The sequence below is a fragment of the Accipiter gentilis genome, chromosome 2 (genome assembly GCF_929443795.1).
Source record: "Accipiter gentilis chromosome 2, bAccGen1.1, whole genome shotgun sequence".
Classification (NCBI taxonomy): Eukaryota; Metazoa; Chordata; class Aves; order Accipitriformes; family Accipitridae; genus Astur; species Astur gentilis.
This window is the reverse complement of record NC_064881.1, coordinates 35,450,122-35,572,017: the sequence shown is the minus strand read 5'-3', so window position 1 is coordinate 35,572,017 and position 121,896 is coordinate 35,450,122. Positions and strand designations below refer to the sequence as shown.

General features: G+C 39.6%; 3 protein-coding genes across 11 annotated transcripts in view; 1 reads left to right on the top strand and 2 right to left on the bottom strand.

Moving 5' to 3' along the window:
* Positions 1–521: 521 nt before the first annotated feature.
* ENY2 (ENY2 transcription and export complex 2 subunit) lies at positions 522–6,163 on the bottom strand. 3 transcript variants are annotated; one of them, XM_049827519.1, is made up of 5 exons: positions 6,103–6,163; positions 5,631–5,724; positions 3,688–3,758; positions 1,660–1,734; positions 522–793 (listed from the first exon to the last, which is right to left on the bottom strand). In XM_049827519.1, the coding sequence occupies exons 2-5, from the start codon at positions 5,696–5,698 to the stop codon at positions 717–719; spliced, it is 291 nt and encodes a 96-aa protein (XP_049683476.1). In that variant the 5' UTR covers positions 5,699–5,724; positions 6,103–6,163; the 3' UTR covers positions 522–716. The 3 variants fall into 3 exon arrangements, with proteins under 3 accessions (XP_049683476.1, XP_049683464.1, XP_049683486.1); XM_049827507.1 differs by lacking the exon at positions 6,103–6,163 and having other exon boundaries at positions 5,631–5,993; XM_049827529.1 differs by lacking the exons at positions 5,631–5,724; positions 6,103–6,163 and having other exon boundaries at positions 1,660–1,793; positions 3,688–3,759.
* A 189-nt stretch (positions 6,164–6,352) lies between these two features.
* On the top strand, positions 6,353–64,076 carry NUDCD1 (NudC domain containing 1). 6 transcript variants are annotated; one of them, XM_049829593.1, is made up of 11 exons: positions 7,763–8,980; positions 9,831–10,009; positions 16,000–16,154; positions 25,590–25,775; positions 28,295–28,478; positions 32,469–32,654; positions 35,311–35,518; positions 44,416–44,560; positions 46,839–46,964; positions 54,169–54,328; positions 58,351–64,076. In XM_049829593.1, the coding sequence occupies exons 2-11, from the start codon at positions 9,961–9,963 to the stop codon at positions 58,641–58,643; spliced, it is 1,692 nt and encodes a 563-aa protein (XP_049685550.1). In that variant the 5' UTR covers positions 7,763–8,980; positions 9,831–9,960; the 3' UTR covers positions 58,644–64,076. The 6 variants fall into 6 exon arrangements, with proteins under 6 accessions (XP_049685542.1, XP_049685565.1, XP_049685550.1 ...); XM_049829616.1 differs by having other exon boundaries at positions 7,764–8,980; positions 9,831–10,016; XM_049829585.1 differs by lacking the exons at positions 7,763–8,980; positions 9,831–10,009 and adding an exon at positions 6,353–6,562 and having other exon boundaries at positions 58,351–64,075.
* Positions 64,077–106,198: 42,122 nt separating this feature from the next.
* Positions 106,199–121,896, bottom strand: part of TRHR (thyrotropin releasing hormone receptor) — a 17,696-nt gene continuing 1,998 nt past the window's right edge. The window contains exons 2-3 of one of the 2 annotated variants that reach the window (XM_049829646.1): positions 110,102–110,488; positions 106,199–109,281 (exon numbers count right to left, since the gene is read on the bottom strand). In XM_049829646.1, the coding sequence (XP_049685603.1) occupies positions 109,276–109,281; positions 110,102–110,488 (393 nt within the window). In that variant the 3' untranslated portion in view covers positions 106,199–109,275. Of the gene's footprint in view, positions 109,282–110,080; positions 110,489–121,896 lie in introns of those variants that run through there. The other variant, XM_049829638.1, reaches the window with a different exon arrangement.

Here is a 121,896-nt window from a genome sequence, read left to right as displayed (position 1 = left end):
AGGACCCAAAGGTCCACCTAATTAGAAATTACCAGTAATATGGGCAAAGCTCGAAAACAGTAGTTGTCATGGCTCAGAATACTGACTCTTTTTAATTTCAGTAAATGTGAAAAGAAGAGAGAATTATTGTTGAAAGATACAACTGCCTTTTTTGTTTGAAGAATTCAATCTCTCATGAATTACTGAGTGAATATTTGCAACACAGGTCAGAGATTTCAAACCACTCTCTAGCAAAGAAGTACCAAGAAGAATACCACCAACAGTTTCATGTAGTCTCAACATCTTCATGTTGGCCAGCTACTTACTCAGGGAAAATAAGTTTATGCTCAGTAGTATGTCAAATCCCATTTTCCATAGGCTTTTTTCCCCCTTCTGCATTTCTAGTTAACATATTTGTTAATCACACTTCTTTTTTGAAAATCTGAGCAAGTTTGCACAACTGTACAAATTATGGATTATTAAAAACTGGAATAAGTTGACACCCTATTACAGTGCACTGACAGAGAGAAGAGCCTTAGAACCACAAGTCCACAAAATTTTTTATTAAAATAACACCAAGTTTAAGAAATCGATGCAGTGTAAAGAAACTTCAACTCATCATACAAAAAAAAAAAAACAAAAAAGATTTTCCATCCTTAAGTATGTAAACTGCATTCAAATCCCGACATGATTGACATAATACAGAAGCAACACAGTATCCCAGACGAATATCGAAGTTAAAGACTTGCATGCTGGGCAAGGAAGGTTCTGATTCTTTGCAAGAGTTCCTTCTTTACACTGTCTGGTACTAAGGCTGAAACACAAATAAGAAAGCAACAAGTAAAAAAAAAAGACAAGATGGAAGATACACTAATACCAACCTTTTACAACAGCTACTTCTATTCTTTGTTTGTTATTGCAATTCTCTTAACACCTAAAGGAACTGAAGCTACCTAATTTTCATGTAGCACATCTATGTTTTTCCCATTTAAAATAAGCCAAAATTGAAGTCTATTGAGAACACTGTTGTTATTGGTAGTTTTTTGCCTAGCCATAGTCAAGAAAATTGGAAGGTTTGAGGGAAAGGATTATTCAACAGTAAACAGGATATAACCACCAGGAACTAGTTTGATTATCCTACCTTTTTTCTTCACAAATTTGAGACAAAAAAAACCCCAAACTCAGCCATGACCTCAGAGTAAGAGGCTTCAGCAAGTTATTTGGAAGGGCTATTTTTCTTTAAGACTTGAAGTTTCTCCCATTAACAAAGCCTATTAGAGAGTCCAAGAACTATATAAAGAAGACTGCACTATTTCCTTAAGAGATTCCATTTTTCTGTATGTGTATGCTATGTCCTTTCCTCTTCCGACTTCCCATTACACTAGTACTGTTAGTTCAGGTTTTCCATCTTAAAAAGTATTGGAATTTTAAAACATCTCTGCTGCATAACCCAAGTTTTCTTGGGACCATTAAGTCAATTGTAAAGATGAATACAGGCTCATTGCAGATTTTGAATGGCTGTTACACAATACAAATTCATGTTTTATTTGTAGTTAATATCAAGCTATTAACTTTTTTCCTTCATATATGCAGTTCATAATGCTTATTTAAAAATATTAATGAAATACAGGTAGGTATGTTTATTGATGTACTACCACATCCATGTTTGCATTTTCTTACCTCTGCCTTTAGGAGTGATTTCTGCCACCAAATCATCAACAGTAACGTGCTCTAATCCTTTTTCTTTAATGACATCTGGGGAAGACCAAGACCGATATTTTAAGTCTTTTAATCCATCCATTAGAAAACAAAGCCTGTGCCAATGATTAAGAGACAAAACCTGCATGCATAGGTCATCAGAGAATACAAAGTAGCATGTGACCTAAATGTAGGTTATTAACTCAGTACCTACTGCATTGTACAGTGGATTTAGTCTCTCCATGCAAACCATAGGTTTAAGGATGCATCACTACTGATGCATCTTGATCAGCTCCTATTTTAAAATCAAACGTTACAAAGTTTAAGCTTATCTCAGCATTACCAGATGTGCATATTACTTGAGTGTTGTAGCAGTTCACAAGTTGGTCCACTTACCTCTTCAGACACATTATTTACACAATAGTGAGAAAGAGATGCAATTGGAAAAAGACTTTGGAACACACAACAAGGGAGAGCAGAGAGACAGTAAATATTACAACTCTTCCTAACTGGTTTAAACAACATCTCTCTATATATTTCAGCAAAGTAAAAAAGAATATCTGAAAGAAAGGTATACATCTACAGCAAAATAAAAGCTATGATTATGATATACTCTACAATTAATACATACCGGTATTTAAACAACTGTCTACTTATAGTGCCTTGAAGACTATTGAAAAATGCAGAAGTCAATGCTGAGAAGAAACCTCAATTTAGTAGCATAAACCTAAGGTATTTTGTCTAAACATGAATGTTTTTAACTGTATGTCAGTACATAGGATTGATTGTCCCCGAGACACTAAATATGTTTTCTGAACTGACGTCACATGAACTATTTGTAAACTGTTTTTCTTGGCTGAATTCCCTGGAGAAATTAATCCTGAATTGCTCAATTATCGGCCCTAATCCACAATGGCAAGAGGTCTAGAACAAGCTAGCAAAAAAACCACACCAAAACCCACACCCCAAAAGCCCCACCCCAACAAAACAACAACAAAAAACCCCACCAAATCCCCCCAAATCCCTCTCTGTCCTTTCTTTTGGAGGTTATTAGGCCTTTAATGGGGACAAATGAACTTATATTTGCATTCTTAGCAGCTGCAGTTACAGTTCAAAGTACTAATGTAAACCAAATAATTTTACGTAACTTGACTATAGCAGAGTATACAGTGTGTAGCTGAGAAGGCAGATAAACATCCCTTTCACTATCTGTACTACTGAAATGGGTAATCTCTGGCAGTGGCATCAGGCAGACAACTGCAAGCATGAATCATTTCAGCCTTCTCTGCAAATCCACCTATGAAAACAATTTAACACACTCGGCTCTACAAAAAGAAAAACTTTGTAATGGAATATTGAGTTGCCGGGCACAATAGACCAAATCAGAATTAAAGTGAAAGCTCAAGGGATTTGTTATTTGCTTTAAGGAAATTTCATGATGCGGTAATATTTCCTGGATGCTTAAATACTATTTATAACAGTTTCATACAATTTACAAGTCAGTAAATTGTAGTAATGCTAAATACTTAAAACTAAAAATTTGGGTATTTATAAGTTCATCTGCTTGTTTTCTCTCATCTAAGTAGATGATCTTATTTTCTAGAACTGTATTTAGAAAGAGTACAAATGCACTTCTTTCTCTCCCATATGCGGACAACAAAGTTCTCTTAAGCTTCTAAGTTGCTGTATCTGCTCCATTTTCCTTTATCTTGGTTTTTAATCTCCTGTGGTAAGGACGTCATCCCTCTCAAAACAGAAAGCTGTATCGTCGCGAATATCTAGGGAATCAATTCCAATACTTTTCTCAGAAGTTTAACAGGGTTCAGATCAGAGAAGTTTCAAGATTTTTTGCCAAGATGTTTTCTTGCAAAACCAATTGCCAGGGGTACTTTCTTCTTGCCCAACCCTTGTTTAAATTGACTGTTAGGCAGTAAAGCCTTCGTCTGGTACTTTTACTTGGCCAGAAACTCAGTTGATGACGAAGAGTATTAGTTGTTTGACCACTATTACCTTTGCAATGTGCCTTCAACTGATCCTTCCAGCCGCATTCAATTAATTTGGCTCTCAGCAACTCTTTAAGGCTGTTAAGACAATATACAAACTTGTTAGGAACAGCAAACATTCCTGACAGCTTAAATATGCTTCAGTATGAAAGTTAAGCCTACAACTACCACTCATAGCAGAACTCCCAGACCAGCAGCAGAAATAGCTGAACAGCATGTGAATCCTAACCCAAATGAGCACCAATTTCAGTTCACCATGTTGGGACTATGAGGAGTTGGTGGCTCAGGAGCTAATTCACAGTATTTCTTCAGGCAGCATTGATGCTGCAGCCACAGAAAAGAGGTAGAAGCCCTTGAATCACTTGAACTGCCCGAGTCTACTCTGTTAGCAAATGTATGCTAACTTTCAATGTTAGAATATTTCAGCTGAAACCAGGCCTTTAACATAAATAGAACCATCCCCCCTCCTTTCTGAAAGGAGAATTCTGTACTACTGTCTTCAACTGCAGGTTTCTCTCTGCAGTTGCACTTTACCTCATGTTGGGTGAAGACAAAGGGATCATGTATCTTGTCTTCCTAAGCGTGGTTAGCAATTATAAGCATAAGCAACAAGGATTCAGGCATTAAACAGAGAAGACACACAATCTGCCGCAACGATAAATCTACTCCACGTATCAAAAGAGAACATTGAAAGCCAGCTAAAAAAGTGAAAATTAGCACTGAAAAATGGAAGAAGGGAAAATGAAAGTAATATATGATAAAACAAGCTTTAATATCTTTATTCCATCAGCTAGCAAGCCTACTTGTCTTGTACCATCCTAAATAATTCTAGAAAAATTCTGGTTTTATGAATGAACGGATTGCAGTAAGAGGCTAAACTGTGTAGTTCTAATCCCTTTTACTCAGTGAATGTGTAGAAGGCAGATGAACGGATGACAAAAAGCAGAGTAACAATACAGGTGAAATTCACTGCTTCTGGATATTCTTAATTCAAGACATCAGAGTGCTCTGTCTCTGATCATAGTACAGCTCTGATAAAGCTTGTTTATAATACAGCTTTTGACATCCTGTCAAAGCTCCTCTTAAATTACAACAAAATAGGTCCCAATACCATTTCAAGAAATTGCTTGCTCTGCTGAAGCTCTGTGCAATCTCCAAGGGGATGTCACAGCCAGGAAAGAAGTAGGGCACAGGCACCACGTCAGTCTACAAAAGGTTACACAAGGCCCAGGGCTATGGGATGACCTAGGAAGAAGACTCCTTCCTTCTCATACAGGCCTTGAAAGATGAAGGAAATAGAGCTTTTGGTGCACGGTGTGACCAATACAGTGAAACGACAAGGATGGAAATGTCATAAGCACGTTAGTGATATGTAAATACGTATCACTATGTGCAAACAGAACAGACTGAAGAGACAACAAAAGGCCAAAAACCAGCTGCCACACTACACTGCATAATTTACTTGTTTGCCTTTATCGGAATCTCTGCAATGACTTGCACAAGAGCTGTTTTACATGTTCCAGGGTATATTTCTTTCCTTAACAAGAGAAGGGATAGGAACACAAGGAAAACTTGAAAGCAAAAAGGAAAGTTTTGTCTCCTTCTCTTTCTCAGGAAATAACAAGATTTAACCGCAACAAATTGCATTTAATGGTGATTTTTGTATAAACCAAGAGCTTTCCAACACAAAATACCAGAGTAAGAAAAAGCATTAGAGTCCATAAGCCAACTACCCCATCCTTTATTTTCCCATCTTCTCAAGTGTAAAACTAAAACAGGTAAAAAGGCAAACGTAAGAGTGTTTTTTTAATTTTATATATAGCTTTATATAAGCCTTTCACATGCAGCCATTTCAAAAATTTAGAGTTAAGTTTACTTAATCTTTATGTTCACGTCTGAGAATACACAAGGCCTCTTACTGGCAGAAGAGGAGGAAACCCACTTACTTACCGTTCTCGCTCTCCTGTTTCTATTAGCTTTTGGTTAATGGTTGCTCTCATCTGGGCATCTTTATTCATTTTGGCAATCTAGGTTTTTCACAGACCTGCGCGGGGCAGAAGAGAGTTTTGACACGCGTCGGTGTCGCTATCGCGACAAAAAGAAGAGTCTCTTGCACAGAACTACGCGCAGTGCCGTGCCCGTTTACACACCCCCGCAGCTAACGACGGCAGCACCGGTGCGTGACGGGCTCGGGGGAGGAGCACGCACACACGGCAGCACCCGAACGGCTCCTCACCCGGCCGCCCGAGCCCCGGGGGGACCGCTCCCCGCTCCCTCAACCGGCCACTGCCGCGGGCGCGGCGCTCCCCCCGCAGCCCGGGCCCCCCCCTCATACCCGGAGCCCCGCCCCACCCCGCGGCCCGGGCCCGGGCCCGGGCCAAGGCGCCGGCAGGCCCCGGCCCGGCGCGCGCCCCCGCCTCACCCCGCCGCGGCGCCGCCAGTCCCCGGCGGCAGGAGGCGGAGCCGCCGCCCGGACGCACGAGCCGCCGCCTGCCCCGCCCTCCCCTCGCGCGCGGGCGCCGCCGGGAAGCGTCGGCGGGGAAGCCGCCGCCCGCCCGCCCGCTCGTTCACTCGCTCGGCGACTACAACTCCCGGCGTGCCCGGGGGCCCGCGGCGGCGTTCGGGCCCGGACTGCCGCTCCCAGCACGCCCCGCCGCCGCCGCCGCCGGACGCCCAGGCGCCAGCGCGGCCCTTCCCGTGGTGCTCGGCGGCGGCTCGCCGCCGAGTTCCCGCCTCTTCCCGAAGTTGTCCCCGGAGCCGCGGCATGGCGGGCGCCGCCCACTGCTCCCTGCAGGCCAAGCGCCTGCTCTTGGACCCCAAGTTCGAGGGCTACAAGCTGTCCCTGGAGCCGCTGGCCTGCTACCAGCTGGGGCTCGACGCGGGTGAGGAGTGGGGCTGGGTCCGGCGGCGGGGCGGGAGTTGGGGGGGGGGGGGGGGAGGGGTGAGCCCGCTGGGCCTCCGCTTCGCCCTGCGGCCCGGCCGGCCCCCTGGGCAGCGGGGGAGGGCACCGGCTCCGTCCTCTCGCCGTGCTCCGCGGCCCGGCCCAGCGGCCCTCGGTGCAAGCGTGCCCTGAGCTGGGGAGAGCCGCCTTACCGGGAGGCCGGCGGGCGTTTAAGGGAGCCGGTGTTTGGTCTCGATTTCCGCCGTTACGATGGGCCGCAGCGTTCTCTCATCGGCGTGTCCGCCCTCCGCGGACGTGTGTCTTCACGCTGGACCAAGGGCCCTGACGGATGTCGAGTCACTGCCCGGCAGGTGTCTGTCTGCCCCTGCGAGTTTGGACTTAGTTTCCAAACGGGTAAGAAAATCTGCGTGCTGGATCTGGTCTTGGCTTGTGCGCGTGTGGTAAGGCCAGAGGACCGGTTCAAAGTGGTAGTGTGCACGTGAGCCTGATGGAGTCCATGCCATTTAGAGACATAGCTATGAAATTAGTGTCTTCGACAAACTCCAGCAAATTAGCCGGTTTTCCTTCTTACTCTGCCCACAGTGCATCTTCAGGCGATGCATTCCACACACTCTGCTAAGCGTTATTGACATCTGAGGTACCGGCCCGTTAGTGCGCTAATTCACTGAGAAGAACATTAGCCCAAAGTCATGTCGGGTATGTGCGTACAACCTTAGCCATGCCCCCTGAAACCTCTCAACATTCTACCTTTTATTGAGTCGTGAAATTTAAGTCTTCTGTAAGGTGGATGAATTAGTCTCCTTTTTCTGATAAAGCTGGGACAGTAATGTACTACTTGGGTGGACTGATCTCTACCTCTGTGTATTTACTGAACAATATACCTGTCTAAAGAGCTATCCGTTATGTGTTACTTTAGTTTTGTGGTGAATACATTGTATTAGTAGTGGATCAGAAAGGTATGTTTGCCATGGTGAGCTGTCCACAGTAAGATGGAAGATGTATGTGAATCATGTATTGAAAGACGAGCGAACAAGACTAAGGCGATACTGTATGTGTATCTATGATAGCACTGGAAAATTTAATGAAAGTAACATTTTTGTTATGTATTTTGATATTTTTACTGGAAGACTGATTTAGGTGCCATCTTTCAAAAGCCAGGTCCAAATGTAAGTGAGTGTACGTGTGTTAGGAGCATACTACAGCTGTGCCAAAGGTGGCAACAGCGTAGGTACAGTCTCTTACTTTGTCCTTTATTTGATGTTCTGCCTATGGCCAAACAAGCTATATGGTTCTTGGATAGTCAGTTGTGCACCTGTTCTAAATAGATGAGGATTACAGATTTTCATTAAAATGTTTGAAAGATGGAGTTGCTAATGGGGAGATGGATCTAGTCAGTTCTTGTCCATTCAGATATTTTACATGATAGTTACATTAATCTGTGTGAGAGAAGATTGGTATGTGTGCCTGTGTACTTTTCTTTCTCCACTTCCCACAGCACAGAGCCTGACTCATTTTGGTCTAACTTATTCAGCTGTCCTACTCATCCTACTAAATCATTAGTACCAAGTCACTTATTCTGTTCTCCGTGTGTGTATGTATTTATATATAGATATCGTTCCACTGGAGAGTAGAAAGCTTTGTTGTTGTTTTTTAAAGTAGTACCTTGAAATATAAACCAAACCAGGCCCTATATCTGTGTTCTAGATGTTTTGTTTGTCCATATTTCAGCCTGCTCTTAGGCCATACAACTGGCTCTTTCTCTTTGCTGGTTTTCTTCTGCTTGCTTCAAGGTGGTTTCCTCACAGTACAGGGATGTTCTGTACCTGAATTTTGCATTTCCTAGTGTCAGTGGTCTACATATGCGTTAGACTGAGGGTATCCTTCCATAACTTGACTTTTATGTTGCGCAGTAATAATGGGTTGAATTGTAGAGACCACGGATGGTGTGTAAGCCATGGCTTTTTCAAATTACTATGTGGGAGAAGAAATTAATACTGTGTGAGAAGGCCAAGGACTTCTGCTTTCCACCACATTTGTGAGCAGGTTAAAAGTGTCGGGAACATGAAGAAGATCTTGGTAGTTTGTGGATTATTAAATTAATACTTGTCACCGAGCGAAGAGTTTGATTTTATTTCCTTAAAGTGGGAGTGAGTAAAGTATAATAGCTGAAAAAAAAAAATCAAACGTTTAGGAACACTGTCAGCATAACTCATTTCCAATTTTATTCTCAACTGTGTGCAAAAATGTGTTAGTAGAATCTGGAAGATTAATGTAAAAAGGCTATTGGCTTTTTTGTTTGTTTTCCGGGAAACTATTTCAGGAGTGCTTGTCTCAAATGATGTGATCTTTGGAGCCTGTCTGTGTGGCATCCCAAATTTCATGGCAGTAAGATGAACATGTGAGGTTCAGAGCACTTGGAATACATGACAATAAATAGCAATAGGAACTCATTCTTAGGTAGAACTGATTAACTGAGCTGTGGTTGAAGTATTTATGCAGTGTTATTACAAACTTGTGTATTAAGCATTAGAGTATTAATCTTCTTTGTCAATATTTTTGTCTGTTTTTATATTTATCCATTTTCATGAATTTCACTGCTAGCTAGAAAATAAAATGACCCACCCCCAAATTGACACATGGAATTGCTGCAGGCTTCTACTACTGGAGCAGGTGAATAACAGCACATGGTATTGCGGGACAACTTGTGGTAGTTGTCATGCTCATGTGGACTACAATGAGATTCATTTTCTGACCATTGTGTAAAACTTAGTATTCAGTTCTAATTTGCCTTTAACCATCAAACTGTGGTTGCCAGGAATTTGCTGTGGTCAGATGTGCAGTTGAAGCAGAAAGAAATTTAAAACATTTATTTATTTATTTATTTGATCTGTGGTAGAGGGGAATTTTCTAGTGAATTTCTTAAATATATGGTCACAGTGAAGAAGAATGGTGAAATTCTGATACCTTATGTTCCCTTTTAAATACACTGATTTGCATGTTCTTTTATTTCTTCCTTACTTCTACCCTTTCTGTCCTAGTTAATCTAAACTTTCACAATCATTTTTCTTCTCTCATCTCATCCTGGTAACATGCTTTGACTAGGAATGAGTCTCACACTGTTATACCTTTAATTCCCAACTCTTCTTCCTAAATTTTGTCTATTTTTCTCCTTATTTTCCTTAGTTTATTTCCATAACTTATTTTCAAGTCCTTCCTTTGCATTGAGCTTTGTAATGCCTTTCTTTTAGATCACTGAGCCTTTGGGAGGAAAGAGCGTCTTGTTTACTGTCACCTCTTCTTCCCTGATCTGATCTCAGCAAGAGCCCAAAGCAGTGATTGTGGGGCAAATCCTTGTCTTCAGCAAGGAGCATATCTAAGATGCATGACATTTTTGAAGGAATGAGAACCTTGCTCTTGACTTCCACTGGTCAGATGTAACTTGAATCCCTTTTTCTTCCCCCCAGAGGCTTAGAATTTATTCAAATGTGGATATTTCTCATGCCTTTCCTCTCTATCTTGTATAATGGTTCTGCCAAATAGACATGTGATGTAGTGTATGCTTTTTGATACAGTAACAGCTAAAAGGCATAGTAAACATTCATTCAAACATGGAGCTCCTGCTGCAAGCCAGGAGAATATGCAGAGAATGTATTCTTTTGGTCGGGTGCATTTAGGATTTTTTATCACTTTTTTTGAAAAATGTTGTTAATAAATGACTGCTCTGTTTGCAGCCTGTTTAGACCAGAAGGTCTGTACTTCAATGAAAAGTAGTTGCTCGTTAACTGTAACTTAGTGAAAAGTAGTTGCCCATTAGTAATGCTACATGGAAAACATGCATTTATGTCTTTTCATGGAGCCAGAGGTACTGATATGTTTCAAACATTTATAGAGATTTTCATTTGCATTTTCCATTTCCATTTCAAAAATTAAATATAGAAAAAAGTTTTAAAGTAATGTATGGGAAATACTAAGAAGCTGAACCCTGGCTTTTTCAGGCATTTTCAGCTGTAGTTCATAAATCTAGGTTTAGGTTTCAGGCACATGTGTATCTGGTCTTTTGTTGTACTTAAATTTCTTGAGAAAGAAAAAGATAGTGTAGAGGCAAGTTCTGCCTTGGAACTGTTAAAGAAAATGGTTCTTGCAGCTGGCACAAGTCACCTTATAAATCTCTGCATTGCTGTAGTGATACTTTCACAAATACCTTGCTAGTTTTTGGATCTTATTAAATTTATTTGTTCAATTTAGGGCATGATACATCCCATTTACTTTTCATACTCTGTAAGTAATCTGATCAGGCAAAAAAAAATCATTACATGGTATCTGTCAGCCTGTGCTTGTTTTCAGCAAGCTATGCGTTTATTAAATGTGTTTAGTCTATCAACATACTTACTGCAGTAGGATAAACAAGCCTTGTACTTCTACTCAACAACAGCAATGAGATGATGCTGCCATTAACAATAAAAACATATTTGTTGATACTAAAAGAAAAAGAACGCAGGGTTAGAAGGATCTTTGAATGCTGCTACTAGAAAAATAAATTAATGTAGTCTCTTCCACTAATAGGTAAACGTACATGAAATACTAAATTGCTTCCACTGGGTGGCATTGCAAAACAAAGTATGACATACAAGCATATAACATTCGATGCCCTAAAATAATATGTTGATGTAATTATTTACGTACTTTCCGGTATTGTAAAGTTGTTTTGATATATTCAGTAAAACATCTAAAATGGGGGGAGGGGGGTTCTCACTCTTTTTTACCTGCTTTTGTTTTTTTCTCCAGTTCTGCTTTATAGTGTTTGATGGCAGATGTTAGACTTCATTATTCATTTAAAGTATAAGTCCCTTGATAGCGTACTTTATTCAGAGGAGATTTTTTTTTTTTTTTGCAGTGCACAGTAATAATTATAATAAGATCCAGTTAGGTTAGGGATGTTTTACCCCTGTTGATTCTTATGAGTTGCTTTGTATTTAGTGCTTTTGCTTGTAAGTAAAGGCGGTCTGAGTGAAAATCTTTGCTTAATTATCTTCAAACTGTTTTGAGTCAAATTATTTTTTTTAAGCATGGAGCTGGAGATAAATACAATTCTAGCAAGTGGCATAATTTTCTTTGTACTTGTCTGAAATATCCCACCTAACTAGGGTTGTTGGGAAAGAATATTGAAAGCTGAAATTTAGTTTATATGTTTTCTCTTTTCTGGTGTGACAGAGTATGAATCAACATTCCTGGGTTTTAGTAGTGCAGATGTATTTATCAGAAACTTGAAGGAGACCATGTATCATTCTGTTGAATAGCTGTCATTAACTGCTGCTTGTTAATTGAACCCCAAAAGCTGAAGCTAGGGAATTAGTCTGACTCCTAAAAAACCCCTGAAAACCAAAACCCCAAACAAAAAAAACCAAAACAAACCCAAAAAACCACCCACAAACCAAACAACAACAACAACAACAAATCGGCAATAAATCCTGACCAAACAACCAAAAAAACCCTGCAAAACTATGTGACTGAGTAAGGTGATGATCTGATTGAAGTACTTCTTCTTTTGCTTTTATATTAACTTGTTTTTCTGAATTTAATAAAGTTTCCATTTCTTCTCCCTTTTGCCCTTCATTTTTCTTCTGCACTCAGCTCTGTTGGTTTTCTTGTCATTTTTCCAAGGACCATAAAGAAAACTTGAACCTGGAAGGCTGTAGAAAGGAAGGAGTGAACTTAATCTTAGTGTAAAATCTCCTATAAACTATCTGAGCACATGGTGTGTGATAGGAAATGGCATTTGTGCACACATTTCACTTGATCACAGAATGGGTTTCAATTAATCAAGGATGGAATAGTTTCTGTAATTACTTTTTGGCAGAGACCTGTAAGTGTTTCATGACAGTACACATTTGTTTGATTTCCTGGTTTAAAATCGCCTACAAATTGTATAGTTTCTAGCTTTTGTTTATGAAGAATTAATTACATATTGCAATTATACAAGGGATTTGGATCTCCTGTTCCTGACCCCTTATTATCGCTTGTCAGGACTACAGGCTGAAAAACTCAAGGACAGAGAATTTATTTGTGTTCTTCCAGCTTTTGTAAAGCTTATCACCTTACAATCAGCTTATCAATAGTATATTGTTCCAAGAATTTTCTTGAAAGGTTACACATTTGCTTTAGGGAACATCTAGTTTGGACTATTTTCACTATTTGTATGTCTTTTAGTTACAATTCTGACAGTAGCAATGTGTCTGGGGTGGAGGGGGAGAAGTGGAGAAAGGAACCTTTACAAAATAAAACAATTTTAGGTTTTCTGTGCTAAAAAAGCTTCACATGCTTCCACATGTGTATTCTAATTTCAGAAGATCAATTAATGTAGCTATAAAGGAAGTAGATGACATGTACTTGGTTTCACTGAAAATAATTATCTTGGATTATATTTGGTTTTGTCTTTAATTGTTTACAGAATATTCACATCATCTCTTGTGTTGGGAAGAATATGACTGTGATAAAGCTTGATTGTACAAACAGCTTTAAAATGTGTTTTTGCAAAACATCCTTTTAATTTCTTTTACAGTGTGATTTCCTGTAAAATATTCTAATTGGTTAAAGTAGAAATTGGAATGGGTAGAAGTCTTTCCCATTATGATAGGTGTATTTTCTTCTCACTCCTTTGTTGATACTCTGGGTTTTTTTGAAGGGCCATAGCTTGGGAAACAGCAATGTATTAATTGCAGAGGTACAGAAATTCCTCCTCTGTGGTGAATATGAACAATTATTTGAACTGAGTGGAATTAATGCTGTTGGTTTGCAAATATCAACAGTGATTAGGAGACTAATTGCTAATTATGCTGTCATTTTGCAACCATTTTGTATAGTATGACTGGATTTTTTATTAATCAGACAGTATAATCTTGCGTAGTTTCCTATGGCCACTTTTATGTTAATAGCCAGTATCTCTAATGAGGTCAGTTCTGAGCCATCTAATGACTTTCTGACTGATGGTATTGTGATAGCTATGCAGTGGCATTTATTGCACTGCAAAATAAACTGCTGTTTGCAGTAATCAGTGTTCTGGCAGAGTAGAATAAACTACTTCAGTAGGTTTTTAAGAAGATACTAAAGAGGAGTGTAAGAAATCTTAGATGAGGACTGCTGGCATAGAGTTGTGAATGGTCCCTATTACGGGGTAGATGGAAATGAAATATTGGAAATAGCTTTGCTCTGTTTCTGAGCAGGAAAGGGAAGGAAGTGAAAGCTGGAAAAGTAGGAACTAAAATAACTTGCTATGGGAAGGATTAGCCTTGGCGTACTTTCTGCATACTCTGGGTTTGAAGGCTAATCATCATGGGCTGACAGTTTACTTATAACTTTCTAAAGGATTTTGCTTGTTGTGTGAAGTTTGAGATAAACTTCCTGCAGGGAAAATAAGGATCCTGGGATGACTGTACTGGAGCGTGAACTGGCGTTCCAGTCTGTCTGAAACTATTTGCAGAAGGATGGACTAGATATCTGCTAATGTCTTTGCTAAAACTTTAGGTTTTTCTGGACTACATCTGCTTGATCTCTGTATGGATATGGATTAGGAAGAAAGAGCTGCAGCTAGTCTAAAGAAAACCTTGGTTAGTCTTAGAATGATAATCCTAGTTATGATTACTGGTAGCTGAGGTGGGGTTTTCTGTTCGGAAAAATCTTGCTCAAGTGGATGACTGTAGGTAACACGCTCCTTGCCTCGAAGAAGGTACCATTATAGCGAACAGCCATTCTTTGCAGCCTCTTTCGGTTGGAAAAAGCTTAGTCTGAAATTTTGATGGTATCTTGGACATTTCTCAAGATTTCAACCTCAGTGGGAGTGCTAGGAACATAGGGGTTTTTGTAATGGCCATGTACTAATTCTGCTTTGTGCTGTTTTAATCTTTTGCCTTGCAAGTGTTGATAGCTTGATTAGGAATTTAAGACTGTGAAATCCATGTAGTTAGACAGGATATTTCTTTTGGCTGTTGTTTTCTTGTAGTTAAAGTAGAGCAGAATTTTCTTCCCTTACCATGATACCATGTACATATCAGGAATGATTCCTGCTCTTCCCAAGCAGACTAGGTAGGTTACAAAGTAGGTTTTACAGAGTTGTCGGATGTGTGTTTCATCTTGTGAGGGTTATTGACAAATTGTTATCTCAACACATATTGGGAAGAGACAGTATAGATGTATTGGGTTTGCATGGTCAGGTTTTGGTAGCAGGGGGGCTACAGGGGTGGCTTCTGTGAGAAGTTGCTAGATGCTTCCCCCATGTCCAACAGAGCCAGTTTCAGCCAGCTCCAAGACAGACCCGCTGCTGGCCAAAGCCGAGCCCATCAGCGATGGTGACAGTGCCTCTGGGATAACAGATCTAAGAAAGGAAAAAGTTTCTGTACAAGAACAACAGCAACAGAGAGGGGAGTGAGAATATGTGAGAAAAACAGCCCTGCAGACACCCAGGTCAGTGAAGAAGGAGGAGGAGGAGGAGATGCTCCAGGTGCCAGAGCACAGATTCCCCTGCAGCCTGTGGGGAAGACCAGGGTGAGGCAGGCTGTTTCCTTGCAGCCCATGGAGGTCCATGGTGGAGCAGATAGCTACCTGCAACCCATGGAGGACCCCACACCAAAGCAGGGGGATGCATGAAGGAGTCTGTGACCCTGTGGGAAGCTCGTGCTGGAGCAGGCTCCTGGCAGGACTTGTGACCCCATGGGGAACCCATGCTGGAGCAGTCTGTGCCTGAAGGACTGCAGCCCATGGAAGGGACCCACGCTGGAGCAGTTCTGCAGCCTATGTGAAGGACTCATGTTGGAGAAGTTTGTGGAGGACTGTCTCCTGTGGGAGGGACCCCATGCTGGAGCAGGGGACAGGAAGAAGGGAGGGGTGTGGGGGGGAAGGTGTTCTAAGATTTGGTTTTATTTCTCATTATCTGACTCTGATTTGATTGGTAATAAATGAAAGTAATTTCCCCAAGTCAACTCTGTTTTGCCTGTGATGGTAATTGGTGAGCGATCTCTCCCTGTCCTTATCTCAAACCACAAACTTTTCATTGTATTTTCTCTTCCCTGTCCAGCTGAGGAGGGGAGTGATAGAGCGGCTTCGGTGGGCACCTGGCATCCAGCCAGGGTCAACCCACCACAATAGGCCACTATCAATGGTAATAGTTATTACATGATCACAGTGAATGACTGCAGTGGCCTTCAGTGTGGATGATCTGCTTTCCAAGTTTATGGTAAAATTTTAAACTATGTATACATAATGTATTTTTCTTCAAATAAACCAGACCTATGGACTAAGGATGGAAGAATCATTTTAAAATTATTAGTTTGAACTTTAAATTATTAAATTAGTAATTTTAAAATAAATAAATAAATAAATAAATGTTGAAATAGTCTTTTTTTTTTTTTTTTTTCCCTTCCCTAGCTGTAGCAGAAGTGAAACTTCGAGATGATCAATATACCCTTGACCACATGCGTGCTTTTGGCATGTATAATTATCTTCACCTTGATTCCTGGTACCAGGATAATGTCTACTATGTTGATCAGTTTGGAAGGGTTATGAATCTGTCGGTGACTCTGGTAAGAATCAACTTTTTAAAAAAATTATTGAATTTGAAAAGATGGGGGGTAGATAAGGTAGAAAATACGGCAAGTAGGATCCAAATGCAAAAACTAGGGGAAGCTCTTGCCAGCAAGACAGGTAGGTTAACAAAAATGCAGTTCACCAGGAAGGATGAAAGGATTTTAAGTGAGGTTTCCGACATCTTTTTGTTAGTAGTATTGCATTAGTATCGCAATAGTGTTGCATCTACTTCCATTCTGGGGAAGATCGACATGGTTGATAAGCTGAAGAAAAGAGTAGATGCTTCTTTTCTAGTTGCTGGCTGTTTCTCCCTATGTTACTTAATGTTTGTCTGTTTGCTAATTTGAAAATTTGATTGCAGATATAAGAAGAGAAGGAAGCTGTACGCATTAGAAATGCAAGCCTTTATGGACTAATAGCTTAATCTGGGCATCACTTGTTGAGGGCAAAAAGATTCTGGTGGCCCTGGGCAAACTTGAAATAGAGTGTAAGCAAGCTAGGCCAAGTCTGAAAAACATGACAGTTCTCTGCTTTTATACTCAAGTTCTTAAGGAGTCAAATTTTTTGTTTCTTTTGAGCCATTTTAATGCATGGATGTGCTAGTTTCCATTAAAAAGCTCTTCATTCTGGAGGGGAAAGGACATGGCTCTGTGGACACTGTGTTTCTGGTACATGCTTGGTCATTAAGAAGTAAAAGACTGTGTGGAAAGGAAAATATCCATTGTCGTGCTACCAAGGAATTTGACTTGTAACCCTGTGGGACAAAAGAAAACACAGGGTGATGTCTGATTTTTTTTTTTGAGAGAGCATGGCTTACTTGGTGCAAGGTTCTGGGAGTGGAAATTACTAGGCTGGGGCTAAGCTGAGAAAAATCCTGAAATGGTAGTTCTGTTTTTTTCAGGAAATGCAGGTTTCCAGAGGATGGTAGGCTGAGAACTGAAGTTGCAAAATAGTTGCTTTACTTTTCATAGAACATAGAAGCAGTTGGAGCCTTTGGTAGACTCTTGCTGAGACAGAAGAATCTTCTGGGACTTCTTCCAAATCTTTTGAGATCATCTGGATTCCCAGTAGGAACATCTAAAAGAAAGAAGTTCGTCAGGGAAAGCCTTCTGTGAATGGTGGCTTGTCAGAGTCTCATTTTTTGTGGTTTTTATCTTGTGGTTGGTTAACCTTGGCTGGCTGCCAGATGCTCTTTCATTCCCCCTCTTCAGATAATAAACAGGAAAATCACTTACAATTACCATCGTGGGCAAAACAGACTCAACTTTGGGGAAGTTAATTTAATTCATTGCCAATTAAAACTAGAGTAGGATGATGAGAAACAAAGTCACACAAAGCTCCTACCAGGAGCTTGCTCCAGCATGGGTTTTCCATGTGCTGCAGCCTGGATATCTGCCCCACCGTGGTCCTCCATGGGCTGCAGGGGCACAACCTGCTTCCCCATGATCTTCTCCAGGGACTGCAGGTGAACCTCTGCTCCATGCCGGCATCTTGGCCGACAGGCTCCGCTGTGCCCTGTGGTGAGCCCGTTGGAGCCAGCTGGAACCGGCTGTGTGCGGCACAGGGCACACAGAGGCCTCTCCTCTCCTCCTCACAGAGGCCGCCCCTGCAGATCCCCACTGCCAGCACAATGCAGACACCCAATACATGCCTTTATTAGGAGGGCACTAAAGTGTGTAACTTTATTTCTTGGCAGATAAACTAGATAAAGGAATTTACAACAGGCAGGAATTTGCATTTTTATGTGCAGTAAATTGAGATAACAAATATTCTTCCCTAGGACTGGTGGGTCTGTTGGAATCTTCAAGAAAATGGCACTTGGTTAATATCTTGTCACGAGTTGCGGTTCCACTGGACTGTGAAATAAATAGCTGCCATCTTGTGTCCTAATACACAATAAAGTGCTGTTTCGCAAAGGAAACATGTTTGCATATGTATAAAAAGGAATGTGTATTCAAAAACATCAACAAGGTGTCTCATTACAAATGTGCCTGGCCATATATTAGTCAAATGATTATTACAAATAATATTGTTTTCAGCCAAGTATAGCTTACAAGTTAACAATGGCCACAATTAAAATTAATGTCAGTCGTTTTTAAAACAGAAGATGGAAAAGGTTCACATGCTTATCCTAAATCCAAAGTGAAAGAACACATAGGCTTTTTAACACATAATTATTTCTAGTTCTGCTTCTTATTTCAGTTGCAACTTCGATTCTAATATGGCGGTGTGTTAGTTGTCCATAAATCATGAATTATCCCTGCAACTTAGGTGTTTAAAATATGTCATCTGTGAAGGCAAAAAGTATATATAATACCTTGCTCAAAATCAAACTTAACTGAAAAAGAAAAGTGGTCAACATGAACAGTTTATCCAAGTTGATGGATGATTCAGATTTTTTTTTATACCAGGTTGAGAAAGTTGTTACCCTAACTTGACTGGAAATACTATATAAAAGCTTTAACATTCTTCTGTTACAGCTATTGGACTTCTTTCATTCAAAAAGCCAGCATCAATACTTTGTTTTAAAGACCCAATGGGTAGTGTAGTGACAGGATTACCAAGTTGTGTTTTTTGTATTTTTGTGGAGTTTTTTGCATCTGACTTGACTTTTTTAATTGCTTGATGTTTTTAATACTGGAATATAGCTGAAAAATATTCAAAGTTTTCTCTTCCAGCAGTTAAATAATTGGACTTGATTTCTTGACCTTCAGCTCTTCTTGCAAAGACAACTTTGTTGCTTTTTATATTCAGATAATAGAACTGAGAAACTGTGGCATCAGTAACTCTTCTCACACGTAATTAAACCCCTTAATGGTATCTATATTTTCATTTTTCTAAATTGCAGTAAGAATTAGCTGTGGAATGCTGTTTCTGTAACTTTCAGTTAACTTCAATTCAGAGCAACTGTTAGCGGCACCAGAAACAATGTGGGAATTCTGTTTGAAATAAGTCAGAATAAGGAAGCAGATAAAGTGAAGAACATCAAAATCTTTTAGACTTCTGTATCAGCGTTTTAAATACTTGGCTCTGTTATTCAGAATGCTGGGTGTGGACATTTTTGCTCAGAGAGATGTGTCAAATGCCTAGGTATTTTGATTTTTCATAAAAACAAAGTTTTGTATTTGTTATGGCTACTTTGTGGAAATTGCCATATAACTTACAGCTTTTATTTTTTCCTTTTTCCTTTGGAATGTTTTGTCTTTTCTCATTCCCTGTTTTTTCCCTGGAAAATTCATTCTTATTTTAAATCTCTTATGAAATATTTCTTTTTGTACAGTATGATAAACTGTTTGTGACTTTGGAACAATACCATTTCTTAATGCAACTTAAAAAAATTAAGTCTTAGAGGCCTGCCAAAGAACCTGAGTAAAATTTTACTACTTAACTATATAAGTGAAGACACACTTACTTAAATGGAGCCTGTTGTCGGGGAGTCAGGAACAGCAGAGAGAATTTTTTAAGCTTGCATTTTACGTTTTGTCTCTTGTACATACACACTGGCTCCTTATCCTAAGCAACTAGAGCACACCCTGGCTTGGTCTGCCTGACTTTGCCTGTGGAGGAACAGTTTGCTCAGAATTTCTACACAAATTTGAAACCTAGGCTGCTTAAAAGGCTCAAAATCAGGGTTAGTGTCATAGGCAGGTGAGGCAGAGGAGCTGCTGAAAGGAAAGGGGTTGTAATAGTGAAGGCACCCAGATGAAATCTGGAATAGATGAAGAGACTGAGAGAGGCCAAAAGGAAGCAGAGTATTGTCAAGAATTACAGGAGTGGGCAGAGCTAGAATTAAAGGCTAGTAGAAAAGATGTAAAACAAAGAAACTTTCTAGAGAAGTGAAAGGAGGTGAACAAATGGGTCTGAGAAGATGCATCTAGTTTTTTCTTAAAGAAACTGTGTTGCTGCCATTTAAATCTAATCGCAGTGAGTAAACCTGACTTCTGTTAAAATGACTATAGCTGTTTTAGCTGGTTTTTGCTAGTATAATATATGACTATAGTATCTCAGCATCCCCTCATACTTTCGAAGTAGGGAGTTGCTATTAACCCCTGTTAACCAGCTGGTGAATGGAGAAACAGTAAATCAAAAAGCAGATCTGACACAGGAGGTTTTTGAGGGCAGGTTTTGTTTCAGCTTCCAAGTAAGTTCATTCTTTTCATGGTTGGAATGAGATTAGAGACTGTTCCAATAAATGCCTAAAGTTAAATTAGAGAACAGAAAGGTTGCGAATAAGAGTGTTTCCTTTCTTGCATATTGAGAGGGAGGCTTTGTAATATGTAATGAAGATTATTTTTCACTTTTTTTCAGGAGATACATTAAGTCTTGACATTCCTGTTCAGTGCTGATAAATCTGATGTGAGCTTTAGAAGATTAAATCATTGATATTTTTTTTTAAATTACATCTGAAAATATTTGAAGCTTATTGTCAATATTCACTTGAAGGCTGACTGTCGTGGTTTAACCCCAGCCAGCAACTAAGCACCATGCAGCCGCTCACTCACTCCCCCCCACCCGGTGGGAAGGGGGAGAAAATCGGGAAAAGAAGCAAAACCCGTGGGTTGAGATAAGAACGGTTTAATAGAACAGAAAAGAAGAAACTAATAATGATAATGATAACACCAATAAAATGACAACAGTAGTAATAAAAGGATTGGAATGTACAAATGATGCGCAGGGCAATTGCTCACCACCCGCCGACCGACACCTCGCCAGTCCCTGAGCAGCGATTCCCTGCCCCCGCTTCCCAGTTCCTATACTAGGTGGGACGTCCCATGGTATGGAATACACCGTTGGCCAGTTTGGGTCAGGTGCCCTGACTGTGTCCTGTGCCAACTTCTTGTGCCCCTCCAGCTTTCTCGCTGGCTGGGCATGAGAAGCTGAAAAATCCCTGACTTTAGACTAAACACTACTGAGCAACAACTGAAAACATCAGTGTGTTATCAACATTCTTCGCATACTGAACTCAAAACACAGCACTGTACCAGCTAGTAGGAACACAGTTAACTATCCCAGCTGAAACTAACAGAAGTGTGGTCTTCTATAATGTTACATAATATAGCTCCATAAATCACTGTTAACAGGGATGATGATGCTTCTTTCTATTATATGATGCATGGGATTTTGATTATTTTTTTTTCCTAGGTAAAGTAGTCATTGCTAGTTAAAATGGAATGCTTTTATTGTAGAAAACACTGCCTCTCAGTGAAACCTTAAAAATAAGTTAACGATGGGGAAGCCCAAATTCATTGTATGTAGTGTTTGTGGGATTTTTGTTTTGTTTGGGTTGTGGGTTTGTTTTGTTTTGTTTTGTTGGGTGGTTTTTTTTTTTTTTTTAATTCTTTCATTCTCCTCTTCTGAATGTGTTATAAATTAGTGGAATAGTTCAAGGGGCATAGTGATGCAACTGAATCTACAAAGTGACCCTGAATGCTTCCAATAATTAAAAATCAAATTTGCATATTTTCCATTGCATGTTTCATAATAGCCCTTGTGACTTTTTTTGTAGTACACAGTAATCTCTAATATGAATTCAAGTAGGCAAGCAGGCTATCTGTTTGTCATCTGGTCTTTTTTGCTGTTGCTTATTAAAATGGTACTTACCCAAATCCAATTTCTCTTGCTTACCTTTGAACATGTTTTAAATGCACATCTGATGTTAATAACATCTGGAAGATATGAAGGATTTGAAATCCCCTCAAATACAGGATTCTCAACAAGTGAGGCCATGGCATACTTTGCATGCACAAATGTGCTCTTTCTATATTGCATACACATGCACAAGTGCAAAGAACTCTTTAAAAGATGGTGCTTTGTATGTATATTTTTGACTGCCTTATTTCATAGAGCAGAATGAGTTTCTTTTACTAGAAGTATGTACGTATATAGATGATTCCCCCCACCCCTCCACCCCCAAGCTATCCATTGCTTGAGTGAAAATAGAGGGACACGAGATGCTTGGAAAATATAATTTGTGGCTGAAATTTCAGGTCCTGTAATGAGATGCTGGTTTAATCTGATACTTTTTCGCTGCTATTTCTTAATATCATGTCCACCCTTACTATAGTAAGAGAGTGCATTCTGTGTGGCACAGAATAAATACTTGTTTCCTCTCACCCCCCAGGTTTTCAATACAAAAATATGCTTCTGTTTGTGCTTCCTTTTACATACTTGTAAATATCTTCGAAACTGTTCCTGTAATGTGTTTTTTTTTTAAATAGATTTTCTGTTTTTAAAATTCTATTCCTACTTAAATATATTTTCATTTTAGTGACACTAATGCTGATTTCTAATAACAAGGAAAGAAGTTCCTTATTGTTAAGCAGAGTTTTCAGATTTGTGGAGCTTCTAAAATAATTGTAGATCAAGTGACTGGAAATGAGCTTGGTGAAATAAAACAAAATAGTTAATTGGCTCTATGACAATTAGTTATGTTCTCACCATAGTCTATTTGTTGTAGGATTAAGAAGATAGATTGGGTTTAAAAAGGGAAATGTTGATCTGTAAAGGCCAATCAGGCACCTTTTTTTCCAGAGATGACTGTTAATTTGTTCAAATATATGTAGGTACACTAGTCTGCAAAATATCTTTGAAACCTGTTGTATCTAATTTTGTTTCATTTATGGTTTTTATCTATATATATATTTATATATATAAAACTGTCTGTGAGATGAGGGGAAAGGACCATAACTTTGAGAGGTGTTGCTTTAAGATACAGAACAGGAACAACAGGAATTGGTTTTGTTTGTTATCACTGGAAGACCTTTTTGGAGACCTCAGATCAGATCCTGAAGTCTGTGAATCGGTATAAGGGGCAAGGTGGGAAATATTTTTTCTTTTTTTTTAGTTATATCATTAGAATCCACTGTTTGTTTTAGAATCTTAGAGCAGTCCAGGTTGGAAGGGACCTCAAAAGTTCATATGGTCCAACCTTTCATGGGAAAAGGAGCCTAGATGAGATTATCGATCACCTTGTCCAGTTGCATCTTGGAAATCTCCAGTGATGGGGGCTCTGCCGTGTCCCTGGGGAGGTTATTCCAGTCATTGATTGTTCTCACTGTAAAAAAATTCTCTTATGTTGAGATGAAACCTCTTCTCCTGGTGCAACATTTACCCATTGCCCCTTGTCTTTATATGACTTCTTGTGAAGACAGAGCCTCCATCCTCTTTGCAGCTGCCCTTTAAGTACTGAAATACTGTGATGAGGTCCCCCTGGAGCTTTCTCCAGGGAGACAGGACCTAACTCCTTCAGTCTTCCCCCACAGGCCATGTTCTCCAGCCCTGTGATCGTCTTCACGGCCTTCCTTTGGACCCTTTCCAGTCTGCCCATGTCTTTTTTCTCAGTTCTGGGGACCAGAACTGGACACAGTACTCCAGGTGTGGCCTGACAAGTGCTGAGTAGAGTGGGATGATCACATCTCTATCTCTGCTAGTAATGTTCCTGCAGATGCAGCCCAGGATCTGATTTGCCTTTGTTGCTGCAGCATCGCACAGCTGAGTCGTGTTCAGCTTGCTGTCCACCAGGACCCTCAGGTCCCTTTCAGCAAGGCAGCTCTGCAGCCACACAGATCCTAGCCTGTACTGGGCTCCTTGGGTATTCCTTCCCAAGTGCAGGACCTTGCACTTGTCTGTTTATCTTCACAATGTTCTTGCTGCCCCACTTTTCCAGGCTATCTGGGTCTCTGTGCAAGATGGCTCTCCCTTATGACATGTCTACTTCATCACCTAGTTTAGTGTCATCAGCAAATGTGAGGGTGCTTTCAATCTCATCATCCAGGTAATTTATGACGATGTTGAACAATGTGGGGCCTGGTATCAATCCCTGGGGGACTCCACTTGTCACAGACTGTCAGCCTGTTTTATTTAGCAGCTGCTTAGTTCAGTTGAAAAACTTGAAGCTATTAAGTTCTATTTCAGTTATTTGAAAGACTATAGAGATGTGACTGTGATGTTGCTGAATCTCCAGTCTGCATCGTATATTTTTCTGTAAGAATATTTTGTTTGTGCTTTTAATACTGCAGCCTGATTTCCTTAGCAAGTAGCTGATTGAGCTGTATTGCTGATAAAGCATGGGTTTTTTTATTGCTGATAAAGACTTTTTTTTAAACTGTGATGCCAAGTTCTTTTCAAACCATAAAGATCTGGTCAGGGTTTTTTTTCTGTCAAGCCTCTTGGATATTCAGAGATTACTTCAACTCACAAAAAGGGAGGTAAATCATAGTCCTAAGCAGGCAGCAGCATCGCTGGCATTTTGCAAGCCAAATAATGAGCAGAGAGTTACAAAGCCTTATTCAGCAAAGAAAGGGCTGTATGTGAGAGTGAATGCACAAGATAAAGAATAATCCCTAAAAGATACCCTGGAAGATGTGCCTTTGTACGTAATGACAACAGTTAGAAGTCCAAATTACAGCATGAAAGCAGTTTCTTCTGTTAGAATTAGCAGGAAATGAAGAAGGTAACACAGAACTAAAGCAGGACTTGTGAGAACAATTACTAGAAATATAGATGAAATTGGTAATCTAACATTTGCACTATTATCCAATACAGCAGGAAATACTGGATTTTATTATTATTTTTTTTTTATTTAGTGATATGTATTTTTTTTAAAATCCTGTATATCTTCATTGGTCACTGGAGAATTATATCATCTGTGCACTTTGTTCACTACAGTGTCTCTGTTTATTCATGCTCAAAAACTATCCATGCTTGTAGTTTGGCTTAAAAAATAAGATTGCAGTGTGCCACTGATACAGTATGCTAAATAAGTTTTTCCTGATGTGTAGTATAATCATAATGTGATGGAAAAGTTATTTCCAAATATGATATGAATTAGTACAGCTTTTATTTGCTGGCTAATCACAGTTGTTACTTCTCTAATTTACTGAATAAAATAACCACTCTAGGAAAGCTGAGAAATGATAGATCAGCTTGAATATGTCAGTTGTGTAAGAGAATAGGCTAAAATTATTTAAAATAAATAATTAAAAAAAAATTAGAAGTGAGTTTTTATCAACTAGTTTGAGTACAATTCTGTGGCCTTCATTTCTTTTAAAGCCTCCACATTCTTATTGGCACTAGAATTATTTGAGGTAAGTGATTAATTGTTTGGAAATGCTAGAGGAAAAGAAGTGAAAAGCCTTTTTTTAATAAAAAATGTAATTAGTGCTGTAAAATGGAAGGAAAAAAAATGAGTGCTGAAATACCAATTATAGAACACTTATGTTTTCATTAAATAGAAACCAATTCAATGATTAAATTCCACCACCTTTTCCACATATGTGGAAATGATGCTTGCTACCCACTTTTTTCCAAATATGACCAGCTGTACAAAGAAACTAGTGAATTGCTACTGAGATTTGTTATTCTTGTCTGTAATACTTTATGAAGTATTTATCAATTTCAGTAAGTCTTAGTGTGTGACTGTTTGCTTATAGGATACTGCTCTACAAAAGCCAAGAGAAGTTTTCAGGCTACCTACAGACTTGACAGCTTATGATAATCGCCTTTGTGCCTCAATACACTTCTCATCTTCCACATGGGTTACCCTTTCTGATGGTACAGGAAGACTGTATTTAATTAAATCAGGCAAGCGTGGAAACAGTGCATCTGAAAAATGGGAGGTAAGTCTTGCAATAATTTAAGAATTGTACATCTATCAAATAATTCTTATTTTTGCATTTCTTATGAATGTAATATTGTGAAGAATTAAGCTTTAAATCATACTCTGTATCACTGATACAGGATTGTGTTCAAGTATAAAAATCATTGAGTTTAATACTAATGACTAAATTAATGATTTCTTTATGCACAAAATATCTAAAATTCCAGTGTTTGAAAGGGAACAGCCTTTTGACTGAAGAAGAACCTGAAGTGTTTCTAAATAGGTGGCTAAGTGCTTGTCTAGCTGAACTTTTTTGAAAAAAACATTTCCCCTTTCCCTTCCCTATTCATATGTGTCTGTCTAGGATTTCCCCCACACACCTTTTATTGTTTGCTATTTCAACGGGCCTGTGGAATTATATATATATATATATATATTTTTTTACAAAGTCTGAAATTATTGTCAACCAAGCTAAAAGCTACTTTCATTTTGAAGTGAAGAGATTACTGGTTTGTGTAATGTTTATCTGTGTGGATGTAATTGTGCTTGAAATATTCACTAATTTGCCTCATCCTAATAATACATCCACAGAGACTAGAATAAAACTTAAACAAAACTGCTGATTAAAAAATTTTTATAAGTAACCCCGAGGGTTAACTGCAGAGCAGGTATAATGTAAGCAATGTTATTTCCATCTCTCTAGTAGCGAAAATCTTCATACTGTGCACTTAGCTCTGGAAAATTATTGGTGCTTCATATTTTTACTTAAAATTGTTGGTTGTAACTGAAGTATGTTTTTATGTTTCTCATGATTAAATTCTTTACATAATTAATTCTTTTAAAGAGTCTCAATAAGGAGTGTTTTTGTATCCCCATCAAAGTGATCTTACTACACTAATAATGGTATTTGTTACCCTGCTTGAACACAACAAATATAACTAAGTTGCATTTCTACCTGAGCTATGATGAGTCTCATGGTATGTGGTTAGTTCCTCTTTACTCATGAAAGACGAGTCTGGTATAAAGCACACACATTTTGTATCTATTTTCTTTATTAGAGGGCAGTTTCCTAAGCAATTAAGGAGGATTTAGTATTGGCAGAAACTCAGGTATATGTTCTGAAGTGGAAGATTTCAGCATGATGGATTAGCTCCTTCCCCTACATCTTTAGAGAGTTCAGTAACTAGGAAATTGGCCATCCTGTTCTTTAGATGGTTGGTAATAAATAACAACTGGTTTTTATTCTGTTCTGTATGAGAATGCTGATATGTAAATAAGTTACATTGGAGTTGTCAGTGTAACAAAACCATAAGATTTATATGTTGATGTTCTGTCCATTTAAATTCACATTTTGAGTATTGAGAGCACCCAGTGATTTACAGTGGTGTTAACATCCTAACCCCATAAATCCTCAAACCTTACCAGGTTTCAGTAACAGCTGGATTGAGCCTATACTCATTCAGCCACTACAGCTTGAATTCCTTGTCATTTATTCTTTTGTTTTCATTGTTAATGTTCTAGCAAATAACAAATGTTTCATTTCTTCTTCTTCTCTGCTGTTTGGATTTATTTATTTTTAAATCTTTTTGGGGGTTTTGCTGAATGAGTACTTTTTTGAGAAAAGATGAAATATATAGTCTCTAGAATTAAAACTTCCAGCTATAGGTACCAAATGCTAAATGTCTTGAGCTACAAGATGTGTAGTCCTTCTGTATGAAATTATTCCACATTTACAGTGGTGCTTATTAGCCTTTCAATGACAGTAATATTTATGTACTCTGCCTACCTAGTCCCATCCAAATATTGGATAGACTTTTCCAAACTGTATGCATAAAAATACAAAAATTTCTAATCGTAGCTCCTAAATGTGAATATTATACTCCTTCATTTAATTATAGGCTTTTGTTTCTTACTTCCCTTGATAAAACTTTATAGAGAAGGAAAATTGAATCTCTTTGTAAAGATAGTAACAAATAAAGAGAACCCCCCTTTCCCCTCAGTATTGGTTGATGATTAAATACTGGCAGCAATGCACCGGACCTCTTAATCTTCTTGTTTGCCCATGTCAAGGTCTATAAAGATTTTCAGGATGTTGGGGTGTCTAGAGAAGTAGTGAGGGCCTTGGTGAAATGCCTACATTTTTGTCTTGAGTCAGTACGCTGTTTTTATGGATCCTGTTCTGTTCATCAGTTGTTGTACCTCTGCTTATTGTAGTGGTAAACAGCCATAATGCAGATGATTTTGTGGATATTTGTGCTTTGTTTAATGCAGATGATTTTGTGGATATTTGTGCTTTGTTTAATGGGCCCTTACAATGATTTTATAATATAAACAATAATTAAAAGCATTTCAGAACAGTGGCTTGATAGCCAAGAAGGGAGGAACCAAAAATGTATGATGTTCGTGTATTCATATTGGCAGAGAGGTTTGTGGGAAGCAAACTTTTACTGATTTGACGTTCACTGAAGCCTTTCACTGCTTTCTGAGAAAGAGCAAGACTTACAGTTTTAACTGACTTTTTACTACATTTTTTTCTAGATTGTGTTTAATGAAGAGCTAGGAAGTCCATTTATTATAGCACACAGTGTTTCATTTGTAAAATCTGATAAACATTCAGTGGCTGTGCTGCTGCTTAGGGTAGAAAAAGATGAATTGGACACAAAAGGAAGTGGATTTCATATTACCTTGGAATGGGTTACAATTGCAGAGATAAGCAAAGAGGGTAAGTGTTTACATTTATATTACTGGTGAGTAATGTTTTAAAAAAAATAAAATCATGCTTTTATTCCTTGTCTTAGAAGTTGATTGTTCCTCAGGTTCTGATATTTCCTTTCCTCAAAAGTTCTGCTTGGATTTTACATAGGTAATTTTTTTCTTACATTTTGAGATCAAGTTACTGGTTGTAGACCTAAAATCTGATGAACGTTTGGAAGACAGGAAGAAGTAAAATTTTATATGTGTGTGGTTAAGGTAAGTAGTAAACAAGATAGAACTTGACTTTGTGATGTTATGAAATACAAGATCAAGCTAAACAGGAATTGCAAAATCAAGGTTATACAGAACTATGTCTAACTGATGTCTTTTATACTTTTCAAAATGTTGTACAGCTAGATATGGGGTTTTGTTTGGTTATGTTTTGGGGTTTTTGTTGTTTTTTTTAGCCTCCAATTAACAGTGTTGTGGGATTGGAATTAGTATGAGATAAAAAGAACAACTGTAGCATGAAAAGTAAATACTTCATATTCTAGATTTTCCTGTAGTAAAAGAGTATGAGGTTATTCAGTTAATTTTAGATCAACACATTAAAAACATACTAGTTAGTGTATTAATACCTACTAATTAATGTATTATCCTAATAAAGTTTGGCAACATACTAGTTAGTGTATTAATACCTACTAATTAATGTATTATCCTAATAAAGTTTGGCAAAGGGTAATTTATCTGTTCAATATGACCATACTTACATTAAATATCATGATTTCCATAAAGCATACAAGACCCCGTGCTTCAGTGTCTGATTTAAATATGTGTGGATTAAATTACCTTAACCTTTTTGGGAAGCCTGTGATACTGTCTCGTTCATTATCTTCCAAAAAGTATAATTTTGATACCGGTAGAATCTTCAGCTATTTGAACTAAAGCAGTGGATTGCATACTGCAGTGTTACTATCCAAATGTTCCTCAGTCTCCTACGTATATAGTATGGATAGGAGAAAAGAGTAGAATAGAATATTTCAGTTGGAAGGGACCTATAACTATCATCTAGTCCAGCTGCCTGACCACTTCAGGGCTGACCAAAGGTTAAAGCATGTTATTAAGGGGATTGTCCAACTGCCTCTTAAACACTGACAGGCTTGGGGCATCAGCCACCTGTTCGGGAAGCCTGTCCCAGTGTTTGACCACCCTCTTGGTAAAGAAATACTTCCTAATGTCCAGTCTAAACCTCCCCTGGTGCAGCTTTGAACCACTGTTGCATGTCTCATCACTGGATACCAGGGAGAAGAGATCAGCACCTCCCTCTCCACTTCTCAGGAAGCTGTAGAGAGCAATGAGGTTGTGCCTCAGCCTCCTTTTCTCCAAACTAGACAAACCCAAATTCCTTAGCCACTCCTCACAAGACATTCCTTCCAGCCCTTTCACCAGCTTTGTTAACCCTGAGCGGCTTTATTCATGTTGTCTGCTGTTGAAACCTTGGGTGATGGAAATATTTCTGAGAGTGCCAGAAAGCCATGTGAGATTGCCTTATGCTTTTGTGGGCCAGCTTAACGAGAAAGAAACCTCTGAACGTTACTGGTTGTATCTTGGAAGAAGAATTAAATCAGTAATACTGCCAGTCTGGAACTGAAGACCATTGCTTAAAGAAAGCACTAACACTTTTATTATATTTTGTATATTATATTATATTTTGTAATACTGTGTATTTTTTTAAAGACGTTCTTTATAGTGTATTTTTTATAACTTACGACAAACGTTCATGGAATGAATCATTTTCCATAAAAGTAGATTTAAAAATATTTCCAAAAATCTTGCCAGTTCTCCAGCATTTCCGAGGAACAGACAAAATTTTTGTAATTACAGTCAGCAGAGATGTAAATAACAAGATTCAAAGCAAACTTTAATTATGAAGAGAGAAATAAGTTTTTGATTTCTTTTAATATCCTGCAAATATCCCGCAAATCAGACTGATGCATGAACCAGTCTCAAAGATAAAAGCTGTTTTGAGGAATTAACAATACTTTACATTCTCCTTCATCAGTAGGCAATTGCTATGCTTAACTCTTCTTGAAACTCTGCCTGTGGGTGCAGTTTATCAAATCAGGTTGTAGTAAAAATAAGTAGTTAATTAACAAGCCATTTCTCAAATTACCAAATCTATGCTTCATCAAAGCAAAACCTTACGACATAGTTATGTGTCTTGACATCAACAACTGTGAGAGTCTCTGCCATGCCTGGTTGGCTAGACAAAGTGATCACACCTACCACTATTGTATTACCAAAGAACAAAAAATGGAAGCATGAAAATAAATCTGAATGGAAGCAGTGGTGAGATCTGTTCACATCTTATGTGGTACTTCAGAGGGTCGTGACAAAGGTACCCCCTCAAAGTTTGTTGTTTTCCTTAATTAGCTAATGTTTTAGGAATCCTCACTGTAAAAGCTTGAAATGAAGAACCACCATGCTGCTTTATTAGACTTGGAAAATGTTACATGCTTTCTTCTGATCTTCTTTACAAGAAAAATCATGTAGTATAAACTTACGAAAAAGATCATAAAGACTTACTTAAAAATTTTAGCAGTGTTGATGATTGATTGAAAATACTCTACAAAATGTTTGGTCACACAATGACAAGGTTGGAGGTTGTAGAGCCTTTTAACAAGTGAGCAAATGCTGTAAGAGAGACATGCTAACAAATTTGGTATATTTCAGTGCACAGTTAAATTTGGTTAGTTAAATAACAGCTTGTTCAATGAGTGGCTAACTTCCCAGTACAACAAAGACTTGCTCTTTTTGGTCATGTATTTAAGCAGAGGTAATTTGTTAGTCCTTTAAAGCAGGTTACGCTGTTGCTTCGAGTCTCCTGATTGAATAGGTCTCTTACTCTGTCTCTAATTAGAATGGTTGCATCTCTTCAGTTAATACCCTCCCCCTTACCCACCCTCCCCAAACTTTTCAGGAAAAAGAGGGGGGCTTTAATTAACAACACTAAGTACCAGAATTACATTACAGTCTGATTATTACTCTTTATTCCACTTCTTGCTTAGCAAACAGGATAACCAATTGAGAGGACTGAAATTACACTTGGTTTATCCATTATTATCTGTATTCTCCTATGACTTCAACGTTTCTCTAAGCTTAATATTGAAGTCAAACAGGAACACATTTTGGAGTACTAGAGTGGCATAGATGATTTTTACCATCATAATCTGGTCTTGTCTAATGTCTCTGCTAATGAGTTCCCAGTTTCTTTAAAGTAAAGTTGTAGTTACAAGTACAGTGATTTCTTTTAATGAAGAGATGAAGCATAAATGTGAAGAACTACAGAATTTCTGGGGATAATTTTATCACCTGTGAGCATTTTATCAAGTTGTTAATTTTTTTGCTAAAAATTAATTTGTATAATCTGTTATTATCCAGAAGTTGATCAGTTCCTGAGGACTCTGTGGGCAGTAAGATTCTAGTGGAAAAAGAACAAACATTGTGCTAGAACCTGTCATCTTACTGGTGTTTTGAGTCATCAGTATTCATTTGTTTGGGAGCACAGTAGGGAATGGCATGGTCCTTGATGCCAGTAGCTAACATCTGGGACCTCCTTTTTAAAGGGCAGTGTTTTACAAAAGTTGCGGAAGATGGACATTTTTCATTATGAATAAAGTGTTACCGCTCATTATTTCATTGCTTCTCAAGTTTTTCAGCAGCTCAAAAAGTATCTGGAAAACTTGTTTGTACAGAGGCTGAGAGTGGTTTTGTGAATTGCTGGGCTACCTGTGATCAATAAAGGCATCGTAAGAAAAAAAGGGCAATGTTAGATTAATTTTAGGGTCTACATATGTTAACAAATGCATTGAAAAACAGAAGAGATTTCTTTTTAAACTATGGTACTGTGATTTAACTGGTAGGATTGCTTAGTATTTTTAACTTGTAATGAGATTCTCATATAATAATTTGTCTTCTAGAAAAATATTACCACTAATGTTTTATTTTAATTTTATAGGAGATAATAGATATGACATCTTTAAAAGGAGAGTTTTACAAGGAAAATCAGTCCCCCATTATGCAGCAATAGAGCCGAGTGGGGATGGCCTAATGATTGTTTCCTACAAACCATTCAAATTTATGCAAGATGAAGATGATAAATTAGAAGAAAATGATGATGCAAAAGCAACAAATGAAAAGAAAGGTAAAACTTATTTGGCAGATTATGATAGGCTGCTCTCTTTTGGCTTAGAAAATAGCTTGCCAGTTTACCATGTTTGGAAACTCTAGCAATAAATGTTTGTCTTAATATCTATCTTCCAGATATTTTTTTTTATTTATTTATTTAAGGACAAATTGGCTTTGTTTTGTTTGTTTTCACCCTGGGAAGTTGTGTTGTGCATGAACCTATATGAGAAGCTTTTTTGGATAGGAGACACTTAGAGTTTTGTTGTCCTAAGGAAAAGGATATTGATATTTTGCAAACAGAACTGTACTAAGTATATGCTAGCAGGTGACGCCTAAATTTAGGCATCTGGCTGAAGTACTTAAATTAAGAAGCTAATCTTCCTAGATGAGAGAGAGCGGTGTGGCACCCATTCGCTCCCCCAAATAGTTGTTCATCAGAAAGCTTTCTGATATGTAATTTATTGCTGCCTTTCTAAATTTTAAAACAAGCAAACAAAAAAAAACCCAAACCTACCACAACAAGAACAACCTCCCCCCCCCCCCCCAACACCCCTCCCCAAAAGACCAACCAGTTTTTCTTTTTAAAGAATGAGAATCATGTAAAGGATTATCTTTTCTCCAGTGGGAAAGCAGTTCAGAAAAAATAATAAGCTTCAACGAAAGGCACCCATACTTTTTTCTTTAAGATCAAAATGAAATTAAGTATGTAAAAAAATGTTAATTAATTTTTATCTTGAATATCTCTGAGCTCTGTAATATGTATGTTTATGTAGTTATATTGTATTATTTCAGATTTGATTTTTGCTTCTGAATATAAAGCATTGCTTAATGAACCAGTCCTAACTGAATGATACTAACACAATCTTTGTCAATGGTGCAAAAATCTGCGTGGGAAACAATACAAAAAGATCAATTTTCTGGAATGTATTAATGTTACACACTGTGATAACTGTGGCATTGTACATGTAATTGTATTAAGAATAGTCTGTACGTATAAGCCTTGGAGCAAAGGAGTACTTTAGTGCACTGAGCACCACAATGCAGTGTCTATGAAGTTGTCACCTGAATTAGCTAGTTCAATGTTTTAAGGATTTTAAGAGCTTCTTGAGTTGTGTGCTAGGTGTGATTAAAGAAACACAGTAAAGAGCACTATATGGTTCTCAGCATAGCTCATTTCATGTGTGTACGTGTGCGTATGGTGTTGCCAAAGCCCAGCAATCTGTAATGTGTGGAGTACTGTTTGTAACAACACCAACTTCTCATGGTACAAAAATCTAATGGTAAAGAAAGTACTGAAACCTGGACTCCTAGCTTAGAGGGAAGTCTAATACCTCTTTAAAAGAGAATTTGTCTTTTGCTAAACCTAATGTAGGCTGTAATTTTAGTTGCATGGTTCTGTAAAATTGTAGCGTAATAGATATCAGATAATGAAACAAGATGTGCTGGCAATAGAACTCTAATTTTTATAGGAGTTTGCAGCAATAGATAAAGAAATATTAAGGCGATTGTTGCACATCAGTATTTTGGTTTTTAATTTGTTCTCTCATAGTCTCCTCTGCACATTTTTGACATTGAAAAGGCTGTCTTGAAGATGGAGGAGAGGGGAAGCCTAAGCTACTTTTTTGGTGTCATTCAGTTTTCTTATAAATTAAGACTTTTAATATCAGATACAATCTGTGTCAAGTTTAGAATTTTGAAGGCTGTCGTATCTCAGATACTAATAGTTTCTGGGAAGTATATTTGTAGGACCTGTGACTGATCCATTGCAAACAGGAAACTCGTGGTAACGGACAACAGTGTCCTTCCACAATCACAGTTGCTGACGTGAAGCTTAGATCACTGAAATCTTGTACTGTGTTGTGACGACTTGAGAGCTTCCAAAGGGTCTATCCATACTTTTCCTCTAAATAGGAAGGTAACATGTACGAGATCGCTCTTTGGAAAATTAATGCATCTGTATTTGTGTTTTCTGTGAACAACTGTGAACTACCCAGTCATGCTGTCATAGCATTCCTTTTGTATAAACATTTCTCTTAAAAGGCCACTTCTTGTAGCAGTTTAATAATCAACATAGACATCAAGCAGATTCCATACCCAGGAGTAAAAGTCAATCATTACCTCTGGGCAGGCAGTTTTATTTCATCTCCATCAGCTGAGGCAGATGAAGACTACCTGGTTTTCTAAAATCGTTTCTCTTGAATGGTCAGCATAGCTTCTGGCAAAATAGGTAAGAAAAAAATGTTCACATCTCTGAATGGCTTATACTTCTGAGCCGGCTGTAGCTTGTCAGTACCGCTGCACCTGACATCTCTTCAACCAAATTATTAAACATTAATGTTTCAGTGTATTTAAGTACATTTTGTTTATCAATTTTGTAATGCTACAAGAAACTCAGAGTAATAGTTAATGGCCATTGTATAATTCTGTCAGTATATTTGAGTATAGATATGAATACAAATTGCTCTCCAGATGAGGGACATAAATCAACTTGATTGCTAAAAAATGTTTCTCCATTTTATAATCTGAATATATTTTATGTAAATTATTCAGAGTAAAAGTAAATTTCACTCTTCCACAAACTTCTATTCCATATCTTCCAGCATTGTGTGCTGTGGAATCCAGGACAGCATTTGTAATCTAGTTTGTATTTTTCTGCATGTTTCCAATTGTAGACCCACTCTATTACTGGCAGCAGACTGAAGATGATGTGACAATAACAGTTCGCATTCCTCAAGACATCACTAAGGATGACATAAAAGTACGCTTTTCTCCTGGTAATATATGTGTTACACTGAAAGACCAACCTCCTTTGATGGAAGGAAAACTCTATTCATCTGTGGACCATGAAAGCTGCACATGGATAATTAGAGAGAACAAAAGGTGTCGTATATGGTTTTTAGTTTTCCTATTGATAGGAATTGATTTCAAAGTGTATACTGTAACTCTGACTTCTGGCCTCTCTGGGAATGGACTCATTTAATGCTACACCCTGCATCCCTCCGTACGAGAATCTATGTTCTCTGCTGAAAATAGTTCACGGGCTTTTCCAATGCTGTCTCACAATACTGTTTCTTTAGCTAATTGTGAAAGTAATCCCCTCCTCTTAGTTACTTGCTTATAAGCTACGTGACCAGCTAATTTCTACAGCAACATAGATCAGCCTTTCCAAAATAATAAATTATTTTATTTCAGAAAAAAAGGTGTTATGGATAACTGTCTGTACTGACGGCTATACCTGTATCAGAGCAGGAAATTAAGAGTTTCTACTACAGAGCTGTGGAGCAGAGTTCTTTGCAACATTAGGGATACATTGATGCTCATTAGAATCATAGAATCATTTAGGTTGGAAAAGATCTTCAAGATCATGGAGTCCAACCATCATCCATGCCCACTAAACCATGTCCTGAAGTACCCCAGCTACTTGCTTTTTTAATATTTCCAGGGATGGTGACTCAACCACTTCCCTGGGCAGCCTATTCCAATGTCTGACAACCCTCTCAGTAAAGAAATTTTTCCTAATATCCAGCCTAAATCTCCCTTGCCTCAACTTGAGGCCATTTCCTCTTGTCCTATCTCCAGCCACCTGACAGAAGAGACCAGCACCCACCTCACTACAACCCCCCTTCAGGCAGTTGTAGAGAGCGATAAGGTCTCCCCTCAGCCTCCTCTTCTCCAGACTAAACAGCCCCAGTTCTCTCAGCCGCTCCTCATAAGACTTGTACTCCAGGCCCCTCACCAACTTGGTTGCCCTTCTCTGGACACGCTCCAGCACCTCAATGTCTTTCCTGTAGTGAGGGGCCCAAAACTGAACACAGGACTCGAGGTGCGGCCTCACCAGTGCCCAGTACAGGGGAACAATCACCTCCCTGCTCCTGCTGGCCACACTATTTCTGACACAGGCCAGGATGCCATTGGCCTTCTTGGCCACCTGGGCACACTGCTGGCTCATATTCAGCCAGCTGTCAACCAGCACCCCCAGGTCTTTCTCTGCCGGGCAGCTTTCCAGCCACTCTTCCCCAAGCCTGTAGCACTGCATGGGGTTGCTGTGACTGAAGTGCAGGACTTCGCACTTGGCCTTGTTGAACTTCATATGATTGGTCTCAGCCCATCGATCCAGCCTGTCCAGATCTCTTTATAGAGCCTCCCTACCCTCAAACAGATTGACCCTGCCTCCCAACTTGGTGTTGTCTGCAAACTTGCTGAGGGTGCACTCAATCCCCTCATCCAAATCATTGATAAAGATATTAAACAGAACGAGGCCCAACACCGAGCCCTGAGGAACACCTCTTGTGACCCACCGCCAACTGGATTTCACCCCATTCACCACAACCCTCTGGGCTCGTCCATCCAGCCAGTTTTTCACCCAGCAAAAAGTACACTAGTCCAGGCCATGAGCCGCCAGCTTCTCAAGGAGTATGCCATGAGAGACAGTGTCAAAGGCCTTGCTGAAGTCAAGGTAGGCAACATCCACAGCCTTTCCCTCATACACTAGGCAGGTCACCTGGTCATAGAAGGAGATCAGGTTGGTCAAGGAGGGCCTGCCTTTTGTAAAACCATGCTGACTGGGTCTGATCCCCTTCTTATCCTGGACTTGCCATGTGAGTGCTCTCAAGACAAACCGTTCCATAATCTTCCCCAGTACCGAGGTCAGGCTGACAGGCCTGTAGTTCCCCAGATCCTCCCTCCGACTCTTGTTGTAAATGGGCGTCACATTGGCAAGCCTCCAGTCCTCTGGGACCTCCCCTGTTCACCAGGATCGCTGATAGATGATAGAGAGTGGCTTGGCAAGGACCTCTGCCAGTTCCCTCGGTACTCTTGGATGGATCCCATCAGGTCCCATAGATTTCTGAGTGTCCAGATGGTGTAGTAGGTCTCTAACTATTTCCTCCTGGATTAAGGGGGGTATGTTCCACTCTTCATCCTTACCTTCCAGCTCAAGGGGTGGAGTAACCTGGGGATAACTGGTCTCCCTATTAAAGACTGAGGCAAAGAAGGCATTAAGTACCTCGGCCTTTTCCTCATCTCTGGTTGCTACGTTCCCTTCTGTATCCATTAAAGGATAGATATTCTCCTTGGGATTCTTTTTACTGTTAACATATTTGTAAAAACATTTTTTGTTGTCCCAAACAAAAATTATGTTAACCTTCTTGCTCTATTTTCACATGCTTTCCCTGCGTTTGTTGGCGGCCAGACTTAATGTCCTGTTCTAATGTTCTCCATTTCCTTTCTGAAACAATATTTGGTGATATGAGCTACTGGAGCTTAACCCATGCATGTCTGTATGACTACCTGGGGTTTTTTATTCTCTTTGAGAATAATCTTGTCCATATAATTCTAGTTTATCACAGTGGAAAAGTGAATAGGTAAACTATTAAATGATTTTCGTAAAGACACTGTATCATATAGTTATGAAACTTTGGTGTGAAATTCAGCAAGTAAATTCAGTAGTATTTTGAAGTACTTAAGAAAAACTTTATTTTTTCTAAATAGCCAGGAAAAAAACCCAGGTATCAAAACATTAACCATAGCTTTGTAAGTAGAGTAAACTTAACTGGTTCAACAATTACTCCCCCCCCACCCCCCCCGATTTTAGGATTGATTAGCCTGAATTTGTTTGTGTTAATAATTTCTCTTCTATTGTGGCTTTCCACAAACAGAAGCTTTTTTTTGGTAATAGTGTAACAGAAATTCTTCGTGTTTGACTTATAAATTCCTTATTATATTTTCCCTAATCCATTTTACATTGTGTACATGATATAAAATTAATCTGTGAACTTAACATGCTGTAGACCTCAAATAGAAATGTTCATAGTTCTATTTGAGAAGTAAATTTTAGTTGTCTCTTTCTTTCTGAAATAAAACCATGAAAGAATGGAGAGGGGAAAAAAAAAGAATTCAGAGCTCCTTAAACCATAGTCAAATTTACTTCTTTTTAATTTCAAAACCTGTTTGTCCTAGAATTTTAGTTCTTTGGTAGAATTGCAACCTAATTTTGGACATCTAATTTTGCTTTCTACTTTATATTGTTAGTAGAGACTCTGGAGGGCCTTTCAGACCCCTAAACTGATCTCAGTGACAAGACACATTTAACCATTGTTTTAGGGTTTATTGTGGATGCAAGTTGTCTACAATATTTGCATTAATAAGAATGCTTCATATCTGGAAGCTGACATTAAGTATTCAGTTTTACTTCCACATGTGTTTCTGCACATGTAAAAGGGAGTGTGAAATCCCTGCATATTTGTAAATGTACCCTTCTGAGTTTTTTCTGAGACTTGAAGCTAAAAGCTTGTGTTATAAGCTACTTTCTTTGTTGCAGTTAGCAGGTGCAGTGAATGTTTATATGCACCATTTTGTCCTGCCTTGTAGGACATGAACTGAGCGAGCTGTTGAATGCTTAAATACTGCAAAACATACTCCTCTTGATCTTTCCAATTACACGTGGGATTGAAAGTCTGCTCATCTCTTGCAGTTGTACTTCCCCTTGTGCTACTTGGTTAGAATAACTAGAACTGAAGCATCATCTAAATGGTTCAAAGTAAGACTGAAGTTGTGATGAATGATATGCAGTATGCGCATTATGAAAAACAAGTAGCTGATCCACACTTTAATGATCTTGCTTTTTGTACCCAAAGCTTATTTTACCTGTAGAAGTACCTGGGAATTTTTAGAGTTTTTCTTGTCAATTGCATTTGTGGGTTTCTGTCTGCCTGAGGGAGGTGGGTCTGAAGGTCTGAAACAGACTAAAGGTTTTCCGCTCCAAGAGCTTTGTGATCATACTTCTGAGCTTTGAAAAGTTCATACATTTTACAGTCCGTAACTCGACGCATTGTTTATTTAATCTAGGGGTATGTTTCATTATTTCGAAGTCTCATATTAGTCTCTTAAATGTTCAAATAGGCATTTGTGTGTAAGTCCACAGCTGTCAGGTACTGATATGTGTAGTCTTATTGTAAGACAGAGTTGTCCAGGTTCTTCAAGTGCTCTTTTTGTAATATCTGTGAAACTAGGCACCCAAATATTTCTTCGCTACAGGTAAAGTATTCTAACTAGTGCTGGCCATCTATACATTTGGTAATTATTGTAGCCTTAGTTAATATTACAGCTATTATCATTAATGCGTAATCACAAAAGGAGTTCAGAGTAGTAGGAGTGTCCATACTTAAACAAGAATGAACTTAAATCAGTTGGTTTTCAGTGTCTGTTACAGTATTAAATTTGTGAGGTCTCTTTTTTTTCTTTTTCTTTTTTCTTAAACTTGTTAGAGGCCATATTTGCAGTAGTGGGCTACAGGATGAAAAGTTAATCTTTTTATAACTGGCTACCTCCGGTACTCCTTTTAAGATATAGATGATATTTGGATATAGAAGGTATTTGTGCTGGTTTGTTCACTTCAACCAAAATAAGACTGAGCTGCAGCTGTTAGGTGTTGCTCTGTCAGAGTCCAATGCTCTTTAATGAGGTTCTTTTAGATATTCGATGCCCTGGAGGGTGTAATGATCAAATTTACTTATCTTAGTTGATGTTACACGGGATTTCTGATTTAGCAGAGTAATACAAAGTACACGGAAAACTCGATACAAATGTAAGTTACAGTTAGCAAAATACAGAAATTGCAATACACGGTTTAGTCACAATACCAATATGTTTCCCATTACCAGTCTGTATAATATGCACACCATCACAGCGCTGGGCATCACTACTTGCCAAGAAGGAGTATGTGGGTTGAAGCCAGCTCCAACCCATTGCTCTCTTTCAAATTCTTTTGTTAGTTGTATAGTTTTTATACTCTGCCTGGGCTGAGCCACATATTCACTCCCATCCTGCTGGTCTGGCTAACTCAGGGAGATACTCATGCTCTCCTGATGAACTTAGGGAGAAACATTTACACCACCAGTTGATCCACTCAACTGTTGATAGCTGTTTGTCTAAAACAAAGGCCACCCTTTGCATTGAGATAAGGTCAGCTTCTTTGCATTATTCCCTGAGCTTCATGGGCACATCCCCTTGCCCATCTCCACCAGCAATCTTCCCTTGTAGGGCTTTGTTCAGTGAGTCATGTTCCATGCCTAGGGATTTAGTCTGTCACAAGCTCTGTGACATGTAACACTGGTTGCAGACTGGAAGCACCTTGTGTTGATCATTCTGTAAATGCAGAACCATAGGCTAAGTCCTGAATCAAAGAAATTATTTAAACCTAAGATAAAGTGTGGGGAAAAAGGATACAGGCTGATGGGAGAAGGGGAATGCAAGGAAATGAGTAAGTAAAACTGTGTTTCAGGTCTCATTGTTCAGCTATGGTACATGATGGAATTTGACTTGGATCTTCCAAAAAGTATAAGAAAAGCAACAAGGTCTGTCAGTATATGTATTTGGACATTTACTGCTTTTGTTCTCTTTTAGGATAAAGTAATGAGCCACTATTTCTTGAAACAAGCAGGTTTGGTTAAATGGTTGCTTAAAGAGTAATTTCCCTATATGGTGTCATCATGTGAAAAAAATATAAGAAGTAGTTGTTTCTGTGGAAATAGAGGTATTTCCTTTAAGATAAAAATTATTTTTTCTCACTGGGAAAGTTTTGCAAATACTCTGTGATAAAGGACATAAATTTAGCAAAATATGAAGTTGCCTGTATCACTAAGTGTATTTGTCTCTTATCCAAATCAAAACCAAATCCAAAACATAGCATTACATGAGCTACTATGAAGAAAACTAACTCTATCCCAGCTAAAGCCAGTACCTGAGTGCAACAAAAATACTTAAGTCTATTTACTAGTTTTAAGGATTGGGAATTTCTTGGGTTAAGAAAAACTCCACCTTAAAGTTCCTAATGTATTAATGGCAACAGTATACCTCCTGGACATGGGACAGAGGTGGGGAGAATGCATTAGTTGTGTCCATTTCCAAGGCATTTTGAAATGTCTTCTGTTCTCTGCTTGGCCTCTTATTTTCTAATTCCAATCATTAATATCCAATATAGTTTTACTTTGAAGCACTATGGCTTCTGAAAAATATAGAGATAAATACCAGATAAAGTGTTTGCTACTTGCATTACAGTCCCTTTTGCATTTCATAAACTAAACTTAATAAGAAAAAACTTTTGAGTGCTTGGTTATTAACTTCTTTACTTTTTGAGCTTTCTTTGATTAGCAGTCACCAAATACTTGCTCTGAGCAAAAATGCGCAGGTTTTAAAAGAAAATCCCAAAAATCTAGTAGTATAGAAGCGGTTCTCGCTATGCATCTGGCAATTAAATATAATGTACTGTAGTTAGTGATTTCTTCTGAAGAAAAATTACCCCTTAGACCATGCATGTTTCTTGGAAATCTTGTTTTTGACTCCAGCAATTCAAGAGTCAAATTTCAGTGGTGTAACTTCATAAAAGAATCTCAGTCTGTCTTACATTTGATTTATAATCAGTGCTCCTTTGGCGGTTTTTTTCCCCCTTTTTGCTGTAGATTTATTACTGCTTTTACAGTTTAGTTATTCTGAATGTAATATATTGTAATAAAGGTAATCATACAATAGGAAAATTGTGCTTCATTTTTTACCAGGTAGAGCCTTAGAGCAGGGCATGTGGTTTTATTCATCTCCTTCACTTTTCAGTATCTAATACCTGTTTTATGAAAGTGTATGCACTTCAGTTTTCTGTCTCAGACTCCCAGTTCAAGAAGTTATTTCTGCATACGTGAAGCTTACTGATACGAAAAAAACCCTCGTAACTTTTTGTGTAGTTCGGATCTGTCCTTGCATCTCCATCAGGCATTTTTGGTCCACAGAGTTTCTTGCAGAGTTTCTCCTGCAGAGTTTCCAATTTAGTTTCCTCTGAGAGCTTTTGAGATGCACAAAGTTTAATCCTGTAAACCTGAACCAGTGTGCAGTAAGTGGGAAGAATACAGATTCATTTCAATGGCACAGTAATGTTCCCAACTGTAATGTTATGGAAAATATGGCTATCTAAGGAGGGATTTTGAGAAGACTTAGTGAAAAATAGACTTCATATTAACCAGAGCTTTCTGACACCATGAAGTCTGAATTTCAATTAAAAAAAAAAAAAAAAAGAAAAAAAAGTCATTACATGTTCAAATTACATTCCCAAGTGTGGAAATTAGGGAGCAGAGTGTTATATATTTGAAATACTGTATCTTATGATAGTTTTGCATACTGCTTTTTATGTAATACATATGGCAGTAGTTATTCTTGCCATTATAATAGTGTAAAATACAAAGTGAAAAAAGATATGGTAGAGATAATACTGATTTCTGGGTGCTTCTACAAGCTTGATGCTAATGTTTTTCATTAATGCATTGCGTGAACTTCTATGTGAACTATACAGGTGTACGTACCTCATGAGATTTGGTTATAATAAGAAAACTAGCATGACATTTTCTGCAAGACATTCCCACTTAAAATTTTTTTTCAATTTCTTTTGGTAGTCATATGTTTTAGTTTTAGGTAGTCATGCGAGGAGCAGGGAGTTAGACTCGATGATCCTTATAGGTCCATTCCAACTTGAGTTATTCTGTGATTCTGTGATTTTCCTTTAGTTTCCCTCATCAAAAATCTTGGCTTTTTCCCAAAAGTTTAACTGTAAAAGATAGTTATTCTCCAAAATAATTAAATAGAGGGACTAATATTTGTGTATAGGTTATACTAATACTATATGCTAGCATGTGACTTTTCAGTTATTAGATACCATAATGAAAAATAACTCAGCTGAGTAATGCAATTTTTTTATTAATCAAGTGAGTAATATAGTATGAATCTCAAGCTTCTATTTTAATGGGAAATAGTAATTACATGTTTCAATGTAATAAGTTGCAGTCGGTTCTTAATGTTGGTACTGCAGTACCACTTTAAATCTATTGATTAAAATTCTAAAACTTGCTCCAAATATGCTCTGTAAAAATATTCTACTTCAATACCAATGTAATTGCTTTAGAAACTGATTCAGAGTTCACCAAGTAGTTATTGCTATGATGCAATAGTTAGGTTTTCCTGTTCTGTCAGGTAAAAGACTATCATTGTAGACCCTATAGATGTATCTAAAAAGTGAGTATAATAAAACTAGCTCTCATTTTACCGTTATATCCATGTCTTGGTTTAACACAGTAATTAAATGAAGTTGCTGTGTTTGTGCATCGGGCTAAGTCTCTTGTCTTCTCTTTAGTTAGTTAGTTATTCCTAATGGTTATATCAGGTTCTCTTAAGTTTGGGTTTTTTTACAGGTTACTGAAATTGTATCTCTTCTGAGATATGATTTTAGATACATGATGTAAATAATTAATGTTGTAGTATTTCTGAGGTCTATAAAATACAAGTATTTTTGTCCTAGATGTTATATAAAGGTAGTGCATGCTTAAGTAGCCCTATTAAGTACTTTTTAGGTTTCAAATAAACCTCTGTAGTAAAATTCTGTCACTCTTTGAATAGATTTCATTAGAGATGATCTCCTATGGTATTTAAAATATTTTAGAAAGACTGTTTCAGGGGAAACTGTATTTACATTGAAAACTCTGAGGACACCTACATGAATACATTCTCTGTGTTCTTAGGCTTTTAAAAATCACATGTCCTTGGTCTGTTTTTTTTCAGAACACTTTCTGTTAGAATAGTTTATTTTATAAATTGAATGCTAATGGTTTTTGTTAACATGATTTTCATTATTGATTCAGTTTGGAGAGAAGTGCTCAAATCTACATTTAGAGCTTTTTGACTAATCTGAGAAATGGATGCAGTACTTTCATGTACTACTCTGTCTTCTATTTGCATTTTAGTTTGGAAATTTCTCTAATTAAGAAAAATGAGGGACCCCGGTGGCCAGAGCTAATAGTTGGTGACACAAGAGGGGAATTCATTATGGACTCTTCCCAGTGCTCTGAAATAACTGAAAGCCTGATGCATCTTACCTCTGAAGTAATGGTAAGGAGTTGAAAATAAAACATTTAAAATTCTTGCACATATGCATGTTGTTTTTTCTTGATACCCTAATTTGCACTTCATTGACATAGCTCATTAGTTCATTTACTATTCAGAATCCTAACTCTACATTCATTTTTAACTGAAACTGTTAACAAACTAATGGCACTAGAGTTGTGAATATACTTTGAACAGTAATATCATCTTCATGGGGGACTGAATTTAGGTTACATGGTAGCATCTGTGCACCAAAACAGAGGTCTGATTTAATATTGAAAATAAATTTTGTTCCCACCACTTATAATGTGGCAGTTTGTTTTAAAGCAGTTGATTTAACTAATTTTGAAGGATGTCTGTTTCTTGTTCATCAGTAGGTTAGCAACACCTTTGTACTGTCTTCCTAGAGATACTGTACTTGATTTATAGACTGTGAGTGTAAATGACATTTTTAAAAGGAAAATTTAGGAAGCATAAGCATGACTCATGAACTTTCTGGCATGATTGTTATACAAGGAGTCTATTTAAAACAAAATAAAATGTATTTTTTAACTGCTGTTTGCTTCATACTTCCTCTTTTGGTTTAATTAGAAAATGGCATCTCATCTAAAACTTGAAGTGTGGCTTCCTATGGGTTTTGATATATTAGTTTTGGATTATTACTTTTTTTAATAAGGCTGAAAAGTGTTACTAAAATAAATTCTGTTTAGTGCTGTAAATTGATTTCTCTCCTCTATCCCTTGTTATTTGTGAGCAAGCTATTATAGTACATCTTTTGACCATAGATTTATTGGGAACTTCAAATTTCTTTTCTCTTATAACTCATAGTGAGCGTAAAGTGATGTGGTGTTTTTTTTTGGTCACAACTTTTCAGCTTGTGTGCAATAATGAAATAATGATCACATAAAAAGAAAAATCTTTCCTTAGGTAACTGTTCATTTAAATAAATGTTACGTATTTTGTCATACTGTAACTTTAGCTATGTATGTATAATAAAGGCATGGATTCTTTTTGATCATCTCAGTTGCTTATGGTAATGATGTTTACCTGGAAGCGTTTTCTTTAAAAGCCACCTGATGAAACAGTAGACCAAAGACCATCAAGAACACTTGACAGAGAGGAGGTGAACCCGAAAGTCTAGCCTCTAAAGAGACAGATACCCTGTTTTAAGTGTTGTGCACTAGTCTGCAGTATATGACACTTAACTTTCCTGGTTTCTGTAGTTTAAGGATGTTTCTTTGTTATCTCTTCATGTTTGTTTTCTTTGAACTTAAATTATCTTAGCAATTAAAAAAAAATTTGTGCTTATCTGCTTCACTTTGTGGATTGAACCAAAATAAAAGTTCATAATAATCAGCTAAAATGAATGAAGAAATGAACACAGGAACTCAAGAACTCCTCCTTGTCAGATTAATTGAGTTGGTGCCCTGTCTAATCTTTCTTTACACATTCATTTGGCCTCAGATTTCAGCTGATATTAGTTGTCAAGATGGTGTCTTCTTTGTGCAAGAAGTAACATTAATTCATACTTAATGAGGAAGTGTATATTTTTGCCTTTTGTTAAATGAAGGTCCCCTTCTTTTATCACGAAATGAGTTCTTTAAATATATCATAAAGGTAACATAGCTTGGTTGTTTTGCACATTATCCCAGGGAGATGTCATTAGCAGAAGTAAGCTGTTTCTGTATGCAGTAGTGTTATATTTTTCTCTTGAATTAGTAGTAAAAGTGACTGTTTTTCATTTCTTTGACATGATGTGAAAAAATACATGTGTTTTTTTTCTTGTTTTGAGTGCATTGAAAAATATGCACAACAACATTATTACTTTTAAATAATTATAAGCAAAGCCAAAGGAGGCATCTATTTAGAGCTACTTACAAAATGAATTAATCCATTTTTTTTAATAGCATTTCTGATGGCAATCTGAAAGAAGCTTAAACAGATGTAAATTTACTAAACCTGCATAGGTTTTCAGGATTGTATACTTTTGCTACTTACAGAAGGGAATTTATTGTCCATGTTTTAGTGGCTTATATACCTTTCCTTAAACTGAAATGGATTTTGTTGTACCTATCACTCATGCTATCCTCCACAACAGAAACAGTTCTGTTCATTTTGAATAAGTATATAAAGCTTAATCTTTAAGTATGTAATGATATACAAATGATTCTTCCTGTTCTATAGAACTTTTTTTGTTATGAAAAAGGATTTATGTGTGTGTATATATATACGTATATATTCAGTAGCTCAGATTTTCAGTTTAGTTTATTGACTTTTATTTCAGAATCCAAACCCTGAAAAGGAAAACCCACCTTGTAATGCTCAAGAGTTAGAAGAATGTGATGCTTTTCTTGAAGATAGTGCAAGCTTGTGCAGATTTGATGGTGATACGATGAAAGTCACTCATGTAGTAAGTGCTGCAAATTGTTACAGAAATATTGTAAAACTTTTTTTTATGATATACAAGTTGAATTCTATTATCAGAATAAAAATCTGTGCAAACTCGTGATACCACATAAATTTCTTCCATAATGTAAAATCGCAGTAGCAACAGAAATTATCAATGTATGTTCTTCACTGTCATTTTAATGTAAAAACAAGGCTCCTTTTATTCTGATTTTAAAAATATGTATACTTTCACAAGTGAGCCATTTGAAAAAGCAAAGTTATGTCAGAATAATTATAAGAAAGGAGTCTTTTTCAGTGGCATAAAATTCTTCTAGATACCTTCACTTGCATTTTTCTCAGTAACTTTTTCAGATAGCCTGTTAGAAAGTTCACCCTTTTTACTATGGAGCTGGAGCATAGATCACTTTACGATACTTGTTTGTCAATCACACTGGAAATAACATTGTAAGCAAAATGCTTTGATAAGAGGCTTGATCTGGGTTGTAAGCAACCTTGACTAACAGTAAGTTAGGACTTGATCTGGTCCATTGGCTAAAGCGGGAAACAATTATATGAAAGCATTGCAGATTTTGTCGTCTTGAGGTTTGGCATTTTTTTTCCAAGATGTGTCTACTAAGCTTGTAATAAACATTGGCATTGCATGTCATCACTACCTTGTGTCACACAGTGTACTTATAGGATAACCTGTTTTGTATAGAAAATGTCATAGTTACAGGATAAGATTTTGAATCAGTTCATAATTTCTCTTTTCCCCAAAAAAGCTCTAGAAGAAGTCTTCAGTCTGTGTCTTACAGATCTTGGTTTGTTCTTACTTTAAAAAAAAATGATCTATATCTTTTTTTCCTGTGACAGTACAGATACATGTGTATTTGTCTGTGGATGTGTATATATATGTGTATATATATGCCTGTACATGCATCTGTGCTGCCAAAAAAAAAAAAAAAGATTAATTTTAAAGGCTAGCATGCTCCACCAAGAAAGTAGTCTGTTTTGTGGATACAGCGTAATAGGTAGCATTTGTCAGATCTGTATTTGGTAGGAGGACATTTCATAGCGACTCATTTCAAACGGATTGTAGCTGTTCAGTGATGCATGGTAAGGGAACAAGAGACAGTACACATAAGTAGAAACAAGAGGTTCAAACTGGGTGGAAGGAAAAACTTTTACACCATGATTGTAGCATGGATCAGGTTGCCTAGTGAGGTTGTGCAGCCTCTGTCCTTGTGCTTTTCAAGACCAGACCGGATAAAGTTCTGAGTAACTTAGCTTAAACTACTGCTTCTTGCCCCAAAGGGTCAGAAGTTTGTGCCCCAGAGACATTTCACAGACCAGGAGGAACATGGTATCATGGGATAAGAAAGGCAGATCTGACGTATACTGCTTTCTAGCAGACAGCAAGACATTGTGGTGAAAGTTTGAACTCCAGGGTGGTTGTGAAGAGCTCTTAAAAATGGGTGGCATAAAAGTAATCCAAAGGCTAACGCGTTTAAAGCATTATGGTCAAAGGACAATTACTGTGGGTAGGAAATTGTCTTGCATGTATAACCTGCTCTAGCCAACCCTGCTTTGAGCAGGGAGGATTGCACTAGAATATCTCCAGAAGTCCCTTCCAATCTCAACTATGTGATCTTGTGTTTTTGCTCCTTGTTGGAGGACCTGGGAACATGAGTATTTCAGTAGATTTTTCACCATACAAGAATATATTTTCACTTTGATTTAGTTCTTCTTTCAAATTGTTTGGTGGTTTTTTGTTAGCAATTCAGGGACTATTCCTTCAGAAATGTAGCTGATACAGCTTTTCACCTTTGTAGTAAACCATCATCAGTAGTATACAGTAGTATCAGTTGTATATGTCTTTTTGTTCTTAAGTTGGAAACAACTTTGTGAAACGTGTCCAGAAACTTAGAGAATTTAAGACCATGAAATATTTATATAGGAACATTTCCCACATTGAGTTCTAATTTAAGGATATAAACATAGATGATGTCATGATATCTGTTCTGTAAAGAGACTTGATTCTATTTTTTTGACACCTTCTAGTACATTTCAGTGGCAATAATCCAGCTGAAATGGGTGTGGCAAAACTGCATTTGTCTCTTCTAGCTCAAATGCAGTTACTCATTTTCTCCTATAGAGAAATATTTGCTTTAGTAATATCAATTCTTTAACACCGTTAGGTTAACGGTGGCCTAATCTCCAGTGTGTTGTGTTTCCAAGCCATCAGAAACTAGAGATGCATGATGGACAACATTTTTTGCTGTGGAGGGGAGGTCAGGTGAAAAGTATGGGCTGCCTAAAAACACTACCTTGGTTTTGGAACTGCTTGCACTAGCATTTGCAACATAAAGTTTGCCTTCTGTGTTACATAGATTAATATATATACTACCATATGCTTGAATTCTGTATTACACATCCTATTAAAACCGGTTGTAGGCACATGTATGATAAAATGCACAGAAATTAGTAGATGAAAAAATGCTGAAGGATGCCTGAAGTACAAAGTGGTGCTGTGTGCTTACGGTGGGGAAACCCAGGCATCCCAATACTTAGCAAAATTGGGATGGCTTAGGGGAAGAGATGCTGCTTGTTTTTTAGATACAGAAGAAGAGAGTATTCCCAGTTCTTTGTGGAGCAAGAAGGAAATAGGGAATGGACTATGTAAATCTAGGTCTTTGAATAGCTAATTGCAGCAGGTAATTTCAGAGAGCAGTTATTTGTGGCAGGAGACTTTTTTGGTTGATAGGTGGATTATGGAAACACAACAGAAGAACTTCTGTTCATTTTCTACCAGCTGACATAAAAGGTCACACTTTCCTTGCTCGTATGCCTATATAGAAGCATGAGTCTGCCTTCTCAGTAGGTGCCAGAATGGCTTCTGTTAACTAAAATTGCATGTCTCTGTGAAATACATCATGTTACATCCGAGCTACAGGAGTGTGGGAGACATGTCATGTATTTGTGCATGTCCGTTGGAGTGGAGATGCTCTAGTGGTAATAGGCAAGAGAAGAGGCAAGGTCTTCCTCAAGAGCTTTTCTGCTTCTGGGTGCTTTACCTAACTGCTTCAAGTTTGAATGGTTCTTCATTGCAGTTGCGTTTCTCATATTCTGACAACACTCACAAAACTTTTTGCATTTGGGCTGTCTTTCCAAGTGATCCGTATATCTGTTGCATGTAAAATAGGCAACTAACCCAGCTTAAAGAGCATTTATTGAGTTTTTCAAAAGACTCCAAATTACTTCTGGGGGGAAAAAGTAATCAAAGTTCCAAATTACTTTGCTGAGGTGCTGTGCATTTAAAATATTTCTCTACATATTCCACAAACCTATTGAAACCTGGAAAAAACCCTTAATTCCTATAGTCTGTTCAAAACTGCTTGTGATGTAAAAATTAACAATAGCTAAGTAACATGACACTTGTACTTATCATATGTAATGTTATTGTTGGGACACATGTAGACTTAAATTGTATGTTGGGTGTTTGGGTTTTTTTTTATTTAACTACAGATGTTTGTTTCTATTAAAATAAAACCCTTGATGTTTGTAAAACTATCACATTTCTGGTACTTCTAAAAGAATATATTTTTTAATTTTTCATGTGTGCTTTTCTAGATAAGGGATTTACAAAATACTAAGTGCTTGACCCTTAAAAATATGTGTAGCTGCTGTTGAAAGACATCTACAGCTTATTCGGTGCTGTGTGCTATAAAGCTTACTTCTTGCCATATGTAAATAATTTTTCTATCCTGTTGTACCTTTGGCTGAAAATGGTGATTGCTGGTGATTTCAAAGCTACTTTTGTGCTAACACTGGGATTTTACTGTGGTGTAAACATTTGTGCATTTTTTTTGATTCTCTATGAAACTACTTCCTCAGTTCAAAGAAGTTTCATAAGAGTTAATTCCTCAGAATTCAACCCTCTCCCTTAGCTAAAGGACTGATGCATAATAAAGTGAGCTGTGGATAAGAAGAGTGCTCTGTCTTTTATCCATCTCAGTGGACCCACTATAAGACACAGCTGAACCAATCAGGGATGCTGGAGGCCTTTCAGGGAAAACATACTCAAGAAAGGCTAAAAAGTACTGTGCAGCAGCAGTGAGAGGGAGGAGTGAGAAAAATGTGAGAGAAACAGCACTGCAAACACCAAGGTCAGTGAAGAAGGAGGGGGAGGAGGTCCTCCAGGTGCCAGAGCAGAGATTCCCCTGGGGAAGACCATGGTGAGGTAGGTTGTCCCCCTGCAGCCCATGGAGGACCACAGTGGAGCACATATCCATGCAGCATCCTGTGGAGGACCCTACCAAAGCAGGTGGATGTGCCCTGGAGGAAGGTGCAGCCAGTGGAGAGCCCACACAGGAATCAGGCTCCTGGTAGGAGCTGTGGCGTGTAAAGAGCAGCCCACGCAGGAGAGGTTTTCTGGTAGGAATTGTAGCCTGTGGAGGACCCACGCTGGAGCAGTCCATTCCTGAAGGACTGTACCCTGTGGAAAGGCCCCATGTTGGAGCAGTTCTTGAAGAACTGCAGCCCATGGGAAGGGCCCATTTTGGAGCAGTTCATGAAGGACTGTATCCCATGGGAGGGACCCCATGCTGGAGCAGGGGAACAGCCTGAGGAGGAAGGAGCAGCAGAGAGGAAGCATTATGGACTGACCCCTACCCCATTCCCCATCTCCCTGCACCAGTCTGGTAGTGGGGGAGATAGAGGAGTCAAGAGTGAAATTGAGCCAGGGAAGGGTTTGGGGAAGGGTTTTTTTTAAATCTATGTCTTTGTTTCTTATCACCCTACTTTATTTTTAATTGGCAATAAATTAAATTAATTTTTCCCAAGTGAAGTCTGTTTTGCCCTCTATGGTAAAATTGGTAAGTGATCTCCTTGTTATCTTGACCCACGAGCTTTTTCATCTTACTCACTCCCCGTGTCCTGTTGGGGAGGGGAGTGAGAGGGCAGCTGGGTGGGTGTCTGGCAGCCACCCAAAGTCAAACCCACCACAGTAACTTGGTCCATATCCAGTTTGAAAGGCAGTAGCTGTTTGGCCTGTAAACACAGCCAAAGCTCAGGATTAGTCAAAGAATGTGCTGCCTCCTATTCAACAAAGCAGGTAGAGATTATTGGTGGAAAGAGCTTAAAACTGGGAAGAGATGACATCTACAAGGAGTTCTGGGGAAGAAAAGCTTGGGGAGTCTTGAGCTGAGTTTATGAGAAGTCTCAACTTGTTCCCTTTCTCAAGTTGTTTCCCCTTCATTCTGCCTATTTTTCCTGTGCTCCTTAGAGGTCTGTTCCACTCACCTCATGTCAGTGTCATGTGCCTGACCTCTTCTGACTTACCTTTCTCAGATGTTAAGAAGTTTGAGGGACTAGGACTTCATACTTTCTGTTTTGCTCAGCTCATTACACCAATATAACACCTGCCTCCTGTTTTCTGCTTTGTTCTTATTAAGGCACCTTGTTAGTGGAGCTCTTGATGTTATCTTTATTAGTGTTTCTTTGCCTCTTAGTTGCTTAGAAAATCAGTAACCCTCATTTCATGATTGCATCTGGCCCTAATGGAGACTGAGGATTATTTCACCTCTTTTGCAGTTGTATTAAAACTGAAGAATTTGTGTGCCTGTTGAATAGTATGAAGCTGTTTTTGAAGTTGAGCCATTAGACTTGAACTTAATCAGCTGAAATAATTATATTAGTTCTGCCATAGATTGTATAACCTTGATAAAACAAATTTCTGGTTATTGTTTCTGTCCACTGGATTTTATGTTAAGATTAAACTAATGTCTTCAAGACAGAGACCCCTTCCTGTAACATTTGTACAATGATAGCATAAAAGGTTTGCAGTTCATAGTTATTGCCACAATATATGTAATAAAGAGAGTGCTGTGACAACTACTTGCGAACCATTAGTCAACAAATATCAGCATCTGAAATGCTGATTGAAGAGCAATATATTATACCATGTATTAGGTATAATCCTGCATGTTGCTATTGCAGACATAACATCTGGATGTAAAATATAGTTCAAATCATAGAATCATTTAGGTTGGAAAAGGCCTTCAAGATCATCGAGTCCAACCATCATCCATGTCTACTAAACCATGTGGAGTACCTTGTCTATGTGCTTTTTGAATACCTCCAGGGATGGTGACTCAACCACTTCCCTGGGCAGCCTGTTCCAATGTCTGACAATCCTCTCAGTAAAGAATTTTTTCCTAATATCCAACCTAAATCTCCCTTGCCTCAACTTGAGGCCGTTCCCTCTTGTCCTGTCTCCAGCCACCTGACAGAAGAGACCAGCACCCACCTCACTACAACCCCCCTTCAGGTAGTTGTAGAGAGTGATAAGGTCTCCCCTCAGCTTCCTCTTCTCCAGACTAAATGTATTTGTTCATCTGGTAACATGATCAATGTAGGTCAGCTCTGAGTAGAAACAGGAATTCCTGAGCATTTTTTCTTAATAGATCTTAAGGGAACAGATTGTTCTTTCCTCTTTGAGCATTTTCTGGTCATTGTGCTACATTAAAGGTATTGCTATTAACTTCATTTAGAAGGCTTGACACAGAAAACTCAAAATATGTGTTGTTTTATTCTTTATTCTTATTGTTTATTCAGATAGTGGGATACGCCTGTCCTGTCTTTCTTATGTAATTGGTCATTCCTGGTGAATAGAAGTGGTTATTGAATGGTTTTGGTGACCTAGACATATTTGATGAAGAGTGTGCTAATCTGAAAGCTAGTAATTATTTGATTTTGAGTAAATAAGAAATTGTTGACATTTCATAATTTTAGTATTCTAACTAATCCATGTTCCAGTGCTTACCAACTTTTACTGCAGAGGGACAGTATTTCCTTCCCTGTTGGCACAGCAGAAAACCAGACGTGATCACTTACAGAGAATCTCGTCCTAACATCAGAGGTTGTAGGTTAGGATCTTCTATCCTAGAAAACCATTTCTACACAAAACACATTCCCATTTGCTTGTGTAGTGGACATAATGTTTCCTTAAATATTATCCCAAGAAACTTAATTGCATCTGCTTGAAATGTATTGGCTACCTGTAGTTTATGGAGCTGTTGATCAGTGGGATGCAGCATAATGTATTCAAATATTTTGTCAACTAACAAACATGAAGCTGTTGATCATCTAACTTTGGCAGTATGTGTGAGAGAATCTGCTATTTATGCTTTGAATCAATATTTTGTATTTCTTTGTTTTGTTTTCAGATTAATCTTGGAAGCAACCAGTATCTTTTCTCAGTTGTTGTGGATCCCAGAGAAATGCCATGCTTCTGCCTGAGGCATGATGTTGATGCTCTTCTCTGGCAGCCCCACTCTGACCAACCAGAGAACATGTGGGAACACATTGCAACTTTTAATGCTTTAGGTAAGAAATTAACTTCTGTGTCACACTTATCTATCTGAGACTTTTCTACCTGAATATTCTTAGTATGGCTTCTGTTGATATTTCACTTAATTAAATTTGAATTTAAAGCTACTATAATTCTGTTGATAGCAGCATGGTAGCTTAATTTTAGAAATATTGGAACATAATAAATAAAATGTTTATGCCTTGGGAGGAAAATAAGCCTTCTCAGACCATATACAGGATGCAAGCACAGTAAAGAGGAGAGTTCCTTGGGTAAGTGAACTTGAGTTAAAGACTTAAAAGCACAATCACCACCTTAACGCTCACACATAAATCATCAGGGAAACAGCTGCAGTTCACTGATGACGTGTCTAGGTGTATATATGCTTATGGTAATATGTTTTAATAAGTGGCCTTTAGATTTTTCCTATCTTATTGTCCCAAGTGACAAGTCTGAAGAATTGGACGTGATCACTGTTTCGTCTCTTATAAGAGCTAGGAGCATCGAGTGATGCTGGTACATAGTAGGTTCAAAAGAAGCTAAAAGAAATACTTCACATATGCACATTTAAGCTATGGAACCCTCTGCCACAAAACTTTGTGGGCATGGAAAGTTTTCATGAATTTGAAAATAAAACAAAATCAAAAATCATCATGACATGAAGAATCAGTCAAGAGTGTAACTGTGCCAGCTCTGGCTCAAGAAGCCCCTAACTCTTCTGAAATTACAGACTGCCAGAAAAGTAGAAAATGTGATTGTGAAGAATCATTAGTTATTGTTGTATTCTTGCAATCAGGACTAAGAATTTGTTTTCACCCACTGTCGGAAGCAGAATCCTAAAGGTCAGAAGCAGAAAGTACTTTGAAAAATATGGATGCAAGAGTAAGAATTGCCATATCAGATCAAATAGCAATATCAATACGTGGTCCACATAGCCCAGTACTGTACCTATCAAGTAAGAAACAGATAAATCAGTTTTCATGAAAATTAATCTGGTCCAGAATTTCCTTCTGCTGTTAACAACTATAGTCTTCATGTTCTCTAAGTGTTCTCTAGACCCATTCCTTCAATAATACCACAAGTGTGACAATTTATTCCCTCTCTCCCCAAAATACATTTGTTGGACCACACCACTCAGTCTGAGTCCAAAATAAAAGGGAAGATATTAGCGGTTTTATAGAGCTCACACAGGTTACCATAACACATAATTAGTTTTGTTCTGAGTTTTTGCAATTTATTTAGTTTTGTAATATGAACGACTTTTTAATAGCCTCTTATTTTAACGTAAGATCAAATTAAGCTGTAAGCATTTTAACGAATTGTCTAACAAAAGAGATTAATTTCACAGTTTGTTCTTTATTTATTTATTTCAAATTTCATTATGATGGGAAAAAAGCAGATGAAAAGGATTAAGATAGTTTCTCATATTACTATTAGTTTCAAGTTTCAATGCTGACTTTGTAGTACTGTTTTAAGATTGTGTTTCTATTGTTTTGAAAATAAGAGGAAGGAAATGATGATATCTTTGAGCTTTTTGTACCTAAGGTGATAAAACCCAACATTGTTCCTGTACTTCTTTCTCCTTATTGTACTATCATTTTACAGTATTAATTGAAGTTTACACTTCTGTACTAATCTAGTTCACCTTTTATGTGCCAGAGGTGATGTAAGTCATCAGCTTGTTTATCTACAACCAAATTTAGAAGTACTTTGCAAGAGCTAGTAGCAAAAAGCAGTATTTTTTAGATTAAAAGGCTAGTTTTCCAAAACCTACAGTATTCATTACATTGACCAAAGCAATGGTAGTAGCCCTATTTCCTTCTTCCTCTGCTTGAACTTTTGGAATTAGTTTTTAACAAGCTATACGAAGGTGATGATTGAGAAATTAATATTTTTCAGTTCAAGTCTTGGACTGAAACCTAAGGAAGGAACCAAAGGGAAACTGAAAGGACCAAGTTTTTTGTTCTATATATCTGTCCTAACGACCTTCTGTTGAAAAAAAGTAATTGGTCTTGAATAGACCTTTGGCTGCCAACTTCTAATGATTTGCTGCTGGTTGAAGGAGTTAGTTGCGTGGTCTTGCCCACTCTTGCCACAGTTTACTGAAGAAGGGTGTGTCTTTCACTGACTATTCATTAGTCATAGAATCACAGAGTGGTTTGGGTTGGAAGGGACCTCAAAGATCATCTAGTTCCAACCCTCCTGCCATGGGCAGGGACACCTTCCACTAGACCAGGTTGCTCAAAGCCCCGTCCAGCCTGGCCTTGAACACTTCCAGGGAGGGGGCAGCCACAACTTCTTTGGACAACCTGTTCCAGTGCCTCACCACCCTCACAGTAAAGAATTTCTTCCTTCTTGCTGTATAAATCCCTTGCTCCTAACAGGGTTGTATCTGTAAACCAGAAAAATAGAGGACAGTGACATTTTTTTTTAGATGTGTTTTTTTTTTTAAAAAAAATAAAGAGCCTACAATTTTTTTTCTGGGAAATCACATGTAAATACAAGTCCCTTGCCTCAAAAGCTGCTTCTACCTGCAAACCTATACTTAAATCCTGTTTTTATTATTAGTGCCAGTGTTTAAATAAATTAATTAAATTAATGAACTCTACACTTGGAAAGATTTCTGGCTGTCGTAATATTTCCCAGTACACCAATCAAGCCAATTGATAGTCTAGCTATATATTTACTAATTGTCTTGTGAAAACTGTCGAGCTGTTCGAACAGAGATTGCTTTTTGAGAACGGTAGCAAGCATTTGTAAATTTAGAATTCTTAGCGTTAACATTTTAAAAAAACCCAAACCAGCCAGAACATGTTCAAGGCATGAAAAAAAGGTACTGTTAATGTGTGATGGTACTGTTGTGGGTTAGCCCTGGTGGACACCTAAGCACCACACAGCTGCTTGCTCTCTTCCTATTCCCCTTCCCTGCCTGCAGTGGGACAGAGGAGAGAACAGGAAGAGCAAAAGCAAGAAAGCTTAGGGATTGAGCTCTTTGGGTCAGCTGTCCTGGTTGTGTCCCCTCCCAACTTCTTGTGCATCCCGAACCTACTGGGGGACAGGCAGAGTTGGAAAAATAGAAAGCCATGACAATGTGCAAGTACTGCTCAGCAATAGCAAAAAATTGTGTGGTATCAACACTTTTAGTCACAAATTCAAAACACAGCACCTTATGGTCCACTGTGAACAAAATTAACTCCATCCCAGCCAGCCCCAGTACACGTACTTTGACCTCTACCCTATGATAATAAGGAAAGAGGAAGAGCCCAAAAAAGTAAACTCTAGCACGCTTGCTGTTCTCAGAGGTGCTGTCTTTCAGTGATAACCATTGCCATGCATTGTTCAGTGGAAGTGAAGCAAATAACCTTTCAGAAGGATGGTAGATCACTTTTCAAAGATTGTGTCTCAAGTCTCTTTACAGAAGTGTGAAAGGAAGTCAGTCTGAAATAAGTCTGTTTAATGATTAAGCTCTGTAGTGGAAGAGGGAACGGAAATTTTTTTTTCTTCTCAGTGAATATTAGCAAAGATTATAGCATGTTGAAAAGTAACTCATGGTTTTTTCAGTCAATTCTAAACAGAAGACAAGTTTTCAGTGCCTGTTCAAGGTTAGGTAGGCTCAGAAATCTTAAATTATAAATGTAATTACAAACTGGTTGATGATGGGAGAGAAGAGAGTTTTTCTGCTTAGACTCCTAATATTGGGCCAAGATGTGTATCCATGCCTTATGATCCTGCTGAGAAAATGGAACACCTTGTGAGGCAGAGAGGGGCTGGATGTGGGAACAGTATCTAGCTATCTATACATATGCATCAAAAATGCCAGTTAGGAAGATGTACAGAAGAATTGTATATCGGTATTAAATTGGTTAATGCATACCTCCAAAAACTGTTGGTTTATTTAATAACAACATACATCTCTTTCATTTTTTGTTACTAATTCCATGTTATTTTTTAAGGTAAGCTTGATTCTGTCTCAGCCAGCTGAAATGCTGTTGAAACCAATATATTATTTATCCCTTCTACTTCTTTTTGGGGTATGCAGGTTATGTCCAAGCATCAAAGCAAGACAAGAAGTTCATGGCTTGTGCTCCAGATTACTCCTATGCTGCTCTTTGTGAGTGCTTGCGACGAGTTTTCATCTATCGTCAGCCGACTCCTCTGTCCACAGTTCTCTACAACAGGAAGGAAGGAAGACAAGTCGGACAGGTTGCTAAGCAGCTAGTAGCAACCTTGGAAGCCAATGATCCTATCTTAGGCTTTCAAGCTACAAATGAGAGATTATTTGTTCTCACAACAAAAACCTTGTTTTTAATAAAGGTGAACTCTGGAAATTAATTATTCAGTATATTCTGCTATAGTTTGTGTTAACAGTTTGTTAAAGAACTGGTTAGGTAAATGATCTGAGAAGTTCAGTACAATTTCCTGAAGTTTAAAAAGGGGATATCTTACAGGGGAATCAAAATTTTTCATTAGAATTTGTCTGTAAGAGAAAGTTTTTCAACTTTGCTGTCACTGAAGCAGGCTTTTTCAGAGGTATGGGAAAATGTCTTCTGCATTAACAGCTTTCTCAAAGCAATTGTCAGAGGCTGCCTTTGCATAGGTGAATAGATTTATGCATTGTTTTTTCCAAATGACTGTGTTTGCCATCCTTCTGAGTTTCGAGAGTTCATTTCTGTTTTTAAATGCCACTGTTTACATGTGAAAGAAGGAGTCAGCTAAAGAAAATAAAGCTTTGAGTTACAAGCATATGATGTGCAAAGTAGTGTGTATCACAAAGAAAAGAAAAATCCCAAGTTCAAATACTGTTGGCAAAAAAAGTGACTTAATATTTCAATATTCATTAGTATTGAGTGAAATGTGAATGAAATGAATGGAGTATTATGTTCCTTATCCAGGTAATTAATTCAAGTGGAATAATTTCATTGTATATGCAGATTTTAGATGATCGATTTGGGACTTACTCATGCTTGCAGTGAAATCTGTTCACATTTTAAGAGACACTGGAACAGCTTTTAGCAGCTTTTTCCTGAAGCAAAGTAAGGGTCAATGTATAGCTGGTGATTAAATATTGAATGGTGTTAGTCAAGGTCTGGTTACTTTCAGTTGTGTCATTTTCATTTGACATTGTACTTCCTTTCAAGTGACTAATTTATAATTGGAAAATGGCTAATAGAAAAAGCATCTGTATTGTAACCTGAGATGGGAAACTCGGAAGTGCCGCTTCTGCCTCAGATACTACTGTAAATGCTGTGTTACCATTCTGTCTGTGATGCACAAGTCCGAATGTGGTGTATTTGCAATGTAAGAGTACACAGCCCATGAGGATGCTTCAGTTTAACAAACTGGCATGGTTGATTGTATTGAATAGTTGTATCTGAAGATTTTTGCTTCTTATTTTAAATTGACATTGTCAATACAGTTAAACCAAAAAGGGGTCAGTTGTGACAGCTCCACCCTGGGTTGGTTTTGGGGTTTTTTTTTTTCATAGTTTGCTTACAACTCCATAAGAATGCCTAATATATTGTGTACTGGCAGGAAAGCTGCTGTGGGCTGTGGTACCAGAGTACTGATAAAGACACAAATTACTGAAACTGACACAAATACAACAAGTGGCCTAATAGTTAGCATCTCTTCCAATATTATTTCAGACCTCCGTAAGAATCTATTGAGAGGAAAATAAGTGTTCCTTTTTTATGGACTAATAGTTTCTTAGTTGTGATTGTTTTGATTCTCCTGTAAATTCTCCTGACTTGTATCAGTGAAATGATTAACTAAGATACGGAGAATTTAAAAGGGAGACAAGCAGTTGTGGCTTGCAAAAAAACTTCCAAACGCAGGAGGTTTTCAAGGAACCTGATTTGCCTTCTCTTTACAGCAGTATTATATTGTATATCCAATATTGCAAAGTTTTTCCTTACTCTTACCTGGGAAAGTTAAAACAGACTTGATTTGCAAACCTTCCCTTCTCATTCTATTTTTTTAAAACTGTCTTGAAAATGCTTTTTAAAAAGGCTCAGTGAATGTATTACTGTTGTGACTGTTTTGCATCTGAATTTTCATTGTTGGGCAATAATGTCAAAGAAAGTGGTACAATTTATGCAGAGGTCCTTTAGAAAAGATTTTATGTAGTTGATTACTGTGCAACATAAAGTGCTTTGAGATTTATATGAGTATTACTTAGTAACCTGAGATTTAATCATTGGGAACACAGAGTTAAGAACATGTTGTGATATTTGGGGAATGGAGGAATGAAGGAGTGAAGGATTCATAGGTGACCTGCTTTTGTCACCTCAGGTCTCTTGCAGGAAGCTTCAGTATAGATGAGAACATCAGCTGTTCTTTGTCAGATTCTCCGTGCTGTGGGTTGGATATCTGGAAACATACTTCTGCTGTCTCCTGCAACAGAGGAAACAAAGTCAAGTAAAACAGTTACCTCTTCAGAGGCTGTAGTACAATATGTAATGACTAAAACTCACATTCTGCCCAAATGTGTGTCTGTTTCAAGGGATTTCTTGTTTGCTTCTGGGAACAACTGAACACGGGGAAGAGGTTCATCCCTTTTTCCATGTTACTCATCTATTTGCAATCATGGTGTTCTCTGTCAGATAGTCTCTCTTTTATTTTGCTTTCTATGAGAGTTAAGAACATTGTATTATTTAAAAGATTTGTTGCCTTGAGGAACCTTGCATGCTGTTGCACAGCAAGCTACTATAATTAAATGGCTGCAAGCCACAAGGAGGCACTTCCTATCAGCATTTCCATTTCTGTGTTCACTTAATTTTAAGGCTCATTTGTTTAGCGTATTACTGTAGGCTTATATGAAGTATAGAATGTGAATATTTAAAAGAGGTGGTTTTCTGAGAACCATACTTCAATTTTTCTAGAATTTTATTTCTTGAAATCTTTTTTTTTAAGACACAGTACTTCCTGAGAGATCCCAATCACAACCTGTTGACAGAATTTCTGAGAAAATATTTCGCTATTGCAGACAATATTATTTATTTCTAATACTCTTTTTCAGTGTTTTACTTGGCTGCATATTTGGAAAGTATCATGTATTCTTCTACAAGTTTAAATAAATGGAAAAAATGTTAAGTTTATTAATAAAGGTTTTTTTAAATTATTTTAAAGGATTTCTGTTAATTTAAAATGTGCATCCTTCCTCTGCTACTGAAACAAAATAGAAAAATAGAAATAAGAAATTCCTTAAAATAAGACTTGTTACATTAAGGAGCTTTCTGTTAGGGCAAAGTTCTGATGGGTGTCTGCACTGCAAAGTCATGTCTGTTGCCAAGACATGCACTATTGCACTCCTCGTTCATTGCTGTGAAAACCCCTGTACAGTCTTTTTTGTGTCCCTTATCTGCCAACATACAAATTGATAGAGGTAGTTACTGGATGGGGTTGATAAGTATTCAGGTGCATTCTTGTGTTAAAGTGCACATTGCATGCTCTCATACTGTGTCTTTATTGTGTACAAGACCCAAATGATCTGGACAAACCCTCCTAGATGGAAGGAGAGACATCTGCACTTCCTTCCTTTCCCCCTACCTCAACCCAGGGGTGCTTTTTTGCAGGAGAGTGAAGAAGAGGAAGGATTTGGTCTGTACGTATGTCCTTTGTCAAAAGGTGGCTCCATCAGTGAAACAGCAGACCCTCTGAGAGTAACAAATAAGGTTGAAGCTTATGTTTTATTTTGCTTTCCTGTGCTTTGTTTCAATAATGGGCATTATTACCACTATAACTTTTGAATTTCCTTGCCTTCTGTCAATTTATATTTTCTATTCTCATTATGCAGGTAAGATGAACTTAAAGCCTGCAGTCAATCACACATTAGCATGTAATAACAATTTTTAGTTTGATTTAAAATTTTGTGCTGCCAGTCTCGTGTCATTTGTAACAGCTTTCTGGAAATCTGGTGAGATTTCTTTCCCTTCCTCCCCACGCAATGCATTTGTATTTGTGCTATGGATAAAGATTAGCAAGGTCAAAAGGCAGCTTTGCTGCAGTCTTTGAGGTAGAAGAACCAAGTATCAACCAAGCCTTTTGGTCAAGACTATTGCAATAATTTCAAACTCAAGATTTAGTACTATTCTGCTTGGAGAAGTATTTGATGGAGTTTTTTTTTTTTTTTTCTTTAAAAAAGGTTTAAGCTACTTCTGAACAATTACTTTCTTTTAGCAAAGATATTTACCATGATGTGGTAGCTGGGTATCGATTAAAATATGTTGTTAGATATAATTAACAAGTTCAGATGGAGACCTGGAAAATACTTATCATTATCTTTACTGATCTGATGCTCTAGGCAAAATACCCCTTATAAACCATTCCAGTGTATTTCTGCAATCTTATTAAGTTGGCACTTGCAAGGAATTATCAAGAACAACACAAGAAACTCAATTTTAAAAAATCATTTTAAGAGTGTCACTTTTATTATGTGATGTTGAATATACATTATCCACTACCCTTTCTTAATGTATTAGTTGCATTCTGAATGTGCAAGAGTTGTGTGTGTATATACGTTTGTATTTTCATCTATGTTTTCATATGCACACACATGTATGTATTCATTATTGGGGAAGATGGGGTGGATTCCAGAGAGGAGAATCTTTTAACACTACTGACAGCAGATTCTTCATTAATCTGTTCATGAGTGAGTCTGTTGTGAAGCCAGCGGTCTGACCTTAAGTATAAGTATTTTGCTGTATGCTAAACCATGGATTTACACTTGGGAATAAGTTCTTGAATGTGAAGAAATTAATTCAAAGGCCCCTTGGAATCTGTATTATGTTTTTGGTTTATCTTTACTGGTTTTGTCCAAGTGGTGTTGTCCCACATCAAAATGCAAACACCTGTAAGTCTGGCATAAATGTGTTGTAATATCATAACCGCTTTATGCGAAAACATGAGTTATGAATCCTGTGGAGTTTTTCCTCTGCTGAGGATTAAATATATGATATCTCAGTATTGCATTATACCCAAACTTAAACAGCTCAGAGGCCAAGTATTGAGCAGATGCCTCCGGTTGGAAGAAAGGATGCAGGAGTAGTAAGCATTTATTTTTATCAAAACAAGTGAGGTTTAGTAGGAAAAGAGTTAAGATCCACTGAATACTAATTCAGTCACTTTATCACTGAAATTGCTGCTGACTGGCCTTTAATGATTTTTCTCTCTGAAAAGCTGTTCCTTCTCCCCGTTCCATGTGTCCTCTTTAATAAATGTACAGTACCTTATGGTAATTTAAGGTTGAACAATTTATTGGAATTTCCTGAATAACTGAGTTAGACTTGCACATGGGGTATTTAAAATACAGGCATGAGGTACAAGATGGATATGTCTAGTCATAAAGAGACCAGGAACACTGGCTCTTGATTTGATCAAGAGCTGATGACCGTCTAAACAGAAATAAAAACTGATGCTGTGAAGACATTTTTGTGAGTTGCAATGTCATATTCTAGCAGGAGTAAAAACATGGGAACGTGTGCAGAATAAGCTTGCTTAGGCAAGATAAAATACACACAAGTTGCCCTTTAAAATCTCCTAGAAAAATATGCAATACTCCATTCAAAGTAGTTGGATCAATCAGAAAGAGAACACGTGTGTGATCCAAGACTACTTCTGTTCCCATTTTATATGCATTTGGCAAAGGTAAGTCATCAGCAAAACTGCCTGGATGCTGATGTGATCGGCATTACTCCGTTTGTGCCGTTTCTTGTCTGATGTAGCTGCTGTCTGAAAAATTCACAAGTATAATAGCTTACAAGATATTTAAATAAAAAAGTATTGGCTGCAGTTATCAGTGTGGTTCTGAACCTCTTTGGATCCAGCGTGACATCTGATAAAATCTGCCTTTTTTACATGAAACCAAAAAAAACCCTAAAAGTCAGGCTGCTTTATTGTTGTTTCACTGTTTTCCTAAGAAGGACTGCAGTAGCCTTTTTCTCTCTGTTCTTAGAAATCTTTGTCCTGTGCTTTAAAAAACAGGTGCACTATCCTCAAAGTTTGAACCTGGTGTGTCTTAATGCCACAGGGACATCAATGAATCTGTCACTGACCCTGCTTCAGAGAAAAATTAGTGTGAGAGTTGCTTGAACTGCTAGCAGTTCCATCGGGAAGTGGGCAAAAAGTGAAGTCCGCTTATTTTTAGTAGGTTCACTTTGTCTGCTTACATGGCTGCAGTCTCAGCTCCATGCACTTCAATGTACTGGAAGGTCTCTGGTGCCCAAACAAAGGAAGCTGTGGGCTAGTAAGCTCAACATTTCCCTGGGTGAACACATCTGATGTGTCTATGCAGATTTTAGTGCTCTTCCACAGTTATCTAATGTCACAAATCTCTATTTTCTATGATAGCAGAAATAAGTTAACTCGCTGACTGCAGTATCTACTTCGGAAGGAAAGACCATGAAGTAGATTCTTGGAGATACATTTCTGTATCAAATGTAATTTAAACCATGACAACGTTTATGTGTTTTTGACTTTGAGTTGATTGATGTTTACAATTAATGAATTCCCACAACTCAAATTTTCTAGTGGAATTATTCACAGACCTGTAGGTAAACATACGAGAACATTAATTCAGAAGTGGAGATAATTAGCACTTCTCATTAGTGTTTAATGTTCAGTTGGTTACTCAGTTTTTATTATGTGAACTATATTTCTTAAAAACCTATAAAGCTAGTTCGCTTTGCAGCTCTTGAGTGCCACTGACTTAAAATGGAGCTTTGCCTCCTAAGTACTGGCAGTGGTCAAAGTCAGCAAGGCCGGAGAGGAGTAGTGAGTAATTCATGGTGCTTCAAAAGCATCCTGCTAAAACCAACCTGCCAATGCAAAGGGAGCGCAGCTGCTTAAGTCCTACCACTTCTGGATGTTTCTTGAGCTTAGCAGCCCTCATCATTCCTAAGGAAGTTTATAGCCTGGGAAGAAACAACTTGCAGAACCCAGCCCATGCTGCCTTACAGCTCTGCAGGGATTCTAACTGTGTGAAATTAAAACAATAATGGATTTGTACCAATGAGGTCCAGCTGTGCCCATATGCACAGGACTTCCCTCTGAAATGCAGGGTTTCTGTGTGGCTGGGTTTGAAATATAAAATACATAGTAAATGGTCAGGCCAAAGCTCAATCTGTGTGTCTCTTGTGTCCCTTAAGCAACTGCTTTTAGGTACATGATTCCTTATGCTTCGTTACGAGCAAAGGGGCAGCAGTGCTCTGCTGTCTGCAGCCTCAAGCCTCTCAGCTTTGGGATGCTGGCTTTGTAATCAGCTATGGCTGGTACGAAATGGCACAGCTCCAGTTTTCCTTCTCATCTGCCAGGTCACGCTCAGCTCTTGGTGTCTCTGCCATTCAGTTAGAGGAAACTGTCAATATGCTGGGTTAAAACCACACTCCTCAACCACTGCTTGCTGTAGTCCTCTGCCTTGTGTGTTTTATGGCAAAACTGAGCCCTCCTGGGCTTCAGGAAACGTGTGTGCGTCTCCAGGCTTGAACAGCCCGGAGGACACTGCTGAATTGCCCCTTGGAGGACTTCCCTATCTACGTACACAGGTAAACTCTAAACATGTTTCCGGGGCAGAGAGGCGAAGACTAAATTATGTTGAGAATTGGTTTGAGGAGTTGTTAGAAGATGAGTTTGAGGGTACCATGATAGGCGATGAGCAGGTCTGCTGCTAAGGACTCCTGGGGGACAGCATGTGTTTCTGAACCACGGCTAAACTGCGTTGCTTTCACGTCCTTTCTGGGCCAGCTCTCTCTTCCTTCTCTATTTTAACGGAGGAAACTTTTGTGCCCTCAGCTGTGGCGTGGGTTAGAGTTCCTGTGATGACAGCACAGAGCCCAGATTCAGAGAAGCTCTTCAAAAGCCAGGTCAAGGAAGGTGTGTTGCTTTTTAGGCTGTTTTGACTTTTTCCCATTAAAATACTAGAGAGGAAACAGCATAAATGGTTGCTGCCAATTCACAACAACATTCAGAGAAAGGTGGGGGTATACTTTAAATAAACTGAGTATCATATGTGTTTATATGTATGAAAATGCGCACAGAAAATGAGAAGCGAGCCATATGGCAGTGGGTTACAAATGGCTGTACTGCTTAGGGAAATTAATAACTCTAAGCATTGATATACATGAGCCTGCTGGAGTTCAGATGTTCACATGCTAGTGCTTCAAGAAACTAGCTGAATCGATAAACAAACATGTGAAAGACGAAAAAACCTAGCCAGCATGCAGCTTAAAAATTCAGAGAATAAGCCCTTAAAAAGGACTTAAAAAAAAAAGTCTGGACTTCTAGGACTAAAATACAAATAAGATTATATATTCATGCTGTCCTGTAGCTAGTTAGAAAGTATCTGTATCCTGATGTTAACAGTTTTTTGTCTTAGACACGAAAAATATTCTATTAACATCATTATTAACTTCTTTAATTACTGAAGCGGAGTCATCCAAAAATTCCTTTAGAGCCATCAGTCACTCTTACTCATAGACTTTAAAATACATGCTTTCTCCTTTCATAAAAGAGAGAAAGGTTTTTATACAACATTCCTTCCTTTTCTCTGTGTCTTTTCTTTGGCAGAAACTGTATCAGAAAAGAAAGACACTGGAAACCTGCACAAAGGTAAGTTCAAAGAAAAGATTTTTGGAGCTGTCTCTTCAGGACACCTATCCATAGCAACCAGGGGCAGGTCAAAAGATCATTGAGGTGGGATTTGGGCATTCTTCTAGCAACATTTTTGTTTTCTCTTTGGGCCAGAAAAAAAAATAGGTTGTAAACTTGATTCTTCCTTTCACCTAATGTGCTCTGTGGTGGCCCCTTTCCCTGAAATCCCATGACCAGTTAGACTCTCCAAATGTCTTATGAGGGATGTGGTTGATTTTGCTGTTGGGGCTAATGTTCTACCTGGGGGAAAAACATTGAAATTGTTTGTTACGGCACTGGGGTGGGAGCTGTATTGAGAATATTCCAGCTATCTTCAAAATAGAACATAAATGATGCAGCAAAGCTGCGTGGTAGTGTGCTGTTTTCAATTCAGCTGAGACTTTGCAAGGCCTGCGTGCCCTAACCCACGTCAGCTGGACTTCTTAAGATTGTGCTTTCCTAGAAAAAAAAGAAACACACAAGGTAAACAGTAATAGTGCGTCACATCATTTATTTAGATTTACTCTGAAGGAATGTTAAAAATCACATCATATTCATGTGAGAGTAGTATCACTAAACTTATAAGGGAATATAATCAAATTTCAGTTAAATAAAATTAACTGTCAGCCAGCAGGGTTCAGTGTCTCCAGTAACCTGAACACACAGCTTTAGTAAGCATATTGATGAGATATCAGCGAGATTATTTTTCACAGGTAACATGGGAGGACAGATGTCGGTCTAGCCGAACATGTGGATGGGCGCTGCGGAGGTCTGTCCCGGCCCCAGGCTGCCTTGCAGGGCTGAGGCAGAAAGGCAGCCCAAGGGGCTCTCTCAAGGCTGGAACCCAGCTTGAAAGCAAGCACAGAGCCACCTCCTGCCAAGCAGCTCCTATCATACCGCTGAAAGCAAAACTCAGCCTGCGGTTTATCGCCTCTTGTCTCTATTGACATCCCTCATCAAGAAAGTAAACCTGAATGAAGCAACTGAAAGTGTCCTGTCTCGGCATCCGTGTGTTTCTTTACTAACACAGGAATAACCCTGGCTGCTGTGAATCTGTGGCAATACGGTTCTTTGATCCCTCTGCAAAGAAAACTCTGTGTTTCAACACAACGATATGCTGAGAAGAAGTTTGTATTTTTAATTGCTTTAGTTTTATATAGCTTATATTTTATAACTTATAGGTAATCTAACTTAAAGAGCAAGAGGATTTTAAGAAAGAAATGCACGTTTGTCCACATGTTCATCATATTTTTTTTTAAACTTTATTTTGTGGACCGCTGGAATAGTTCTTCACCTTTTGTTACTGCTTCTAAGTTTGCTCTGTGATTGCATTCAAACTGGGCACCAGAACATTAAAGCAGTAAGCATTTTTACACTGGTTTGTTGGATTGTTTTCCATAACTCTTATTTTATCTTCTAGGAGGAAATGTTTTCACCTGAAGAACTGTGGACAGAATCTTGCACCCAATGAACAACTCCAACAGACGTACTGATGAACTGTACTCACAAAATGAACACAAAAAGAAGGGAGCAAAAGGCTGAGGGTTTATTGTGTTAAACTGTAGGTCCATTGGGGCTGGCGTTCTTTGCAGTGGCAGGAATGAGTAAAGCTTTGACATAGGAATGAATGCTGACTTTCTTAATGAAAGGAAGGTGCAGGTAAGAGGCTGTACCTGCGTGTAATATCCCACACCAGCTGGTGTTCTCGTGTCAAAGCATGTCTCGTGCTTCGGAAGTTGCCAGTTCTTAGATTTCACGTACATTGCCTTTCCAACCCTGATCATCCGTTTTCATTCTCTTACTTTGGCAGCTGTAACATGCACCATGTCCAGGAACATGCCCTTACAGATAATGAGTGGTCTGTCAATGTGTTGCTGCAGTCACTGGAAATGGTCTGGGCTTTTACCACTTTCAGTCCTCTTTCCTCTTTCTTTCCTTTCTCGGTGATTTTCATCATAGTTACCTACCAGTTTTCCTTTCATTTCCTTCTGTATTGTTATTAGAATATTATTCTCTGATGCAGAAATTGTCAAGGCTTTTTTCAAGGTTACTCATTTTTATTGTACAAGCTTTATAGAATCTGATTTTCCATGTAAAATTTTGTTCTGGTTTTACTATAAATTAAATTGTCCTGGTCTCCAGAAAAATCTCTGATTGTGAGCCAGAACTGTGACCATGCTGTAATATATTTCAAACTTAGGAAGTCTGTTGCCTAAGTGAGATCATAGAATCAGTTTGGTTGGAAAAGACCTTTAAGCTCATTGAGTCCAACCATTAACCTAACACTGCCAAGTCCACCACTAAACCATGTCCCTAAGTGCCACATCTACATGTCTTTTAAATACCTCCAGGGATGGTGGGATGGTGACTCAACCACTTCCCTGGGCAGCCTGTTCCAATGCTTGACACAACTTGAGGCCGTTTCCCCTTGTCCTATTACTTGCTACTTGGGAAAAGAGACTAACACCTACCACACTACAAGCCCCCTTCAGGTAGTTGTAGAGAGTGATAAGGTCTCGCCACAGCCTCCTTTTCTCCAGACTAAACAGCCCCAGTTCCCTCAGCTGCTCCTCATAAGACTTGTGCTCCAGGTCCCTCACCAGCTACGTTGCTCTTCTTTGGAAGCACTCCAGCACCTCCATGTCTTTCTTGCAGTGAGGGGCCAAAAACTGAACATGGTATTCAAGATGCAGCCTCACCAGCACTGAGGACAGGGGGACGATCACCTCCCTGCTCTTGCTGGCCACACTATTTCTGATATAAGCCAAGATGCCATTGGCCGCCTTGGCCACCTGGGCACACTGCTGGCTCATGTTCAGCCGGCTGTCAACCAGCACACCCAGGTCTTTCTCTGCCGGGCAGCTTTCCAGCCACTCTTCCCCAAGCCTGTAGCTTTGCATTAGGGTTGCTGTGACTGAAGTGCAGGACCCGGCACTTGGCCTCGTTGAACCTCATATAATTGGCCTCAGCCCATCGATCCAGCCTGTCCAGATCTCTCTGTAGAGCCTTCCCACCCTTGAGCAGATCAATACTCCCGGCCAGCTTGGTTTCATCTGCCAATTTATTGAAGGTGGGCTCTATCCCCTCGTCCAGATCATTGGTAAAGCATATTAAGCAGAATTGGCCCCAATACTGAGCCCTGGGGAACACCACTTGTGACTGGCCACCCACTGGATTTAACTCCATTCACCACCACTCTCTGGGCTCAGCCATCCAGGCAGTTTCTTACCCAGTGGAGAGTACACCTGTCCAAGCCATGAGCAGCCAGTTTCTCCCACAGAAATGCTGTGGGAAATGCTGTCAAAGGCTTTACTAAAGTCCAGGTAGACAACATCCACAGCCTTTCCCTCATCCACTAAGCAGTTCACCTTGTCATAGAAGGAGATGAGGTTAGTCAAGCAGGACCTGCCTTTCATAAGCCCATACTGACTGGGCCTGATCGCCTGGTTGTGCTGTACATGCCGTGTGATGGCACTCAGGATGATCTGCTCCAAAACCTTCCCCAGCACCGAGGTGAGGCTGAGAGGCCTGTAGTTTCCCCGATCCTCCTTCTGGCCCTTCTTGTAGATGGGCATCACATTTGCTGACTTCCTGTCAACTGGGACCTCCCCCATTAGCCAGGACTGCTGGTAAATGATGAAAAGTAGCTTGGTGAGCGCTTTTGCCAGCTCCCTCAGTACCCGTGGGTAGATCCCATCCAGCCCCATAGACTTGTGCATGTCTAAGTGGTGTAGCAGGCCGCTAACCATTTCCCCTTGGATTATGTGGGCTTTGTTCTGCTCCCTATCCCTGTCTTCCTGCTCAGGGGGCTGGGTACCCAGAGAACGACTGGTCTCACAATTAAAGACTGAGGCAAAGAAGGCATTAAGTACCTCAGGCTTTTCCTCATCCTTTGTCACCCTTTTTCCCCCTGCATCCAGTAAAGGATGGAGATTCTCCTTAGCCTTCCTTTTGTTGCTAATGTATTTATAGGAACATTTTTTATTGTCTTTTACAGCAGTAGCCAGATTAAGTTCTAGTTGGGCTTTTACCATTCTAATTTTCTCCCTGCATAACCTCATGACATCCTTGTAGCCTTGTTGCCTGCCCCTTCTTCCAAAGGTCATAAGCTCTCCTTTTTTCCCTGAGTTCCAGCCAAAGCCCTCTGTTCAGCCAGGCTGGCCTTCCCCACTGGCTCGTCTTTTGGCACAAGGGGACGGCCTGCTCATGCACCTTTGGGATTTCCTTCTTGAAGAATGTCCAGCCTTCCTGGACTCCTCTGCCCTTCAGGACTGCCTCCCAAGGGAGTCTGTCAGCCAGTCTCCTAAACAGGCCAAAGTCTGCCCTCTGGAAGTTCAAGGTAGCAGTTCTGCTGACCCCCCTCCTTACTTCTCCGAGAATCGAAATCGCTAGCGTTTCGTGATTGCCATGCCCAAGACAGCCGCCAACCATCACATCACCTGCAAGTCCTTCTCTGTTCACAGACAACAGGTCCAGCAGAGCCCCTTCCCTGGTTAGCTTACTCACCAGCTGTGTCATGGAGATGTCCATTTGGTTTGAAATCTAGATCAACTCATGTATTAGTAGCAGCCTGCTGGTTCTGCTTGCTGTTGTTATTGAACACATGCTGATTGTATATACTAGTATGTATTATTTCTCTTCCCTCTCCACTCCAGGCCAGGAAAGAATAGCTTAATTTAGTGGATGAATGCTATACACTCATGTACTTCAAGTTCCTAAGTGCCTACAGCTTCAGATAATTTTGACCTTCTTTTGGTCATATTGCAATGAATCTCCCTAAATGTCCCTACATCTCTGATGCTCAAGACCAGCATTAGTTTCAAGAACAAGTCTATGTTTACTAAGGCAAATCCTGTTGGTTGAGGTACTGTCTAGTACCCTACAGACCTGAAAAAGCAGAAGACATCCATCTGAAGGATTGGTTCTAGTCCAAACCCATTGCTCTAACCCAGTGCTGATGTGATTGTCAATAACTTGTGTTCACAAGCACTGTTTTACACATCTACATCATCTGGCATATTAATTCTTTTGTTTGTCTCTTTGGGAGGGAATATGGGATGCATTTATCTGCAGATGAAATAGCTGTGCATATCCGTCATGACTTCCCTCTCTACCTGTATTCTTTTACATCAAGTTCTTAGTTATCCTGTCTGCAAAAACATACTCTGTGGTCACCCTGTTCAGATGCCATCTCCTGGTTAAGAGCTAGCCAGCAGACAAGTGCCTTTTTTTTTTTTTTTTTTTTGGCATTCCCGCTGCTTGGTAACATGCATGGCCTGCTGTGAAGTCACTAGCCAGGCTGCGTGTCATAACATGGTTCTATACCAAGTTCTGAATTGTACTGTAATCAAGAGAGAGGGATGTGTCTGGCTCCACCTCAAGGGCAGCCACTTCTTCTAAATCATCAAACCGTGACTGCAGCAAGTCAGGGGAAAAAAAGACACAATTAAGAAGTGATGACCTCAAAATTTATGGAGCTTTGGTCAGTCAGTAAAAATATAAATGGGAGTAAGGATGCTGAAAGGGGTTCTTTGTTGCTGCAACCTTAATTTTTCTGCCCATGACATTACTAGCCAGCTTAATTTTTTGTACTGCTTTGTTGACCCTGAAGTCCAGGAACTTAAGGACGCAGTGATTTCCACAACAAACTGTAAAGACTCAAAATCCATTGGAAATCTTCAGGTTAGCAGTGTGAAAACATAAGTCAAGATCCAATATGGGTAGAAAGCTGTTTCTGGTAAGGACATGACATATAAATCATCAACTACTTGATTTAATTCATTCTCTCCATATGGATCTCACTTCTTTTTGCTGGTAGGGCTTTTGTCTGGTTTTTGCTTGCATGCCAGAAAGTAAATATTGGCAAGTTCAGGCCTTCACATCATCGGCTGGGATCCATGTCTTTGCAAAGTAGTCTGTACACTTAGCTCTATATACAAATAGAAATGACATAGCTACCACTTACTGAGGATTAATATGTAGGATGAATTACGGCTTTACATTACTTTCTAGTTTTGCAGATTGGCTGTTTAAACTATAGGATTTATTGATTCTTATTTATGCAGAGCTGTTTATGCTTACTTATAAATTAGAAATTGATGTCCTACTTGTCAGAGCATGTTTCTTCCTTCTCTTGTCTTTAGGTTTTAAACAGAGGTATTTGGAACAGCGACAAGTTTTCTCTGGTGGCAAGGGTGGCACCAGTTTTCTGGTTTGGCCATATCTCTCATGCTATATTGTATTGGGCTGGATTTTCTCTTGGGCTCAAATGTTATTGACACAGGCTTACAAAATGGTCCTAAGGGGAAATGCTAAAGTTCGCTGTTTTTCAGGCTGCTCTGGCATTGACTGAGGTGAGCAATGCCTAGGTGCTAGTGAGTCAGCTGGAGAAATGGAGGTATAAATTGCCTTTTCCCTGACATATGCTGGCTCAGACACACCTGGCACAGGGTTTTATGCCAGATTATGGCACTTTGCAGCTGCTAAGATTTCTCCTTCCTGGAAAAGATTCAGCCTTACTCATTTACAGTGAGACTTAGTCTTTCTAGGATGAGGCAAAAGAAGAACTGAGGACCTGGCTATAGGCCAGCATCATTAACAGATGAGCTCTGTAGGCATATATGAAAGAAAGAGGAAAGGCTGTTTGACAAATGCCATGAGAAATAAATTAGTCGTTTGCTTTCTCAGTAAATTACGTTTTAAAAGGCATTTGGTTTACAGTATTAAAAAATTGCTTAGTGAAGCAGCTGTTCTTGTGGAGAATACCCAACTCCACTGTAACTGAAGATGTACTAAAGTTTAAGCTGTGAATGGGGGCTGGAGACCCTCCATCCCACCTGACTTTCCTTTTGGGGTTTAGGTTTAGGTGTTTCTTTACAATAGCTCCTCAGTTAAGTAGCTGAAAAGAGATGGCGGTGTTCTAGAAAGCCCCGGAAGCTCACAGCTAAGGCCTGATGTGAGCTGAGTTGAACAGCCCTTTTAAAACTTTTCTGCATTCAGTTTGAAAGCTGAAAATGCAGTTCTTCTGGAAAGTTCTCTTTTTCATGCAGGGACCCGACCCATCCCTGCTGCTGTTTGCTGTGGAGCCAGAGACATCCCTCCTGGCTCCGTCCTGCCCTCCGAGACCCTCACTCAGCGACTGGTAGGTGTGGATACATTCAGAGGGGTGACTCTCCAGTAGGAGAGAATTTTCCTTGTCTGCTGCCAGAGCCGAACAAAACATACAAGACAGTCAAAACTGAGACATAATTTTTGTGGTTTGCATCTGTCTTTACTAGCAGCAAGCCAGCTTATAAGAGCTCACTTTCAGCTCAGTATTCATCCGAATAACTTTGTCTGCCTGGGAATGTTTGCACCTGCGGTGGGGTACTAGAAAGACCTGAGGGGAGAAGGAAAAAAAAGATCAATCCGAACCTGAAAAGAAGCACAAAAGAGAGGAGATCTTTTACATCCTAAAAGTGTCATATCTGTAGGAATAAAACCTGCTGCCCCTCTTTCTGTGACTCTTAGAAAGGCTCGACTTGACAGGTTTTTTTTCTCTTGCTATATCAAAAAAGATGGATCTCAGCAACCCAGTTTATTCTCTCTCTCCTTTTTTCATCTTTTTATCCCAAAAAGAAAATTGATGTTTTTTTCTGTGGTATGCTCAGTGACACAAAGACTATACGTAGCGTATCGCACACTAGCCTTTCATTCTCTGTGAGAGAAATCTTTGATCCTTTGATATGACATGGCTTTCAACTACCATTTGCAATTGTGGCTCATTGAATTTTTGGGAGATAAATATTCTTCCAGAAGTGTAAAGGATGCTCTCAGCTTGATTATGCTGTCAGCTAAATTTAAAACCGTACATTCTTACTGAATGAAAAGTTTGTTTACTTTTTGCCTGGTTTTCTGTGTTGATTGATTTCTACCCAGCTCAACAGAGACAGGAAGAACTCCACAAAATAAGTTTTCTATAAATGTTATTAAAATAAGCTGCTGGGAAGAGGAAAGAAACCCTAGAAATACCACAGCTGAGGCAAAGGCATCAGTCAGAGCTACTTTCCTTTCACACCAATATCAGGAAGCCTCTCAAAGAAATTTCTAGGAAACAAGACTGATTTCCGTATTCTTAATATGTGTTTGTTTCCAAGAGTGTGCATACCGTTAACTAAATCCTCAAAACCAAAGAGGCAGTCTGTGTCCATTCTGAGCATGACTGAATTTCGGAGACAGCATGAAAGTGCATGGGGATGGAAAGGGTAATGGGCTGCTGAACAATATGAATTTATACTGGAGGAGAGTTTCAAAAAGGATGGTGATGCAGATCAGCTATAAATGGCCTTGATTATGAGCCTGTAATGAGGAAATCTTAGAAACTCAACATTTGCTAAGATATCCTGAGGCCCAGTCTAGCCTGGGAGGTGGATCTTGCTGTATGAAACACATTGTTCCTTTGTATATGCTGACACATCTGAAATGCAAGAGGATTTTCCGATAAGGACTAGAAAAAAGTACCTCTGCTTTGATTACTGCTTGGCTAAATGTAATGAAGAAAAAATGCACGCTGAAGCGCCCAAGCACTCTTTGTTCATTTAGGTGGCTTGCCTTTATTTACTGAGTGTGAGAGTGGGTTTGTTCAGGCTCACTTTCAGCAGTGGTGACAGGAAGAAATCACAAATTACACTTTAAATTATCATGGCTAAAAAACTAGCTAATGATCTAGGTCTGAAAGTAATTAAACTTCTGCCTTTTCAGGTCTTGACCCAGCTGCCTGTTGGTGGTTTGTGGGGTTTTTTCCTCCCCTGCTGCTCATATCTGTTTTCTGTCACTTCAGTTCTGGATACTGTCTGCATTCCCCTACAGGTCTTGGATGATCGAACTGCTTTAAATCTGGTCTTTTCCTGGAGGTCGCCTTCCCCATGTGTCTCCACCCTGCCTGGCGAGCCTGTTTTGGGTCTGAAGTGCCCAAGAGCCACAGGCCAATTGCAAATCACAAAGCTGCCGTAACACATCCAGAGATGACAGGAGATTTTTCAGGACTGGTTCCCCGGTGCCCAGTACAAGGTTGGTCATCATGACAAACAAAACTTGCGCTGTGGCTCAAAACGCTAACCTCACGTCACTCCTGTGCATTTATTCTGACCCGTGAAGGAACGAAGTGATGAAATTGGCACAGACGCGGTGCTAGTGTCCGTAAGCCTGTCCGCAAGCCGCAGGACTTGCCCCTCAAGAGAAACACGGGGTGCCCAGGCTGGCCGCCCCAGCCCTCGCCTCCTGAGCCAGCGGACACCAGGGAGCCGGTGCCCGGCTGCTGCTCAGGGATGCTCACCAGGGCTGCAGCTCCTGACAGCTACCCCAAATGTAGGGGCCCGGCCTCTTGGGGACAGTTGTGAGCGTCAGTTTCATACTGGAACAGTGTTGCAGATTGTGGGATCAAGCTCCATTGACAGAGCTTTCTACTGTAAAAGGGCGAAGCTGCACAGTCCCAAACTCCTGCCACAGCCAGCACCAAGGGACCTACGCTTCAGTGGTGGGCGAAACGACTGATGTGCAATGTCACATACGTATCATGTTCGTAGGGCACCTGAAAGACAGTGTACCTGAAGGGATTTAAGGTTGAAGAGTAGTTGTGCAATACAGTTCTAAAGCCAAGCTTCCCGTTTTTATTAGATATTCCCATCCTTGTTAGAAAGAGAAGAAAGACAGGTCTTAATTGGTTTTGTTTTCTGGCTGTTGTTTTTGCTTTCCTTGTGTAATGTAAAGGAAAGGATGAGAAATTCCTCTGAGGAGAGAATAGGCAACATTTGATAACTAAAATTCCAGCTTGAAAGCAAGCTACCACGAGTTGTGGTTTAATCCCAGCCATCAACAAAGCGCCACAAGGCTGCTTGCTCACTCCCCTACCCTGCCCCGGTGGGAAGGGGAGGAGAAAATGTAACAATAATAAATAAACGAAATATAAGAAAAGCCCATGGGTTGAGACAAGGACAGGGAGGGATCCCTCACCAGTTATGGTCATGGGCAAAACAGACTCAACTTGGGGAAAAAAATGAAAATCCATTTAATTTGTTACCAATCCAATCAGAGCAGGATAATGAGAAGTAAGCCCAAGTCTTAAAACACCTTCCTCCCACCCTTCCCTTCTTCCCAGGCACAGCTTCACTCCCGTTTTTTTCTACCTCCCCCCCAGCAGCACAGGGGGATGGGGAATATGGAGGTTGGGGTCAGTTCTCCACACCTTGTCTCTGTCACTCCTTCCACCTCAGGGGGAGGACTCCTCACTCTTCCCCTGCTCCAGCGTAGGGTCCCTCCCACAGGCTGCAGTTCTTCATGAACTGCTCCAGCGTGGGTCCATTCCACAGGCTGCAGTCCTTCAGGCACAGCCTGCTCCAGCGCAGGCTTTCCCATGGAGTCACAGCCTCCGGGGGCATCCGCCTGCTCCGGCGTGGGGTCCTCCCCGGGCTGCAGGTGGGTATCTGCTCCACCATGGATCTCCCTGGGCTACAGGGGGACAACCTGCCCTACCATAGTCTTCCCCATGGGATGCAGGGGAATCTCTGCTCTGGCACCTGGAGGACCTCCTCCTCCTCCTCCTTCTTCACTGACCTGGGGGTCTGCAGGGCTGTTCCTCTCACATTCCACTCCCCTCTCTGCTGCAGGTTCCCCTTCTTAAATACATTATCCCAGAGGTGCTACCACTGTCACCGATTGGGTCGGCCTTGGCCAGAGGTGGGTCCGACATGGAGCTGGGGAAGCTTCCAGCAGCTTCTCACAAAAGCCACCCCTGCAGCCCCTCACCCGCTACCAAAACCCCACCACACAAACCCAACATACCAGGGAAGCGATTTTCTTAAATAATAGTGCCAGTTAACAGAATATAATTTAAACTACAAGTTATTAAAAATGTGTGGTTTTCTCTTCCAAAGTTAAGATGTGATGCTGCCTATCTCAGAAAATACAAGATTGCTAGGTGATAAATGACAGTTTTAGAAAGATACTTGTCAGTAGAGGCACAGCTACCCAGTAGAAGCACTGCTAATACCTTCCAGAACTGGAAGACAGGGAAGCATACCAAATAGCCAACTGTCATGCACCAATTTAACTTTAAGGCAAATGGATAGCAGAATCTACCTTCTGAGAAGCAAATGGCAATTGGATTAGGAAATTTGAAGACCGATCACACATTTGTTTTGAAATGTTTCTACTGTTTTCAGTTGTGTTTCAAAGAAGAAATATTCCTGTTTTCTTAATACAAGATTGGTTTTCAAGCCTTAGACATGTGAAAATTTCTAAAATTTTAGGCAGATGTTAAATTTCTCCATGCATGTTCTCCCTGGGTAATATCCTCTTTAGTAATCCTGGGTCAATGTGTACCTGTCCTAGGAATTTCTGTGGAGATAAGTTTGGCTCCTACTGCTCAGGCAACCAGAGTACTCCCTTACAAACTACATAATGCTTCTTAAATAACAACAACAAAATAGTCTTTTGGGATAGCGTGCAACTGTCACACCTTGGGACATTTGATGGAACTGGGACTTAGTGGATCCCAATTTTTCCCTTATTTGGGGAAATCAAGAAGAATCAAAGTTGCCTTTAGAGTAACTAGGCCATAACTGTGTGTATATGTAAATGTTCTATGCAAAATATATGCATAGTATGTAAAGTATGTATAAAATGTAAAATAATCTGTAAGTGTAGTATGAAAACAAATGCTAGATCTTGCTGGGCTTCTATCCCCGTTTGCGGTTTATGCAAGCTGATACAGCATGAAATCAGGCTCATAAAGGTTTTGTGCTAATTAATACATAATAACCTTTTCCAAATTAACATCTGCTTTTTACTTCGCTAAAACCACACAGAACAGATTTCCATTAAAGCATTTCTTTGCTACCAATTTTTAGCTTTTGGAGATTTTTCTTGCAGTACCACAGGGGATACTCTGGAAATCCCATGTGGGATACTTCAGCAGAAAACAGCTGGAAATTGTTGACTTCCTTTTCCAGGCATTTAATTCAGAATCCATGGGACTTCTAATCTTACTGGTTTATGAACTACAAATTATTTGAGTAGCTGTTGCTACCTTCACATTGCCACCACAGCATTCTGGGGTCAGAAATGCACACAAGTACGTTTGCATGCATTTCATGTCACAAGAGGATACAAATTCATAAAGAGAAGACGTAAACATAGATAAAGGCAAGAAGAGTAGTGAGATTTGGGAACACCTTAAGATGGACTTTCTTCTTAACAGTTTCGTGGTGGGATGCTCTCGTTGGTCTTGCAAAGTGTATGTTGAAGACGAGAAAGGACTGACTGTATTGCAGATCTGGGATAACTGAATCCAACCTCCGGGTGTCAGGTGGCGTTCTCCGGGAAACCATCAAAGAGTTTCTCTCAGATATTCATCATTGTTTAAAAGCTATCACCACTAAACATACAGGGCTTGTCAGTCCTTGGGAGTTTATTGATGGCTTCAATGCATAGGAGTATCTAGAGAATCCCTACCCCATCTGCTCTACAGTGCTCTGCTGACTGACTGTCCTGTTGTATTTACCACAGTGTCTGGAAAAGTGCATGCTGCTACGGTTTTCAGGAATTCAGACCTATTTATTTTCTAAGAGTAGGAGGGTAGCTCTCTAGTGGGCTACCGGGGTGGCCCAGAGACATACAAGCTTATGGTCTACTACCTTGAGTAATTCTGCTTTTTTCTTAGAAAAGTTGATCATAGAAGTTGACAAAGCATGTATAGCAAATGCTTCATTTAGAAAATCGTACTGCTTACAGTTAAGTTGTCTGTACTACGAAAGTGCAATTTCCACAAGTGTAGAAATTCATGAAGGCCAGAAAATAAACTCTGCAGTGATCATACAGAGTCCACACAGTTATCACTGCTCTAGACGAAGCACAAAAATAGGATGCTCTGTTAGGAGAATGAAGAGCTGTTGACGGATACAAACTGGGATCCTGCTTAAATGATACCTGCTTAAATGGAGCCTGCAGGCTGCATTGTGGAGATCATCAGTGACAGCAAGAGAGAATCACTGAGAAGAGTTAAAGTTCAGAAACTTTGAAAATTCTTTTAAACCCCCAACAGCTGCTAACTGTTTGACCACAGTTGATGAGAGCATGCTATCACAGATTCGTTGCTTTCTATTTTGAGGAAAAGCCTATGGTTTTGGACATGTGCCTTCTCACATTCTTCCAAATCACCTACTGTGTCTTATGGTGCACAGAAGCATGGTAAAAGCATCATTGTTGGAACAACAATAGGGTTTTTATTGCTGTAAGTTGAATTTGCAGTATAATCTGTATACTATATTAATTTTTAATATAATGGAGAGTGATCCACTGGCAGAGAAAAGGCAGTACTAAATAAATGCACTGCGGTGGCTTTCACTATGTTTAGTGATTTCTTAGTATTTTAGTGATGTAGGTGATTTGTCTTTGGGGGAGTGTCAGGGATAGCACAGAACTTTCCTTGTAGGACACTGGGTGAGACTGTATAGGTGTGTGGAAGACCATGTACAATTACCACAAGAATTTTTGCATGGTTTTGGTAAGCCTTCAGGAATTTCTGTATTTGTAAAATGTGTGCCAGAGAATTTGTCTATAGGCCAGAGGAAGACAACAACTTCATTATCTAACTTTGGTGTTTATTTGAGAAAAATCATAAGTATTTATAATTTTCAAAAATTGCAGAGAAGGGAATTTCCCTGAATATTTATACATAAGTGAAAATGGAAAAGATGTATATTAAAAATACATATCTATAAAAGAAAAAGCCAACAACAAGCTTTAATTTCTAAATTGTGAAAACATTTTTATACACTTGGAGTTTTTGGCTTATCACAAAACAATTCTGACGTGTCTTTCCTCTTGAGACCCTTGTGAAGAACCCTAAGTTATTACTTGAAGTGCTGGAAGACAAGATATCATAATTCTTGGTTCCACATTGAAAAGATTTTTGTTTCCAGCATTGGAAAGCAAGGGATCCTTGCAGCAGTCCAGTATTTTCAGTGATAGAAGTTTTCCAGAGAATGTAAAAACAGAGGCAAGTGGAGAGAGAAAGACAAGAGTTTAGTAGGAGGGTGTGGTGAAAGGAATGAAATGAAACAACAGATGGAGAACGCTCCTCAACACTACCCATCTCTACCCATCTTTACCCTATTCTGATATGGGCTTCTTGTTTCAACATGCACTTCTGCAAACGTTTCCTAGTTGTGGACCTCCTTACAACCTTTTCACCAGCCCAGACTTGAAGCTTGTCTATACTTTTGCATACCTCTTGGATAAATGACCTCAACTTCTGGTTGGAGCCTTCCATGATGTTACCAAATATTGTCTTACTTTTTCCTTTACCCTCAAGGTCATCATATTTTAAGCATGTGGCAGTGCTAGTTAAATGGGGAACACCTCAGGTGCAGACTTGTAGACAAAATTGCAAGCATCTATGGTTTATTGTTCAATTAAGAGGCAAATAGGCACAGAAGTACCAGGAGCTAATATTGTTTAATTTCCTGTTGTGCATGACTGCTGAGGGTGAGAAAAAAGTTATTTACAATAAAGATACCCTTATAAACTACATTACAAGGTCATAGTATATTTCCATCAATGAATTTCATGTTAATGCTATGTTACACTAGATATTGGCTGATCCAGCAGCAATGTCATCCAACATCATACCAACACTTTGCTTATGCACTGTGATAAGATTTGAGGCCCAAACTCCCGATGTTCCAAATGTAATTGACATCATCTGTTTCACAGGTTCCTGTTGTGTTGTGCTTCAAAGATGCTTTGATCTAGATGCAGATGCTCAGTTAACAGGACACCAGCTGTGTTCTTCTCCTGCATCTTCTATCAGCAGCACATTTCAATAAGCACCCCAGCATGCAGAATACTTGGATGTGATGTAACAAGCAGATAAATGTGACTCAGGTAATAAAGGGCTTTGTAGAGTGCACTTCCTGTCAAGAAACCAACTGAAATGGTAAAACTCTGTGCAGATTAGGTAGATCTAAATCAGATCTTCAGAAGTGCTATTTTAGGATTATTTCTGCTAATGTGTAACATTCTTTTGGTATTGAAAGAAAAAAGGCCCTTTTGGACCTGAACAGACAAACAAACAAATAAATAAAAGCATATTTATTTATTTATCCTTTTATTTCGGACTAGCGTTGTTGGCAGCCTTGCATCAGCCCGGTAGTGGTTGCACTTAATTAGGATTGCTACTGCAGCACAGTTTCCAGGTTAGTTTTATCCAAAAGGCATCTAGATTACATAGTCCAAAGTTTCCAGGATGCAAACCTCAATGCAGGAAGTTAATTTCTTGGTTATCTGCATTTACTGCCATCTGGTTCGCACCATGGAGTGATCTCAGAAAGGGCAAAATTGGTTTCTTTTGGATCTGTAGCACATCTGTGCCACAGGAGCTCATATGATATGCTTGAACTGCTAGTGGGCATTCAGTCCGTGGGACCAGACTAGAGCTAGTCCAAAGGAAGCTCTCATGCAATATTAACATCAGGTCCTCAGGAGCTCCTGTCACAGAGCTTAATAATGTAGACACAGAGTCAGTTCAATGCATTATAGCTAGACTGATTCCCAAGCCAAAGAAGGTTGCTTGGTGCCACATGTGAAGGAACAAAAATGGCTGGAAAAAAATCATAAATGCAAGGAATCTTTCCTCAGAGTAACTTGGTCTATTGTAATAAATTCTTTAGAGCTCATGCCACAGGATGTCAGATTAAGCCTGCAGCTGAAAGAGTAAAAGGCTGCGTGTGGCTATTCCTGAGTATATGTACAGTCTCCAGCAAATGCGTATTTAATCTCTGGAGCGGGAGATTTAAAATCCTCCTTGCTGGCCTGTTCCAATGTTTTGTCAAATTAAAAATTATGCTCCAAAATAGCTTGCTTAGAGCATTTCTGATGCAAATGAGGATAATTTTTGTCGTGTTCAGCATCCTCTGATGCTAGGCCTCCATAGACTGGGTCAGATCCCTATAGATAGGAAGATAATTACCTTGTCATCTTTCAGTCTAACTTTTTCTATATCAAATCTCAAATCCTTCAACTTCTCTTTATGGGTTCCTGTTTTTTAAGCTCTTGTCGTTGCTAACAATCTACTTGAGGTTCTTGGTTTGTCTACATAATTCTTAAAGTTCAGCATCCAAAAGCAGACACGGTGTTTTAGCTGAGGCATTCCTAATGCCACTGAGACACTGAAAGTTACTCACTAGGAAGATGCTTTTCAAGGAATTTTGTATTATATTATGTTGTTTCTTCTAGTATGTAGTTCCTTGGCTGACTGATGAGGTCATCATTTCAGACAGTGTAAAAAACCCTTCTGAATTTCAGATATAAAGGTAGCTATTTTTGTTTCTCATGATTGACTTTTAACAAAAACATTTTGTCTCCTGTTTTTTTAGCTATCTAGATCTATAATTTCCAGTGCTGCCTTCTTCCCTTCTCGTAAAGGGTAGGCATTGTATTTAGTTTTCCCTGCTCCTCCTGGACCTTCTTATGGTAGAAGTTCTTAATTCACAAAGATTGAAACAGAGAGGAAGCAGTAAAAAAGCTGTCTATTAAAAGTGCTGAACTGTTGCAAAGTAACCAATCACAGTTGTCTGTAAAGGGATCCTTATAACTGCAATTGATTAAAATTTGCATTCATAGTAGTAAATTCTGCTACTTTGGTATTCATTCATAAACCTGTAGAGCCTGTCACTCTTACTCCAGTGACAGTCAAATGACACTGCCATGGCAAAAATCCTTGTCCCATCAACATCTGTGGGGATTCTGTCACACGTGAGTGCTTTACTCCCCCTGTTTAATGAAGATACGTGCAGCATCTACATTTCTTCTTGTGCCTAAAGCTCCACATACTCCACAAGCTTTGACAATGCTTGGCCTGAAGTCAGTTTTTCCTGCCTTTCAGAAATGCTAATTAGTGGGAAACTTTTCTCTCAAGGACGGGAATTTGAAAGGAAAGTGTCTTGATTTAGCTTTGTCCAGCAAACTGACTTGGAAATTTTTTGAATCTCAGCATGTTGCACACAGAAAACGGATAAGGGATTAGTACTGCACTAGGCAAGAATATGCAGTTCATCTCCCATAATTCTGAGAGAAAGGGGTTTTTATTTAAATTACTCTGTTTATGTCAACACGGAGACAAATGCCAGGCATAGATAGCCAAGCTAACTTCAACCAACCGGCTCTAGAACTGAAGGTACCATAGGTATATCCTTGGTATATCCACGCAATTCTGCCAAAAGAACCTACCTGAAACTACTGTATCTGAATGACATTTGCCACCACTTTGGGTATTTTAGCACTGTACCCTAGTATGATTTGAATCCATGAAGCCCATGAAGTGGTTTAGATTATGTGGAATTGTTAAAGGGCAGCTGTATAAATTTCCCTGTGTAGTCTTGGGAGTCAGAAATTTTGGGTATGTACTTCTGACTTTAAATCTCACTCAATTTTTGGATCTGAACATCTCAGTCAAAGTTCTTGTACTTAAAGCTAGAGAACCAGAGGGAGATCAGTCTGGAGTCATATATGCTCAGACTCTAAAAAGAAGCCACTTTTAGAGCCCAGTCTATAGCATAACCTTAATACCTGCCTCCCAATGATGATAAATTAGTCTTGCAAAAGACTCAGAATTGAAAAGCACTTCACAAGTACCAGGCGTTGATGATAAAAATTACCAAGTCCTCCATTACCCTGCTATTTACTGTGGCTGAAGCAGGTGCACCTGATTATATGGATTTATTTTTAATCTTTCCTGGCTGAGACAGCTGGAATCTCTGAGGAGCACAGCCACTGTTTAAGAGACATCTTCCTCCAACTTTGTTTACTATGAAAAGCTAAACTTCTGATGGGCGAAAACAAATCCTAATTCAAAGCCTAGATACTTATGGGGCTCTTTCGTTCTTCCTCTCTAGCTTGACAGAGTCTTCAAGCTTCTAATACTTAAATATTTTGCAAATTAGGCCCTGAGTATCTCGTTTTCCACAGGAAAACATTCAATTTTAATTATTCAGCTGAACTTGAAAGTGTGTCTAGCTCTAAGCAACCAGACAGTCTGCAGCTCTGATTAGCCACCCAAGCATATACATTTTGCAGCTTTGATTACTCTACCAGTTAGGAAGAGTTTCTAGTTCTAATACAGAAAGATGATATTTGCAGTAAAATTAAGGCAAAACTTTGATTTGAAAATGACAGAGATGAAGGCTTATTTCCTCTTCTCAAGAGACCTGACGTGCTCAGGCACATTTGATGCTACATCATGGAGAATTAAATATATTGGCTCTATGGTAGCTTTTGCTACAACAGGGCCAATTTGCTGTAGGAGATTCATCTGTTGAGGTTGAATTTGTTATTAACAACCTCACCATAATTCTAAAAGTTCTAGAAATGACACCAGAAATTCTAGCTGGCATTCAGTGCTGCTGAGACCTGCCTCCATTAAAGGTCTTCAAAATTTCAGTTTTAGTTAAAGAGATTTTTGTTTCAAATACATGTTCGACTCCGCCTATCGAACACAGGCTTCTGCTCTTATGTGGATCTGGGATCTGATCTCTTGAGCTCCATGACTGTTCAGGAGCAGTTTGGGATCCCTCACATCACCTTGCATTTCCTTGGCAAACACTGTATATGCAGCAGGTACCTTCCCTGCTTTGTGCTAGTCACCTCTCTACGGTACCCTTCCCTTCCACCTACAGCGAAATACAACATGCCTTCTTGTTCAGGGACTTCAGTGTCTCCCCTTTGGATCAGTGGGGCTGTCTTTTTTTGAATCTGCACTTTCATCCAAGATGAGGCTATTAAGGGGATGACAAATTGAGGACAATGCAGGTCATAATTATATTTAACTAAATACCGTGATATTATATGAGTAAAAAGCATTTTACTCTAGGATAAAAAGGGGATAAAGTATAAGATAAAGGAAATTGTAATCATGAAAAAAGGAAAGGGCAAGAAAGTAAACAAATAAAAAACTGGTAAACAGCTAGACATTGAGGATGAAATCTTGAGCCTATTGACATTAATTGTCAGAATACTACTTTAAACGCTGCCTTCATTAAGAAAATGGTTGTTACATCTGTCTAGTTACTAACACTCCTAAACAGCACTGTTACAAGTAGGGTAGTTCTGTCCATTAAATCGTAAGATTTGGCTTTGACCTGAACCATTCTTTCAAATTATTTGATGTTTCCCGTAGTCAAATCATTCCTTGCTTTCTATTGAGAGTTTTCTGCATCCAGAAGGAAGTATGGCAATCTTGTTGAATGTCATCCTCAGCCTACCTAAATTACAGGCGAACAGCTTCTCATCTGTACCCTTATTTCACTGACCTTGAAATCATAGCAGAGCTTTCTGAACACATGCGGAGAGGTGACGAGAACTTCAGGCAGGACTTTTACTTCCAGCCACAGAAATGCATGGAAAATCTGGCCTTTGTACCAAACAAAGAGGTTGTCTCAAGTCTCAAGAGAGTACATCAACTGCTTCAAAAAATAGTTTTAAACTTAAAGCAGTCTTCAGTTTGCTCTGAATCTTCAGATATGCTATGAATTTTGGGAAGACTCACTTTTCCTATGTGACTGGCCCTAGAGTTTTGAGCATAAATATCAACTCCTCATCTAGAAAATACATGAAACAGTGTGCTGAAGAAACATAATCAATTGTTGTTGGCAACAGTTTCATGAGATTTATGACTCCTTTGAGCATGTCATAGGGTACGCCCTCAACAGCCGTGGAATCAAGATCGTGTTGTCACACTCTTTTATGATGAACTTAATTTGTTCTTAAGTCAGTGCCAGTTGCAGTTATCACACCCAGCATCTTCCCAGCTTCTGAAAGTTGATCTGATTTACAAAGAAACAAAATCATCCTGAATCTCCTTCAGCAAAACCACACATCATTAGTACCTCACAGAAGTGAGCTGTCACTCATTCACAGTGGATAGTTTGGCTCTCCATAGTAAGACGTTTCCTCTTGTATCTTATGTACTTAGAGGGTTATCAGATTGATTGACAATGCTGACATTTAACAGTATTATCGCTGGCATCTTAATTTTCACCCAGTGAAAAGAAGGGTAGGTGTTTGCACTTTGAAGCTGCTGGTTCTTTCTGTCTGAAAAATCAGATAAACACTGATGCCTTTATAATTAAGGAATGTGTTCCTCAAAACTAGAAAAGTCAAGGCTTATTTTTTCCTCTATGAAAACCTCATGTGTCAGAGAGAAATTGAGATGTGTCTGGGACTCCTTGTTAGCTCTCCACATTACCAGCAGGGTATGCTCCTCTACCACTGGTGCTGATGTAGTTGACAGCTTCCATCTCCTCTAATTTTAAATTGATTAACCTGCAGAAATCTTTTACAATTTCCAGAAGTCAGTCCTTCTTCATGAAGTTCTGTTGGGCCTGCTTGAACCTCTTAGCTTCTCCATCCTGGAATATAGCAGGGAAAAGTGTGCAGCTCCACATGCCGGGCCCTGAGTCTACTAGAAACAAGCGAGTCCCAGGACATCCCATCTGAGTCTCCATCAGGAGTATGGTCCACACCATTAGACTATGTCTTCTTTGGTAGCATAGCTTCTCTGAGAGCCTCCTTGCTGGAAGGCAAGCCTCAGAGCCAGATGGCACTTCAGTGTCTCTGCTGCGTGGCTCCGTATACTGGAACAAGCTCATCACCCGTAGATGACTATAAATCACCACAGCCGGGAAAAGTTCAAGTACCTTGAGAGGAGAGATTAGGCAAGAAAGATGAACTGAATGAATTTCATGCATAATATGTAGGACTTAATATAGCTTTATTGCATCCTCAGGGCTTGCAGTACCAGCAGGTGACTGTTTCAAATGAATGATATAGTCTTTATATTCATCATCTGTCTTTTTCATTATATTTAAAAGCAAAATACTTACATAGCAAAGCACTAGCATTAACTTACAGGACTGAGTAACTCACAGGTCCTTACCCACAACAGCTTTCAGTGAGCACTGAAACCGTCACATAGAATCAGATCTGAAATGAAACGCCTTTTCCTCAATTTAACCATGAGGTGTAATTAGCGTACAAAGTGTAGTGTGAAGCATGCAATATGCCCTTCCTCAGTATTATCACAACACACTGAATTACTCACTGCAAGTACTCAGTGGCTTTCCCCATTCGTGTAGTCTTTTCTTTATTTAATTACTCACTGGGACTTAGTCTCTAGTAGTGTGTAATGCTCTTAAGTCCTGAGGCTAAAACCACCTACCACCAGGTTTAATGCTCACTCCCTAGCTACATCCATTTAGTTGTCTGGGAGAATTCACCACTGCACTGCACTTGAAGGCAAGTACACGATCTGACATGCAGACCACAATAACAACTCTAAATTTTCAATTTATTTTGATATTTTACATTTTTGAGATACTAAAATGTGTTACTTGAAGAAAGCAACTTCTGAACTATACAGATGTTTTGCTCAGAGCGCGTCTGCTGTTTGTCTGCTGTGAAAGAACCTGTAATGGAAACAGCCTGTGTCTAGTCAAGGGTGCTCTTTGACCAGTCCTCATGCTGAGCTACTAAAGAAGCAGTGGCAACTGAAGGGAGGGAAAGGGAGCTGGAAGTGGTGCATGTTGTGATGAACTCTGGTATCTTTAAGGCCTTGGGGAGCTAGGTCCAGAGGCTCTTGTTTCCTCAGAGTAAGTTTACAAGTTGCGAACCATGTTCTTGATATAAAATTCAGATTAAAAAATATTTCTTATCAAGCTTTATCCTCTGATTTCATGTGGCTTTATTAAAGGAGACAGTGTAGTGCAATCTTGTTGTTTGCCTTGCTCCAACCCTTTGCATTTCTGAAACTACTCATCCCGAAAGGCAAATGCTATGCTACACAAACCTTTTGCTGCTTTCTTTCATTTATACTACCAGCTGGATCAACTGTAGGAATAATTGCTCTATGCATAAGTAGTTAATACTGTATCTTTCAACCAAGTTCTGAAACTCAGAAAATCTCAAACCAATTTTTTATCTATTTCTATTTATTGATGGAATTGATGGTAACAGATGTAGAAGCAGCAGGTGATTTTGCCTTGTCCTTCCATTCCTGATCAGTAAAACATGCCTCTAATTTTCACTTAATTTCAATTTATTTTCAATTAATTTCCTGAAATGAGGGACTATGAAAAATGACATTCTGAAGATTGTAGCAATGATGGATTAGGTTGGTACAGCTCCTAGTCATGCTGGCATGGAATGATTCATGTAATGTTCTCTCTTCATGTCACAAAAATTAGGTTTTAAATCCCTTAGTCATTCTGTAAAAGATGATACAGTAACACACCTCTTTGACCTTTAGAGTGGTTTATAATTTAATGAGAGAGAAAATTCCCCCCTCTTCCCCACAACACTTGTTTCTCTTTTACAGATTTGCTACGTCCGGAAAATAAGCAGCAGGGGTAGCTGTACTGTTGATCAGCACTTCTATTACTCCTTTCCCAAAAGAGCTTTGCAAGCTTTAAGTACTCAGACCTCATAAAGACACAGTCCCTCTTAATGCAAAGCACCTGTTGATTAGCCGTATGCTTTGCAATTCATACCTAGAAAACAACAAATAAACAACTCAAGAAAATAAAACCCCAGGACATAAATAAATACTCTATACAGCCGCTTTATGTATTGGAAACCTTCCTGAAAATGAATGTACAAACTGGGAGAAATTTTCTGTTGGACATCATCCAAAGGCACTAAGAAGACTGAAAACTTTAACTGCAAGAAGAATTTGCGTGCAAACACAACTGCCTCATCTGACGTCAGGAAAATCCTCTGAGAAGTTAATTTCTTCAGCGTCTTTGCACAGACAGGGCTCCCCTGCTTCTCCCTCCCCAGGGACCTGCGGTGATGGCTCGGAGGCAGACCCTACCCTGCGGTGTGGGGCCAAGGGTCGTGGGCAGCCCAGCCGCCGCAACCCTCCTTGTCCAAGTTGGGGTCGAGGGTAGGTGCAGCAAGCTCATGAATGTGTTGTGTGCCTTCACCACGGGCACAGCCTCAGCCTCCGTCTGCCTGTGCTGTGGCAATAAGTGCAGTCAAGACCAGGACCTGCTCAGAGACTGCAATAACTGGAATGTAAACCAGCAGAGACCTAAGTGGCACTCGTGGGAATAAACGTTCAAAGACATTTTTTGCATGGAAGTTCCCATAAAGACTCAGTGGTTCTTACGGCCATAGCGGGAGAGAGCACACCTCACGGGATAATGCCCCTGCAATGGCCTTACAGATGCCAAAATCAAATAGGCAGTATCTTTCATGAAAATGAGGCATACGATTTACCAGAGACATGTACCTGTCAAGTGTGCAAGCCCTGTACAAAGTCGGTCTCTTAAAACAGCAGCTTCACAAAGGAGAGATGTTCTGGAGAGGGGACACTTGGCTTGTGGGGGCTTGTACTAGTTTTCATGTGCTCTAAGAGTTTCGCTATTTTATCTCAGTGAACTAAGGAAACCAACTGAAGCCAGAAATCAAACTCCAAATCCCTCCCAGCCCCAAACCATCAAATGGGATTTGCAGCTTGAACAGCACAGTTAAGGGACAATAAATGGCTTAGAGCAAAAGGGAAAGGATGCATCAGATCGCATCCTTTGGGAAAAAAAAAAAAAAAAAAAAATCCTTCTGACAACAGACTAAGGAAAAAAACATCTTCGCTCAGAAGTCTGGAGATTGAATCCCTGCTGCAGAGCTCAGAGGTTACCTGTTATTCATTTCTGTCATGGATGTCAATCTATGTGAATTAAACCTACTGTTAATAAACATAGGTTTTAGTGGTTAGCCTTACAATATATACATTATCAATTTGCATTTAGCTGCCTCGCTGATGGCAGCTCTCCTACATATCCAGTCTGAGCTTACTGGGGGATATCACTTCAAAGAGTGTCTTTTGAGTACTGAAATAGAAGGAATTAAAAGAACTTATTTCCCATATGAGGTATTTTTCAATGCAGTCTTTTATTCCCCACTGTGTATCTAACACATTCATGCAGACTTGCTGCTTCTGGCACAGTCTTAGAGATTAGATTTCTGAAATACTCAGAGATGTCCAGCTTTTTTGCTAAAACCATAATCAGAAAAATCTGACTTCTGACAGCTCTCATTAAGTGGGAAGAGAGAATTCATCCCAGTGCCTTCTCTTACTGTGGTAGTTGTCCCCAGAATGAGATTAGTGTTTAGGACTAAGGTCCCGTCAGGCTCAAAAAGTCTGCAATATCTTATTACTGGGGTAAGAGCAGAAAATACCCCCCTACTCCAGATTTAGTCTTAACATTTCAACAAAAGACAGAGTTTATCTATTGTTTGCTATAGGCGCCTGATGACTGGTGCTACCGTTTCTGGTAGCATCACAACTCCTCTTTAATCGAGGTACGCTGCAGTGTACTCATGGCAACCAGGATGGGGGAGTGGGAGGAAGGGGGACACGTTCTCTGTGAAGTCGGTGGTGGTGCCCCCCTGTGCAGTGAGGTGTCTCAGGCAGAGGTCACGGTCTCGAGAGCTGATGAGCGTGGCCAGGGTGGAGTTGTGCTCTGGTTTCCTCGGCAGAAACCAGGACACCAGTGGAAGGCTTTTTGTGCCGGAGGCAGTAACTGGAGTTCTGAGCTTGAGCTACAGGGTGCAAAGGGAAAGGGATTCATCTCACCGAAATGAGAGTGCTTATATATACTTTCTTATTTAAAAAGAAAGTTCTAATTTATTAGCCAATGCTGTTCTGCAAAGCTTTTAAGCACATAGAGGTCACCAAGGATATGCTTGTGTTTGATCAGTTTGGTGGTAGAAAGAATTTTGATAGCACTTCAGCACAAAGTTGGAATCTTTGAGAAAGGCACTTACGAAGCTGTAATTAGTTACTGGCATAATCAAATTACATTTACCCCTTCTATAGTATTTTTTCAACCATGTTAAGTTGGTCGTCTTTGTATTGTACTGCTCGTTTCCCTTGTCCTTTTATCAGCTTGTGGTGAACAGCACAATCTGCAAACTGTATAAAACACTTATTCTATGAAAAATATAATTCCATATTATAGTAAAGTTTATTTTCTTCTTCTTGTTTATAATAGCAGAATGATATTTTTTATGGAGAAGTAATATCTCTTATTAGTCCATCTACCATCATTCAAGAAAGCAGACAAGGTTTCCAGCACACAAGTCCAATTTCAGATCTGGATGTGAAGGACCAAACTGTGGGCAGAGAACAACTGCTATGCGTTTAACGTCATTATGGAGATTGGGTAGAAAGGTGAATTACAACCTTTGGAGAAGAGGAGTCATAAAAAAAGATAGTAAAGTCATTTAGTTCCCGTGAAGTAGAGGGGCTGTGCCTGTGCTAACACTCAAACTAGACAACCATCTGCTTGCTAGCTGCAGATCCAACAGGCACCGCATGTCCATACTGTAGGAATTCTCTTACCCTCGCAAAGAGGGTGGCAACACCCGAAGTGTTTATTGGGAACATTGCCAGGCCAGGCTAACTCCCGCCCTTTCCCTGCGAGAGTGTTATATGCCATGGGGCTAGATGTGCTCCAGAGACTGTACAACAGCTTAACAGTGTTGGTGGTGGCAGAACAGTGCCTGTGCCGAGCTGCCACTTAATTCACTACCATTCGCTATATGCTATTAACACCTGCTGAACAGTTTTCCTTAACACCAAATTATTTTTTATTTAAGAAGTCAAAATAAGAAGTCACCTATTGAACTTCAGTCTGACGCTCCAGAATGTCACATCACTGGGGAAATTAAACTAGAGTTTGTAATTTAGAAAAATACAATCTTACTATCTGAGCTCACTCCATACTGCCTTATGGTTTGTAGTACATCAGACACAGCAGTCTCTTTCAAGCATCTTGTCGCATCCTATTTTAGTGTAACAGCAACAGCTTTTGAAGTTTCTTTGATGTGCAACTTGTTACTAGACATGACCTCTAAAAAATTAGACTAACCCATTCTCACTGCAGTAGAGACATTGCCATCTGCCTTTTCCACATGTCCATTGTATCCTCCCACAGTGTTGCTCATTCTTTTAATTGTTATTCTCCATAAACAGTGTAAGCTCCAGTATTACGTTTTAAAATTTCATGTTTACATTATAAAGACTCAACTTTTGAAGAGGCTTCCACACAACAGAGCTGTCTTTTTCCCATTTCATTTCTAAACACGCATTTTATGTGCTGAATAACTCACTGACCTTTTGTAATTTCTGCTCATTGTCCTCCTGAATATGTACGCCCAAATGCAGTACAGCCTGCTTTTCAAGAAACCATAAATCTTTCCATAATTTCCTTCTAAATGTGCTTTGCTGTATTTCAAATATAAATCTGTAGCATATGAGACTGATCTGTTATCCTGAATTGCTGCCTGTAGTTCCTTCAGACACTGGGAGCTGTCTCGTATTATTATTTATTTTCTTTCCTATAGTTATTTTCCAGAACTTGAAAGAAAAACCTCTTTGTGAACAAAAGTGATTTGTTTCATTGTTACAGGACCTCTTTCTGCTGTGGAGCTGGCAGGTGACCTGCATTATTACATTCTGAAATTGATATAAACTCGGGGTATGCCCATCGTAGACAGGGAGATCTCTCGCCTCACAGATGATGCTTGTTGAACGGATGGCACTTACTTTAGACTCTATTTGTTTTCTGTACTTTTTTAATTGGAAGCTAAGAGTCAAATGAAGATTTGGGGTGAAAAATCTCTTATTAGAATCTTATTTTCATGATTCCTTTTTTGGATATATCCAAACTATAGGATTATAAATGGTTGTTAACAGTAAGAAGGAGCATTCATCTACCTTATACTCAATAGAAATTTATAATATGTGATTGTTATGATTTTCCATGGTTTCTTGCATTCTGTCTGTTTGCCCCATGCTTTGGCCTTGGCAGACCGAGATCTGTTTTCCTCTGCCCGTTTGGATCTGAAACATGTGCAGAGCAGAAATCTTTCGCTGTCTGATGGAATACCATGCACTAGGGGTACAGATCTGTCAGCACAGATCCCGCATTGCTTTCCCTTAACTTTTCCCTGCTGATATCAAGCACTGAAAGAGACTCCAAATGCCAGCAAAAGCCTGAGAGCCCTCCGGGCAGGGGAAGTTCTGCAGAGTTCTGCACGAAAGAGAAAAGCTCCATCAGGCAGGTTTAATCTGTGTAGGTCAGTGCTGCCTCAGTGCATTTCTGCAGAGTGTTTGGTGTTGGATTGCATCACAATATTGCTTTTGGAAACAACCTCCAATGGTAAGTGTAAGGTCATATATTTCGGGGGAGGGAAACTCAGCGAGGTGTAGGCTAAGACTTGGGCCCCCATATGGCTGAAGGATGCCGAGGCCCTCGGGACCCCGTCTGGGGCTGGTGCCCTGCCAGACACGGATGCCCTGCCCCACACCGCTGAGCACTCTTTCCCCATCAGCAGCCCAGCACCCTCCGCTGAGACCGGGACATCCTCGCATGTCTGTGCTGTCACCAGGTGATGACCACGATGGACAAGTTTGAAGCTTCAACAGGCATCGGTGGCTCTGCTGGATCAACGTTCACAGGGGAATTGCCTCCAAAGGTCCACATATTTAATTATCCTATTAATTTTACATTATCTATCTGATGTAAAATTTTGCAAGAAAATACTGAATTTCCAAAACGGTTCATTTTTACAGTGCTTTGATTTCCTTCTAGCTCAGTACAACAGAAATTGGCTACTGATCATGCTGCTTATTGCAATTTTAGATTTAATCCAATTTTGCTATGAATTATTAACCACTAACTTTGCTGGATGCCTACCTAGAAATTGTCTTCCTCTCATGAAGAAAGATTCCACATGTTTTAACATCAGGTCAATCAAAACAGTTTAAATTTTGAACGTAGGTGCTTCATAAAGTAAACTTCTAAATAGGCTACAAATCAAAAAGTTGTTTTTCTTGTCTTTATTACATTTTATAACTAAATTTGCCCAAACTCTTCCTTTATGATTTTAACCAATGACTATATGACTTTAATCAATGACTTTATGACTTAAAACTAATCATTCTCTGTAGATTCTGGTTTCTATTTACCTGGTAGGTTATTAAATCCTTGTTAACAGCTATGATTATTAGAGAAGCATACCATAAACTAGAAGATTTTTAATGCTCTGTTTCCTCCTATATAGAAAAACTTGTTACATTTCTACCAGAAGTGAGACTGTGTCTGTATCTTCTGTTCCTTCCCTTCCGTTATATCTAAATGACTTTGTGATATTTTCACAGTTTATTGCTAAAAAATTAGAGTAATATTTAATTTCTTTTATACTGAATGTTTAAATGAATTGATTTTACCACTGAATAACTAATGGTGTGTCTGAGAATTAAATGTACTCTTGCTCTTTCCCTCTGGTCTTCTTGCAATCTTGTGAAGGATTTGTTCTCCATTTCCCCATCCAAAATTATCTGAAAATCCTTGGGCTTTACCATGCTAGTTACATGTCCACAGGCATCCAGTAATGATGCAGTAGACTGATTTGAGAGGAAGATATGGGTTCATATTAAGCTGTAGTAGATATACATATGTATGCGTATGTGTGTATAAATAAATGTGTATGTATATATGAATACAAACAAGAATAACAATCTAAATGACCTCTTTTTGATTTCTTTAATCTTAAAAAAAAAAGGTATCTTATATTTGTATTTAAATGTTTGAATTTTAAGCTTTTCACTCCTGAAATAATGCCAATGCAAGAATTGCCATATTCGGTCAGAGTTGTTTTGTCGTTCAACACCCTATCTCCAGCAGTGGCCAGCACTGACTATATCAGAGGAGTCTTTCTTTCTAAATAGAAGCATATACTGGTTTTAAATTGAATTAAATTTTCTTTTCAATTTAAATTTTTTTTATATTTTAAAGGGAATTTTAATTAATTTTAAAATTTAACTCATTAAATTTAAAGTCCTTTTAAGTTTCCTCTAATGTCATGTTTGTGTGCACATTCACTTTGGTATAAAAGATTGTGATGTAATGGTATACAGTAAATGTGAAAGGAATTCCGACTTTTTAACAAACCTTGTTGTAGTGAAAAAATGAAGTGCTAATTACACTTAGCTTTCCATCAAATTGTTACCTAGCACAACTTTTTTCTGTCAGCAGAAAGAGATAATTTTTCTCCCTGGCTCAGAAAGTATTTCAGAAAAAACTCTTAATTTGAAATGTGAATACAGATGCTTCCACCAGATTTCATTATTTATTATTGTTTATTATTTGGAGTATGGTTGCACCCAACCTTGAGGCCTTGACATTTATGCTGAGTCTAGACTGGGTCATGCTCTTGTCCTTGAGGCGAGAAGTTCCTGAAGTTCCCAATTTAGAAGCATGGTTGTCTCACTCTCTCTGCTAAGTGTCCGACCAGCATTTGTTCCCCTGAGAAGCAGGTAAGAATAAAGAACGCAGTTTTACTTGAAATTGCAGAGAAAGCCTACAAAGTAATTCACAGAGACCAAACAGGTCTGTTGCAGGGTAGAGAAACAACTGCAGCAGCACTGGAAATCATGATTTCATACAGGCACATATAACTGGGATACACTCAAAACCTAAACATATTTCTCTGCAAATATTCCTGATGTAGACTATTGCTCAAAGTCTGTGGATGGCAGCTGCTGGCCCAGAAGAAGGAACATTTTTTCATTTCTGTTTCTTGTGGTTTGTAACAGCTGTTGAATTATTATCAGTCATCTAAAAAAAAAAAAAAATCAAACTAAGGTTTAGATAATAGTTTTCCTTCCATTTCTAGCTGTTAATGCCTTTCAGAAGAAAATATGTTAACTTACACTGGACTTAAACTAGGCAGGACAAGTATGTCAGATTTAGTTCCAAAAGGATGACACATCCTTCTCTTCTTTTTATCCTGTTTTCTTTGTTATGTCTGTATCTTAATTACAAATATCTAATGATTCACCGCTTTCATATTAGTGCTGATAAAGTGTATATCTTTTGCTATCTGCAAGTGCTGTCTCTGAATAAGCTTGAATCTGTCTCTGTCCGTTATCACCCCATGAATGATTTAAAAAACATAATAGCATTTGTATTCACTGACTTTTCAAATTAAATTAAAAAAACCCTAAAATGCATTTTATAAATAAAAAGGAAGTCAAAGAGACCAGCCAGGCTGTACTCTTAAAATATTTGACACATAGAACTTCTCTTTTTGAAGTTCTGCTCATGTTTTAATGGAGAGAATTGAAGTTCTCACCATACATTCCTTTGTTTTCATGACAAATTTGGTGACTGTGAGAGAAGCTAATTGCTGTTGACATTCTTTACTTGCCTTTGTTTGTACCGATGTTCTCCCAGATGTTCCTTCCAGCAGCGTTTTCCTAACACTGGTCATTTCCAGCAGAGCAGCAGAACTGTACTAGGAGCAAAGAAATCAATGAACAAACAAAAAGAAATAACATAATTTATATTGTGTGCTTTGTGAGTCTCTTGTGGAACCAGTACATGACCTGCTTGTATATAAAAGGAGAAAATCTATGGAAAAAACCCGATGCACTGAATGTTCTGCTATGTTTCTCAGGCTGGACCACAAACTCTGCAAGCTATTAACTCCAGTTTTCCAGGTGATCAGAGACAGGGTTTAAGAGTTTTCCCCAAGGCAAAGTAACAAATCTCTGGCAGAACTTGTTGTGATAAGGAGATCAGAGGTTATTTTTGTATTGAGTTCATTTCCAGCCTAGTGGATTTGCCCATCAGAATGACTACAAGAAACAGCATTACTGCGTTCATGCCCGTAAAACACCCTGCAGGTAAAATCCCTTTCCCAAAGCTTCCTGAGGCCCAGGCACATTGGACAAAGCCAGCTTTGTCCTGGGGACTGGTGGCTGCAAAATTCGCTTCTGTTGGAGTGGCAGAGTGAGCTCTGGGCACGTGCTCGTGGTGGGAAAGCTGAACTGAAAGAGCTAGGGAAGGCTGACAGAGCTTTTGGAGGATTGCAGCCTTCTGTCTTCTCCCTGTATCCCACCCATTTCACAACGTAGCATGCCCATTCTCCTTCTTTGGCTATGCTTATACCATTGAGTTGCCCATGTCTGGTGTGTCCTCTCGAACAGGACAGATGCTCTCAGAGTATCTATTGGAACAGCCCTGGGCCATATTTGCTCCTGAAGCTCACCAAGGGCTGGTTTGAGATGATGCTAGCCACCCAAATGGCTCTAGCAGTTCAATGATATGGATAATGGAGTTCCAGCGGCTCTTCCTGACATTCCTCTACTAGTAGAGAAAAGCCTTTTTCTCCCAGCTCCCCAACCTCTACCTCCACCCTGGTCTTCCAGGTCAGGTCCTGCTCTGCACGGTGTCCTGTCCTTGAATTTTCCTCTCTTCAGCCTGCCCTTTTATAGCACTCCTGCCTCCAGCACCTCTGTTAGAGGGCCGCTCTACACATCCCTTCTCTTGCTGGGGCCCACCGCAGTGCTCTCCCACCTGCACCCCACATGTCCCACAGCTTCTCTCTGCCTCCTGGAGGGGGGAATTGGTTGGGGAGAGCACAGGCAAGTGGCCTGTTTCCACGTCTGTCCCCAAGCCCAGATGGTCCTTCTCCCCAGCACCCAACACACCTCCTACCAGCACTGACACAGGGACTTGGGTGGGACAATACCCAAGGTCCCATGGCTGGGACACAGTTTGGGCAAGGAAGAGATGATGCATCTGTGAAATGCAGCTAACAATTATTTACTTTTACTTAGAAAACAATGATTTAGCATGATACACGCTTGGCAAAAAAAAAATACCCTGAACGAATTTGCACTGATGCAAAAGTGAACGTTTCTCTCAAACTGTTTTGGGTACTTTTTTGTTCCCTGGATGTTTTCCAAGCCCAGAGTTTGCAATGAAATTCTGACATGGCCCACTGTTAACTGCTCCACTTTATCTGTCCCTGGAAATATTATGTAGGAGAGCAAAGGTGAAATGCCCTCTGTGCTCAGAAAGGTTGGCTGAAAATGAGCCATGTGCCCAGCAAAGTGGCGGGGGTTCAGAGAAGGTGAATTCAGCGAGAGCAAGAGGAAGCGTGAACGGCACGGCACACTCCGGCAGGCACAGGCTGCTCCATCCCAGTTCATCCCTCGTACAACCTTTTCTTACTTTTCCTTTATCCCCAATCCTCCACCTCCAGCATACCAGCCTCACAAATATTCTGCATATGTTCTTTTTAAAATATCTTGAGTACTTGCCAAATTTTACGCTTCTCATATGACGACTTTGCAAAACAAAGAAGCACTAGTTATGTGACAAAACAAAATGTGGCTAAAATTCTTCTTTCCCACATCTTCCATCAAAGATCATTCCCAAATAGTTTCTTGCTACATGTAGTTTAGTTGTGCTGGTTACTCCTTGTCCCCTTGAGCAACTCAGCTGGTTTGAAAGCAAGTGGGCCAAAAACTCCTTCAGCTTCTCAGTCTGCTGATCTACATGGGAACCCATTTTGGTCTACGAGGATTAGAATTACACCAATATTTTTAAATCCTGTTGCAAGCTCTCTTTCTCCAGAGGGACAGCAGATGGCACACAAGGTGAACGGGAACATTGGCAGAGTCTGTCAGCCCTAAAAAGAAACAAGTCTTTCCTCCCCAGATAGTTTTTCCTTATTTCAGGGTGTACCACCGTGACTGTTTTGAAAAACAACACTTCAGCACTGTTCTGTGTTGCCATGAACCATACCAATGCCCAAGGCACTCCAGGTGAGCAGGCTAGATTTTAGAATTGCTAAAAGTCATCCCCCAAATGAATCAGTTCTCAGCATTAACTGACAAAACTGTTACAATGTTATAATAATGTCTAATTTATAACTTCTGTTGGGTTATTTCATTTTATTTCAGCTAGGTATATTTTTTTTCAGAAACGTACATTTTTCTATGTACAATTTGTAACATTTTTCACTTCCTAATGAAGCAGCAAAGACTCTTAATTATTCTTAGTTATTTATTTAATGATTTCTAGCTACTCGTCATTTTGGACAAGAACAGTAAAGAAGAGGTGGTGATTGAGGAGCTTACCTGTGTGCACATAGGCACATACCTACTTATAAGTCTAAAGGACTTCAAATATGAGTGATGGCTGGAGATGTGAAAAGATAGCTAGAAATAAGGATTCACGTGGCTGAGGTTGGGTCTAGTAGTGGGAGGGGGTTCAGTGCACCATGAGGACACATGGCCCAGCCCCAGTGGGTCATCTGAGCCCAGAGGGGTACAAGGGTGGCCACGGCAGAGCAGGACCATCTGGGAGCCCTGAGGCTTTGCGCAGAGATGCAGCCAGGTGGCCTGGCCACAGTTACAGGACACTGACTGACCCAGGGAGCCCAACATCCCTCTGGTGTGGCTGGTGGACCAGTCAGGCCTCAAACAAGGGTGATCATGGGCGATATCTCTGAGCATTTTCACGGTGGAGTTTCTTCCCTCCATCAGCTATTCTGAAGAAAATTGCGCAGGGCTCACCTTGCCTCTGGTAGTTGCTCCTTTGGGAAATATCTCCCCAGGTGTTGTTTACTTCCAGTGAATCAATGTGAGAAATTGCTGCTGCTGGTTCTACTGGAAGCAGCAAATTTCCCTGGAGATGTGTCTCTGCACAGGTCCTGTTCATCCACAGCAGACTCACCCAGGAGCTTAGCAAGGTTGGCTACCCTCTGAATGACACCTTCTTAGCTGGTGCTAAATTTGGTTTTGTACCATAGCACTAAACATGTCTACTTACCAAAATAAATTCTTAATATACTAGGCATTACTAAGAAATAATAACTACTTAAAAATGCATGAACTGGGTCTGGCTGGGATGGAGTTAACCTCCTCCATAGCAGCCTATATGGTGCTGTGTCTTGCATTTGTGGCTAAAACTGTGTTAGTAACACACCAGTATTTTGACTGTTGCTGAGCAGTGCTCCCACAGCATCAAGTCTTTCTCTTTTCCAGCTCTGTCCCCAAAGCAAGTAGGCCAGGGGTGGGCAAGATATTAGGAGGGGACACAGCCAGAAGAACTGACCCAAATTGACCAAAGGGATATCCCATACCATATAACATCATGCCCAGCAATAAAGACAAGTGGTAGAGAAGAAGTTGAGGTTTTTGGCTTCCAAGGTGGCTGCTGCTCAGAGACCAGCTGGGCATTGGTCTGCTTGTAGGTGGTGGGGAGTGACTGCCTCTTCATCGCTTAGTTCCCTCCCCCCACCTCTTTCCATCAGCTATTAATTTGTCTTTATCTCAACCTGCAAGTTTTCTTGCTTTTGCTCTTCATATTCTGTCCCCCATCCTGCTGGGGGTGGGGGGCGAGTGGGTGAGCAGCTCTGTGGGCGCTTAGCTGCTGGCTGGGGTCAACCCACCATGGTGCACCATCAGCTATAGAGGGCACATGCAATACATTAGGGATTCAATTCGTCTTTATGGTCAATCCAAATTGGTTATGGTAGCGTGAAGTTTACTTTTGGGTCTCTACATTTGCTCAGAAGAATGCCACCCCAGATTAATATGTCAAGCTACTTACAGCTCCTCATTCAGACCTTCACTGAAACTGTTTTTCTCACTGCAGTCTTATTCACCAGGTGAGTTTGGTTAGAGCAGATTTACAGTTTGCATATCTCTGTATCCTTTACAAGTCCATCCATGCTCATTGACTCCCTCAGTCTGAAAAAAATATATCTGCCTTCTCAGGAGATATATTTGAGAAAGTCATATCAATGACCTTGAGGTGGCAGAAGGGAATTGCCTGCAGTATATATACATGTATTTCAAAACTTACTTCTATAGGTGTTTGGGCATGGGTTATTATAGTATTATAGTATTTGGGTTTTTCTTTCAACCAAGTATTTGATGAGGCACAATTTCGTGATGGGGCTATTCATGTTTTTCCCCTGTGTTGGATCTTGTGACCTGAAGCTGAATTCTTGCACCTGTGCCACTTTCTTAAAAGAGAGTTCAAGTTTATTGAAATCTCTCCAGTTTCCTGCACAATACATAAGCTCTGTGAGGTCTTACCAATATTTTTTCTTCAGATGAGACTCATCATATGACTAATACTAACATACAGCCAGCAGGTATTTTCTGTAAGTGCATCCCTTTTCTTAAAGCTGTCATGTTTGGGGTTTTTTTTGGTTGGTTGGTTTGCTTTGGGTTTTTTTTTGTTTGTTTGTTTGGGTTGGCTTTCTTGTTTGTTTGGGTTTTTGGGTGTTTTTTAAGGTTTTTTTTATTTATTTATTCTTTTTGTAGAGGTCCAGTCCTCTACTTCATATGCTTTTATTAAGTCATGACAAAATCCAGCTGGCTAGCTGGCCTGTTATCAGCCTGTTAAGATCTACCTGATTATCCCTCAGGAGACTTATCCAGTTGTTTAAAACATCCCAAGCAAGGATTCAACTTCTTGTTCTTTCTTGAATATTAGCTTTAAACTGAGAGCTCAAAACCCCCACGACGCTCTTGTAAATATGTGCAATAATTGCAGATTTGAAAAGAGATAATTTGACAAGTGCACTTAATTCTTGGTAGCAGCGCTTTTTATTTCAGAAGATTTGGGAGCAACACCACTGGTCTCAGAGTCTTCAGTGCTGGTACTTCTAGCCTCCTCACATCTGTACAAGCAGTAATAGCTTCAGTATCAGTCTGACGAGAGTGTGTGTGCCATCAGTCCTGTTTCCTCACAGCACCACACCATGGCATGTTGGCAAGCAGTGTGCTACAGTCAGACAGTGCTTCACTAGTTGTTTATATTTTCAGGAACTTGTTTTTATCATGAGGGAAGGTCCCCTCTCAGGTGTTATGTCCCTACCCAGAGCAGTCCATCTCAATGACTTCTTAGAAGTCTCAGAGCCGTCTCAAACGTAGACATGTTCTTTTGACACAAAAGCATGCAAAAGCAAGCTATGATATCAAATATTGTGATATTTCTCTCTTACTCAAAATTGTGGCAACATCTAATACTGAAATAAAACTGAAGCAGCTCTCAGAAAAAAAATATTTCATAGATTTATGTGCAAAAGTGGCAATTCAATGGGAACTTGAATCTTCTGAAGTAGCACAAATCATTACATCTTCAATACTAACAAAAAGTACCAAACGCCTTTTTCCTCCCTGTTTAGCTCTATCCATCAAATAATCAATAAAAGCACACGCATGGTGAACTTCACAAAAAGTCTCAAAACAATTAGACAAATGATCTCTTGCACTTACAATAAAAGAGAGAGAAATGCAATATACTGTAGAGGAATAAGACAGTTATGCATCCTCATCAAATAACAAAGTTCATCTGAATGGGAGCAAATAAACACTCAGTTGACACATCAGGTCAGTCTCTCCCGTCATGTATTTATACACACTGGTAAGATCCCCCTAAGCCTGCTCTTCCCCACGTTGACCAATCCCAGCTCTCTCAGCCTCTCCTCATATGTCAGATGCTCCAGTTCCTTCATCACCTCTGCGGATCTTCACTGGACTCACCCCAGTATGTCCATGTCTCTCTCTGAGAGGAGGGGCATCTCTGAGGAGCCCAGCACTGGACACAGTACCCCAGACGTGTCTCACCAGTGCTGAGCAGAGGGAAAGGATCATCGCCCTTGACCTGCTGGCAATGCTCTGTCTAGTGCAGCCCAGGAGGTTCATGGCCTTCTTTGCTGCAAGGGCTCATTGCTGCCTCATGGTCAGCTTGTTCACCAGGATCCACAGCGCCTCGTATCTGCAGAGCTGCTCTGAAGCAGGTCAGCCCCCACCGTGTACTAATGTATGGAGTTATTCATCCCCGTGGAGCCAACTTGCGTTGGGTACCAAGTGAAAAGATTAAGAAACTTACTACCTAGGATTCACAAAAGTCAGCAACATCTAATGGGAGAATGAGCCATCTGTCTTTAGTACTAGAGATAGAGCATTTACCCAAGGAATGAGACATGCGTTTGGCTTTAGTCTAGCTGCTAGGGAATTCAGCCTTTGTGTATATCCTGCTCCCCAGGAAAGTAAGTTTCCTATGCATTACCTGGAGGAAAATCAGAGCAGACCAAGTACTTCCACTCATCCTCTTGAGGCTGGATCCAAGCACAAGTGGCTGACACCACCAGAAAAGCAAGGTAGTACCCATCAAGTAGGGGAATCAACCAAGTTGATTGTGGGGACCAAAGAACAAAGTGGCTTCTGGTCTCTGCCCCCACTACCAAGATGATTTTTTTTCTCCTTTTATTTTTTTGTTTAATGCTGTCCAGTGCAAAATGCATAAATAATCCTTGTAGCAGGGACAAGGATTCACATGAATCCCCTCCTGTTTAAGCACTGTAACTGCTAGACTACTGGAAAAAGTGCTCTTCCTTCAGGAAAAAAAAGCTTGCTTTTTAGGATGCTTATTCCCCAAGGATGACGAATGATGTTGTTACATTACCTGTCCAGTGCCAAGGCAAAAGGTATGTATGTATTCAAGTGGTTGTTAAAAAATTCAAGTTGCAGTATAATTGTCTTGCTCAACATTTTATTAGAGTAGCAACAAAAATCCATCACAGATTAATCTCCACAGTGGCATGCATCAAAGAATTACAAAACGCTGCTTTTCAACAAAAATTGTTCTTAATTTTTAGAAGGACTACATTTATCAGCAGTACATTTCTCTGAACAATTTCACAATCATATTAATAAACAAATTTATAAACCACATGCAGTGACAGAATGAGATCAGCATTACTCTGGGTAGGTGAAGAATAAATTCCTTCTAAACTAGTTGCTCTTGAATAGTTTGTGTGAATTCAAATTTCCAGCATTCAGCTCCCAGATTAAGGAATTCTGGAGTCCCAGTCCCTTCAGCTGAACCAATTCACTGGCGTCTGCTGTATCACTGTATCCCAGTAGTAATGGAAGAATCAGGAGAAAACAATCTCTCATTGAAAAGAACAAAACATCAAAGAAACAATTCTGTCTGAAGAAGAGATAACAAAATACTGAAAAATCACTTTGAAATTTCACTGCAGTTTGTAACAAATAAAACAGCTCTACACAGTAGGATTCATACAATTGTGGAGAAATAAATAAGCATATGCAGCATTGTTGAACGAACAATTTAGCTTTGTACATTCTTGAAATAATATTCTTTTTCCACTGTGACAATGCTCAGATCTGGGGTTTCTTTTAGAATAGCTTTTTAAAAAACAACCAAGAAATATTTGTCTACTTCCAAAGGCCAAGTGACTGATCTGAGCATTCACTGTGTAGCAGGGGAACTACAGCAGCAGCTCCTGAAGTAGGATCAGTCCTTCAGTCAGTTGTATTGGATAATTGTTTTTTGAAGGGAAGCTAGTGAGAGCTTTATCATTTGACTTGTTCCATTCACTTCCATAGGAGCATCATAAACCCCTTCACAATACATTGGAGCTACTTTGATATATTCTTAACTCTGACCTCAAAGAGGTCACGAATTAATTTGAACCAAAGTGTGTTTTAAATATACTTAACCTTTCTCAGCTGTACAATTTACTAACACTGCAGCTTCCAACATCTCAGTATTTCACATGGGAAGCATGTAGCTCCAAAAGCCAGATGCTACAGCAACATCTCTTCTGTTACACACTGGGTAAAGTTCCAAATAAAAATGCAATAAGAATGCAATCTCTTACATCAAAGCCATTAAATAAGGATATAGACATAGATTTCAATATTACTACCAATCAGACAATTATTTCAAACTTGATGTTGCAAAGGATGTTATCCATAAAATAAGTCTATAAAGATAGTTATATTACTGCAGTCAGTAGTTGATATCCAGTCACTTTCACTTCTAGCAAAAAAGTTTGCTAGATTATTAATAAACTTAACATTACACACATTTTTAAATAAGTGCGTGCCCACATATCTAATCTACAACATCTAGGTACAAGAAAAAAGGTTGTTTGCTGTTATAAACGCAAGGGCAAACACAGAAATAGATCTAAAATCATTTTAGCAAGAGATCTAGCAAAGTTTCATAATGTTAGCTGTAGGAATCAGTACAAAATTAGTATGGATTTAATGAATAACATCTATAAAGACATAGTCACAGCACATTATGAGTTAAAATCACACCTTAATTTAAATTTGCAATTTTAGATGTTGCATTCATGCACACAATTTTGCATACATAATCATTTCTCTTTGCGGAAATAAATATCAACATGAAATAATTCCTTTTGATTTGTTATTCCAAGTGATGGTGCATACAAAATCACCTACATAGATTTTAGCCCTTGATGAAACCTTACTAAGAATATGGGCTTAAACACCTCACCTGAGCATCTGAAAAAAAAAAGAACAGAGGCCGAGAAAGCAGAAAGTTACTTTTTGAGCAAAAAGCAAATAAACGAGAGAATTTACTTCTGATATTCTTGGTCTATAAGAGTTGTAGTTCAGTCTGTACTCTGAAAAGAATCGAGATAAAAGTGTAAGTTTATGTTACTGTTATTACACGAATGCTTAGCTCAGTCTTAGCCCAGCCAGTTGTGCTCCTAACCAGGTTTCCGTGGCATGCATTCTCTTTGCCTGCTGCTTGTCCTGGAGGTCTGCTCGCTTTTTAAGTATGAAAAGGACCTACTTCTGGCACCTCTTTAGAAAAGACTGGGAGGTAAGGCCTGGTCTGAAAGCACTGGATAGATACCTAACTGATCACAGCATTTGAAGAGCGAAAGGATTTCCATGTGCCGGCTCCACTGGCAGCTGGCTCTGCATCCTCCCCTCCAGTACTGACCCGGCGATCCGCTTTGATCAGCGGCGAGCGGTGCTGGCTGACTGCACACAAAGGCTTTGCTCAGTCAGATCCGGGAACTTGCTTTTACTTTGAATGTGCCTCTTGGCTAAGCAAATATAAATGCCTGTGTAAGATTTCCCAGATAATTTCATTTTGCTGTGACAGTTGCTTTGGAGGAAACATTATACAGGTTGTGGTACCTCTCCCTGACTTCCCCTTATGGTGGCAAACTGTAGCTTTAAGCAAGTGTGAGCAGTGAATGCCATAGAACTCTGTAATTTCACATCTAGCTCTACAAAGGAAAGGTCTGTTCAAAGTGTGTATCACTGCCATAGTATTGTATTTGTGAGATATGATTGCCAGGTACTAACTCTAGAATAACATTGGTACTCTTCTCTTCTGACTCTTGAACCACAGTCAGCTTTGCCTGCTTGGCTGCCACGCGACTTACTCTGTCATTTTATTTTTTCCTTATTATTTTAAAAGCAGCAAAGAGTCTGGACATCCCCTTTCCAGTTGTGTGGCTGTTCAGACACTGTGGAGCATCTGCACAGAAACAGACCCCACGGTGTGTGTCTGGTGGCCGGTGCTGCTCAGGCAGACAAGCTGGCAAGCCTCGGTCCCCCGGTAAATAAGGAAGAGCCCCAACGCAGAGGGTTTGGAAAACATTGCAACACAACCCGCGTGGGTTCAGCTGCTGGCTCTGCTCCAGCCAAAGCTCTGCCGGCTCCTGTGCTTCACGGGACAGGCTCCAGTGTACAGCCTGCCCTGGGCGAATGCGGGCAGGTATGCTGTTCTGCCTGGTTTTAATACTGACTCCCTGTAATTTGAGTTAAAAGCCCCGAGAAGCAGGATCCCCCCAAGGTCTCACTCCCTCTGCTTGCCAAAATGAAAAGGCAAGCGCTGATGGAAATAAAAGATAGAAAGGGCTTTCTGGAGGAAGTTTGTTTGTCATGACTGTTCTGCTGGTTAAAAACCTCCTGCTGGTGGTCCCTTCCCTGCCCCGTCATCATTCTGCCGAGCTAGAAAGTACCTGTGGAGCTCTGCAAGGTTAAAACAGGAGTTAAAGCAAGGATGCAGACGGAGCAGGATACAGACTGTTCGCTTCCTCCTTGCCGTACAGAGAACACTGATTAGAGGCTTTTGCATGCAGCAGGCATGGTTTCCCATCAAAAATTAAATGAGGCCTATCAGGGTATTTTGAGTTCTCTTTAAGTTTGCAAACATGGCTGAATGTGAATGAAAGTGGTTTGAATTGGGGAAGCGGCTGTATATGCAAAGGAAAACTGGAGAGGAAAGCCTATGCTCATGAAGCTACCTCTTTCATCCCACACTGGATAGATTTTTTACTAGAACAATTAGCTTTTTTACAGCTTTTTTAAATGTCATGTACAAAAGCTGTGCAAAATGTTCACAACAAACAAGAATACGCAGGCGTCTTCCTGAGTTTCTGTTACTGCTGCACAGGAAAAGGGAAATATAATTCTAGCAGGAACACGAGCTGCTCTAGAGCAAAGCCAAAGTAATATGCTATGTTTTGACTGCAGCTACATCGGGGAGATCATAGCCCCAGGCTCCTTTTTATGGGCCCGTGTGGGAAGAACATGCAAGTGGCAATGCTGGCAAGTGAGAAGCCGTGGTGACTTCTCTTCTGACACTTTTTATGTCCTGAAGTATTCTAATGGATAACCCTTGAGGAAAAAAAAAAAAAAGAAAAAAGTGTAATTTTTCACTGAATTTTCCTCTTTTCCCTAGACATTATCTCTATTGAAGCTATAAAACCCCTGTAGCAGTCTGAGACACAATTACTATTGAACCAAGATAAAATTAACTAGCAAAAGCCTGTCCAATGCTCTTCAATACCTGTCAAGTTCCCACAGGATTCAGTATTAACCGAGACTTACATTTAAGGCGGTACATCTATAAACTAGCTTGCTGAAAACAAAAAGATTTTTTTAAAGATTCCTACTGACTTTAAAATTTGTTTATTCCTTCTGCAAATTCATTGAATGGTTTTCCTATTTCATGCTGTTCAAGGTAAAAAAAAAAAAGAAACAAAGAAAAAAAAAAAAGATTTCATGCTCTTTGCCATCAGATGTCTGCTTATTGAAGCATGTTACAATGCCTGCAATTAGATTTGCCCTGCTGTAGGATGAGGGAGTCAACGGTGGGTAATTACTGTAATCGTGTAATCGGCAGTGGTTCTGGCTGCTGTCAGATGGGCCCTGCTGGTGCTGCCCAGTGCAGCCACGTAGGAAGGCAGCTCCTCTCCTCGCCTCTCGCCTTCTTTGGGAGCATCAACCACTGCCCCGCTCTGCATCCGTGGAGAAGCCCTGGGCAGCCTTGCTCTTTCTGAGAATACGGACCACTTTGGCCAATACATGAAATGAAGGATTTGGGTATTCCACTGAAGCCAGCTCACTTGCTTAAAGTTAAGTGTTTCATTCAGTTCGACTCAGCAGTATATTCTTTTCACTCTCCATGAGGCTGCTTTTCTTGCAGGATGCAGACAGGTGTGGAGAGATATATGGGAACTCCTGCAATTCTGTGAGCAGAAATGCCTTTACATTTAATACAGGTTGGTGGGAACAGAGCATCCAAAAGTTTTGTATGACTGCGTACTCAGAACAAGGTGGGCTTCAGGCCTGAAAATGAGAAAAGAAGCAGCAAAGTGAGAAAGAGATATTTTTCATTCTCATACCTGCAAAAGGAAATGGAAAACTCAGCCTCTCTGTGGATGATCTATTTTGTAAGATCCAAGGTATACAGGTTTACAAACAGCATTTAAGTAGTATTGTGTAAAGCATCATGAAAACAGTAACATGCACCATCATGCAGAAGAGAGCTGGGTTAGAGAGATGTGCTACACCTGGGGATGGTGCAGGTAGCATGGAAATGGATGTGGCTCTCGGGACCAGAGTGCTGGTGTGGGGGAGATCTGTGTCTTCTCTTAGCACCAGCTGCATGGTGGCACCGGGCTAGTTAATCCCAAGCTGGATTCAGGGGGTGAGGCACAAGAAAACGCCTCGTTGCCTTCCTGCAGGCAGCCAGAGCTCGCCCGGGAGGAATCACTGAGCTTGGACACCGATGTCCACCCTCCTGCCAGACATGTACATGAGGCACTGTGCCTGAGCACCACTCTCCAGTGCTCCACCACCGCCCTCTGCTCCTCAGGGAGTAAGGCTTAACCTATGTGTTTCTCCGCATCCTTCCCCATACCCCAGATCCTCCCAGTCACGTCATGCTTGGCGCAAGGCACTCTGAGAGCATCGTTTTCCAGAGCTGGGCAGTTCTCCCTCCCCGCCATGCCCCGTTTGGTGGTGCACCGTCTGCCACCGCCAGCCTTCCCTGGCCCTTCACTGTTGCTGTCCCAGCTGAAAGCTAGCCCAGCACAGCCCCATGCACATGAACATGCTCTGGTTCATGAGGGCTCTACACCAAATATTAAAAAGTATTAACCGTTACCTCAGATGACAAACATGTATCACCAAGGGACAGTTTCGCAGAGGACAGATAGGTATTGGTGACAGTAATATCTTCTAGCTCGGTGCTGAAGTGATCAGACTCTTTGATGACATTATAATTTAGGGCCACGCTGTAACTGGCCGGTTTCTTCTCCCGTTTCTGCTGGCAGTTGCAGAGTTTCCTGAAGGCTGCTCTGAATTTCTGGGACATGAGATTGTAAATTACAGGATTGATGGCACTATTTAAATAAATACAGATTCTGCAAAATAGCAGGAACCAGTTTTCTTGGAAGGGACTGGAGAGAAAGGAATTGACCACGACCAGCGTGCGGTAGGGCATCCATAGAAATGCGAATAGGATCACAACCACCGCCAGCATCTTGGTAACCTGGGGGAACACAGAAGCAGACAAAAGAGGGGCAGAAGGTTAGTACTCATCTTGGAAGGAACATGTGCCTTCCTATATCTCTAGGGCCAAAGCAAAACTATGGACAGACTCTTCAGCTGGGAATTTCTGATCAATGTTTAATTCAGAAAGGTTTTTGACAGTAAGAAGGACAAAATAAACTGGCTCCAAATTCCTCCTAGTTTTTGTTAAATGACTCTATCCAGATGACAGCCCAGTAAGCTAATTGTCGTAGATCTTAGACTTTGCAACTTCTCAAGCTGGAAGGAGGTATTGATTCAAATGGAAAAAAAGGGGCCTAAAGGTATTTGTTCCAACCACATTAGATCTCCTCCTTTAGGCTAGAATAGTCTGTAGAGTATTTGAACCTGAAGCCTATTTAGATTATCTGCTTTAACAGCCACCCTAAAAGAATTTCCAAAAGCCAAAAATAATGAAAAAAAAAATTTTATTTATTTCTATTCCTCAAATCCTCAGTATTTAATTAGATTTTCTTTATTTGATGTTTACTGTGAAATGTCAATTAAAGTTTACAGAGCCAGGAAAGAAGGAATTATTGGTAAAACTTGATTATTATAAGAACTTCCGTCTATTGTGTAAATTTGTTTTAAATAAAGAAAAAAACAACCTTTAGGGATATCCAGGATAGCTGAAATGAAGTGAACAAGAAATAATTTAAAAATCAGAAAAAAACCCCACTGTAAAAATACTCTTTCTCTTGTAAGAAAATTAATTCTAGTATATATGGTATTCCTTAGTCTCTACCTTAAAGGAAGTTTGAAAGATGTTAATAAACAAGGTAGAAAGTACAGTGAGATGTGACAGTAGGATAGTATGGTGGCACGGCCTCATGTAAGTCAGCAGATGACTTGGTTAACTGTGTGTGCATGAACTGGAAAGCATTGGCACTGATTTTGGTGAGCTACAACTGCTTTTTTTGATTGTGGGGTTTTTTTTGTTTGTCTTTCTTCTTGACATAAAACTGTTGTTGCCTATTGACAGGTTACTTTAAAGAACTTCTTTTTACCTTTAGGTTTTATTCCTTCTTTCTGGGTACCTGAAGTTATACTTCAATAAACAGCAACTCCTGTAACCACAGCATGCATTCTGGCTATATGGGTTATAATTTCATTGCTTGCAGAAAGGGTAGTTGTAGATCGATAAGAGTTTCAGTTGTTTCCAGGGGGACGGACAGATGACCACTAAAATCACTCATAAATACATGCTAGTTTTAGGTGTGTTTTTTAGTTTGAAGTTATAAGAGAGTATCTAATTCTCTTGCCTTCTGATCAGATAGCTCATTATATAGAAAGCCCGCCATCTTATTTCTAAGGGATACATTTTCTTCTAGCTATCTAGAAAGACACATACACATATAACTCAATTTGTTGTTTTTGTTATAGATATTATGCTAACGAATAGGGTGACGAACAAAGTTGCTCTACAAATTGATGTATCTTTATCTACTTATCTGTCTATCTGTCTTTAAATGTGCCTATTCAAAGGCTACAATTTTATCCTATAATTCCCCTCCCTTCACGCTCCCTTTTGATTTCCCTACAGCTGTGTTCAGTAGAAGTAAAAAAATGAGACTGAGAAATATTATCTCCTTTTTTTGTCTCTTGACTGATACATTTCCTTATGACTTCTAGACTGCTTTTCTTGCTTGCTGTGCACAATCAGTCATTGTAATAGAGCAAAATGCAAATGTGAATGTCTCGGGTAGCTAAAAGCATGATTTTTCCTTATCTCCGAACCACTTCTAAAGGGACCAGTCCTGTGAACATGGCTGCAAAGAGCGAGGTGACCCAGTACCGACCCGCTCTGGCTGAGGAAGGCTCAGGACTCCTCACCTGCTGCCTCTCCTCCCTCCAGCTCCATTCCAGCCTGGGCCTCCAAACTGAGCAAATCCATTCAACTGAGAATAATCATTCACCATGGGAAATAATCCACATTTAAAGGAAGAAAGTAACCATTTGTGGAGCTTGGTTTAACAATGGGGCTCAGCCCAACTAACCGATGTGTCGCATCAGCTGAAGCATTCAGAAGGTGAGTGGATAATAGTCTACACAGGCATCAAAGTACTTCTCTACCAGAAGCTCAGCAGGGGACTTTGTTATCATACCTACTGATCATTGGCAATTTACATTTCTCCTGAGCATGTCTTTAATGAACAATTGCTCAGAGAATCACTTACAATGGTGCAGCTGCCTGTTTGAATCCTGGGTTGAACTGGAAAGAAATTGATCTTGCTGTCAGGAAGGGGATATTTTAGAGTCACGCAATTAATAGTTTACAACAATGGAAAAAAGGCTGTTACTCTTCAAGTGACTGTGTCCTATATGCCTCAAAGACATATATGTATGCAGCGTGAAAAGTATTAGCTGCATTTATGTATACTGTAAACGCTTGATGTGCGTTTTCCTTCTAACACTGCCAGCTTGTACTGCTGTCATGTTCAGCTTACTGAGGCTGTGATTTGGCAATATATTAGAACTGTCTCTTAACACCAGATAAAAAATATCATGGTCACAGCACAAAGTGCCCTGAGCTGAGATCAATTCAGCCTGCAGGTTTGAATGTGCTTAAAAATGCCAGGTTAGCTTTGTGCTGTCAGGCTTTATGCCAGGTAAGACATTGTCTTGCAGCGCTCACACTCCACGATTTCCTGGTCTTGACATAAACTGAAACCAAAGTAAGCTGTGACTGTAGCTAAAAAAAAGCAATCCTGTTCTCATCTCCCTCCTTGTGCTGGCCCCAGAGATGAGGGTGTGCGTCAGGCCAGACCGCCGGTCCAACTGAAAACTAGGCACTTCTCTGTAGAGCTGGTTTTTGAGTTGCTCAGGTCAACGATCCAACTCACGTACGCTGCCACAGAGTCTACAGTCAGTGCAAGAGAAAAGGCAGAAGCCTGTGGCCGTGGATGGCACCTCTTTGGTGGCACCTCTTGGTGGTTCAGTCAGTGCAGGACGATGAGGAGAATTCACCATAATTTTTAACTGGCTGCAGTGCATGTCTTTCCAAAGCTGCCAAAAATCACAAGTCTGGCACAAGCTCTCTATTGCCAGGCAGAAATTCAGTTGCCTGAGCCATCTGACCAGTAGCGGTTGTGTCTCTGAGACCCACTGCAAGGCCCCGAGTTCAGATAGTTATTTGCTTGTTGGTAAATCCTCCCTAAGCTGGCTCCAGAGGCCGTGGCTTTTCATGCTCAGCTACCTCAGTGTGACCTGTGTGCAAATGGCAGCAGCCCCTAGGAGGTGCTCTGGCACTGCTCACTTCGTCCCCAGCGTGGCCGGGGGGCTGGCCACCCCACTGCAGGCTGAGGCACCCCTCAGGACTTCTGACCCAAAGATGCTGCAAGGTTGCCCTCGACTTTTTTCCCACCTGAATTTGCCTTTATAGATGAACCCAGCTTCTCAACACATGATTTAGGCCAAAGCTGCTTTCTTATCCACACCAAAAATCTTCATTGGGATGGATGGGGCTGCACAGAAATAGCTTAGGGGAAAGTTTTGTCCACTTTACTTAAGTAAACTGCCACATCCTTTTTCAGATCACTACATGAAAGATAACTAAACATCATTTTGGGGAAGGGCTAAGTATTTGACATCAGTGGAGTGCTAAGAGGACAAACTTTTTTAAGAACCTAGTTTTTATTACCTGTAATTGAAAGCAGCAGTACTAGCATCCTCATTCATTACTCAGGTGAAGGCAAGCATACACTGATTGCTCTTTCCTTGCATATCCTATACTCAGAGTACAAATATTCTTAGTTAAGGATATTGAAAACATGATTAAAAGGCTTTGAGCAAATCCATTTTAGTCCAAATTTCAAGTGTACTTTGAATGATAGCAAAGTGCTTGAGATTGAATGTGTTCCTGGCTGCATGCAACCATTCTTCAAGCGCTATTTTTTGGTTTCTGAGAATGTTCTGAAAAATATTTTAAATGTTTTTTACTAAACAGATTCCCAGTATTTTAATTCTGAACTAGTATTCTGCTTTTCTTTCCTGCTCCAAAACCTTGTCATCCAAAGGAAGTGCTTTGACAAGATATTTTAATTACCATGGTACTCACAGTTTGGTAGTTGCTTCCTTCTCCTTTGAATGCTAATCTTTCTTACCTTGATAGGTAAAAGCAATAGTCATACTTACTAAGTTATTGTGCCATAAAGGCACTCTGGTGTTTTAAAGGCATATAATAATATCTTTCTTTCTTGTGCTTGGTGATGTTCATTATAATGCACAGTGATTGTATATGTCAGACCGTGATTTTGCAATCCAAAAGAAGTTGTACAATGAGGAGGAGGATTAAATCATAAAAGGATTGAGGTCTTAATATAATAACACTGCAAGTGAAACCAAGTGATATGATTGAGGATTTCATGTAAGCCATACAAAACTTATCTTGCATTGCAAGCTAGAATCTGAGCTTGCTCCTCTGTGAGAGAACAGAGGGGTTTCTCTGGGGGGGACAGGTCGTCACGTACTCTGTCAACATCTGAGAGGACTTTCTCTAGAGCGTAACCTACCTGTTTTAATTGATCATAGATGATTTGATTCAACTGAGCAACTAACTTTATGAGATACGCATAATGTTAAGTGAGTTTGATCCCATCTCAAGTATAAACAAACACGTTTACTATCTCAGGCTGTATTTATTTTGCACAGTCCCCTTGATACCTGAGGAAGCTAGGAATTCCTTTAGGGAAAGTATGAAATCTACTTGCAAATATGTAATTCAGTGTTCATATTATGGATGGATGAGAAAAATATTTGGGATCTGTTGGCTGAGCTAGGTGGGATAAAATGGAAGTGTGGGAGAGATCAACACAGCCAGAACCAGGATCTGATCTGGAAGACTGGACACTTGAGGAGCATATGGGAAAGAGAAAAGGAAGCACACAGGTCAGGTTGTGATTCCATGAACACGTCAACCAGGCAATAGATGGGCTACTATAAAAAGGGGACTAGATTGCTTCCTTGTCTTCCCATCTGCTTCTCCTGGCCTCTTGCTCTCTTTTCAAAGGTAGTGAGCTGCTTGCCAAGGTAGCTCACCGAACAGGTACTCTTAGAATAAAAGGATTTTATTTCCTCACATTTTCAAAGTTTTCCTGTGTGACAGGCAAATCCCTTTTCTATCCTTCAGTTTTAAGTTCTCTCACTCCTTTCTTCCTTCCCGCAATGCCTGGGTCTTCATGACATTTTCTTGCTTCTGAGCAGAACATAATGATTCAAATCTTCAGAAAAAAAAAAATTAACATTTTAGAAATGCTGAGAGATCCTAGTACCTGTGCTGCTATAAAAAAAGAAGCACTGTTAGCAAAAATAAGCACACACACACACACACACAAAAAAAGGCAGAAATAGCTTTTCTCCCTCGTACTGTATACTGTAAAGAAACATTTAATGTTGGTTGGTGTTACTTGTTAGTGGTTTTGTTTTATTGCAAAATCAGCTCTGAATACTTTGAATAACACATTTCCTATTCATGAAATGAAACCTTTCTTTCCCTCTGTCTTTTTAATAAAAGGCTTGGGAATAGAATGCCTAAAATGGATAAGAGGAGAAACTGTGATCAAACTTTTACCATCAGAAGTACATATCTTCTCTGAATTCATTGTCCTAAACAACGACTATAAAATAAGTGGCTAAACTTTCCAAAGTTCAAATAGGAACCATTATCTCTTTTATTTCTGCAAGCAAAGAGAGTTTAGAAGTAAGTGGAATTTTGGTGGTGCTGTATATGAAAAAGCAAAGAAAAGAAGTGTTAAGATTTATTTTGATACTTATGGTATTTTATGGTGTAAAGATACAGAAAAGAAGACTATTAGTAAAGACCAAAGAATTATTAGCTTGGATTTCAGGCATGTGTAAAGTTGAGGCTGTAACGCATGTGAATGTAAGTTGAATGTGAACTCCTGTTTGATAGAGGCAATGAGCTGATTATATTGAATTTGGTTTGTCTGCAATTTTTGGTAATAGACAATCTGGTCAAACCTTTGGTGCAGGCACTTGTATTTTTTCCAGATTGAATTTATGCACACACATTACTATTATGTGCGATAAATGCCTGTAACTGCAGCTAATGTTTGCTCAATTGCTATTCATTTTTATTAGATTACAGTCAGTGAATGTGTTATCTGGAAACTTAACAATATAGATGGTTTGCAAGTACAAATAACAGGCCATTTTGGAATAGCAAAGACACAAATTGGTAGGCTAGTGCAATCATATGCATGCCTGAAAAATAAAAGATCTAACCGTTGCACCTGCCTTTGCAACTGCAATGAAGAAACTAAAACAAAATGGCAGAACAGCTACCTAGTAGGCTAACAACCCAGATGTCTTCAGCCTACCACAGTTATCACTGAAAGTGGTACTACCACTGGGGTTGGACTGAATGATGTCCAGAGGCACCTGCCAGCCTCAGTGATTCTGTGAAATTATAACAAAGTGTTGGAGGGAAATTTCTTTAGTCTGAGGTCCAGAGGGATCTGGGACAAAGTTCTTTGTTGGCTTATGATCCTTTGGATCACATTCAAACCTTCTTGCCACTAAATGCAGGTTTTTTACCTTAGTTCCATGACAATTACAGTTTCCCAGTGCTTCATGTGGTTCAGGATTCCTTACACGTTCAAATTATGTGTTTAATTGGACAGCCTCAAATTCATAGTCTGTATTTTCTGTTGAGTGAGTAGAAGTGTACTCCAAGTCACTTCCTCGGGACCTGTGATCTTCTGTCCAAATGATCACGCAGTTGTTAAATAAATCTTAACATTGAATCTGCACTGAAGTTCCTTCTTTAGCTCTGAATCAAGTAAATGGGACTTTGAACTGTCTGGCCTTAAGAGATACTCTTTTTCATGATATCATCTTCTTAGCATATTGATCTTTCCTCTGTTAAGCTTTAAAGTTTCAGCTACTGTGACCTCGGCTCAACTGAAGGATGCTGGAAAAATTTGCTTTCTCAACTTCCCTTCTGTTTAACTTGAGGAAATGTGTACACCAGAACTATTTCATTTTGTTTTCTCAGGTTCAGATTGTGCAAATCACTCAGCAGAAATCCTTTCTAGTTTCTCTGCGGTCAAAGAGGTCTCACCTTACTCTTAGTCACTTTTTCATTTTCTCCTAATCTTCAACTGCAAAAACCATTATGTCACTGTTTATCACTAAAAGCCCCTGTTGGCAGTCAAATGCTTTCCCACAGTATTGTTCAGCTATATATGAACTTCAGTCTAGCAAGGTAATTTTCTTTGCAAAGCATAGCTGAAACCCCATTCAACACAGTCATCATCAGCTCCATCAGACCTAATACATGTTTAAGAATTTTTCTGTAGTCACAAACTAAACACATGCTTGAAGGTTTACCTGCATGTTTCAACACTAAAAACAAGTGTAATACTAGTTGATTCCTCAGGGCCTAACACCACGTAGCCTCGAGCACAAACTGCTTCCTCTGAAAATGGAGCATACCCATATCTCGCCTTCTTCTGGCAGAGATCTTCCCTTGGGAGAAAGTCAGGTGTTGCCTACTGACTTGTAGTGGCTGATCAAAAGCTCTGCGAGGGCAATAAATGACTCTTACTGCTTTCCATAAAGAGTGGATCAGCTGGATTTAGCTTCTGACAAAGAAGAGGCAGAATGAACTGGTTTCTGTTCCTTCTGGGACACCTGGAGCCTGGGAAAGTACAACATTAATTGGAAATGTACTCCCATGTATGAAGGAGTGCCTGCCTGTCAAATAAATCTAGTTTTCTTTTTTGAAAAACCTTTAAAATACATCTATCACACCCTGCTATCCAGTACAGTTCTGTAAAGCAGAATATATGTTGCATGAGTGGGATTGATTTAGCTCTTCAGAAGTGGATGTAAAAATGGAGATTGACACATCCTATGGGTACGTATTGGTGCTCCTTTCCTTGGTAGAACTTTAGTTTGCAGTGTAAACAAATAACTTATCATTTCAGTAGTTGTCCAATATCAGTGGTAAAAGATGTTGCTCAGTGAAACAAAAGTGTGTTGGAAGTGGAAATACTTCATGAGAAAAGAAAGCTTATTTTGTGCCTTTCCCTCTCTTTCAACATTTAAAAGAAAGGAATGATTTTTATACCTGGGTTTTTTTGCTTGTCTTCCCTGTTCAGTTTTGTCTTGCAGTGCTTTGAATGGAAACTTCAGGGGGCCCTGAAGAGTACTTTGAAGGCTTTGTCCATTGGTGGTTGTTGGTAGGGGGTATTGATCCTTTAATAAACAGATTTTGTTCCTGTAAGCTTTCCAAATATTGGAAAGAAATTAGTATTTACTAGAACTAACATAGTGCAGTGACTAGTAAATCATGTGGGTGGGAACGTGAAGGCAGGGAATAGACTGAGTAAGAGGACCACTTTCTACCTGGAAGAGCTGATTTTTGTTCATTGGCGATGTACTATAGCTTCATTTTGAGCTCATCCCTAGGCACCTCACATGAAAAATATGATAAGATAAGCTTGACTCACCATTCTAAAATATATTTCAGGCCTTCTTTCTAAATCATAGAATGGTCTAAATTGCCATTTTGTTTTAAAAACAAAACAAAAGTCCTCTGACCACCTGACCACTTTTTTCCTTTTCAGTGCTGGCGTTATGTCTGTTTATATCAGAGACAGAAAATATCTGTTCTAATGAAACTGAACATGGTCCATCTATTCTCCTTCAGCAGTAGCCACCTCCCTCCCCCCTGTTTATCTTATTGCTGAGCTTCCCACTCCCCCTTGCCTCAGCTTAGGTAGCTGTCCTCCATAGTTGTAAGGCAATTATTATTTTACTCTGTATCTTCTTCCTCCCTGAGCATACAGCTATTCCAGATGCCGTATCAGGGTTGTTCCTTGCCCTGCTCTTTCTAGGAAGCATCCTAGGTGTTCAATCCAGGATGGTTTCCACGTTGATCTTTGCATTTTTAGTCTGTCAGCTTCTAATTCTGGGCTAACTCTCATAGCAGAAACCTAAGTGATGTTTTGTCATTTTTTGAAGAAAATAATTGAAATTGCATAACTGTATGACTCACAATAGAAAGTATTGACTGTATATAGAAGACTAATTCTTGGAAGCAGACATAGAAACACAAAGCTGACAGTGCATATATAGCTATATGCTAACACAATAATCTAGGTTTAAAAAAAAGTCTAAAAAACCAAAAGGATAATGCAGTCTCTTTCTGCCATGAGTTGGAAACAGCTTCAGATAATGTTCTTCGACTAAAACACAAACACTGTATGACAAGATAGGGGAGAAAATGTTTTCTTACCCAGGTAAAAAGCAAGTTTTGACCTTTTTTAACAATGGAAGACTTTCCAAACACAGATGAGATAATGGGAAGTCCCACACAAATTAAAGAAAATTGTATGACCTGACAGTCTGGGTCAAGCTAAATCCAGGTTAGTCAAGCAATCCAGGTCAGACTAAATGGGGAAATCAATTCATATACTGCCATGTTGGATTAATCATCGTCAAAAATGGTTATGGAATTCCTAGGTTAAACCCTCATGAAGGCTGAAGAAACCTATGTAACACTGTTTTACTCTGGTATATTATATAAATGGGAGCTCATAATAGGTTAATTAAATAATAATTAATCATAATCACTCAGTAGAACTGTACTGAATTTCTATGTCCAAGTTTTGACGTGGGGAGGTTGCAAGGGTGGCCTCTCTGAGAAGATGCCTGGGGCTGCCCTGTGCTGGACACAAATAGTTCCATCCAGTTCCAACGGACTCACCACAGGACAGAGCTGGGCCCATCAGCCAAGCTGGTGGAGCCCCTGTGAAAACATATTTAAGAAATGGCAAAAATGCTGGAAAGAGGGAGAGAGGGGAGAAGAAAACAAAAGAGTGAGAAACAGCAGAGGGAACACCAAAATCAGAGGAGGCACTTCTTGGCAAAGCAGGCACCACCTGAAGGGACTGCAGCCCATGGAGGACCCACACAGAAACAGAGGAAATGAGTGAGAAGGAAGGAGTGACAGAGACAAATCTCTGCAACCCGACCGCAACTCTCCCTGGCCCAGTGCTGACAGTTGCATCACGGAAGGGACTGAGTGTAACTTGTGGCTATAACAAGGGGCAATAAATTGGCAATAAATTAAGCTAATTCTCCCCAAGTCTAGTCTGCATTGCCCATGACAATAACTGATATGTTATGTTCCTGTCCTTATCTTGACCCATGAGCTTTCTTGCTCCTGTTCTTTCTATTTTCTCCCCCATCCTGCTGTGGGGGTGAGTGAGCAAGTGGCTGGCTCCAGCTGGAGCCAGCCCACCACGGGAACATGCACAAATTTCATTTTGTAGAAATGTTCTTAGATAAATATGAGAACTGCCACAGAACTAGGAAGTGTACACCACATTTTCAGTCACTTTTTCTACAGATCACATGCTGGACATTGTATGTAACTCCACTGCTGCAGTGCAAGCACAGTTCTGAGAAGGCATATAGACAATTTTACATGACAGCAGAACTCACTATGAGGCCAAACTATATTGTCAACTATACATGCCTTTGCCAGTGCAGCAGGAAATTTTCACTTGTGTGTCTTACTAACTGTTGAGTTTTTAGACAGTTTTGAATATGGACTTGTGTTTTCCTATTTTACACCATTGCTATATTTTGCATGCTGCTATTGTATAAAAAATATTATTAATAATGCCACACTATCCTTGCTTTGCTTCCTATCTTATACTATATGCAAATGCTAGCTTTACTCATAATGATGCTGCTTTAAACAACCAGGTTACTTAGGCTTTTAGAAAAGTCTTGCTGTCTTTACAAGATGTCACATTATAATGCTCACTTTTTGGTTTCATAATATAACAGTATCCACATTCAGCAATGCTCAATGTAAAATATTTGTCTGGTTTTTAAGTGGTGCTAAGCACACGTAACCAAGCATGTATACTAAAGTGATACTGCGAAATTGAAAAGCAGATTATCTTATTCTTCCACTAATTAATGGACAAAGGAAAACACTTCTAATCTGACTATTAATTGGAGGCACATAATTAAACATAACCCAGCCCACGTGTTTCAGTTGTGCATTTCAAAGCATGGTTCTAGTGCTCTGTGAGCCCTTGGTGATCAAGCAGGCAGTTCAGTCAACTTTTGAGGTCAGTGCCTTCTCTGTAATAAGGGAAAATGGTCCCTCTCACTAAGCAGTAGTAATCCACATACAATCGGAAGAATATGAAGTTCAACATGTCACTCAAGGGGGGCACTCAGCTTGTTTGGAAAGTTGCACAGCTCAGCTTTTCTTCCTGAGGGAACTGTACAGTGCAGGGAGGTAGAAGCATCCGGCTTGCAAAGCCACCCTCCGGGGTGCTGAGCAGCAACTGCCGAGGGGTGTGAGCCACGTCGCTCAGCATG

Excerpts from the sequence above, each read along its gene's own strand:
- NUDCD1 (XM_049829585.1), top strand. The coding sequence starts at position 6,445 with ATGGCGGGCGCCGCCCACTGCTCCCTGCAGGCCAAGCGCCTGCTCTTG. Across the intron at positions 28,479-32,468 it reads TGCAGAGATAAGCAAAGAGG|GAGATAATAGATATGACATC; the intron begins GTAAGTGTTTAC and ends TTAATTTTATAG. Across the intron at positions 35,519-44,415 it reads ATAATTAGAGAGAACAAAAG|TTTGGAAATTTCTCTAATTA; the intron begins GTGTCGTATATG and ends TTTGCATTTTAG.
- ENY2 (XM_049827519.1), bottom strand. The coding sequence starts at position 5,698 with ATGAATAAAGATGCCCAGATGAGAGCAACCATTAACCAAAAGCTAATA. Across the intron at positions 1,735-3,687 it reads GTTGAAGGCACATTGCAAAG|ATGTCATTAAAGAAAAAGGA; the intron begins GTAATAGTGGTC and ends GGTCTTCCCCAG. Across the intron at positions 794-1,659 it reads AATCACTCCTAAAGGCAGAG|CCTTAGTACCAGACAGTGTA; the intron begins GTAAGAAAATGC and ends TTTGTGTTTCAG.